The sequence below is a fragment of the Gouania willdenowi genome, chromosome 14 (assembly GCF_900634775.1).
Source record: "Gouania willdenowi chromosome 14, fGouWil2.1, whole genome shotgun sequence".
In the NCBI taxonomy this organism is placed as follows: Eukaryota; Metazoa; Chordata; class Actinopteri; order Blenniiformes; family Gobiesocidae; genus Gouania; species Gouania willdenowi.
Genome location: NC_041057.1, coordinates 21,166,314 through 21,310,492, shown reverse-complemented (window position 1 = coordinate 21,310,492; position 144,179 = coordinate 21,166,314). Strand labels below are relative to the sequence as shown.

At 37.9% G+C, this 144,179-nt stretch overlaps 1 protein-coding gene across 2 annotated transcripts; it reads left to right on the top strand.

Moving 5' to 3' along the window:
* The first annotated feature begins 39,125 nt into the window (after positions 1-39,125).
* gabrb4 (gamma-aminobutyric acid type A receptor subunit beta4) lies at positions 39,126-124,433 on the top strand. 2 transcript variants are annotated; one of them, XM_028466973.1, is made up of 10 exons: positions 39,126-39,265; positions 43,277-43,371; positions 85,076-85,143; positions 87,183-87,403; positions 107,653-107,735; positions 113,414-113,551; positions 116,326-116,478; positions 120,883-121,139; positions 121,824-121,913; positions 122,164-124,433. In XM_028466973.1, exons 1-10 carry the CDS (start codon positions 39,186-39,188, stop codon positions 122,515-122,517), a joined length of 1,539 nt encoding a protein of 512 aa, XP_028322774.1. In that variant the 5' UTR covers positions 39,126-39,185; the 3' UTR covers positions 122,518-124,433. The 2 variants fall into 2 exon arrangements, with proteins under 2 accessions (XP_028322774.1, XP_028322775.1); XM_028466974.1 differs by lacking the exon at positions 121,824-121,913.
* The last annotated feature ends 19,746 nt before the right edge of the window (positions 124,434-144,179 follow it).

The following is a 144,179-nucleotide window of genomic DNA, read 5'->3' as shown; positions in this document are numbered from 1 at the left end:
TTCCAAGCTCTTTGTTTTGCTCTGTTCTTGTCTTTGCCTGATACTGTACACATTATATGAGTTTCTACCCTCGGGTCTGTTAGACATGCAGGATACTGAGCTGTGCACATTTAGGTTGACAGATTAGTTTACATTTGGTTTGACACCACGAGAGAAGGGCTCGGGTTGCCTGAAGTAATGACTGCTCCTTTCTGTGGGTTAGTGTGAAATCATGGCCTGCCAGGAGAAATATGATGGTCCAAACTCTGACCCTGCGGAACCTGCAAAGCTTCCTTTGCCTTTCGAAATCAAGGTTGATTCATCTATATTGGAATTCATATATACATATACTCAGCAAAGCAGAAAGAATTGTTTCTAAATTAGTAGCCATTGAAGGCTGCATTACGGAAGAATGCATAATCAGGCTTCAAGTGCCCTTAATTCAGCGCTGACCATCTCAGAAGGAAAAGGGAGAGAAAATAAGTCAGTCAGTCATATGTTCCTTTGTTATATTGCCTGTGATTACATGCATGCATAATTGGCTTGAAGATAGAATAAATCATTTAGTCACTCATTAAGTCACGTGTATGTATGTGTGATTTGATATTATTCCTGTTTTCATATGGTGAGACGATAACAATTCATCTGTTTGGTACCTGATCTCGTTGGTGTGAGGACACCTCACTGTGTTCTCGGCAGAATCTAACAACACAATGAGTCAGACAATCATATCTGCAGCTGTTTTTGTCGAGGCCAGAACAAAATGGAGGCAAAACTATCGAGTGAAATCCACTTGAGGAAAAAGTCTGGTTGTACTCGTGTGCTTCCTGCTGTGACCATGAAACAAGGAGTCATAGTAACCTGACTGAACACATTCATTCATCCATTTATTCATTCTTTGTCTTGTACTGGGTCCAAGGTCATCTGGTGCATGACACCCCTTCGGGTGTAGGCAGTGCTTAATTTGTAAATAATCAGGTCCCGGAACACAGGCTGGGTGTTGTTCCAGCTGTAAGAAAGAGAAAAAAATATGTCATGGAATTAATTTTTTTAAGGCACCTTTAGCAAACTGAACAGGCCAATAATATCATGTAGACAGAAACAACAAATTACCCTAAATGTTTAATAAAAGTATGAGGAATCAGCCTCAAAGAAGCGTGGACAATCACCCCTTACGGAGCTCATTCGTCTCTCACTCTGAGTGACAGCTGTCAAAATCTGCCATGTTTCAGCACCAAGGACAGCGCAAAATAACCGCTAATTTAGCCACAAAGGACACAAAACTTTCAGAACACAAAAACCCACAAATACAAAATATTTACAAATTGTTGCACCCATAACTCTTCTAATGAATCAGCAGCACAGCAGAAAACTAAAATAAAACGCCTTGTTATTTGTCCAAAACAGCCAAAAAAAAAACAGCCATTAAGCCTTTTGTTCCCTCACAACTTTATTTACATATTTCACAGCCGAGGCCTGCCCTGTCTTTCATAAACCAAGAGTAGCAGCTCTTTTTGTGTTTGAACTCTCTCCAAACTTCCCGGATCTCAATGTTCATAGCAGAACTTTGACCATCGTCTCCTTCTCTTCTCTTTGTCCCTGAGTCCTCCTCGAGTTCCCTGGATAGTAGAGGTGTAAATCACCAGCGTCATCACGATACGATACGATACGATGTCAATATGTTTGGATGACAATATAATGTTTGCCAATATCACAAAGTCTGTCACGATTAGGGCCGGGACACCTCGTCGACGTAATTAATGACGACAACGCAAAATAGGCGCGCCGATGTGTCGTCCGACCAAAACAAAGATGGCGGCGCTGGAGAAAAACTGACGCGAGTGGCTCCTCCGTGTTTCAAAAGTGCAAGGCTGTGAAGGCACGCACTTGTTCGTTGAAGGTAGCTGTTCCCCGCAACAGCGCGTCGACGGGACAAGGAGGAAACATCCACTGTGACATCAGCAGCAGCAACACAATAACTGATGTGAAAGCTGACGTTTGTAAATGTACATAACTCAAGCCTCTTGCTTTGTTAATGTCACTTAATGTAAATTGTATCAATAAAAAAAAAAAAAAAAAGCAACACGCAACACTTTTAGATATGTAAATCAACATGTATAAATTACTTTTAATCAATTAATGGGGAGCTAATCAAATTTTTTAAAGAAATTAAATGTTTATTGAATATTATGAAATTTATTATAAATATTCCAGTAGCCTTTGCTTTTCAAAAAATGCACAACAAAGTTTTTAATTTATATTAGGCCTTCAAATAAAACAAAATGCATTCCAAAAAAAAAGCTATAGTGCATTAAAGGGGAGGTATGATGAAAAAATCACTTTATAATGGTTTTGCTACAGTGATATACATCCCTTTAGCCTCATTCAGAGGGCCGGAGATGAAACAGTTCTGTTTCCTCCCTCCCTTGTTATTCCACATTTTGCTTTAAATACGACAGATGGATTTTGCCCACGTTGGCAGGTGACGTCACCTAACACGCCTCCGAGAATGTGAGCTCCTCCCTCTCCAACTATTTAACAGCTAAAACAACACTGCGGTTTAATATAGAATATATATTATACTTTATAGAATATATATTATACTTTATTGCCATATATGGAATTTATGGCTGCCGATCCACTGCTTGGAGCCACGGACCCATTGTTTACACACATCAGCTGTTAGCACTCCGTGCTCACAGCACAAAGAATGGACTCAGTTGTGGAGTTGAACAGTTTCCAACTTTTATGCGGTGACAGAGAGCGGTAAGTGGAAAGGAGAGAGTCTGGCTGTGTTTGTGTGCGGCAAAGAGAAGCTGCTGCTGCTGGTTCTGCAGCAACGCGCGCACAGTTTTCCGACTCAAAATCACTGCGCGCTGTTCAATTGCGTCACATGCTACTATTCGGCCTTGCTTTTAACTCACTGAACCTAAGGCTGAATGTGGCTTTTTTTGCAATATTCGTCAAATATTCGGTGCATCCCTAAAAAAAAATAATTGCTAGATTCATCGTTTAAAAAATCGTTTATCCCAGCCCTAGTCTCGATATGATTTTGATTCGATTCGATTCACAAGCCTGCGATCGATATGATGTGATATATGCCCATCTCACACTATCATTTACATGTATATCAACTCCCAAAAACAACTGAAATATGATTTGACCATTTTTCTTTCAGGTCAGTTTAAACATCATTCTGTAACATTTAACAAAGTGTTAGTTTTTGAATTGTGAGTGTTAAAAAGTATCTAGTAGTTTTATTAAAATTACTATGGTGCAATGTGTTTTTAATAATACATAAATATGGCTTTGAAAACAGTTAACTGTAAAAAACGTGTCACTGGCATGTTATTGTTATTAATATTATTATTATTATTATAACATTGACATGTTAATGATGCCACATCGTTATATAATTAAGTATAAAAACTTATTTTAAGGGGCATATGATGAATTTGTGTAAAACAAAAAAAAACACATGGTTTATTTGTTTTGATTTAGTTTTAAAATGGAATAACCAAAGAACGAAGGGTACACGGACAATAATGCTACATATATGTTCTTCTTCATTGGTGTTTTATAGCGGTTGGCTCCACATTCAGGAAGTGGCAACGGGGCATTACTGGTCGGCGGCTGCATACTACTGTGTACAAATATGGGTGGCAGCAGCGGTTGCAAAGCTTTGTTGTCGAGTGGCATTTGCTACGTTCTGCCACCATCCCTGCGCAGGCAATGGTGGTACGGACGTACAGGCGTGCTATGTGAATTTCAAAATAATGGCGCATCTTGAAGATGACTATGTTTATCGATGTTTTCATTGTGCATTGATGTAATTGGATTGTTAATGAATTAATCGATGTGGATCAATGTATTGTTACACCGCTATTGGATAGTTTTCCTCCTATGTCCTGTCTGTTGCTCCTGCATTAGCATCAATGCTACAGGTGCTGCTACTCGCTATGCTGATTGCCGATTTCCACAGAAACAACCATAGACTTATTTATTGTACAATAACATTTCCAGTGATTTCAACTCAATAAAAGACACAGCTGTTTTTTTTTATCAAAACAAAGCAAATGAAGAGCTGAATTTTGATTTTGATTTTTTTTAAATGAGGTGCTGGACCAAATCAAATAGGTGCCGGTCAAAATCTGGAGAGTGCAGGATCTTGCACCAGCTCAAATGGTGTAGGGTTGAGTACAGTATTGTAGTGGATGCCGAAGTGGGTATACTTACAATTTGTTGCTCTTTTTAAAAACAAGCCTAGAAAAATGCCATTTATTATGTAATAATTTTTTTTCTCAAAAAAAAAAGTCATAATTTCTGCAGAGTAATAACAGACAGCTTTGTTTCTATTTTCTTTATTTGAAATATTCCTTTGAATTGACTAAGGAATAGGGTATGACAATTATTCTCTGATCTGGCAAGTCAGTAGTTTCTTTTTAAAATGTCTTTAAACAATAGCGTGGACCAAAGTGTGCCATAATGACTTGATCAGGATCAGTTTCTAGGTATTACCAGTCACACAAGAAGCCGACACGAGTGTATATTGCATTTTGTAATATATACTAAGGACAACAAAAACACATAGATAGCGACACGAAAATAACAATAAATGCATGCAATAAATACACAAAACGACTCCAAACACACACACGCACACATACAAAACTACAACAAATACACTAAATAATGTAAAAAAAAATATCCCCAGAGAAACCAACAACAAAAACACATACAATAAGGAAAAAAGTGCACAAAATAACTCCAAACACACAACAACAAAAATGCAAAAAAAATTCAAAAATTGGGAAAAAAAAAAAAATCAAAACATACAACCCTTTGTTCTCTTGTAATAAAGCCCAGATTAGCCATTATTCAAAATCTTGACATTAATGTTGATAATGTGGCCCTTTTGGATCAGGTAATCACTTTTTTGTGACCCCCGCTGAGATAGAGGGCTCACCCTGCGTTGTGGGCTTTCTTTTCAAACTTCTCCAACATCAGCTTTAATTTCAAAATGTCAACTTTCTTTGCAATACATTTCAATAAATTGAACCTTGTTAAAAATTCTGAATAACCATTTTTTAATAAATGTACAGGTCATAGTATCATTGCTGTCAGTATGTGCACATAGGTTTGAAACAGAAAAACTCTTGGTATATTTGCATGGTGTCAAATAAGCCGGCAGTGCTGGCCTCAGTTGTTTTACTGCAATTTCTGCCATCCACTTAGGCCATTATGGATTTAGTGGTGTAGCTGGATACTTGGATTGCGATTTGATGAGCCAGATGATACAATTTAGTGGTTTGGCTCGCACAGTGATGTGAATCATATGGATACTTTCCAGTTCGGCTTGCTTGAGTAATAGAAAAGTAATGACAGGAGGTACAGCCACTGCTTAGAGAGGGACTTCGGGCTTCAAAGCCTGTCTCCTATTTTTTAATTGCGCCTTTTAATATTCTAGCATCAGGTGAAATGCTGACTTTACCTTAAGATTATTATTGGCCTTTTTGGGTCAAACAATGACTTTTGTCGCTACTTTTTTACTGTGCCAATTAGTTTCAATGTTAATGTTTAAGACTTAGACAGACAACCATTAAATAATGACTGGTCATTTAATATTGTAAATGTTGCTCTTTTATGCCAAAATAATTGCGACCTGTCAAGAAATGGACTCCAGTGGCAATATGAAGGTGTATTGTTGTAGCTGCAAACCAAGGCCTTTGCAGCAAATCTTGTAAGTTAAGTTTACATAAAATAAAATTGTTTGTTCAGCACTTCATACAGATAATAAAATTGGTTGTGAGTAAGAAAATGAAGGCTACGTCAGAACCTCAAGCCATTCCTGAACCAGTTCTTGCTTTGTAGTGTTCTAGTACTCTTGACCGGTCTTAGTTGGGAGACCATATTTGGAAGGTTGTGTCTCTGTCTCTGCCTGGCCAGATAGTCGAGACCAGCACTGATCTGCTATTCTTTAACTTCATTATTATGATGATAAGGAGAAGCATTTGGAAATGTTTCTGATCAAATAAAGTTTTATTGATGTTGGAAAAGTTCATTGGTCTACGAGAATTAATTGAAAGTTGAGTTCACAAATTTTTAAATAAACTAGTTCAGTTCATAGTTAATGATTCCGAAATGTTGAACTAGTTTTCAATTCTAAAAAGGAACTAGATCTAGTTCTATTTTTATTTATTTTTAATATGTTGCTGTGAGCTATTACGCTCAGAATCCTGACATTTCCGCACATTGAACTAAAGCACCCGGCTAATCTGGACTCAAACGGAATTTGATGTGAATTTGTTTCCAGGTTTGGAGAAATATTGCACCTTTAGAACTACTGTGACTGTCCTGTTTGAGTTTGAATAATTCCTCATTAAAAATGCCAATCAAGTGCAGGTTTTTCCACATGTTTTTGAGAATATGCTGTAAGAATGAAAGCTGCAGCATCTACTGTGGACTGAATGGCTGCCGTTTTAAGGTTTGCTGTTGACGTTGTCGTTGCATCTTGAAACCTGCCAGCAAAGTTTAAACAGAAATATAAAAATGTTCCCACATGGATCGTCACTGACCTTGTTTAAAGTGATATTACAGGAAGGTTGTATTAATCGTGGAGACAAAATGTGTGTACTGCCCCTGTCAAATAATCTAACAGTGGGACGGCATAGCTAAACTATTGTTCACTTTGTGTTAAAAGCACCAAATTTGGTACAGTCTTTGTTGAATATATATTACATGAAAAATGATATTGGGCCATTGCAGATTTTTATTCTGATGACTGTGGCAGCCATTTTAAAAAAATTCTGCCAGTGGTACTGGCATTAAATGCTTTGCCTGCCCAACAACTGCTGTTTCATATTTTCAGCATAACAAAATTTACTTTATAGACATTTGAAAGTGTGGAAAAGCTTTATTACAATGTAACAGAACAGAATGTAACACCTCTGGAGTAGTACAGTGCACTAAGGTCAGTGCTAGGTTTGATTACTGGAGCAGTGATTGGTGTGGAGCGTATTAATGACCACAGACCATGGGATACGTTTAAATTGCCAGCTTATTATTTTACTTTGAAGACAGAAAAAAACAGTTGACAAGACAAATAACATTTTCCTGTAATAGTTTCAAGTTTTATATTTTAATCTATTTGAGTTAACACAGTATTATTCTGAATAAGTTTAGTTCTTTAGTTTCAACATTTAGTTCCAGTTTCCCTTTATGTTCAACCTGTTTTTGTTTGTTGTTTGAACCAACTAAAACATTTACATTTCGAATAACAACATTATAGCATTACCATGTGTGGTTGACAGAAATAGAATAAAAATCATAAAATGCACAAAACTCAAATTAATTTGGCAAAAGACTGAACAAACTCTTTATCACTATTAAATGTCTGTTACTCCTGAACGATCAGTTCGATGTTCTGAGATGTCCACTGCAGCTTTGCAGAGAGATAAGGGAAAATCCGACCAGTTTTTTGAAGAAACAGTAGTAAGTCCAGCAGAGAGCGCGTTGCTCTTACGTGATGCACAGCCCAAGTCTTCACTGGGTGGCTCGCCATATTGTATCACACACATGGAATCGAACTCTGATATTACCTCTAGATTCTTGATCCCGACCTTAAGTCTTGTTCGGCAATGTGTTCAAATTCAACCTGCATAGACTGTTTACTTAGTTTATTTCTATTTCCTCCTCTTTTAACATCTGCTCAGCTCTCAGCAGCAGCTCTGGGCAGAATGTCCGCGCAATAGACAATCCGATTGGCTGTGGCTAGTCACGAGTCAGCTGCAAAGTGACTCTTCAAAATAAGAGACTAAACAACCTTTCCTTCTTAATCTAATTTTAAATAAAGCCAAAATAACATTAATGTACATGTTTTTTAACCCTTTAACGTGTCTTTTATCATGAAATATTCCTATGCTGATAATTTTTACAATTTTTTAACCCGGTTGATCTATTTATTGTCTATTTATCACTTGCAATGTATTTGTATATTAACAGGCTTTTATCTAATAAGGGTTTTGTAAACCAGGGTTACACCCTTTCCACTTAAATCTATGCAATTCCCTTTCTATAATGCATAGTTCAGGCTATTTGGATCTTATGAATCTCATCTACAATAGAGTTAGTCACAGTTTCACTTAAGCTTTGGAACAAAGACTGGACTATGCTGATGAAAATGTTCCCCAATTGAGGGTAGGTTAATAGTTTGGGCTTTGTTGTCTCTCGAGATGATCGTCTGATGGCTTGTTCTGTCTCAGGGTCATGTTCCTTCTTGTCTTGTTTACAGGTTGGTCTGTGTTCATGTCAATTTGAGATTGACTTTATTCCTCATCATTGGTTTTGTTTGAATGCAGCTCACTGTCCATTTCACTTTGTTGTGTTTTTGATTCTCCTTCTTTTGCAGGTTCAGGTCCATCCTCTGTTTCAAGTGAATTTGCCATTTCCATTATGTCCATGGCCCCTGGAGCATTTTTGGCACTGTCATAAGTTCTGAGACTAGAGCATTGTCTAATTTTGGTTGCTCAACAGCAGAATTTGAATCAATTTTGGAAGGAAGGACTACTTCATAATCCTCGAAGGACCTTGAGATCTCTCTAGGAGGATTTGGAGGGTAATGCAGAGGATAGTGGTCCTCTTCCTCAGAATTGGAATCAAGCTCAGGGTTGTCAGGATCAGTTATGGGGTGTTAACTTGTGTTTGGTCGACAGGGTTTTTCTTGGACCACAGGAGGCTTTTCAGGAACAGTGGGCAGGAACCCGTATGGCAGCAAAATGTCTCTGTGAAGAGTTCTAGTGGGACCATTGAGGAGCTCCAGTTTGACTGTGTACATCGGTAGGTTGTCTTTTTCACTTACACCCACAGGGACAATAGACTCCCTCTTATCGGCCAACTTGTGTTTAACCCTTATCTGAACATTCCTCACAAGCACACAATCGCCAACCTCCAGGACAGACTGAGTTACATGTTTGTCATATCTGACCTCATTTCGTTCAGCAGCTTTAGCTGCATTTCTCATAGCCAGTTGGTAACTCTCTTGGAGGTGAGATTTGAGGCTTTAGATGTACTGAGTGAGATTGTTGCAGACGATGATTCAGATGAATATTGAAGGTAAGGTCTATTGGTAGTCTTGGCTGCCAACCAAACATTAACATGCATGTTCATTAAGGTTCTACTGAACCTCTCTACAGGGTTTTCCCTGGGATGATAGGGTGAAGTTCTGACTTTTGGTGTTCCAGCTAGGTCACACAACTCTTTGATAGTTTTTGATTCAAAGTCTGCCCCTTGGTCACTATGCAATTTCTCCGGAAAACCATAGTGGATGATGAATTTTTTCCACAGGGCTTTAGCTACAGTTCGAGCCTTTTGGTTTGGAGTAGGAGTTGCTACAGCATACTTGCTGAAGAAGTCTGTGATGACAAGGACATCCTTTGTGTTACTACGATCCAGTCCATAGGCTGCTGTAGGGGGAGAAGTTTTACCTGTTTCAAGCTGGTGTATGATTTAATTGATAGCAGGATACATTTTTTGACTTTGTCTAAACTCATTTTCTGACATGCTTGGAATTGCAGGAGAAGCGTTGCACTGATCAAAACTGTCGGGAACAGCATTAGCAGACATAGAAAGAGACGTTACAAGTGGACAGTTAATGGCCTTTAGATCTGTATTGAGAGACTGGAGGACTAAATGTTTTTCACAGATGGCACTGACAGTGTCAGAAGGAACATGAGCAAAAGGATCTGTACCAGGTAAATGGTGTTGTACACTATGGTGGATTTGCTCTTGTTCTTTCAGGGAAACAAGGTCATTAACTAGCTCAGGATGTGGATGGCGGGACAACCTGTCTGCATCTACTTTTTGTTGATCTGCTCTGTACCGAAGCTGAATCTCAAAAAAAGACATGGTGGACAACCAACGATAACTTGTCGCATTCCAACTTAGCGGTGGTCAAAATGTAAGTTAACGGGTTGCTGTTGGTTATTACTGTGAAAGGACTGCCATGCAAGTAATCACTAAACTTTTCAGTTACAGCCCACTCGAGGGCAAGGAACGCAAGTTTGTGAGCAGGGTAACGGCTTTCACTTCTTGATAGTCCTCAGTTTCACATATGCGATTACACGCATCTCTCCATCCTGCTCTTGGTAAAGGGCTGCCCTTAGCCCTGTTGTACTCGCAACTTTTGATTGGTAAAGCCTAAAATGGGGGCAGTAGTCAGTCTGTCTATGATTGTATCAAATGTTTGTTGGCAAATCACTGTGCATCTCTCCCCGAAATGGGCTTTTGGCTGAAAGTACTGGACATTGTTTGGCTTAGCGCTGATATTCTTTCTTAGTAGGGGGTATCCGGAAGTTAGACTGGTAAGGAGTTTGACTATTTTAGAAAAATAATAAACCTCCTATATTACCCCACAAAACCTAAGAAGGAACGGAGCTCTTTCGGATTTTTGGGACCTGGCCATTGATATGTGATTACAGAATCTCTTCTGGTCCTGGTCACACTGCCGTCAGCACTCAGATACCAAAGTACATTGACAACATTTGCCAAGGCCTCTTCTCAGAGACTCTGTCATTGTTATGCTAGCGTGCTATCAGCAGCATACAAAACACTGAGAGCACAGAACAACTACAGATCATTGGGACACACACACACATGGAAACCTCTGAATCCCCGACTGGTATGTCTCAAAAACCAAATAAACCCTGTGTCCGCATCTGACCAGTAAACCCTACAACTTGACTCCGTCTCATTCCATTCAAAACTGCCAAAACAGTTGGGAGCTCGTCTCAAGATCTAAATACATCAGATAATGAGGTAAGTGCTGAAGTTTCCTCCATAACATTTCTGATGAAAAATCTGTGCCTTGCATGTTAAATGATTGACTAGATAAATAACTCATTAAAATCTTAATTTGTGGTGGTGAAATAGTGGGAAAATTTTAAAATGTTTTCTCCCAATACAAAAGAGACATGAAACACTCAAGCATAAAGGGTCTACACTTCTTATATGATTTGTCTTGTTGCTGGAACATATATTTTATTTACTATAAATCTAAATGTAATTTGGGATTTTGCCTTAAAATCCACACAAAATCAGTGATTCCAACATTAGGCAGTGATTACAGAATATGGGAGGGGGGGGCACCTGCCTGGATAAGAAACTGAAACAGGAGAGTCCCGGCAACTGGGTGTCAGTTAGAGTCTGAGGTACTGATTACAGAGTGAGATGTCCAGCTCTTGGTAGGGGTTTTGACTGCCTACCACCTTTGGTCCATATATAACATGCACAGTGACGTGCCGTGACCAGTAGGGTTGGGTAGGCACATTGCAAATCGAGACCACCAATGACAATTCCATTTGTTTCTGCTGGCAAGTGTTTTTATTGTATAAAGCAATTTCCAACAAAGTAATCTCAATGCGCTTATCAAAATATAAAATTCATAATAAGAAAGATAAAACCCAACAAGATCCACATGAACAAGCATTTAGCCATCTAACAAAAGCAACATCATAAACACCATAAAAAAACATAAACAATTATTTAATATAGCCTCCATACTCTCCCAACAAGATATATCTCATGACACGGCAGCGCATCTGTTTTTAGTGTTGGAAACAGAAACATGGAGAAAAAGACAACAACAACAACTTGGAACAGCCTCAGTGAGGAGCATCCACAAAGTCAATCCTTTCATTTGTTCCATTCACATTTTTTGACCTTACCTTTGCTGAAGGTCTGGTAAGTCTCCCATCTTTTAAAAGCTGTTGTTTTTCCTCAAAAAAAAGTTTCTCTATCATCTCTAACACTGCCATCCTGCCTGTAGTGTTATCTCGCCCACTAGCTAGAGAACGTAGCAGCAACGGTCACGTGATATCAATTCACTAATATACTTACGTATAGCATTTAGCATAGCGCGGTTACGTCCAAAGGCAGCCTTTGGGCCTAAATGGTTTTCATCTTATGGGGACCTGACTGCGCATGCGCAAACACGTAAAACCACGCAATGGGAACAGAGGCAGAGCAGCAATGTGCCTTTGGGAGGGGGCGTGGCCTCCCTCTGCCTTACAGTGGAGTGAGACTGTGCAGCTTTTTCAGGAAATAGCGCTGTTTTGTAATTTGGGCTATGAAATGCATAAAATGCGCACACTTAAAAAACTTATAGGTGGTGTAGGCTATTGGAAATGGAAAAATAAATAATCTTTAACTATATTATAATTAAAACAAATAATCAAAATATCAATTCACCCTTGGGTAGGCAATGCCTACCCTGCATACCCTGACGGCACGTCACTGAACACGCAGCCTTTTTTTTTGTTTTTTCAGACTTTAGCTTCCTTTTGCCAATAAATATCCTTTTTTCAATTTTTTGTCAATTTTTGCAAGTTGTTTTTGACACTTTTCTCAAATTTTTGTCGATTCTTTAATAATTCTTTGCCACTTTTCATCCAAATAAGCTAACTTTGGCCCAATAAAGACCCCTTGTTTCCTTTTTTCCATAAATTTTGCCTCTTTTTGTTCCACATTTTTACCCTTTTTCACCATTGTTTGCCACATTTTGCTCATTCAAGTTTCATTTACTCATTACATACTACCTGTTTCCTCGTTTTTTGCCATTTTCTTTTGCCACTTTTCACTGATTTTGGCCCATTGGAAAACTGCAAAATTATTGGAATGCGGCCAATACAGTGGTGCATTCATTAGTCTGGAAATATGATATTGTCTTGAGTACAACACTATTACCTTGATTTCCCCTGCTAACAGAGACTCAAAGCACCTACAGAGATCATTACACATTCACAGCAGTCATACCAGTGGTGACAAGCTACATTATAGCCAACAATGACTTGGATAGAATGGGATTCAAACCCCTAACCCTTCGGTTAATGGACGACCCACTCTACCACTGAGTCACAGTTTTTAATAAGTTATTGTGTTGACCAATAATTTTCTGGTTGGTGATGCATGTGAAAGTGACATACAGTCAGAGGGTGGAAGCCAATGTTTCCCCAGCAGAAAAAGCATCAGACACTCCTCTGTGTTCTTCACCCTTCCTCCAACCACACTCTCCACTGCAGATCAACACCGCACATGAACTACTGTTTTCAAAATGTGCTCATCTGGTTAACTGACTAGCACAGTATGTCTCTGTGCTCTGACTCATGCACCTCTGGTTTCAAGATTTTCTTTTGGCATTTAACACAATCATCAAGGACATAGTGGTGCATTTAAGTTCATGGAGAGCAAAAGAGAAATCATTTGCTTTGAGAAAATCCCTGCGCAACCTAAACCTTTTGCAGCATCCATGACTTACTCAAAACATCTTGAAATCATAATTTGTAAATATTTTTGCATCACTAATTGCTTTGTGAAGTATGTTGAAGTTTTTTGTTGCTATGTGTTGCTTTTTTTTAGTGTATCTAAATTGGGGGCCCAGAAAGCAAGAACCGGGCCTGAGACTTCTTGGATTAGGAACACATGCAGAGGTTGTCAGAGTGTGGAGTACAGCAGCTGAGGACAGTCAGCTCCCTCTTTAATAGCAGTTCATTTAACAGTCACTCTGGACAGGCAGCCCCCAGGTTGTCATGTTTATTTTAGACTTTTCCCTTTATTTGGCAGAACGGTGCTCTGGACTCACTACATTCCTTGAAACATGATTGTTGGGGCTATTGTATTTATGGTCACGCACTCAGTGGTGTACCACACGTCTTTTGGAAGTTAAAATAAAGAGGGATTTTTCAGGTGTTGATTTCATCAGCTGTCCAGAGTAGGGTGTTTGTACATCTTTAATATGTCCCAGGTTCTGTTCAATAGAAAAGTCTAGGAAGCACTGGCTAGGCTGATATTTCTAAGCTGTTCTTTACTGTGTGGGCACAGGTATAGATTTGCACAGCCAAGGGGCCTTGGAGTTACAAAGGACACCCTGGGTTTTCCTGCTCTCATGTGCTTGGCCTTTGGGGAGCCAAATAGAGAGGTTGCAGGATTTGTCTAAAGATCCCTGAGGTTTCTTTTTAACCATCAAACTTTAAGCCAAGCAAGGCTTCACTGCAGCATCTTGACAAGAAAGGTTTTACTGAAAAAAATGTGAAAATAAGGACAAGTTTTTGAAGGCAATGGTCTCAGCTATATTTTAAAGATATTTACCGAATCCTAATTTGCAGACCTGAGCATTGCCATGATATATGTTATGTATATATTATTATTTTTCATTTTTTTTTTAATTTATAAGACTTCTGAGAAACCTTTTCTTTGTCACCACACCACTGATCAAACATCAGCAATGTTGTACAGCATAGAAAGTAGAGCTGGCTGCAGCTAGGAGCTAAGGCAAACCAGTGGTGTGTCAAAAAAAGTGATGTGTTGACAGAATTGTGCATGTTTGAAGGAAATAAAGAAGAAAAAGTTAGATTTTAAATGCAGTCCAATGTTCCCACCCTTACGCTCTCTTATAGGTAATAGATTCATGAGTTACACATTTGTGTAGCTCAACACACTTTCTGCTCATTGTTAAAATAATTAATAATAATGATTGATTATTAAAAAATACTTCTAATTACTAGTTCTTATTTGGTGTGGCCCCCAAATGAAATGCACAAAATGACTTCTAAAAACATGCAAAATTACAGAAAAATGCACTAGACAACAAAAATACATAAAATGACTCCTAAAACACACAAATGAAATAACAAAAAAAATTAAATTTGGAGAGAAATATACAAGGTAACAGATAAATCTCCAAAACGATAAAAAAAAAAAAAAACACAAAAAGACTAGAAATATACACAAAAATACACAAAAAAAAGCCCATAACACACAAAACATAAAGGGCCTGTACTACGAAGCTGGATTTCCTCTTATCCTGCTTTATTCCTGGATTTATTCCCTGTGTTCTGTACTATGATGCTGGTTAACTTCTTATCAGGGTAAATCACTATGGTTACTGTCTCCTGACCAATCAGTTCTCTTGGGAAATGACCTACCTGTTCTTAGAAGATCCTGGTTGGTGCAGATCTGACAGCTGTGCTTAACAAAGAAAGAATATTAATGGATAAATGCAATCCCTTCATTTAGCAATGACATCCTTAGGAAAGGTATAGATTTTTATCTGATGGACTGATCGACAGTCAGCTGATGAAGCCTGTGACGGGTATTTTCCGTGTCCACTGACGGATAAAGTCATTCATTCTTTCATAGGCTGACATCCTCAGCAGGAACATACAGCAGTTGCTCAAAGTGTGGAGCACCCTGTTAAATAATATAGACAATATAAAATACAAACGATGTCCACCTTATGATGTAGACTGAATGGTACTGTATATAGTGAATGCAGCATGTCCGAGTCATCAGAGCGAAACAACGTGCTGTTATCCCAGTGTGCGACAAACTTAGGCAGAATAGAAACATGTCTTTGTTGTAATAAACTTTGTAATCTCACACTTTTAACATTAGCTTCTTGCCTGCATTCTTTCCTTCCTGCTTATGGATTTTAATTCTTCATATTTTTAAAGAATCATTCTCATTTCTCAGTGTTTGTGATTAGTCAGACACTGCAATCTCCACCCCTTCTATGGGAGCGTGCACGTAGCCAGGCAGAAATTATCTGAGTTATGTGAATGTGTTGACATCCTGCTTTGTAGTACAGGTGCTCTGTGACGAAGAATGTTTGGTTAAGTGAAGCCTGCTAATGGAGAGATATCCCGGATATACTCATCCAGCTTTGTATTACAGGTCTAAAAAGAACACCACAAAACAACAGGAAAATACATAAAGCAAAAACACACAAGACAAAAACATAACAAATAGTGAAAAATGACACCAAGAACACATAAAATGACACAAAAAAAAAAGAAAAAGAAAAACACCAATGTTTTTTCCTGTATTGATGTCAGATCAGATGATCACATTTTTTGGCCCCACTGTCATAACAGTTGCCCACCTCACATTTAAAGGATGCTGTGGTACTTTGCTTGCTTTAGTTTTGCAAGCTAAAAATGTATGAATCAAAAAGTACATAACAAATGATTTCATTGGTTTTTTACATCAACCTTATATATATTCCACTTTAAAATGCAGGACAAGATAGTGAGATGTTACTTAAGAGTGGTAAACATCCCAAAAGAAGTAAACATTTTGTTGTATTTTGGGTTGTTTACTGTAAAATCATACATGATGTGAGCTTTAAGTGAATCACTAAAGAGGACTGTTGAAAAATGTTACAGCACTGACATAGAATTTCTTTGCATAAAGGAGGCTCAAGATTGAACAAAGAAGAAATAAGACTTTTCTGGGAGCATTAGATCCCTGCTTTATGTTTGCCAGCAAAGCAATGACCAGGCCGCTTACTCAGCCTTTCCCCCAATTTGAGTAATTTTGTCTAATTAAAGTAAAGAGTTGAGTGTCTGTCGTTATTACATTGTGATTGTTAAGCTTATTTGTGATATCACTTCCTTCTCCAGGGAGCAAAGTTTTAAAACAAGAATCTTCATCAGCACTTGATTCTCAGTACCTTCTGCAATTAAAGTCGGAACCTTGTCCTCAAGAGGCCTCAAAGGGCAAACGTTAGCCAACGAGTCTGAAACTTGCAAACTTAAGCAATTCATGTTTCATTAAACTGCAGAATACTGCTTTTGCAAACTTATAACATCTGAATAGAGCTCAATGACATCAATGTCTTTTATTGTTCAAAGCAAATCACGTATGACACATATGAAGTACATAAATCTTTCAGTGAGAAAGTTACTCATTTCATTTGAAATAACCCAAAAGAAGTAAAGACATTTTTAGCTTTGTGGTTAGTGTTGTCAACTGTCCCTTAGAAAACACAATCGTCACCCATTCAAACACAAAACTACCCGCCCCTTATTGAACTAATAGCGGAAGCATTTTGTTTCCGTTGATCTACAAAAATCAAAATAGTCTCTTTAAAGTCAATACTATTATGAACCGATATTTATTAATCCACAGAAATGTTCAGTTTCCTAACTAATATGTTGCTCAGCACTTTAAATTACCGTAATTGCTTTTAAATTTCCTCACTCGTGTTTTTTTTTTTGTTTTTTTTTTTGACAAGGATCGCAGTCAAAAAGTAAAACAAGCCCACAAACCTTTTTTTCCTCTTATTTTGACTTGTCTCTTTTCCTAACTCCTAAAGTAGAAGTTCAGTTAAAAAGACTAATACGTTTGATCACATTTACTTGCTATATTGTTTTTTTTTTTTCTTTATAAATTGCACTTTTTTAATAAATTCATTTGAAATTTAATAAATTCAGGAAAATGAGGGTTGGCTAAGTGAATGAGTGTTAGAATAATGTGTCTATTTTTCATTTTCTGTTGCCAAGCATTGATATTCTGTATTATTCCTGCTAAAAACTGCTCCATATTTTCATTTATTGGGATTGAAGTAGATTTTTTTCCATTCTTTTTGGCTTTTGAAGGTGATATTTGCTGAGAATCACTGTATCAAAAGCAGGGATGCACATAACTTTTTTGGGTTGTTGCTTAATTAGTGCTAAAGTATGATTTCCATAACCTTACAGGAGGAACAGAACAATGAGGTGTGTAGCAAACATTTAATGTACTTGTAAATCTAAAATAAAAACTATAATAAGCTGCTAACTAAATGACTTTTCTGTTACAGAATATGAAGCTTCTTTATGAAATGGCTGAAAACTAAATGTACAGATAACTGAAAACCAAATGAAACCAGACAAATTGCAAGTGAAAATGTTGCATGCTGAATGTTTTGCAAAAAAAGGCTCATACCCTTTGTAGTAAGCAGCAGTTGTAAAACTAAAAATATGCAGAAGAAGAAAGGTAGTGCAGCTGCTGAGCCCATCACAGGATGGCTGCTGAAGGCAATGTGACATTATCAACCAACCTGTGAAAAAAACTTTTTTTTATAAAGTTCACCCACGACTATAACACAAACTGCAGGTCAATGAGCACGAGCAGGAATTAAGTACATCACACAGGTGAAACCCTACAAAATGTTTTTTGCGAATGTTGAAAAATCCTATTAAAACTGTTTTACAGCATTCTAAGTACTGCTTTTCCATTTTCAACTTTAAGGTACCCTTGTAGCACCGTATGCAATGTCCCACTCCAATAATGTAGCTGTCACGGATGAAAATTAGGACCCAAAAGCAGACAGACAACAGATTAGCAAAAGTTATTTTCTTTCTTATGATTTGAAAAGTTGGGCAGGGCAGGCGCCCGGATGACCAGGAGAGCACGGACCAGGAGATGGATGGAGACAAGCCAGAGGACTGAACACTAGGAGATGGACTGGTAAGTATGGGCAGGCAGGCAAGTTCTGGACAAAAGGGTGAGTTGAGGTAAGTATCAAAATTCAAATGCTGGTAATGACTGAGTAAAAGTCACAAACAAACAGGAGAGCAGGTTGTAAATTGTGACAATAGCAAGTAACACGCCTACTGTATGTCAAGAAGGGATTGAAATTTCATTATATGAATCTAAGATATGATATTCCAGTTCCTTCCCTTTTATATGCATTATTTGACTTAAACTTGTTTTCCCAGATTAGCACTCCAATATAACAAACATTATTGTTACTTTTTGTAGCCTTTTCACTCAAAAAGGTTGAGTGTTTATGAATTTTGTGGATACTGACTGTGTTGGGCTGTAATAACAACATAACGACCTTAAAGCGATTATCCGGAGGATGAAAAAAGAAAAAGAAAATTCAAAAGCGAACGTCTCGATGTCTCTCCCTAAACAGCTCCACATCCTTCCCCTGCCTCTGCCAATCTACCAGAAGCCACACCTCTACTTTTGTGCACGTGCATAGCATAATATAACAACAATGTTTAACACACCAACACATGTGTAGTATTGCTTTCCACTAATAAAATACTTGTGGTAGTTTGTTTAAAACATGTTTATTACCTGTCCATGAGAAATGTCGCCAAATCAGGGTCCGTTCGGAATCCTTTTAAAAATCGCAAGTCCCTCCCCCTTTCAATTCTGTTGCAGTCATGAAGACGTTTAGCCACAAGCTTTGTACCCAGACTTTTCTTTTGTTTTTAGTAGAAGCTTTGGAGTTTTGGAGCGCTCCTCTATGATGCTATGCTGCTCAGAGTGATACCTGTTTGCTGTTGTGACACTGCCTTGTTTCCGTGCACAGTTTACGCACGATCTGGCGGTGGTTCTGGAGGGACTTAAACGTCTTCCATTCAAATCATCAATCACTGGGAGAGTAGGGCCTGAAGTTCACCTCTCTTAAGGCTGTCTTGTCACTGGCTCTGGCGTCAGCCAAAAGGGTTTGTGACATCCTTGCGTTCTCGGTTCACCTGTCGTTCGCTCAGCCCTTCCTGTGTGATGCAAGGATCATTCTGAAGCCCTACCCAGGCTTTTTTGCCAAAAATATTGGGCTCATGTTCCCCAATTGACCTTTTGACCTTCTCTGCCCTACAGGCTGTCTGTGCAATCTGCATTTATATGTAGCCTCAGAAGAAGCAATCAGCTGTTCGTCTCATTGGGTCTTGCCACATCCTGGGCTTTGTTCAGGGGAGTGCTTGATCAGGACATATGTGCGGCGGCTAGTTGGATCTCGCCCCTCACGTTTGTCCACTTTTATATGCTGGACGTTTCCACCCTGTGAGTGGAATGGGCGATTCTACTGTCTTGATGTGATCAGACTTCTGCCCTGTGGGCTGGTTCTGCTCAATAAGCATGTCTGCAATACGGTAATTTCCATATCCCATAGTGAGACATCTCCCGAAATATTATAAAATAGAACTTTTGGTTATTTACATAACCCCGTTCTATGTGTAATATGAGTGAGATGTCTCACCAGACAACACTTCTTGCTCAAACGAAGAGGTGCTTATTTTGAATGGTGCACGTCTGCCATGGTCCTCCTTTTATAGGAAGTGGGAGGGTCCCTAGCGAACTGACACGCTTCACCGTCCAATCACGATTGGCAGATTAAAAAAAAAAATGCTTCTGAGGAATGCAGAGGTTGCATCCCACAGTGAGACATCTCACAGACATCTCTATTATTTACATAATAGAACTGGGATTATGTAAATAACCTAAGGTTCTCTTTATAATGACTACAACTTTCTAGATCTTGCGTATTTCCTTGGTCCTTGCTGCAACACATACGCATCCCAGACAGAGGCGGTGGAGATCGCCGGATTGCAGATTGCGCTGCAGTTACGCAGCGGAGCAGTTACGGAGTAATTACGCATCTGGTGTAAGTTACCATGGTGATTTACCACGGAAAGAAGTTAACCAGCGTCGTAGTACAGGACACACAGTATAAATCCTGGAAGTTAGTGCGCTAAGAGGAAATCCATCTACAGGCCCCATAACAGACGAGTTAACAAAGCAGAATCAAAACATGAAATAGAACCAAATAATACAAATTAAGTCAAAGGGGGCCACAGGGGCTAATAACACTGAAACATAAACAATGATACTGTTTTTCAGATTTCCAAAAGTGTTCCTTCTTCTTTCCTTCACTCAGTAACAAAACCCAGCAACAATGTAACACCTCCACATAGGGCCGGAACTTCTTCTTCTCTGCAACAAGAACATGTTCTTCTATTGCTAAAAGGACCCGATCATCTGAAAATAAAAATTATAATTTGGGTTTGGTGGTTGGCACTTGGAAACAAACATTGGCAATTTTAAGGGATGGATAATTTATTCAACGTGTTGTATATACTGTATAAAATTATAGCGGATGGAGGTGGATTTCCCTCCTTGCTAAAAGTATGATTAAGTAATAGTCTTTGATAGTAAAGCGTCACATAATACAACAACAGGCCAGTACTTTTACAACCACCTCCTGATAGACAAATTCTGCAAAACATGTAGTTACATATTAAAGACATTTGCTTGTTTGAAAAAAAAAAATTAAATTGAAAAGACATTGTTGTTAAAAAAGAAAAGAAAACAAAAAAAGAAAACACTAAATATTCCACATACGGACAGGTAATTTGAAAAGATGTGTAGCACACTCAGGTTCAAGGTCAGCATGTGTGTAATAAATAAGAACTTCACATTACTGTAAATGGGTAATAAGTAAGATTTTACTGCCCCGTAGCACAGAATGATCATAATATATCTTGGTGGGCCTGATAGAATTATTGATCAAGCCTAGAGAATCAACACTACTCAGTGGATGCAGAGTTTTTCTCCCTGGATTTGGACATAAAGCTTTCTGCTCCCTGGAATCGCTACACATTTCCCCCTTTACTGCTAAGTTGGATTCCAGGCATATGTCAAAAGAAAAAAACGTCTTTTTCTAACCAAAAATACTGGTTGCTAATAGTCAATACTGCGGCTGTATCTTCATGTTGTTTAGAAGTAACTTACTGTATGTCAGGTTTAATAACAACGTGGTAAAAGTTTTACAAAACTAAATGTAGCTTTTGGATTATATTACAACCCAGTTTTTCATTCTGCTTGTTTTCTTCACCCTATCTGTCTTTACAGATCAAATGTTGAATATATATTTAAATAAAAGTTGATATATCAAGCTCTCCGATTTAGATATTGTCCTTTATAGGAGATAAAAACAACTGAACTCTGCATTTTAAAAAATTTTATACAAATTAAACATAATTATTTTGTTAAGTTTTAACTTTGGCTATCATGTGGGCTAAGTGAGGCGCTTTCTAATTGAACCAATGTAATACCTATAAAATCAGAAAAAAAGAAAACACATTCAATATAATTGCATTCAATAAAAGAAAGCAGGTATCCTCAGGAAATCCTGCTGCTTACTTCTTTTCAAAGTATTGTTTGCTAATTTGATGTTTGCATGTCAGGAACATTGAAGATTCAAAGAAAGATTCAAAGCGTTTACTGTCACATGTAGTAACAGTAGTAGTTTCCCTGTACAATGAAAAACTTACTTTATTGTCCACACTGAATGCTATGAGAAATTTAAGAAGAAAGTATATAACAGTACGGTGAAACTTTTAAGAACAGGGTAGCCGAAGACGCACCGCAGTAGGGCTGGATAATGGGACAAAGTTCAACATTCTGGAAAACCCTTCGACAAATGTGAGGATGACAGTCTTGCCAGTGACAAAGTTTAGAGATGTGTCTGACCAGGGTCCCTTTATAACCGTGAAGCAATCCTGTGGAGGGTCTCCAGGGCATCTTGGTGCGAGCACAGTCTGCCATATACTCCCTGATCTGATCCACCATCCCGGCCCATCAGAATCTCTGCGGTACCATAAAAAGAGTCTTCTGGCCACCAGGGTGACACAAGGTGGGATGAGTGTGATCCCAAGCAATAACCCGTAGTCTTAAAGGGAAGATAACAGAAGGCCTTATGCACCTTAGTCTCAATATCCCAGGAGATTGAGCCAACAACGCTGTCGGGGAATAGAATGAGTCCTGAGGATATATCATTAATCTCTCTTGTAAAAATACAAGAAAGGGCATCCGGCTTGATGTTCTTTGATCCGTGGCAATAGGACAACAACAGCTCCTCATTACTAATGTCATAGTTCCATTCAGTGGGGCTCAATCTGTGAGAGAAGAAAGCACACAGGTACATTTTACCATCTACTGTGCTCCTCTGCGACAAAACAGCCCCCAGTCTGACACCTCTCCTTGAGGACTGAAAAGGCCCTCTCTGTAGCGGTGGTCCAGCAGAAGGAAACCTGGGGAGATGTCAGAGCATGTAAGGGTGATGCAATGGAACACCAGTAGAAGTTAGTAAAACCTAGGAACGTCTACAGCTGTTTATGATCTTGGGGGATTGGTCATTCTTTCACCGCCAGGACCTTAGATGGGTCCATCTACAATTGATCATTTAATATAATATACCCCAATAATAAGGCAGTCGCTGCATAAAAGGGCACTTCTCAGCCTTAATGTACAGGTAATTCTCCAGTAGCCGGGAGAGTACTAATCTGACATAGTGAATGTGGGTGGCCTCATCTGGAGAGAAGATCAAAATGTCTTTTAGATATGTCTCTCAGAATGTAATTGACAAACGACTAGAATACTGTGGATGCCTTGGTGAGCCCAAATAGCATTATGAGATATTCATAATGTCAAATTCGTTCATTCATAGCCATTTTTTCTGGCAGCGACAGGGAATAGAGGCTACCTTGAGGAGGCATGGTGCCTGGTCATAGCTCTATGGTACAGTCATAAGGTCTCTGTAGAGGTAGTGCTACTGCCTTGTGCTTATTAAATGCCTCCTTCAAATCATGGTATGCCAAAGAAACCATACTGAGATTCGGGTAGGCCTTGTCGTCCCTCCCAGCCTTCTCCGCAGCCGCCACTCGCCTCATGTCCTCTACAGGAAAACAAACAGAGACACAGTTAGTCCCCCACAAAATAATGTTCTCTGACCACCAATCAGTGTGAGCTTGATGCTTTTGTAACCATGGGAGCCCAAGCATGATGGTATTGGTTGGTAATAGGACCACATTAAAAAAAATACTCTCTTGATGAGTGGGTTTGAATCTGATTTTTGATAGGACTGGAGTTTTATAAACGTCCAAGTGGTAACACTTCAAACAGCTGAAAACAAACAGTCTCCAAAATGAACTAAAGGCGCTCGGTAGAGACAAACAAACTAAAGCACTATTCGCATGGAAATAGTTTTACCTAGGGAGACCATGTAATAAATACATGACCCCCCAATGTCTGCTTTTTATGTGGCGCATTCGCACGGGATACCCGAAGCCTGAGATTTTGCTGATATTTACGGACCTCTGAAAACGTGAAACAGTGTGTGAGTTGATGTTAAAACAACTTCGCAAGCTTTTGACCACAGCTCTGTGCTGTGTTACTGCTAGCGCTAGCCAGCTGTATTAAATAGAAGGCTACAACAGAAAAAAAAGATTTTTATCGCACAGTGCAAAGCACGACGTGATCCACCATTTTCTTCTGATATTGCTCCTTCTCTTCAGCCTTCTCTTTTTATTGCCGTACGTTACGGGGCGATAAGGTTTTACTGGCCTGGAATCCAAAAGGTTTTCTAAACACTCCAATGCAGCCTCCATTCTTCGCCAAAAGTAAATAAACATGCGTCCCGGTGTCACGGTCTGAGTTTACCTCGTACTGAAATTGATTATTTTTTTGGTTTATTGATATATTATAATTGCGCACTACCGGAAAATTCATTTCCAAAAAAAATATTCAGTTTTGTTTATTTTTGTTTTCAAAGTGAACGAACAGGTGTTTTATTAGTTAAGGTTAGGGTTGCATGCGCATATATGCTCATAATCGTGACACCGGTAACAAAACAACGCGTAATCACGCATCAGATCCCGCCTATTTCTGTCCAAATCACAGAGAGCCCTATTCGCATTGGATTAGTATTATCACAGGACCTCGGAGTTCAGCAAAATACAGTAGGTAATTTGCAGGGGAATTTTTACTTTACAAATTACTGACATGGTCGATTCACACGGGATTAATATCACAGACATTCTCCGCAATTATTACAAATCGCATGTGGTCCCTAAGTCAAACTAATCCCGTGCGAATAGGGCTTAAGAACGAATGGTCAGACGGACCAAGAAACATCCAGATGTTGGGAATACAGGGAGTCCGCAATTCGGTTCAGAAACCCTTTTTGTCATACTGTGTGAAATGGTCCTTCCATCTTGGGAGCAGTCCATACATTATGAATTCAGAAAAGGGGACAAAAAGAATCAGACCTCTGTTGCTGCTGGAATCCTGTAAAAACTCTAACCAATTTATGCCACTCGATTCGAATGGAAAGAACCAATCAAATGCCTTCATATCTCGTCCTGCCCACTCCCCCAGAGTTCCCTTCCTTCATCTGTGTGCACAAGTTCTGTTGAGTTTACACACTCCAGTACAGTAGGTGGTGATATGCACCTATTTAAGTTTGTTGCAACACTCCAATAACCAACCAAGAAAGGTTGTAGGAGCGTGGCTTTGGACTTTGCTCTAAGGGAGGGGTAGGAGGGGGTGGAGCTTTGGTAAAGGTCTTGCTAACTCAAATCATGCCAGCTTTCCAACATTGTGGACTGCATTTTTAACTCACAGGACAGTCTGTAGTCAAAGAGCTGTAGTCAAAGAACAAATCTTTGCTTGGTGTCGGTACATGAGACAAGATCATGTTTTGGTCTCCATCTATGAATCATGGAGCAAATCAGATCTAAGATCATATAGAGCTTCCAACTAGTAGTGAGAATGCTTTAAATTTGGAGAATACTGTAAAATATCACTATTTATCTTTATTATAATTTTTATACCATATTTCATATCTTTTTGCTAATAATCAGCTCCCCACAGTTCGTTCACGTATCCCAGTGTGCAGACACCTAAGAACAATCCTGCTATGTCATGGTGTTTTCTTAAATTTAATAGAGAGGAAATAATTTTGATTTCAAGGAGAGGAAAAATGGCGGCTCCTGATTGGTTGGCGATGTTACAGGTTGTCTTCAGCAGCCAATCCCGTGATTGGCTCAACAGATCTACCTACCTGCACTTCCGTCTTCTTTTTCTGCATGTTTTTTGTTATTTTTACAACTTCTGCTTGCTACTAAAGGCAGGAGTCCTTTAATTGTGTGACAATATCAGCAATAAGATTTTTCATTTGCGTTTTCTCTGGAAATGCAGCTTTTCTAATTGATTAATGACTTACCTCGTAATATATTTCTAATCTAATCTAATCTAATCTTTCTAATCAAAAGCTACTGGTGTTACTGGGAATAACTGGTAAAAAAAAATGACGATCATATTATTATCAAAGAACAGCTGTGTGATGTGCACATTTTATCTTGCTGTGTGCTGCTGTTGTTTCATTAACCTGGAGCACACAGACTAAGTGTGAGCCTAAAATGCAAATTTGTGCATGATTATTCGGATAAATTTAGCAGAAGTTTCTATTGCTTTTCAGACAGTGCATCCACGTTTGATATCATTTAATGTTCTTTGTCATTGTTTTTATTGTTCATAATATGAAGTATTGCAAGATTTGTTTGACTAATTCCTACAATGATGTAAATGTCAAACAGCACACTTCATTTCTTCTGTAATAGACAGCACTTGATGTAATGCTGCTGACTCCCTGAGAGACCTCTCCACTGCTGTTTCTGATTGGACCAGAACAGAATAAACAGTATTAGTGCAGGAGGATCGAGTGCCCAGAGAGCCAGCAGATTTCTGCAAGTCACAACACAACGCTTGAGTGAATTGTGAAATTTCCTGTTTACCTCTGTTTATTTATCTTCTGTTTATTTGTTTACTGCCACACTTTTTTGTTTTGTTTTGCTTGATTCTGCTCTTGCAGTACTTTGCATCACCATTTGCAGTACTTCTCTGTGGATTTAAAAGCTTTTCAATGCATCTCAAAATATTTATGAATCTAAACACTGTTATTTTTGCTCCAGCGAATGCTGCAGAAACAGACCTATGGTGTCGCATTTGCAGACTCTAGTATTAAAGTCCATTTGGACAGAAACTATTGACTCACGACTGGAGAAGGCAGCACATGTTTTGTGCTGAGATGGATGTGATTACCCCACCAACATGGGATGTGCACAGCATCCTTGTTTTCAGCACATGAATAAATACTCATTGCATGTGCATGTATGAGGTGTGGCGTTGGATCCTCTTGATCGACTTCAAACCTGTGCCTTCTTTGTCTGCCTAACAGCTTGTAGCATTGCATGAGGTCTCTTTCATATTTTGAATAAATATTTCTCCATAGCATTGTGTGTGTGCATGCGCAATGTCAATGCACAAGTGCTTGTTTTGTTATTGCAAAAGGAAATTACAGAGCTGAGCATTATTTCGCATCTACCTCATCCAGACCTGATATTTTTGAATGCATTAACTCCATGGCTACTGCAAATGCATCTCCAATGTCAATCACAATTCTTTGAATATGAAAAGCGAGATGCAAGGTGGCTCCTCCTCGCTCTTCGTGGCTATGTACTTATGTCAGATAAGGAAAGTGAAAGTACTAATCAGGAAAACAAACATTATAAATGCAGCCTTGTGAACTGGAAAACCTCTGCTTGCTGAATATCAAAATACCTTTGGCACCATTGTTTTTTTTTTCCCTCCTGTGTGTATACAAGCTGCAAGCAGTCACGCAGCTGTTTCCATGGCAATATCTATCTGTGTGAGGGATTCGTTAACCCTTTCTCGCAGGAGTTCCGCTCTGAAATCCCACATAAAACACATATAGGGAAAAGGCAGGGATGCTACTGTGCTATTTTTGACAAAAATGTTACTATTTATGAAGCACATCATTTTTTTTTTTTTTTTTTTTTTCCTGTATGGTTATGAATCCGTTTGTTTTGCTGCTGGCCTTCATTGTAGCTGTGTTAGAGAAACACGCTAAGGGCAGTCGAGGCAGGATTTGACATTTGAATTTAAAGAAAAACTAAAGTGAGGACTGTGAATGCAAATCAGGGCGTTACACGACTTGCCCTTTGTGAGCACGGGCATGACAGAATAATCAGGTGATGGCTTTTCCTCGCAGCTTTGAGTTCACCCTTACAGGGAGAAAGAGTACAACTGTGTTTGATAAAAGATAAAACAATGCAATGTGGCTCACTGAAGGACTGAGTAGTACGAAAGATAGATGGCACATGAAGGTGAAGGGAAATGTGTGGCAAAAACACATGCAGACAGCATGTACTGCATTTCCTTACACATGACAAAACAAACAAGCACACTTTCATTTTCCCTTCCTCAAGAGGAACAAGGAGATGAAGCCATGTCAGACAACTTTGCAGACTAATATCTGCTTCACAGATCTCTGTTATAATGAAAAGATTAACCTCATGTCAGACCTTAAAGGTCCCATCTCCATTTGTTCTATGAACTCTAAAAACATAGTATTTGAAGTTTATTTTCCGAAACTTGCCTGTTTTCCAGAGTTTTAGCCTCTGAAAAGTCACTTTCTGAGCAACTCTATATACGTCTATAGACGGGACACTGACTTACTCCTCCCCGCACGGTGACGTAGGGCCAGAGGACGGCCCACCCTCCTCCCACCCACTCCGTAACTGAGCTCATGCTGCTTTACAAACACGAGACAGAGCGTGGGGGCGGGGCGTTTGCCGATACATACATAGACTGTAGAAAATACATACATAGCACTGCGCGAAGGACGCTAAATTGCTCATCTTTGTGGGCGTGTCTGTTTACATGTCGATCACGGCAGAGAGCTTCCTGGAGCCGCGGCTTCTTTAGCTCAGTGCCGCGTCAAATTCGTCATCAAAGTGGGATCGCGTCATCAAATTGGAGCGAGGTGTTTGGGATCACCCTGCAGTAAGAAAGGAGCAAATCACCCTCTAACTAACGATTGAGGGAATCAATGAAAAAAACACTTTGGGCATGTGTATGAAGCCCATATAACACTTTATGATGTTTAAAGCACAGAAAAGTTGATTTAGCATAACATGGGCCCTTTAACAAATACCTAATTACTCATTGTGGTTGGATCAATGAAAGGCCACGAAGGTCCCGCCACATATGCAACACCCACTATGTAGGAACATGAAGAAATTAACGAATGAACATATTTACATTTGTATTTGTCTGACATCAATAACTATTTAGTATCAAGGGTTTTACTGAAGCGTGTTTCAGCTCAATTTGCATATTCCATTTCCAGTACCACATTTTCAACCGGCCATCAGTTCAAAATGGGTGTTGTGAGAATGAGAGTCATTACTCTCAGAAGGGGGAAATCGAGCCCCAGACATGACATGGTAAAAAAATTGCCACGAAATACTAGTTTGTGACCACGAAATGATACTTTGTGGCCACAAACTATTTTGTAATGCCAATTGATATCTCAAAATGCTAATTTATGATTGTAATTTTATTCTCAGTGGTTAGCATGGCCTGTTGCTGCAGCAATGGCCGATGAAGTCAAAGAGGACAACTGTGTTGAGCTGCCCTCATCGATACCGTGTTGCTTTTATTTCTATTGTACAACCATTAAAACTGTTAATATATGAGGGTGTATCCAGCTCTGAGTGTACAGATGCATAACATCGGACTTTTCAGTGCAAAGTGGACTCACCACGGCCGTTGTAAACTGGAAGTTACAGTATATGTTAGCAGTTACGAAGTAGCATTTCGTGGTCAGTTCGTAGCCACAATTAGTTTACTTTTTTTTACCATGTTATGTCTGGGGCTCTGTAGGAAATAAAGTCTAACTCCCAAATTGAATTGGCGTGGCTTCATGATGAAACCCTGACATTGGCAACTTGGTTGTTTTCACTTTATAATTGATCAGCCTGAGATTCTGGCCACTTCGTTAAAGCTTCGACCCACGAGACTTTACCTAAAATGTCAATAAGAGAGCGTTTAGAGTGGAGATCAAAACAAACTTTCTAGCGGCAATTTTAAGCTTTAAACGATGTTTGATCCATTGATCTATGAGGCCTACACTATAATTTAACCTAACAAAAAATATTGTGAATAGCAGCTTTAAGGTAAGTTAAGTAAGGGTTAAGTGAAAGAGTAAGAAAACTCTGAGGTTTTTGGCAGACCTGCGTCAAGGCTGGAAATTAAAAAAATGCCTTGATTATGGGCGGGGCTCCTGGAGCAGCTAAGACACGCACAGTCTACACTATAAAGTCTTCGAATAACAATCTATACTATGCCAACTAGCCACTCAATACTCACTATATCTCTCTGCTCACAATTCTCTCAATCCAACCGGCAGAGTCAACAGGTGCTAGTTTTTATAGGGCTGGGCCAATAGTAGTTGTTTGTGATGTAGTTCCACACAAACGTAACAAACCACCATTCTCAGCCAATAGTTAAATTAAATTGTAATAGCCAGGTTTCAATCAATAGAGGCCAGTCACTCTTACTTGACAACTAAATATGCTAAATTGAGATACTTTTACTAAGATATCAAGAGTTGGACCAGAATCAATTAACAACATGCTTTCATACCGTGCAGATACATTTGTTTTCAGCAGGTGGAAGTGGTTGGGAGCGTCGTTACTCTTTAAGGTTTCTTTGTCACTTGTGAAAAAGTGGAAAAGTGGAAGGACTATAGATGATGAAACAATTTGCCAAACATAGCCAACATGTTTTTGGACAGTAGAAGAAAGACTGAGTACCTGGGGAAAAATACACATGGTAAGAACATGCAATCTCCACAAAGAGAGACAGCACTAGTAGGGTTTCCATACATGCACTCATACTGTATGTCCGCGCTGTAGATAAATCTGTCACATATTTTATTATCATTTAAACCAATCAGTCATAACAGCCATATTTGAGCTTTAGCCTTTTTATCCTTAGATTAACTGAGCATGACTGCTAGCGCTGAAGCAGAAATTCTGTCAGAGTTTATGATTTTCATGAATTTATTGTCCCTAACTAGGCTGTGTAAGATCAGCAGTTGATCTTCTTTGTGCTATACATCATAGTGACTTGTTTACATGATTGTTCCTTTCCCTCCCGCCTGCAGCATCCTAAGTTGGACACACCAAAAGCATTAGCATACATTTGCCTTCGCTCTGGTGTGCTGTCTATGGTTCGAGTATAAATTGGCCTCCTCACAAGCATTTGGAACGTTGCAGTTCAGCGTCAATGAGCGACACACATCACGTTGACGGGGCTTTCTGCCGTAGCATAGCAACAATTGCCTGGTAGCCTGCTTCAAGGCAGCGCTTCAGAGCCGTGTGTTTTCAAAGCCTCCAATCTCATTTCTGCGGTCAATGAGTGGCGTGATGTACTTTCAAGTTCAATCTTTTTTTTTTTATATCTGAGCTCTAAGGCGTACACAGCGAGTGAGCTTTCTCTGTGCTGCCTTGACCATTTGCTGCAGTCACAATAAACCAGACGTGTACAGTACACACACATAATGCTAAATCAAAATCTGCTACTGTGTTTGTACAGACAGCATACTTGACTCAGGCTTTTGGAGGGTTGTCCAAGTCAGACCGTATTAGGTCATGAGTCAGCCCTTTCTTGTCTGAGTGTCTCTGTGGAATAACCTGCAGGTTTTTCTAATGCATTGTTCAGACTGTGTTCAAATTCAACATTTTAACTTTGTTAATTCACATGGAAATAATGTAATATTAACAAAACAATACATTATTATGATTTAGGGATGTTTGATATGAGCTTTTTTGCCAATATTGTCCAACATGAAATTTTTGATTTTTCCGATATTCACCGATACATATACACACAGAATCCAGATTATATATATCTCCATGGAAAACAGTTTAATCTGACTTTTTAATGTATTGGACTGATGGATTCCACAAACAAACATCATTTGTTCAAAATAAGAATATATTCAACTTCAGTAATGGGAAAAGTGTCATACAGTAGTCCCTCACTATAACGCAGTTCACCTTTTGCGGCCTCTGTGTTTCGCAGATTTTTATTGCATGCATTTTTTTTTTACAGCGTATGATCGTGCATTGTGTCTGCGTCCTGATTGGCTATTGTTGCGTTCACCCACCAGCGACACATCCAACTCAGTGAGTTTCACTGCCTACTGAAGCGAGGAGCTGCCCTCCTTTTTTTCCTCTCATAAACATAAACCACCAGTGAAAAAAGCCGGTGTGATTAGCGGCTAATGCTATCCTAGCTCAGTGCCGACTTTCGAAGATGAAAACTACAGAGAGAACTTTTATCGGTGTCCATGTTGAATGCCTGATGTCATCGACAACAAAGACTCTGATTGCGTTTGGCATCAATGTCTGATCGCTAGCAGTGTGACTCTTTATTAACATTGGAATGCTGTGAACATTCCTACTAGGGCTGGGCAATATGGACCAAAACTCATATCTCAATATATTTTCTCAAAATGGTGATATACGATATAAATCTCAATAATTTTATCAAATAAAGTCTGACCAGAAAGACTATTCTGGGTTAAATTTGCTGATGCAAAATGCCACACAGGGACATTTATTAGCAAACAGCTGCACAATATGTGCACTCAGAAATCCATCTAACTGAGCTTTACATGCTGTTCTGAGAAGTAAAAGCAGCGACTCCTAAAACTAATATTTTGTTTCATATGATATATGAAATATTATAGTTTTCTATATAAAAATAGAAAATAGAAAACTCGATACATCTTGAATCTCGATAAATCGCCCAGCCCTAATTCCTAAATTATAAAGCAGCCTAAATAAAAACATAAATGGGTATATGAAGCACATGTGTTTATTTAATATACTTACAGTTTATATACAAGTCAACACATTGCATATTTACTGTTAATTTCACGTTGCTTGTCTTTAAGTTAAACATTAACATTTTATTTTCATTGCATATTTTCTTATAATTTCTCATGCTCACTCATGTGGTTCTCTGGTATTCACTAATGACTTATTAGACACATTTGTTGCAGACTTTACATCCTTTAACACTTTTTGAATGCAGTGTATATTTGTGACGCTTGTGATTGGCTGATTTTTCATGGTGACTTACATCGTTCCTTCCGCTGTGGTAGACGTTAAAATCTCACAGAATGGGTAACTGTGTCCCATCATGCTCCTCTTTAGGGTGATCAACTCTCTGTCACATTTCACAACGTATTTACACCAGTTCTTTGTTTTTTTTGTCGGAACGTCTTCATTCATTCATCTCTCTTCTGAGTTGTTTCCGGGTTTGTTGCCGCTGTCGTCACTAATCTCGCGAGAAATGCCACCAAGCCAGGCCATTTCAGGTGGCAGTTCTCGCGAGGCTAGTGATGGCGATCAGTTTAGTATGGCATCTTTTCATTGTTATTACTTTAAATTATGGGATATTTACGGGAAAATACTAATACGGGAAGATGGCGGGAAAGAGGGGTAGAATACGGGAGTTTCCCGGCCAAAACGGAATACTTGACAGGTATGAATATGTGTTGTATTCTCTAAAATTGTTTGCCTTATTATCTATGGACACAGGTCAGATACTGGAGCCCAGAGTTCACAGCAAACATGCTGATGCTGATTTTAGTTGTTATGCTGCAAAGAAGTGGAACAAACTGCCAGCAGAGCTGAAGTCAGCATCTAATGTGAACATTTTTAAATCAAAGTTTAAGGCACTCTTTTTCTCTACTGCGTATGATTGAGAGGGAGATTTTTGGTCATGTTATTGTTGATGTAATGTGTTTGTTGATGGTTTTAAATGTTCTTGTTGATTTTAAAGCTGTTGAATGTTTTCTGTTGCACTTTTTGATCATGCGAAGCACATTGAGTTGCCTTGTGTATAAAATGCGCTGTACAAATAAATTTGCCTTGCCTTATTTTACAAAGATGCAAAAAAAATGAACAGAATATTGGATGATTATTCTACCCCACTTTGTTTCAAAAGCATATGTTTTCTAAAAGTATCGCTGACCTGTTGTAAAGTTGAGGAAAGTGAGATGCATCCTGGTCCCTGACCGAATGAACGTTTTCATCATAAAGTCAAAGCCAATTTGGACGGTTGACAGTTATGAACAGCACGAGAAAAAGTAAGTGACTGGAAGACATCAATGCATTAACCATGTGATACTATTTATATCAAAGTAGCAAGGGTGACCCAGTAACTCACATGCGTTATGCAACATATGAAAGAATGAAAAAAAAGAGCATGTTACACACACATCTTGGAAATCTAGATACCCTTGTTAATAAAGATGTGAACGAAAGGTGATTGCAAAGATCGGAGCACATTGTGGACACAAGTGGCATTTTCAAAGAGACAAGCATTACTGCTCTTTCCCCTTGGAAACCTCCTCAATTATTAATGCCTGTATTTCATTTATGTGCTTTATATAAAGATTTTGGTCCATATTGATCTGACATGGTCATAGTTGGAGCCAATTTGTAAGCTGCACATTCACAAAGGGAATGTTCTGTTCCACAAAATCTCAATGGTACTTATTGGAGATAGTGCAGGGTGAAGCTGGAGTACAGTACACAAGTGTGAGATATTAGGAGATTTGTGACATGCTAGATAATGCTTTAGAGCAATGCTAAAACTTTCAGGGGTCGCTATGCCAAGTTACATACAGTATCATGGCCAGATGGATGCAATTTGTTCATTTTAAACTCTGACACTTCTATTGAAATGTTGCATGCAGTAAAAATTTAAACTCAAAGATTACCCAATCATTGATTTGCAAAGTTTGTGTGACTCTGTGGAAAATGCCAATAATCTGACATATCCAGTTGAGCATTGTAGTGAATAGTCACACAAACTGAAGGTAAAAGGCCCCGAGAGCAAATTGGAAGAGACGACAGCTGGATTACTAATCTTGGAGAATATCATCAGTGACCAACCTCAGATTGTGGTAATATGAAATAGTTCTAAACCACAAAGGGTTTGAAAAGTACAGTTTGATTAATGATGATGTGAGTTTTTTGCTATTATGTGGAAATCATCTATTAAATGTCCTAAATTCCAATCCGTTCAATGAGAAAATACCTTTGATTAGAGTTCAAAGTCTACATTTAGAATGTTTTGTCCATTTTGGCGTTTTACAGAGCTGAATTGCCCAATTGCATTAGCTAACAAATATTTTAAATAAAGTTTATCTTTTAAAACTTGAAAACAAAATGGTCAATTGACCAGTCCACGGCCTTGTGATTGGAGACCACTGTATTAACAGATCAAAAGTGGAACACATGAAGTAAAATTTTTCTGCATTAAAATGATCAAAAGGTATTAGAAATGTTTATTTGGTAAAATATATCTGTAGTAAGTTTAGCTGTAAACCTATATACACAACAATAACTATTTGAAAACATTGTTACCCTATTATTTCAAAATCATATTGGCATATCAATACTTTCATTTTCATTTGTTTTGAAGATTTAGAGACACAAAAAGTTTACATTTTAAACTGATACAGGTGCTGGTCATATAATTAGAATATCGTGAAAAAGTTGATTTATTTCAGTAATTCCATTCAAAAAGTGAAACTTATATCATATATACATTCATTTCACACAGACTGACATTTTTCAAGTGTTTGTTTATTTTAATGTTGATGATTATAACTGACAACTAATGAAAACCCCAAATTGAGTATCTCAGAAAATTAGAATATTGTGAAGAGGTTCAATATTGAAGACACCTGGTGCCCCACTAACACCTGCAAAGGCCTTTAAATGGTCCCCAGTCTAGTTCTATAAGCTACACAATCATGGGGAAGACTGCTGACCTAGCAGTTGTCCAAAAGACGACCATTGACACCTTGCACAAGGAGGGCAAAACACAAAAGGTCTGTTCACAGAGCTCTGTGTCTAAGCACATCAATAGAAAGGTGAAGGGAAGAAAAAGACATGGTAGAAAAAAGTGTACAAGCAATAGGGATAACCACACCTTGGAGAGGATTGTGAAACAAAACCCATTCAAAAATGTGGGTGAGATTCACAAAGAGTGGACTGTAGTTAGAGTCAGTGCTTCAAGAACCACCACACACAGACGTACGCAAGACATGGGTTTCAGCTGTAGCATTCCATGTGTCAAGCCACTCTTGAACAAGAGACAGCGTCAGAAGCGTCTCACCTGGGCTAAAGACAAAAAGGACTGGACTGCAGCTGAGTGATGCATGTTCTCTGATGAAAGTCAATTTTGCATATCATATGGAAATCAAGGTCCCAGAGTCTGGAGATGAGAGGAGAGGCACAGAAGCCACGTTGCCTGAGGTTGAGTGTAAAGTTTCCACAGTCAGTGATGGTTTGGGGTGCCATGTCACGTGCTGGTGTTCATCCACCGTGTTTCCTTAGATCCAAGGTCAACGCAGCCGTCTACCAGGAAGTTTTAGAGCACTTCATGCTTCCTGCTGCTGAACAACTTTATGAAGATGCAGATTTCATTTTCCAACAGGACTTGGCACCTACACACACTGCCAAAGCTACCAGTACCTGGTTTAAGGACCATGGTATCCCTGTTCTTGATTGGCCAGCAAACTGGCCTGACCTGAGAGTAGAAAATGTATGAGATATTGTGAAGAGGAAGATGTGAGACACCAGACCCAACAATGCAGAAGAGCTGAAGGCCACTATCAGAGCAACCTGGGCTCTCATAACACCTGAGCAGTGCCACAGACTGATCGACTCCATGCCACGCCGCATTGCTGCAGTAAAAAAAATATTTTGAGCATTTGGGGGCAAGATGGTCTTTCTTTTCTTTACAATGTCTCCATATTTTGTCATACATTAACACTACATTTAGTGCAATATTTTCACGACAGCTATAAAAATGTGATTCTCTGATCCGTGGCCCACATTACTGACATTCATGTCAGCATTAAAATACTGACAAATCTGAGCATTAATAGAAGCTTGAAGACACGTGTTGTGTGCTTTTAAATCCATTTTGTAGATTTTCTCATCAATATGGTACATTTTTGTTGTCGTGTGTTTTTCCAAGTCATTATGTGTGTTTTTGTGATGTATTTTTTCTGTTCTTGTTGTCATTTTGTGCATTTTTCTGTCATGTGTTTGAGGTCCTTTTGTATATGTTGTTGTTTTTGTAGTCATTTTGTGTGTTTAACTGGATGTTTAGTGTCTTGGTTGTCATTTTGTGTGTTCTATTAGTATTTTTTTGTATTGTTTTTTCAATCTTTTTGTGTTTTGTTATTACTTTTTGTACTTTTCTTGATATCTTGTGCATTTTGCTGTCTTTTTCTGTGTTTCTGGAGTTTTGTGTATTATATTATTCTGCATATAACTTCCAACTTCATGAATAACAACTTTGCTTTGGGGGCCGCACAAAATTAGACCGAGGGCCACATGTGGCTCCCGGGCTGCCAGTTGCCTATGTCTGGTCTAGTTTTAATCAACTATAGATTTAGTCGACTACATGCTTTATTCTTTCAAAAAAGTAATAGATTTATTATATTGCAACTCTTACCATCTGTCACTATCTCAAGAAGGAAAGGTAAGCTATACTTTATTAGGGAGAAATAACAGTATGAGGGAAATACATGGGTAAAGGGATGAGGGAGGACTAAAAAAAAACAAAACAAAAAAAAAACCATTAAACTCATCAAGAACACACATTAGAACATTCTTGTGCCAGATGGAAAAGAATACAAAAATAGAATTAGAGCTGCTATTAGCGTGCACCATGGGGTGCAGGTCATGACCTGTTGTTGGATACTGCATGATGCACTGTACAGTTTCTTTATATCTTTACTTGAGGTGATTGGGTCGATTGGTCAGCTCAAAGACACACCAGCAATTAGTAGACCCCTCTACAGATATAGCTGGAAACATTTGCGGAATAATCCACTTTTTAAAATGACATTTCATTCAGTGACGAATGCATATAATCACCAGAAAATAGCTTTACTTTGCCAATTTGTGTTCTCTTTCTCCAGTGGTGTGACTGTTCTCGTTGTTCTGCATAAAGGACGATGTGGAGACTAAAGCAGCAACAGATGTCTTTTGGGTATTAAAATGTTTCCAAAATGTGAAGCCATGAGCTGATTGACTCGCTTATTTGTCACAGAGCTCTTGGCCCTGATGATGATGATGATGATGACGAAGAAGAAGAGGACAGTGATGATGAGGCAAAAGTGGAGCGTTCTGGCCCCCAACACGCCACATTTCCCTAATGCATTAGCTACTGTAAATCAAATGGCGTTATTCCCCGCCTCATTGTAACAGAGCCGGCTCTCTGCTACATCCCTGACTGTCTGCATTTGTCCCACTGACACCACGGCGATGACAGCACTGGGTCTACTCCTTTAAAATGAGCCTTTGCGCATAGCCTTCGAATCACCACAACTGCATCGGCGCTGGATGGGTTGCCTAGCAACTGGACAGCACAGAGATCCCTGAAGAAAAACCTCCTCCACTGGTGATGCTTGAATTGGGATGTGCGGCGTGCTGGCAATTTCCAGGGAGGATGTTTGTGTCCCAAACACAAAAGAAGAGGAAATTAAGTCAATAAAAAAAAAAAAAAAAAAAAAAAAAAAAAAAAAAAATGGATACTGTGTGTGTGTGTGTGTGTGTGTGTGGATAGGAATGCAACACTACTTGTGGGTGCTCTCTCTCTCATTCCAAAAAAAAAAAAAAAAAAAAAAAGTGGGAAAAAACCCACGAAAAGGCGCCGGACACACACGTGCAGCATCATATGTCTCCCAGAGAGAATATCCTAAACAGCCCCTTGCTGAGGAATTCACCTCAGGTGCCCCCCCCCAATCCTTCCTTATCTTCTTCTTTTTACATTTCCATCTAAAACCATGCACTGAAGAGAATAGAATAAGAAGGAGAACAGCTCAGGATGCCTCTTTGGGCAGGTTCTCCGTGTGTGGACAACACACTAACGTGTTGAAACGGACTTTTCCCACAGGTTTTGCATCTCCATGACATGTAATCCATGGGAAGTTACGCATGACGCTTTAGTTTCATCCATATTTCTTTAGCATCCATCAGAGGAGTGATATCGCCTACTCTGACGTCTGCATCTAATATTACCCAGTGCTTTTTCAGCGTGCATTTTCCCCTCAGTGACTTTGCGCTGATCTACATCATCATCATCATCATCACCACCATCATCATCATCATCACCACCACCACCAGCAGCAGTAGCGGCAGCAGCAGCAACATCATCAGCAGCAGCAGCAGCAACAACGGGGGTTTACAGAAGAAGGGGGGGGAATGAAGATTTCTTTTTTCTCTTCTTTGAAAACACACAACAGCCTCTTGATCGGCGTCTCAAGTTCAGAGAGAAATCCGTGAACAACCTGACGCTGTGGAACAGTTGGTGTGGAACAGTGTGGAAGGCGCCTCGCACGGCATCAGCTGGAACCATGCCTCTTCTGCAGATTTGGACTGGGAAATTTCACCCTCCTATTTGATCAACAACAAGAAGCTGCCCGCTCGCCCACCCATGCCAGTGTTTGTTTCCTCTAGAGAAGCCACACTTGTCGTCACTTTTCAAAGTATTGTTGAACGCTGGGTGTGTGTGCGTTTCTTTTTGTGAGCAAAGATGTCTGATCTTCTGGTGTTGGCCGAGGGGCTGTGTGACCTGCACGGATTTCCATAGCTGTGGAAAACAGCGGGGGGCCCCCCCAAAAAAAGGAGATTTTTGTTTTTTTGATTAACGATCTCCAATCAAATGAAGACATTGCATGCATAGATGTAGTCTTAGTTTATTCTACATTATTCAAAGGCAATTCTTTTTTTTTTTTCTTTTTCTTTTGATTGTCTTTTTTTTTTTTTTTTTCCTTTTCACTTTCTTCTGGAGGACCACTGGACTGGTTGGATTAAAGACACTACATTTAATAAGGATTTGTGGAGATGTTGGGTCGTCAAGAAGAGAAATTATGTGGAATTTTCTGTGCTCTGGCGGCATTGTCTTTCCTATGCTGTGTTCAAAGGTAAGACAATCGTTGCTCAGAATGAAAGAAGCTCCTTTTTTTCTTTTTGTGCCTCCGACACGCGCGATTAAAGCTCATTAAAAAGCGGGGAAGTGACGGGTTGCGTTCAGGGGCTACTACCCACTACCCACTACTACCCACTACCCACTACTACCCAGGGCTGCTTATTATAGGGGCAAAGCTGACTGATACGTGCACTGCTGGACGGTGATGTGGCGCTCGCGAGTGTAAAAACATGCGCGTGCACGCCATATATATATTTCTAACCCCACTCCCGACATTATGATGGGGAAATACATGCAATGGCCCAAACTAGCTCCAGTCACGATTAGATGAATAAATCAATCATTAATTGATTAATTGAACCCAGCCTTTTAATTTTTATTTTATTTATTTATTTGCAGCGGACACAGTCAAACTGCAGATAATCTGTTGCTCTCCACGCCATTGAGGCTTTGAAATGTGCATTCGTGTATTCTTTCCCTCATCAAACAGGTCTTTATTGTTGTCATGTTAAACCACACTGATAGAATCCCTTGAGGCCTACCTTAGTCTCACGTTTTTACTGACGTGTTGAAGCACTTGGGGTTTGATCATTATGGTGGAGAATGAGGCAAAGATAAGGGGGAACCCTTCGTATCACCTCCTAATTATGCTCAGGTGTGAATCCCACAGGTCTCGCGACTAAGGCACGTTGATGAACAGCTGGACTAAATATCAGCTAATTGAACAGAGGCTGAGCCCAGGGCGGATGCTTCTACCAAGGGAGCATTTTGAACCTCCTTCTCCTCCTCTTCATCCCACACCCTCACGATAACAAGAAGCTGGATGGAGTGCAATGTTAATTTTGGCAGCAAATTTTCATTTTTTATTTTTGTTTTTTATTTTATTTTTTATTTTTTGTTGGTGTGGGGGGGCTGCTAGAATGTAGTCATCATCATTATTCCAGTTTAAAGATGGCCAACTTCGATCACAAAATTGTGATTCTCTGATCCGTGTCCCACATTATTAACATTCATATCAGCATTTAGAAGACTGACCAATCTGAGCATTAATACAAGCTTGAAGACACACATTTTGTGTGGTTTTAAATTTATTTTGTAGATTTTTTTTCTCATCAATATGGCTAATTTTTGTTGTCATGCGTGTTTTTGTTATTTTTTTTTCTTTCTGTTCTTGTCATTTCATGCATTGTTCTGTCATTTTGTGTAATCTTGTGTGTCTTTGAAGCTTTTGTAGTCATTTTTTGTGTTTAACTGGTTGTTTGGTGTCTTTTTTTTTGTCCTTTTGTGTGTTTTTCCCAAGTTATTATGTGTGCCTTTGTTATATTTTTTCTGTTCTTGTTGCTATTATGTGCATTTTTGTGTCACGTGTTTGAGGTCCTTTTGTATATGTTCTTGTTTTTGTGGTCATTTTGTGTGTTTAACTGGTTGTTTAGTGTGTCTTTGTTGTCCTTTTGTGTGTTTTTGTTATATTTTTTGTGTTGTTATTTCTCTTTTGTGCATTTTTCTGTCACGTGTTTGAGGTCCTTTTGTAACTGTTGTTTTTGTAGTCATTTGGTGCGTTCAAGTGGTTTAGTGTGTCTTGGTTGTCATTTTATGTGTTCTATTAGTATTTTTTATATTTTTTTGTATTGTTTTTTCAATCTTTTTGTACTTTTCTTGATATTGTGCATTTTGCTGTCATTTTCTGTGTTTTTGGAGTTTTGTGTATTGTATTTGTATTTGTGTATTGTATATTCCAACTTCATGAATTACAATTTTGCTTTGGGGGCTCCACAAAATTAGATCCGAGGGCCGCATGTGGCTCCCGGGCTGCCAGTTGCCTATGTCTGGTCTAGTTTTAGTCAACTAAAGATGTAGTCGACAAAACCTGCTACAGATATAGTTGACTAAACTACAAAGATTGAGAGTTTATGCATTTAAAAAAAAAAAAAAAAAAGAGTTACCTTTGATCAATCTGATATGTGACGGTATTAATGTTTGTAAATACACACAGACAGGTTTGACGTTAACAATGCGTAAGACCACATGAGCCGGCTTACCTGCTTGTCCCCAGAAACTTAGTTCTGATTGGAAATCGTCCCATGTAAACATTATACTTTTGTTTTCATTGGTTAACAAAAATATCAACACAATATGATAAAAACTTGTTTACTTTAAAAAAAAAAAAAAAAAAATCAAATTAATCATAATGTTGTTATTGCCATTTAAAAGATATAGTTGGCCAAAAACTATGAGGAAATGACTGATTGAGAGCCGGGCTTGGTTAGAGCATGCAGGACATCCCACTATTGTTATATATGTTCCTTAAGACTACAGTAGACTATATGTATTTTCTGAAGAACCTCGAGACAGACACTTATTCATACACAATAATAATTTCCAGGGCTTTGAGAGCAAAAAGAGCCCATATCATTTCAACTTTGTTACTTTTGACGTGAGCAACTGACATTAATAAAAGGCCTGACAGGTAATCATCAGCCCACCTCCACTGATTAGGTACTGTAGGTGGGGTAACAAGGGGGAAATTATTGCACAAAACTCATTTTTAAACCTTCCTCTTGGTCATAATAAAAGCATCAGAGTGCCTCTAATAATATACAAGGTGCTCACGAACAAAAACACGAATCTCATAAACTGAGAGTTTCTTCCATTATGAAGCAAGGCTTTGTTTCAATTATTGACAGTACTAGACAAACTGCATTTCCCAAAATAATGCAAGTGAGGATGCATAAGCCGAACCCCTCGGAGTCAGTATAACTCTTAGTATTACAAGATTACAATTTAATTTTACAAAAGCGACGTACAATACGAGTAGTTAAGATTGAGGGACTTGCTCAACATCCCCCAGTGAGGGACCATGTTGGATTCAAACCGGTGATCATACGATTACAGACACACCGCCCAGAGTCAGTATAACCCCTCAGAGTCAGTATAACCCTAACCTTGTAAGGCTGTAAACTGTCTTAATCATGACTAAGGCCAGTGTACAGAATACATTTAACAGTTGTTGATTTATGATTTATTATCAAAATATGGCAGAACTTAGCAGGAATGTCCGGGTAAAAATCTGACTACAAAACCAAACCGAAAATAAGATAAAAACCAAAATAATTTGGAATTCACTCAAAACATGAACTTTTAATTTTTTTTAAATAGCAGGGTTTCACCCTTTTAAAATAGTACTCGAACTGCGGTGAAATAGGCCGAACAGGATGGAGACGCGTTACGCGCATGCACGCCGGACTAATTTGGAAGCCCGGACACATTTGGTACCTGCGCCGGGCAATGGCAGTGGCTGTGCTCAAAGCGAATAGCGAAACTTGCACATTTCTCAGCGAACACAGCATTATAAATGCTGATATTTTCACCACGTGTTTATCACCTAATGCCACACCTTGGATGTACATGACATGTTTGTGTGTAATACATTTTCCCACTGGGTTTTTTGAGTTTTTCCCTGACCGAAGGAGGGTCTAAGGACAGGGGATGACATATCAATTTCTCATGCGTATGTCCCATAGAATTAAACCAGGGAAATTGCACACGCTATTTTACTTTGCAAATGTAGCCCTTTATAACACTACAGAGTACAGAGTATGTACACCTCTTTGTACATCCAACCTTCAAACACATACTCATTTGCCCATAATTTACAACTCTACTTAAGCTCCCACTATATGAAAACATACTTCCGACGGGCACTGTACTAGTAAGAATAAAGTAAACAGACAACAATAGTGAGGATGCTATTCATTCTCTCTAATTACGTATGTGCCAAAAACTGTAAAGATCAACAAAGTAAGAAAAAGGGAAATTTCTTAATATTTTTGCCAAATTAATGGATATGTTTTTTTTTTTTTTAATAGGATTGATATGGTTATTAAAAGTCTACAAAGGGTTTTTCTTCATCGGTGATATTTGGTTCATTTGTGTTGTAATACTCATCTGCCTGTGCTGTTCATTGGTTTTTAAAGTGACTTCTAAGCTCTGCGGTTTCTCCTCTCAGCTCCACCACTGGAAGCACTGGAATGTCTGTGGCCAAGACCACCGTAGACAAGTTGCTGAAGGGATATGACATCCGTTTAAGACCTGATTTTGGAGGTATGTTTGATGAACAGAACACACACCCGTTATCTTTCTTCTAAGCCTCTGCTAGAGTTTGACTGTAGCAAAACATACGGAAGAAGAGCTTTGAAGCTAAAGCTACCTTGTCATTACTATGTATCTATTCACATATCAAAGATGGCTGCTTTTCCAGAAGTGGGGCACACATATAACCAGTCGGTATATTTTTACATTCTTTCATTAGGAAGGCATGGTTTTTTATTATTTCCCACATTTACGATGTGTTACAGCCTTCTTGTATGGTAATACCACATGCACTTGCCCCATTAACTTTTGTAAGAAATTGAGCAAAAGCTCATTAAAACAAAGTCTCTTCAAATAGACAAATTGAAAGAAATCATTTTGAATGCCATTTCATTTAATTAAAATAGAAAAGCTATACTCTATTAATATTTCATGTTAACATAGGCTAATATAATAAACGACAACTTCTCATGGGGACTATGGCCTGTTCCTTCTATTTCTTGACAAATATGTTAACATTTAAATCCTTTAGAAAAATGAATCGACAAAAACAAATACTGGTGTAAGGACATAGACAGTCCCTGGAATGACATCATAAGCCATTGTTGATTGACAGCCACGTTAAAGACTTTAATTCAATTCAGTCTTGAAGATTGTACCTATTCTTTAAAGCCTTGTTATTGTGTCTGGCACACACAATCAGAAAACTCGACCGTGGTTCCTCATTACCGCGTGAAACACAAAGACCAAAAACTACTCCTGGGGCGCGATGAGAGGGACGCCACGTTCATTCAACAAGAGAAAACGACACAATGGAATATCTGAAATCAATTAATTCTTGTTACACATTATACGTTATTATCCTCCTATGTTCAGTTACTTCTAATTAAAGTTTTCAATTAGTCAAATCGGTCTAATTTTCACATGGTTAAAATCATCAATTGGTTTGAATTAAATGGGTTCCGACATTGGTCGGTTCAACATGTTAGCAATTATAAACTGAACTTTAATGAGCGCTGATACAAAATGGCATTGTTTTGATTACATTGTGCATTGATTGTATGACATAGCATCAAAATCACCAGAAGAAAATTTGTTTTTTTTTGTTTTGTTTTGCGGTGGATGATTTTTGTGTTTTTTTGTCCTTTTCAACACACACAATGTGAAGTGTGCTCATTAGCTAGACGGTACAGTGCTGGACAGTATCCGCTGTAAATACGCTGCAGGCAGCAGCTTGTCAGACCTGTGACCATACTGTGCTTGATGGGGATGAGAACAAGCAGTGAATAACATATAGCAGGTGCGCCTCTTCATGTAACCTTCCTCTGGTTGGACGCTCTGCCACAGATGCTCTGATGAAAAAAGCGTATGTGCCAAGATATGTTAGTCTGATGTGAGCCAATATACGATGTGTTTTTGTTATGCTTGTATGGTTTATTCCAAGATTGTTTATCATTTTCAGTAAAGGAAAAGTATAGATAGAAGCAAAAAGACTCAGTCTTTTCCTTCCGTCAAGAAGGTCATATTTTCACTGGCGTTGATGTATTTGTTTGTTTGTCTGTTAGCAGGATTATATCAAAAATACTTGAATATTATTTTTTCGACAACATTTTAACCAAAGATAGATCTTAACCTCGTACATTTTTGGAGGGGATCCAGATTAATATACTGATTGTGGATCAGTTTGAAAAGTTAAAAAAATCCCTATTTTTCATTAGCAAAATGTAAAAAATCACATCTCGGTTCATAATCAACAGATCTTTACAAAATTTGACTCAGTTATATTGGGTTGGTTGCTCGATAACCGTACCAAGTTTAATCTGGATTGGATGTGGAATTTGGGCATTGTGGGAAAAAACAATGTGGGTGCCGATACATTTGGACCAACTGTATTGTTATTAATGAGGACAGACATTTCTTACAAACCTTGAAAGTGCGAATGATCATAGTACCATGGTAGTTATCAGGATCAATAATCCAGATAACTGCCAATATCTGGCAAAGAGGATATTTGGTGCTTTGAGGAGGTTTGCACTCTTGTTCCAACATTGTTTTGCAGTTTCTGTAAAAAGCAAAGATAGCGAAAAGCAAATACAATAAATGTATTGATATTTTATTCAATATTGCTAAACAGCAATAGTATTTTCGGTTCTTTGAATTGTGAATATAAATCTATCAAACATTTCTGTGTGGAAATGTGATCCAGTTAATCAAAAATATGTTTAGTGCTACTTTAACTCAGTGTCCCTGTAACAACTACATGTTCTCCTCTTTCATCGATGGCGCTCTGTGACTGTGCGGCTATTGCCAAGTCTGTGTTTCAATTAAAGTCCTCATATCCATTGGCAGTAATTTGAACATCTCTAATTTACTCCAAAGCTGTTTTTTTTCTTCTTTCTTTATAGTCCCATCAGCTTTACAAGTCATAGAAGGTAACAAATAAACAGAGCCAACGGGTACAAAGTACTTATAATACGACTTACAACAACGCCGGTTCAAGGACTCTGTAAACGTCATTTCGAAAGTGATACAACAAAGTATACAATAGGTCTTAAGATCAGGTGAAACATTCAGAAATACTGAATGCTTTTGTGTAAAAAAAAAACTCACTGGGATTTTACTGTCTCGATCCATATTCATACAAGAGAAAATTATCCTGTGGAGTTAGATATAAAATACTACATAAAACAATAAAACAGATATTGTTTTTATTCTTTTTAGTTATTGTCTTGGTTCTGTACTGAAGCCTTGGCCAAAGAGATATTGATACATTGTCCTTTTATCCAGTGTGCTGTGAATGTTCTGGAGAGATTAGGGCAAGTTTTGGAGAGTGAGTGTCCCTGAGAGAGAATAGCTTTGCTTTCCCCTTCCAGCCAGTGAGCTGCATTCCATCACATACTGGTATTTCTAACATCAGTCATCTACCTTCCAAGACACAACCGCTGACGACCGTCAGCACCCCAGATTCAATCAGAGGATTTCAGTTTGACACAAGGCTGGATCTTCACAGAAGCATCTGGAATTCTAGCTGTGCAGTTGTATTACAGGTAAAAATGACTTGTCCTGCAGTACACGTGTCTTACCGATAGCCTGTATATACAGATACAAAGCGTTCTTTCTTCAAATACTTTTAAACTATGAGTCCCACATTAAATTGAGTCACAAACCAACACCAGTTCATGAAGTAAAAAAATCCAACAGCTTTACATAAAATGAATAATGAAATCACGATCAAAGAACATTTCCATTCTTCAACACTTTACCTCAGAGTGTCTCAGATTTCCTTTTCTTGACCTCCTGTCCCCCATTAGTATCTGTTCACCTGCATAAGGCCCTAAAGGTGAACATTATATTGTGTGAACAGCATCAGGGCCGGTTTAACTGTTTTGAATATATGCTGAATTCCAGGAAACTCAGAATTTTCCAACCACTTGAGAAAGTGACTTGGAACACCTTGTTGCTGAATTGTGGTATATATATTTTTTTTTGTTTGGTAAAAAAAAAGAGAAAGGCTGTTGTGTATATATAATCACACAAACATTATTGCCTTTATTATAAATACTGTCCCAGTCAATCGTGTTTTTAAGATATTTCAACATTCTGCGCCGAGAACGCTTTGAAATTATACTTTGAGATTATAGTTTTCATCTTGATATTTGCAGAGTTCTGGGTAGTCTGGAACGCAGCTCTGGAAGCATCCAGAGCTTTAGTTTGTCACTGGACACAAATGTTTCTCTCTCCCATGGGTTATCTGGGCTCGAGTCCTGTTAGAGGCAGGAACGACGATATCACACATAAAGCCTTTTGAATTATACAAAACAGAGAAAAAATGCTCCATATGTTGTGATGCATAATGTAGAGCAGGTCTGCCTACTATCCTGCATATTTTAGATGCTATCCTAGTCCAATACACCTGATTGTAAAGAGAAGCTTGTTATCAGGCTTTTTGCTGCTTGATGACACAGTCATTAAGTTCAGGTGTTTTGGAGCAGGAACAAGATGGAGGATTGGAGCTCTCCAGGACTGGTTTTTAGTAACCTTGATGTAGCTAAGAAATGTAAAAAAAAAAAAAAAAGCAAAAAGAAAAGAAAATCTTACTCCTTTAGTAACAATGACAGTTTGTTTTTCACTTCACACTTGGCAACTCTGAAGCGGTCAACTTCATTATGACTCCCCTGCACTTACATTTGGAGTGAGTAATGAGAAGTGAAGGTGTAAAACTAAAATGGAAGTATCATACTGCTAAAATTGCCTCTGTTAAATCTAATACTTGATGTGAATGCTGTAACAGCAAACTAGGGGTGAGTTGTTTGCATTTCAAGCTTCAGTTTCAATAATGACAGCGTAATATCAGCCTTTATGTATAAAACTTCAAGTAAAGTGTTACCACAATGTGTAAGGATACAGTAGGTCAAAATATTTTGGCATTCATGATGATATGCGCAATCCAGAACCGATCCAGATTAAACTTGGTGTGGTAATTGATGAACCAATCTGACCAATTTCATGAAGATCGGTCAATTACAAACCATCATATGAATTTCTGGATTATCACCAATGATGAGCGATGAGAATATTTTGAATTTTGAAACTGATCCAGAATCAGTATATTCATCCGGATCCCTTCCTAAATTTTAATAGAATTTTTATGGTGTAAGGTAGGATTGTAACGATTCACTCAACTCCCGATACGATTCAATTCACGATACTGGGTTCACGATACGATTCTCTCACGGTTTATTTTACAAAATGGGACTGTAGACAAATGATGACTGAAAAATATTCCTTTATTTTTTTTCGGGAAAAAAAAACTAGAAAATACTGTACTATTTTCCTTTTATTTTTGTGCAATTTAACTAAGAAGAAATCTTGAATTAAATAAATAAAGGAATAATACAAATGAAGAATACGCCTATTAATTTAAATTCTGGTTCTATAGCAAATAATGAAAAACTGCATAATAGTTTTTTTTTCTTTTAAAAGTGCAACTGAAAATTTATTTTGTGCCTTACAATTGGACTGGATTGAAAAACAGTCATTGCACTGTATTTACATCAGATATTTGTTTGGATAGCAGAGGGCGCTGGTAACCCAGTGGTCCGTTGGCATGCAGATATTCTTTTTTTTTTTTTTTTTTTTTTTTTGCATGCAGATATTCTTGCAGTGAAGAAGAGATGCTAGCACACAGAGCTAATAGAAAAACCTGACTTTTACAGATATTCATGTAATATTACAGAAATTCTTTTGGTGCTAAAGGGGTAAGGAATCATTTATGAACATGTTTAAGAGTAGTAGGCGGCCAGAAAGAGAGTAGTAAGAGACTCCACCCGCCGCCTAGGCTTCTGGACAAGTGAAGGATAAATAGATAGCGCTGTTTAAAAAAAGTACTGCGATTCAATTTTCAGGGTATCGATTTGAACCGTGATACTTATGAATCGATTTTTAACTGCCTTACGATTAATCGTTACATCCCTAGCGTAAGTCTATCTTTGGCTACAATTTTGTGTGCCAACACTTAGAATAGATAAACTGCATTGTTAAACTCAAGCAACAGATACATTAAAAGTAGTCATCATAGGTGACATGTGAGCAGAAGTTTCTAAGCCAGTTTAAGGTCCACATTTTAGATGAGTTTGCTGTTTGTGTTCCCTGTCGGGAGTGGTCAGTATTAATAAGTGGTTTAGGAGAAGCACTGAACCGAACACAGGAAAGGAGAGGGGACCAGAATACAGATGGAGCTAAATGGGAGTGTACAAATTAGTGAGACAGGCTTTATTGTGTTGTGGCTGATTGAACAGATGACTGTTAACAGCCATCTGTCAAAAAACATTCTTCCAACAGATATTCATCCATTCCCCGTATTCATCAGATAGCCTTACCCAAAGAATTCCTTGTAATGCAATTTGTGTATTATTCACAGTTGCAGAAAGAAAGAACAAAAAAACTAAAAATCAAGTGGTTCTGGATCTTGGAAAGTATTACTGTTTGTTGTTTCTGAGAGCAGATGGTTGTTTTGGTCATATCAAGCCAGTTATTCAGGGGAACGTGTGACAGTGTCTTTGGATGAACTGAATGAGAGAAAACCAGGCAATATGGTGCGGTTAGAAAGTGTGAGGAAATCTGTGGAGAAAACAATTGAATCGTATATCAGTCCAAAAAGAATGTGTTTGTGTTCAAGACACGAGGGATGTAACACTAGTGTTTTAATGTTCTGTGGTATGCTACTCTTCCCTCTTCTGCTTGAACAGCATGGAGGTGGTGGAAAAGAGTGTAATCCATCCACTTTGTATTAAAGTGTCAAATCTACGATCTCTAGCAGGGCTTGGGGAGTTGAAGTGGATTGTTCCTTTTTAGCCCAGGCTTTTCCCCAAAAGGCAACTGGCAAGCCCTGTACAAGGTGCCGATTGAGAAAAGGATGACAGACCTCCAATGGGAGATTGTACGTGGGGTGATAGCAACAAACGAGTTCAGAGCTCACCTTGATCCCGTGTTTTATTTACAAAGTGATACTTTAGAACACCTGTTTGCCGAAGTTGTTTGGTTGGAACCAATGTTTGTTCTACCAAAAGACTGTTTTGAGAACCTTGGAGAATCATCCACTCTTGACTTGTTCATATTCCGGCCAAGATATTATGTGAAGAAAAAATAATGTTATAATTAGCCAAAAAACAGAGTAGTAATAGTGGTCCTGTAAACAACAGGTTATGGTGAATCAGCATGTACTATCTATTGGCGAAAAAAAAAAAAAAATCTGACTTTTGCAAAAATGCCATTTTGAAAAATTGTGACTAGTTTCCATTTCCGCCAATGCCTTTTCTTAGTTTGTCATTCATTTTGGTTGTAGCGTTAATGGCCCTCTTCTTTCTTTCTTTCTTTTTTTTTTTTTTTTTTTTTTTTTTTTTTTGCTAAATATGCAAACCTTGTAATGCTGGACCGACAAATAAAGAGTTTTTTGTTGCAGCATTGAACCCATAATGGAACAAGTTCTGATGTAACTTCAGGAAAACAGCCATCTTAGAGTAGTATCATGGCAGGAACTGAATAAAAAAAAAAAAAGCTATTAAGCAATCATGAAAAACACTTTTTTAAAACTGTGTCAGCAGGCTTCTTTGTTGCTGAGCTACCAGAATCTGTAAGCCGGTATAAAAGCTCATCTTTTTTAAATAATTAGTAGCGCTTTAGTTAAGTTCATGGTCAAGTGTTCACTTTGAATTAAATGCATAGGACAATTTTGAGGTAAAAAGAATTTCCAATAGAAATGAGCATATACTAGCTTGCGGTGACTTAAATCAATTAGCTCATCAGTTAAGTCAACACAGTATGAACCATTAGCTTAACGCTAACCCTTGGGTTAGCTAAACTACAAACAGAACTTCCTTGACTATCCAACTAGATGCCATTTGTAATAATAAAAGTTGTTCCTCTTGAAGTGTAGGCTGTTATTAGAAATGCAGTTCTAGTTCCTGTAAATTCAAAGCTATTTCAACTCTAACTTGCTTCTATTGTGTATGTTTTTAGAACTCAGTTACACAAATGACTCAGCTACACAAAAACTATATAACACGGATACAACACCCAATCATGCATTACTGAGCCATGTCAAAAACATACTAGAATCAATGCTAACCATGCCATCCCAAAAGGCGCCATATCCCGAGCAAAAAATCCTATCAATACTTCTTTACAGAGCAGTTTTTCCATACTATTTTCAATTTAACATAATCATCACCAAAATATTTGCCCGACAAAAAAAGAAGGTTGCTTTTCAGTGAACATTGAAATGTTGCTTTCCTGCACGTGGCATTGTGGGTGTTTACTCAGATGTAGAAGGAGGCTTCCTGACAGCAGGTTTCATAGCCCATATATCCCATTCATAGCATCTGCACTGACAGGAAATGGGATTACATACAACCCTGACCTTTATAACAAGTTCATAGAAAACGGTTTCAATATGTCACATGGGCACCACTCTAATTCACCTGGCCCTAATGGTTTTGTGGAGTAAGCAGTTCAGACAGTGAAGGGAGGGAATCAGTTGACCGGAAAATCTTCACGGACCCATTTGTCTTGTTTTCTGCCCAATGTAATGCTATGTATGACCATGAGCTGCACAATTGCTTACTGGTATTGATGTAGGAAAGGCATGTCCGTGTGCACATGAAATATTTAAAATCCAATGGCATCCTGTTTGTGTGGCTCAGATAAAAGTTGGATGTTTTGCTCAGGCTTTTAGTGGCAGCTCTTATCCTGCTGTGGTACGGCCTGGATTATTTTGAGAGCTGTTTTATTTTACACACAGCTTTTACTGAAAAGGAACAATATAGTTATTTATAAAGTTGCTAATTATTCCTTATTTCAGTTGCAGTTGGAATGTTTTAGGAATTCAAACTAACTCTCCTCTTATATCTGCAGACTGGTTATTTGTTGTTTTACTGTACGTAGACATTCATTAGTTTAAAGTGCGGTGGAACGTGGAGGAGGATGCCCCTCCTCTATTTATACAGTACACACGACCTCTACGTATGCTACATCAGACATGGCCAAATGCGGCCCTTGGCCTAATTTTGCAAGTCCCCCAAAGTGAATGCATAAATGGACTCCAAAAACAACACAAACCAACAACAAAAACACAAAATTATTTAAAAGAAAAGACTTCAAAACCTAAAAAGACAACAATACACAAAGGGCCTATACTATGAATCTGGATTAATTTATCCAGGATATCTCTCCGATAGCAGGCTTCACTTAACCAAACAATCTCCATTTCAGAGCAGCTGTACTATGAAGCTGGTTTGTCAACATGTTAACTTAACCCAGGGTTTTCCAACCTGGATCAGGTTGGCTTACATAACAACAATGTTGCTGCAGAAAAAGAAGGAAGGAATGAATGCAGGCAGAGAATTGATGACTGTCAGTGCATACATTGATGAGATTATACAATATACTCGCCTGTTTTCCAGAGTTTTAGCCTCTGAAAAGTCACTTTCTGAGCAACTGTAGTTGGCTAGGCCTAGTTGTGCATATTCATGAGTGGGCGTGTCTATAGCCGGGACACTGACACCTCATTTTGGGTGCATTCTGTGGCTCTGATGCTGCGTTCATACAGCTCAGCCTGTCGCATCCCAACCACAACTTTAGACTCCATTGATGACTGACGGCTCATGATGAAGGTTCAATAATTTATTACACATATAAACCATCAACATCACAGGCACACCATAAGAGCTGAAAGCAAAATAAAATACAGTTTCAACTCACAAACATTCCATACAACCACGCTTTCACTGACTAACAACATGTAAAACACTAACTAGCATTAGCTACACTGCTAATCTCTGACTGCTAGGTTAGCGCAATATGCTACACACACATGATAATAAAACTTCATTACATATGCCTTCCAGCATATGAACTAAGATAAACAATAACCACTTCAGGTTTCTTCTATCTCTGTAGCATGAACATACTCTTATGTCTTAGTTTTTTTATGTTTGCATCTCATTATCTTTCAGCGCTTGCGCGTAGGTAAAGTTGCAGCTGTGATGCGTAGCGGGCTGCTTTCTTGACCTTCACAATAAAAGCATTTAAACAATGAAACTCTACTATCACAAATGGTATAAAAATAAACACAAAAATAATGTAAATTATTACACTTATCTTAAACATAAATATGGGTCATTTACACAGCCTACATCATAAGGTGGACAATATTTGTATTTTATACAGCCTGTATTATCTTACAGGACTGAGGCTCTCAGCATCGCCTTCACCTTATATGAATGAAGGAATATATTGGTCAGAGAGCGCCTGATGCATGCAGGCTTTATCAGTCCATTAGATGAAAATCTATACCTCTCCTATAGGATGTCATTGGGTAAATGAAAGTTTTGCATCAATCCATAAATATTCTTTCTCCTGTCAGCTGTTAGATCAGATCCACACAGCAACGTGGAAATAGACCATTCTTGGGCAGGTCTATTTCCAAGAGAACTGATTGGCTTTTCAACTGGCTCAGATTATCCCAGCACTTAACCTACTCCCAATCAGGTTAGTCGTTCAGTGGAGGTTATCATTGTGATTTACACTGGTAAGATGTTTACCAGCGTCGTAGTACAGCACACACGAAATAAATCCTAGAAGTTTGTGCCATAAGTGGAAATCCACCTTCATATTAGAGGCCCCCAAAATTCCCTGGATTAATCTTCAGATTATTCTGTAATCAACCATATCTTTGCTAGATGATGATACAGTATGTGAGCATATTAAGCAGATATACTCTCAGTTAGGTGGAAACCTAAGTCCTTTCTGTGTAGAGTTTGCATGTTCTCCATTTGCTTGCATTGGTTTTCTCCTGTTAATCCTCTCTCTCACCATTCAAAAGCATGTATATCAGGTTTATTGAATGAATTAACTTTCAGTTAGAAAGATAACCCCAATTTCCACTGAATGCGGGTCCACTGCATTACGTCTCCGCCACGCCACCGGAGCTGATAGGTTCACACTTTAGTCTACGTAAAAAAAAAACTATTGAAATAAATATATATATATTTTATTTTTTTTTACAGAGGCTATTAATGATTAATGATTAATGACAAATAAAATCAAGATATAACAATTTGTTAACTTAAAATAAATCATGTTGTGCAATGACTCGACCACCTTCCTACTTCACCTCCTGCAACATCCACAGACCATCAACTTTCCTGCACCTGTGGCTAACCTTAAGTTTTAAATCCATGGTAAGATAATTAAACCAACAAAAACACCATTCTGGAAGAAAATAGAGATTTTAATTGCGTGGAGAACAGATTAATTTAACCACCAATGTGCTGGTTAAATATGCATGTTTTATGTGAGGCAAGAAATGAGTAATCAGCATGTGTTGACCACATGATCATGTGTTATCAAATTCAAGTTTTTGTAGCCTTTCAAATACATTAACTAAAAGAAAAATCTTCTTTATATAACATTGAGTTCATGTAAAATAAGAATTTGAAGATGCAAGATACTGTTTTATTTCTTGATGTCAATTTATTTTATTTTATTTTAAACTGTTTTTAAGTTGCCATTTGCATGATCAATAAAAATCAAGTCAAATTAAATCAAACATTGTTCTATAATTTTACCTGTATATAATTTAATACACTGTATTGTCTTCATTGGTATTTTTTTTGGCTCCAAGATGACTTTAATCCAGGTGAGATGAGGCAAAATGGCTCCTTGTAGAATAAAGGTTACAGACCCCTGGTCTATTTGCTAATTTCCACCTGGTCCGGTGCGCTGCGTATCTGCTCCGTCTCAACTCCGACGACGCAACAACTCAGCACAGAGCAAATACAGTGAAACAGGAAGTTAAGCTGCTACAAAACATTAAAACATCCGGGTACTTTTCAAAATAAAACACTTCAGATTATATTTCATCATATTATCTCTTCTCTGTTGGCTGTAGCTAAAAAATGTGGCTAGGACAACAAAAAAAAAAAAAAGGTAAACTTCATATTTTAATACCTTAAAACATGTAACAAACAAAAAAAGCTGTGAAAGTAAATCATGTAATATATACTGTACATATATGTCTGAATAGTGTTGTGTGTTTCCCTGTCACACCTTTATCATTATTTATTTATCTTTAATAATTTATGTTTCCTCTCCATTCTCTCTCTTTTTTTTTCTAATTATATATGTCATTCAATCTATTTCCCTGGCTCTATTAACCACACAATTGCCCATCTGTATCTGTACTTGTTTGGGAATATTGTTGCACTTTATTATTGTATATGTCCTTGTAATTCATTATAAAAAAATAAAATAAAAACTATATATATTATATCCTTTAACTGCGTTCTAGCGCGATTATGTAAATATCGCGAGAACTCCTCGTTCTCGTGACGTCAACCGGACTGCACCATGGCGCACTCAAAATGCAAACCGGATCGGAGCCGTGGCGCAGCGGAGACGTATCCACTGGAAACCCCGGGTCGTTAGATGGACTGACAACCTGTCCACAGTGTAACTCACCTTGTATCCTGAGACACCTTAAATACTTCATTTCCATGCAAATTCTTAAGAGGATAATCAAGGATTCATGCCAAGAGTTGAAAAAACATGTACATTTATGGAATCGCTTACACTAGCCATGATGTTGATACTGTTTCTTTTTTACAATTTGGTTTTCAAATGTGGATTTCTATGTGGATTGTTTCATCATGGTGTCTAAAATTTTTTGGATATTTAAATATATAATGTCTTTTTTGTTCACTTGTTTTGAGGAGCACAAGTATTATTTATGTCAATACATTTCCGACTATACTTGATGTTCAAATTTATTGATGTAATATCATTGTCAGTTACTACAATAACATGATAAATTGGAAATGAAGAAACATGTACTGTACATATTTGGCTTTTGTACGTTTAAAAATGCTGAACTAGTTGGGTAATCAATTTACTGTGACGATTATTGCTTATGTTGCTATGTTTTTTTTTGATGCATATGATTTATTGAGAAGCAGAGTTCTTTGCTGATGCGGCTGTGCACAGAAAGCACAGAGGGTAACATCTGTCAGAATAAAAGCTGATCGAGCAATGGGTTTAGTTGCTGCTGTTGGGAATCAGATTGTGTTTGATAATATACCATCTATATGCAGGAAAAGGTTCATATTGATGCTACATAAAAAAAAGGGAAAACACGAAGGAGGCATCGGGTCAGTTGGAAGAGATAAAAGGAAGCCACTTGGCTCTCACCTTGTTCACAGATTCGGCCTTCTGGAGGACATATTTCAACTCAAGCTGTCACCATCACGGGAATGGGATTTCATGATCTCAGCTTCGACCATTAACAAAGCATGAAGGGTGACATATCACAAATGCTGCGAACATGCTGTTCCTCCTGCTGAGACAAAGTGTGGGGCACTTCTACCAGCAAAGGACCTTATGTGCTAAAGCACGAGTTATCTAAAAAAAAAAACACTGCAGATTTTGCTTGTGTAGCTAAATTTGTCATGCATTTATTAACACTGTTCTTTTTTTTTTTCATTATTTGGAGTCGATTACCCACCTGCTACGAGGCAAAAAGATATGAGCGGTGATCACAGAGGCACTGTGTGAGGCTCGCCCTCTAAATATAGTCGACAAATGTCCAGGGGCTACTCTGAGGCAAGCACTTTTCCAATAGTGACTTTGGGATGAGTTTGCAATCGTGGAGCAAATGTGTTTTTTTAACAGACTTTTTTTTAATGTACTCAATACATCACTCAAGACAAGGGAACGGCATGACTCACTATCATTAACACAAAGGAAAAAAAAAAACAGAATTTGACTGTAGTTACAAACTTTAAACTTCTGTATCTTACTTTATTGAAACCATCAGTACATACCACTAGGTTTATAGTGACTGCATTAAAGTGCCAGCTGCACTACATGCTGCGTCAAACTGGAAATCGCTTAGGAAAAGGTCTGTACCACTTTTATTGACTAGCACAGATTTTTCCCTGCTTTTTACTATGCGTTAAAACACTATTATAAATTACCTAAAGCAGGAGAGCCCACATCACTCAGCTCTGTGCATCTTCTTTTGTTTCTTCCACCATATGTTGCACAAAGGTCCAGTCTTATTGCCTCAGCTGCAAAAACAGGCCAATAGTCCTAAAGGTGGCACTACAACAAGCCTCTAAATTTCAAAAACCTTGAAAATGCACAACAAATCAACCATATGTGCTACAGATTTACAACTTCCAGCAAAATGTCGAACCAAAAACAACAATGCCTATAGAAATCTATTGCAAATGATGAAGTCCATCACTCTGTTTTGCTCAATTGACACCAAACTTGCTACAGTTCATCGTCAGACTGTCCTACACAAACTTTCCACACACATTTTTGATTTATTGAGAAAGCCTACAGTGCATCAAAATGTTTGGTTAGAAATGGTGATGCATTATACTTGCAAATTCTTGCTAAATGCATTTTCGATGTTAAAAAAAAGGACAAAATTGTGGAGTCATTGTAGATAATGTCTGGAAAATATAAGAATTTTATGTCAAAAACTGAAAATTAGGACTATTGATTTATTTTTACACCATTTTGAATTTCACTCTAATGCTGACAAATGGAGTTAATGCAAAAGGGGCATTTTTTAAACACCTTTTTTTCACTTATGGATTTAATTAAAAAGATATCAAGGTGTAAATTGTGATTTATTTTTTATTAATTTTTTTTTTAACTCAACTTTTTTTTTCAGTTTATGTCTTATCATTGTGTTTACAGTTTGGCTTTTTAATTTACCAGTGGGTTTAAAGTCTTTGTGTTGACACTGTTACTGCTTTTTGAATCATATTTTGGGTATTACTTACATTTTTGTTACCGTACAGTCATATCCTGTGTACATCAATGCTTTCATTTCATATATCGTGTGATTTATCGGTTATTGGCCAATATATCAAATATTCACCAATACATCGGATATTGGCTTTTTAAAGACCCCGATATTTTAAACGACCCCAGAAATCCCATATAGGTTAGAATATGTTTGAGTGTATGCCCACCATGATCAAATCCCTTCTTATATATGTGATTTAATGGTCGAGGAAACTGCTGCATATGGAGAACCTTGTAGATTTATCACATGCTGCAGTGTGGGACATGAAACTCATAAATATCACATATGACTATGTTTAAAGACTATGACATGACAATTTCTGACCCGACCTCTGTTACGTCAGGTCACAGATTTAGCATCGTGACAAAGATTACAATTTTGGTGAGATTTGCCATTTCACGTTGTTCAGCTTCCATCCACAATTTCTAGATTATGTCAGACTTTTCATGGTCCTCCTGCCTTTTGTTGACAGCACATAGTAATACTGATAATAGATTGTCTGCAAAAAAATGTTTTCCACAAGCCTTTTCTCTTTGTTCCGTCCTTGTCTGGTGTATTAAACACCCTTACTGGCTGAGTGGTGTGTCTTAAATGGTATTTTGTCATTTGTGCAGCAGAGGGAAAGTAAATTTCACCATGCACAGTGTAGCTGTGCATAAACAGGGCGAGAAAGAATGAGAGCCTGTAAATGTCTTCCAGAAGGTGCTGCACTCGTGTAATTTATGATGCGTTGTTCATTGGCGAGGATGGCTCTGCAGATTTTAGAAAGCAACGTGACTGATGAAAATTGCAGTAATGATCATTTGGATAACCTTACATAAAAGAGTGAAAACATTTCTGTTTTAATGAAAGCGAGCTGGCGTAATTTTTTGGGATAAAGGACACAAAAGGACACGTCCTGTCCCAGGACTTTAGAGTCACACTATCATATAGCTCCACTGGGAATATAACAACAAGAAAGTGCTGACTGGGAAAGCAACTGTGGGAGTTCTTTAGGACAGTTATTTTTTTGTGTCACTGTAGCCATCAGCATTATGAAGCAAAACTACTTGTGACTGTAAAACCTTAGGGGCGGCCTGCTGGAGGAGCGAGTAGCCTCACTGTCTCACTGTCTCACAAAAACATAATATGCGAGGTTTATTTTCCCAAACTCGCCTGTTTTCCAGAGTTTTAGCCTCTGAAAAGTCACTTTCTGAGCAACTCTACACAACCAAGCTGATTTGCGGCCTACTTATACATATTCATGAGTGGGCGTGTCTATAGACGGGACACTGACTTCCTCCTCCCCGCACGGTGACGTAGGGCCAGAGGACGGCCCGCCCTCCTCCCACCCACTCCATAGCCGAGTTCGTACTGCTTTATAAACACGAGACAGAGCGTGGGGGCGGGGCGTTCACTGGTACATACATAGACTGTAGAAAATACATACTTAGCACTCCGCGAAGGATGCCGAAATGCTCACCTTACATGTCAATCACGGCAAAGAACTTCCTGGAGGCGCAGCTTCTCCGGCTCAGTGCCGTCATCAAAGTGGGAATGCATCATCAAATTGGAGCGAGGTGTGTGGGCTGACCCTGCAGTAAGAAAGGAGCAAATCACCTTTTAACTAACGATTGAGGGAATCAATGAAAAAAACACTTTGTGCATGTGTATGAAGCCCTAATAGCACTTTATGATGTTTAAAACACAGAAAAATTGATTTAGCTTAATATGGGCCCATTAAAGTTTCTGTGTGGGTTGAGTAATTTTTAATCTGACTGATTAAAAACTAATTTAGTAATCTTACATGTTTTTAATCAAGCATAATGAGATGTCCCCAAAAATGATGTTTTCTACTAACAATGAAATTTCTCATGTAGTTCCAGAATGATTTAACTAATGACATTGTTTTTTTTTTTTTTTTTTATCTTTTGGTTTAAGCTCTTTAAGAATGAAGTTATTTACTTTGCACTAGGATTTCCAGATACTTGTCCACTTGCCAGGCTTCATCCAGGATGCCTTTTTTGTATGAAAATATTTAGGTCTTCATAATTCTTAAGTGACCTTTTAAATATCCAGTTCCATTGACTGGCATATTGCATAGAAGTATTACAGAACTGTGTTTCATGATGAACAAAGCAGCAATGTGAATGGTTCTTCCCAACCATCAGTACTGCGATGGTATAAATTGAGAACTCAAGCATATCACAGCTCAATCAACATAGATACGTTTTGAAATTGTTTACATTCCATTAGTACTGACGAATTACTCAAGACGATCATTTAGGGGTATATATTATTCAGGTTCTGGAATGTAATGGCTTTTATTATTTTGCTGTTGCCGAGTTTGCTCAGTAACTATGTAGCACATACTGCAGGCCCATGTTGTGGGCAGTGCTGGGCACGGTGTGGAAAGAAGGTGTATTCTCACTAAAAGAGAGATAGGGTACCTTTGAGCTCAGGATTATTCCCACTTCCTTCAACTCTCTCATTATTCTAGGCAGTGTTACAGTAAGATAAACCTGCCTGACAGTAGAAGTGGAAAGGGAGCCGGCAGTGGTCCTCAGTAAGAGCTCATTCAGCCATTTGGCAAGGTGGACAACCGTGTCTCTGAAAAGTACCGGTCCGTGGTACCTGACTTCGCACCAGAGTTACGTTAGGTTAGAAAGATATTCACAGATTCCATTTTCTCACATTAATATCTCATTATCAAAAGTAGCACAAACATACAGTGTTTTTCCTCATTAGAGTCTGTCTGCTGAGCTCAGAAGATTAAGATGTAAAGATACAGTAATGCCAATGAGCTGCTGATCAACAGCGGAGCGGGCAGGGGCTGTCGACAAAGTTCAACACCGAAAGGAAATTTCAACAATAAAATCAATAACTTATGTTGCTGTCATGTGAAAGTTTACCAGGCCATGCTGGTCACATCACAACAGCTATTCTAAGAATACATTTTTTTTTGTGGAAATCTTAATAAACATTTTGCTGTAAATAATCGCCAATGCTGTGTACCAGTCCTCTATCTGGTAAAAATGCAGATGTTTAACAACCTGTTTATGGAGGTGAAAACTGGCATTGTGTTAGGGCTGCTCGATTATAGAAAAAATTATAATCACGATTATTCAAACAATTATTTGGCAACCAAAAGGTTATTTATTTTTCATACAAAAAAACATAAAATGTATATTCTTGTTCACTTTTGCACAAAACAAAACACTTCTTGCACGTGATGTGTCTTTGCTCTAGGTCTTCATCATCAAACCCAAAGTGTTGCCAAGCATTTTTGCCATGTTTCAAGACCACTAGCAACAACTTTCCTCGTGTTGGCCTGCAGGCTAGCTTTGGCTTTGAGAGGGGCAGGGCGGAGGGGAGGGGCTTGCATGTGTTTGGATTAAATAACTCAAAGTTAGTATTAATAGCATGTGTGTGCCAAGCTTTATTATTTGTAGATGTCTGAAATAGTGGGTTGTTTTATTTAGCAAATGAAACATATGTAAAATATATATATATATATATATATATATATATATATATATATATATATAGAATTTTTTTTTTTTTTTTTTTTTTTAAATAATTTTTTTCTCAATTATGTCATTCTTGTAATTGTTGAGTGTAATAATTACAAGTTTCTTATTTTGATACCCTTCTTTTATTCTCAATGCTGCTTTTGAAGCACTTTAACAAACCAGCGTTTATCGAAATAGTTTGTGAAGTACTGAACATACTTAAATGTAAGAAAGTCACTATCCAGGTAAACATTTGAATGTTCTGTCTAATAGGAAGCTTTGGTTTGAGACAACAAGAGAATGTCTTTGTGTAGATGATCGGGGTTGCTGAATTCCTGATCTCGAGCCATTCTGATGCACCCACCATCGCGGGTTCGTCCTGTGGCCCTGTTGCCACATGCAGCTATGCAGAGTTATGATCTCTTATCCCATCGACCTAAATGAGTCTCAGCTGCAGCTTCTAATTGTTTGAAATAGAATAGCTGCTAATGTAGCCATGAAACTGCACATCAGTTTCTGCCACGTTGGTGAGTAGAATAGATTTAATTGACCGAATATAAAAGGGATGCCGGGATATGCAACTGCATCACTTTGTATTCTGTCTGTAAAAAAGTGTCCGTGTAAGTGATCTGAGAGCATCCTTTGTGTCCTTAGAGATAACACTAAATGCTGTTTACGTACTGTTTGTGCATCGCCAGTTACAGAAATCACTTCCTATGTCATTATTTCACCTTCTGTGAACATGACTGTTGATTGATGGGAGCAGGACACCAGCAGCAAGCTGCGTTTTGGCAGCACTGGCTATTAGAGGATGTATGGAAGCCGTGCTATCAAGGCCACTGGACGCTTTTGCAATACTAAGAATCGTGGCTTTGTGTGTATGCTGTTACGTATCAAATGGTGGCCTGTTTTGCATACAGGCTGATAACGGAGGGCCTCGTAATTCAGTCTCAAAGTAAATGCCTATTCAGCGCAACGCAGGAGTGTGTTGTCAGAATCCCGGGATGGATGTCGGGCCATGTACTAGTGATATCTATCCTGATAAAGAGAGAAAGCCCAGTGATTTATTGCTGGAGAAACACAGGAAAAATGCTCAAGCCTGGCGATTTTTCCTTTTCCCTTCGCTTAGATTTTCCATTTGAATTAAATGAGGTGTGTACGTAGGCAGGCATAATGGGGCAAGGGTGGTGAGAGATAGCATACAGGAGAAAGGACATACTTCATCTTCCGATTCAAAGTGTTGTTTTCAGCAACTTTGAAATGAAGGAGAAAAATGCTGATAGAAATGCACCAGAATGTATCGCAAAGTACAAAAGCCCTGGGTCAGGCATCAGGGAAGCATCCTGCAAACATGGCATTTTCCCCTTGTTTTTTGACTCTCCTGTTAAGGTCCTTAGTAAGTCACTTTTTTACCCTGCAGTGATTGATGGGAGGTGTGTCCTTGACAAGGCTAGGACAAGCTGGGCAAGGGCAAGTTGCAGCTATCCAATTGTTTCACATAGATAAACAAGGGTAAAAACCTGTCATTTACGGCATGGGGAGATAAATGCTGTCAGCCTCCTACCAGGAAGCAAGCTTTAAAGCTCATGTTATCATCGAACTCCAACAGCCTTACGTCCAAAGAAGGTTTATGCCTGAAAGAGTGAAAACAACAGGGATGAACATTGATGCTGTATCGTAGAATAAAGGATCTCCCCAAACTGCTGCAGTGTTAGTGCACAGCCTTTTCTACCAACATTAATATAGAATACAAATATGATATATATATATATATATATATATATATATATATATATATATATATATATATAGGATTACTATTGCAACAACAAATCATCAGTAGGATAAAACTAACCTGTCTAACCTTGGCTTACGTTCCATATGCAGATACATCAAATTATGCAACACATACAGACTCGTTTTGGTATTTTCGATCAAATCTATGATTTTAGATTAAATTACAAAAATGGAATAACTCATTGTTTAAGTTGAAAGACTTTGTCTTTATTCTACATTATTTAAAGAAATACTTGCAAAAAAAAAAAAAAAAACGTAAAAGGCTTTTTTCTGAGAATAAGAGAAGATATTGTCATTATTGTAAATATGTACATTAGCACCCCAAACTACACTATAGAGAAACATTCAAATTACACAATAACAGTTTAATTTAGCAGATGCTTTTATGTGGCCATACCAGACTGTTATTGCCTGATCTCGTTAGTTCTCTGAAGCTAAACAGGTTAGTAGTTGGATCGGAGACCACTGAGAATTCCAGGTGCCACAGTGGGGGGACAGTCACCCCAGTGGTATCTGTCATTGTGTCGTTGGGCAAGGCACTTCACCCACATTGCCTAGTGTGAGTGAGTGTTGGTGGTGGTCGGAGGGGCCGATGGCGCACTATGGCAGCCTCGCTTCCGTCAGTCTGCACGAGGGCAGCTGTGGCTACAACAGTAGCTTACCACCACTAAGTGTGGTGTGGAGTGAAAGAATAATGCCTTAATTCTGTAAAGTGACTATGAGTGTCTATGGTAAAGCGCTATATAAAATCCAATGCATTATTATTATTATTATTATTATTATTATTATTATTATTATTATTATTATTATTATTATTATTTATCCAAAATGACAACACAAGCAGTTCGGATTAAGGGACTTGCTCAACATCCCAAAGTGATGACCCGGGTTGGATTCGAACCAGTAACCCTCCGATTAGAAGCCCGCCACCACCGCCTGTGATGGATAAAGCAATTGCAATAAAATGAAGCTAAATCGTCAGGTTAGCTTTTAGAAAAATAGCCAAATATGCATTAATTGGCATTATCGGCTGAGCATTAGGTAGTTTAATATAGGATTATAGGCATTAAAGGACAGTGTTAATCCTACAGAATATATATATAATTTTTTTTTTCTAATTTCATCTGTATTATTTTACCATCTCGAATATAATCTTTTCTTTAAACATTGGTCGTTTTTTTCCAGGCTTATTTATTTAGGATTTTGTACCATTCAAACTACGCGTGTGTGGTTTTCCTCTACTGTTCTATCAAACAGCAAACATAGATTAAAAGGCACTCTTGGTTGGGGCTGGTGAAATAAAAAATACATTAAAATGAAGTAGGAATATTTAACATGATGTAAAATATTTTAGAATATAATAGGATACTCTATTGTCAGTATACAGTTGTACGAGATTTGAGAGATTTTCCCTTTCAGTGAAGGAGACACAAAAACAATAGAAGTGGCTCAACTTTCTTTATTTTCACAATTATATGGTATATATACCACCTCATATACCTACTTACCCAGGTTGTATACATTTTTATCTAACCATGAATGATACATATATATTACTAACATGACAGGGAGTGCATGGACACCCAGAGAGGAGCCTAAACCCATAGAACAGAGAGTGAAAACACCAAAACTGAACACAGACTCAATACTAAACAGAAAAAGAGCAAGTCTGCAGAATATAAAACTTAACAGAAAATCAATGGAACAGGAATTCAAAAATTGATACTTCTTCCCCTCAGGGTGTCTCGTTCTTTAATTTCTCCCAAATCTTGACAAATGACTGTATAGGTGATGTATTGACTATATCAGTATTATATAGAAGCCACCAATATTTATGTGCAGGAAAATGAAATAAAAAAATAACATAAAATTGTTGATGAACTAATAATTTCTTCAAGGGCCAGCATTTTTGGGAGAGATATACTGCATGATAAACCCTCCTGTAATCCCCCACCAGTCTCTGCTGCCTAAGCTATTTTATATATATATATATATATATATATATATATATTAACTAGAGGTGGGCGGATCGATCCAAAATATCAATAACGTCAATACCAACGTTGGATTTGATCTAGTTTGGTTTTCTCTCCTGCTGCAGTTTCAACAAAGATGCGACCTGTCTGTATGAGTCTGCTTTCTCATTTAATATAACATTTGCTGTGGTGTTACTGTATGTTGTTGTACATTTTTTAATTGACAAAAATCCCCAGAATAGAAGTGCATGGAAGGGGAGAAATGTTATTATATTTTCTCATTTCTTACTCAAGTTTCAGGTGTTTAATTGTGTCTTAACAAAAAGGTTTATCGTGATAATAAGTGTTCGTAAACTTTGTAAACATATTCTGAGGAAAAATCGGTATTGACGATACTGACCCTGTACTTGGTATTTTCTTATTTAATTTACTTATTTATTTAGCACAATTGCAGAATAATACACATCACATAAAAGATGAATAAAGAGTGCAGGAAAAGGCAGAAAGCTCAAAGAGCTTATTTGAAGCCTTTGCCTACAACAGAATACTTCTACAAAATACCTTCTTAAAACGTATTTTGTAGCATTTCAAAGTTTTACAGTTTTTTGCAAGATGTGAATAATTGTTCCATAATTTTTCTATATATACTGTATATACACTGTCAAAAGTTTTAGAACAACTTATTTTCTCCAGTTATTTATTGCAGTTTAAGTCGTGCAAGTCCATTGAATAGCTTGAAATGGTACAAAGATAAGTACTGAACAGCCAGAGGTTAAAAAAAAGTTTTGGTTACCCCAAAACTGAAAAATAATGTACATTTCAGAATTATACAAATAGGCTTTTTTCAGGGAACACAAAGTGGTTTAAAATTTTAAAGCTGTTCTGCAGCAGTGAAGGTTGAATCAGCCTTGAAAGCTGGTGCTACTCATTCCTACAGGTGTTCCCACTTTTCTTAGTTACTTCCAACCCCCTCTGTCTGCATAAAAGCAGTGTTGAAACACACTGTATGTACCAGACCCTCATGAGCATCAGGTGAACAATATTGTTCATGAATTCCATCATTTCTTTTTCAACTCAAATTGCTTCTTTGTTCTATGCTTTCATTTCAGAGTGCAATGACAATAAACTGAATCATTTTCAGTAAAAAACTGGAAAAAGTGTAGTGTTCTAAAACCTTTGACTGGTAGTGTGTATATATATATATATATATATATATATATTAGGGCTGGGGAACAAATTGATTTCATCGAATAATCAAATTTGTAGATAAAAACAATTTTTTTATTTTGCATATTCGAGTTTAAAAAATTATTAATTCCTCATTTACTTTTGATTTTGGGATTGTTCTATGCATTTTAACTGTTGAGAACAATCACAGCAATAAAGTTACACTTTTTACAATATATTTGATGTCTGCAGTCATTTTTAAGTGCATTAAAAAAAAAATCAAAAATCTAATCGAAACTCAAATTTTTCTTGAAAAAATCGTATATATATATAAAATAACCTATATATATATATATATATATATATATATATATATATATATATATAGGTTATTTTATAACATTGCATATAAAACAGCAAGGCAGGAGCTGGAGCATGTGAAACACATGCAAATTGTTGTTTTTACAAGTGCACAGAAAATAATTCCATTAATTAAGATTTATATATTTTTTGGTGATGTTGCTTTAGCTGCTACTATTGAGTCATCAATCACAGCTTGCGATGCAGTCATTTACAAAAGACTTGAGCATGTGTTACCCTGTGAGGTTGTTTCTCTGCTAGTAATCATAACATAGCCTCCAGATAGCATCCCAATACAGCATAATTATGTCAAATGTTTATTTATTCATAAATGCTGAAACCCCCACATGGGCAGTTTTTATCCAAAGACGTGTGACGTCTGATGAAGGATTAGTGTTTTTCTTTGAGGATCTCTGCTGCTCAAATATAGATGTACGGGTCAATTATTCTGATGAACTCATGAAAGTTCCAGTTCGCGGCACATTCATCAACACGTCTTTGTCCTTTTAATCCCAGCTTCTTGTTTTGGATTGTTTGAGTTTCCTTTGATCTTCCGTCGCCTGTCATTCTGTTTCTCAGTTCACTCTTGACTGTCACGTTGTTTATTTCCTCTGTGTTATTTAATGTCAGAAGCTTGTTTGAAATTCTATTTTTTATTCTTACCTCAACATTGTGACCCTCTGCAAGATTATTCTGACATGTTATTCCATCTGTAAATACCTGAACTCTAACCTTTGTTTGGTGATATAAGAATGAGTGGAAAAAGGGCCCGATTGGTAAAAAAACAAACATATTTTACCCTCATATGTTTTCATTGTGCCTGTATTTTGCACCAAGGGTGGTGAAATGAGAATAATCTTACCCTTTGGTATTATTTAATAGGTTATTCTTATTTTGATATTTAATGTGAGCTTATCACAAACATCATCTCAAAGATAAAAACCATACTGAGGGATTTATGTTTCGAGGTTTAGAGTCCATCTGACCTCACGACTGTCATTTTCATGCCCATGTGATATATCATGTACTAGAGGGGACTGATTAGATTTTAATGGGTAGAGGTCAAGGAGAAGGTGACCTCACAAACTTCTGCTGTGGCCATGAGTCAAGATAGGATATATTTATGATGTAAGAAAGTATGAAACACAAACTAAAGTAATTATGAAGTGACATCTTGTGTGAACTTTATTATGAAATCTTAATATTGTCCCAAACCACATTTTGATAAAGAAAGCCCTAAAGAAAGGAAGAGCACATAGGCGTAGAGTTTTGGGTAATTAGTAGCAGAAATAAGATATACAGTATGTTGCTAGCTAAGGAGGAAGTCAGTGTCCCATCTATAGACACGCCCACTCATGAATATGCATAAGTAGGCCACAAATCAGGCTGTTTGTGTAGAGTTGCTGAGAAAGTGACTTTTCAGAGGCTAAAACTATGTTTTTGGGGTTCTTAGAGCAAATTGAGATGGTTGAAAAATAGCATGATATGGGACTTTTAAACATCATCCTGTTAATCATGCTATAAAGTGCTGTTCGCCAATTGTTTTTATTTAATAAATGCTTTAGTGAGACAAAGGATGAGGGTTCATACATTAGCGCAGCCCATTTGAAAAACGATTACATTTGTTCCTTACCAGACACGGTACTTTTAGCAGCCTCAATCAGGAAGTTCTTGGAAGTTGTGCTAGCAAGACGTGCTATTCGGGAAGCCGGGCTTACATCGCAGATGACGTTAGAGGTAGTAAATAAATGGGGGAAGACAATACGTCCGTCTCCAGTTTGTCCAATGATTTATATCTCGGTATGGCATACAACTATCAAGAAACACTACCAGAAGAGGCCAATATGAAGCTAAGTTATCAGTGCTAGGCATGTCTGAGTATCCATACAAAGTCCCAGCCAACACTTCAATGAACAATCCAAAACATTGGCCCAATTTCATCTACCAAGATCTTTACAGTTACCTCATAAATGAACCCCGTGAGTAACCCGCACGGTTAAAATCCTGCAGTAAAATCCTCACGCGCCATTAATCACAGTGCACTTTATAACAGAGCTCCAACAGATATAAATACAACATATTGCCATCTAGAATGAAAACTAAAGCCACCAAGATCCCCCTAAAATTCTGAATCCTCATTTCAGATTTTAACTGTTCACTTACCGGTTATGAAATGGAGAGAGCACACGTACGAATGGGATGTTTTTGCATACCAGTTTTTATTGTATTGTATTGTATTGTATTGGTTTATTTGATCTCCTATCTGTCCTATGTCATCTGTCCTATGAAGGAAAGCCAGCGCCAAACAACAGCTCTTCGGCTGGGTGAAACCTTTTCTGTTACAACGAGAGTCAATACGTTGTTAACGTTGTTTTCCACCCAAACAAATATGGCGTCACAATTTACCCAGATGCCCAACTTCCCACATAGTTCATGGTAATCTTGGTTGCACACATTAATGCAACAATAGTCTTTATGGGGTAGCTCCAAGGTATGGGAAAGTGATCATCATGTCAGTATTTTTACTTGTGTAAAAATATATATATAAAAAGCAGAGGGATGATCTTATTAAGTGTGCAAGTGGAAGTGTTGCGTACCGTCCTTTACAGGTGTGATGCCCCGGACTGATTCTAATAATTAAAAAAAAATTAATAAGTAACTTTCTCACAATCTCTTGAAAATAACCTGTTCATTTGAAGCCACAAATCGTTTGTCTTTGTAAAGCATACAAAAACTATGCCAAAAGTTAAGTAACAAAAGCAAATATTCTCCATGTTAAATATTCACAGTTATCTGGATCAATGATCCTCATCATGGTACCATGATTATTCACACTTTAAAAGCTTGTAAGAAATATCCAGTAATAACAGTACAGTAGGTCCAAATGCTTGTCCCCTGTTAGAAGAAAAAAAAAATGTGGATCTACTGTAGATCCGATCTGGATGAAACTCTGTGGAGCAACTGAGGAACCAACCCAACATAACTGAGTCAAATATAATAAATGTTGGTCAATTCTGAATCAAGATGTGAATTTTTGAAAATTCACCAATAGCTGGGTTTCCATTACAGATTTTTGCAAAATGAAAGCGGTGTATCTAAATGTCGACAAACTATAATTGCGCTTTGAGCGTGTTTCCAATGAAGGTTGTTTTGGACAGGAGCCTCGTAACTCCTGTGAAATCTCATACCGCGAGACTTCGCTGCAGAAAAACAGACACTCGGAACCTCCTTAGAACACTCTGTATTCCTTTGTTGTTTCACGTCTAATGTGGCAGTAATCATTTTAAAGTATAATGCTAGGAAATGTCCCGGTCTCCTCTTCTGTTTACACGTACCGCAACATGTTTTCTCGGAGAGCGGTGGTCATTTGACCAGGTACCTCACATCATGTGACCATGTACGTCATATTCAATGTTGTATATTGGTGGAAAAAGTGTTTCCATAGCGTTTTTGCGACACATTTTAATACCGAAACAAATGTAAGAGTAAAAACCTTTGAGCAATATTTGAGTGTTTTTTCGAAATTCAGGTGTTTCCATTACCAGTTTTTATTACGCTATTTAAATTTGGCGCATTTCCAAGGGTCAATGGAAAAACAGCTGATGACAGATTAGGATTTTGTTCAAAACTGATCCATAATCAGTATGTTGATCCGGAACCCCAACAAAATGAAAGGAATGTTTCATGGATTAGATTTTGTCAAAAATTGTGAAGTACTTTTGACGTAATACTGCTAACAGAGCAACAAACAAATAATATTATCTTTTTGGTAAAATATGTTTTTCACAAGCTAACAAAGGCTTCTACAAGAATGGGGATCTCAACAATGTTACATTCTATCGTGTTATCATTGTCTTTTCTGTAATTCCTGCAATTTGCAAAGCCAATTTACGCTATTACAAGCTTGGCCATATCTTAACTTACCTCTGCTTTGGGGACTTTCATTGTTGGCGTTTTTTCTTTAAGCCTTGTCATTTTGATATTGAAAAAACAGCTCAGATAGGAAACCACCTGATCTGCCCGATATGTTACAGTGCTTTCCAGAGTTAGTTTCAGGAGCACAAATTAATATATTAATAAAGATCAAGTGCATGAAGCTTACCCTCCTGAGACTTATGATCAGTGAGGAGGATCTACGCATAATTACTGCAGGTTAATGTAATTACGCAGACAGCTTCAGCAGGACTTACCTATACATAGTACGCCACTGGAACAATTGGGATTTAATGCATGTATAGGGTTATTCAGGAGATTAGCGTCGGGTTACTGAAAGCAATAAAGACAGATGTCCAAGTAGGAAAAAAAATATGTGCAACAGTTTTCATTTCAGCTTTTTTTTTTGCTAAAAAAAACCATTCAGCTCTTCATCCAAAGGGTACGTGGAAAAAGTACCATTGATTAAAAGTGCCAAAGTGTGAGTCGTCGAATAAATTAAGGCCATAAGTAAATAAATAATAGGTTGGACCGCAGAGAACTGTTACATTAATTATACACTTCTTTAGCCAATAGTTTCCTAATAGCTTCAGGAAAGAAATCTTGCATCGGGCACAATTTGTCCTCAAGTGCCCGAACAAGGGCAGACTAGTTTTTCTTCCTGTAGGACGAATCGAACCATCAAAAGTCAGTGTTAATCTACATTTCTTTGAAGTTTGAATAAAAATGTGAAATGAAATTCCAGAAATGATTGATCATCTATATAATAGTGGTCATTTCCTATTTTACCGCAGGTTTAGATGTTTTTAAAGCCATTGTCTCCATCCATCTATATCCATCATCCAAAATGATTAGACCCAGAACCCAGGACAAGACCTAGAACCAACAATCTCAACAAAACCAAACCCTTGAATTCTCTCTTTCCTCCTTTCGAGTACTTTGATAATGTACGTGCGTGATTGTAATTTATCAGTTGGAAATGTTGCTCTCAATACGTGCTGTGTTCCATAAGTCACTGACAAAATCTATGTATGTAAGCAGGAAGCATAGTTCATATTCAGCCTTTTCATTGCAGGGTTTAAGTAGGTTTTATATATCAGGTCCGAGGTTTGTGACAGGAGAGGACGATAAGATGAGGCCACCTTTACTTATCCTCTGTCTTTCTGACTTCCTGTGATGTACTGCCTCTGCTCTTCTGTTTCACCTCATCCTGTTCTTTTGTCTTCTTTCGTCTCCTTTTCCACTCCTCATGCCAGAGCTGCTCTAATGATTTGCCTTTATTCACCAGCTACTGCGCCATTGTTTCATTCTTTACAGTTTTCATTGCAGTGTGCTCTGTTGAAACTTTCAGCAGTATAACTCGGCCTGCATTTTTACTTTTCCGTTATTATAACCTAACAGAACAGACCATACAATTAGGTTTAGATTCTTGAAGCCTTTTTTGAAGATTGTGGTCTAAATAGAGGAGGAGGAAGAAAAAAACACTTGCTATCTGGCTTTATTACAACACAATACAGCCTATTAGATGCATCATCCGGTTTGCACCACTACCTATCATTATGTAGCACTGGTGGTGCCAATCCCAGCTGACTCTTGCAGTTTATTGCTGGGCAAAAGGGAATAGGAAAAGACAGTGACAAATGCATCTACATTCAGTTTGGATCAATCAAGGTAGACATTTTTGGATTTCTGCAGAAAACTAGCGAGAGCATACAAAAGCCACTCACAGTGACCAGAGGCACTATTTCTGCAGCGCCGCACGCACGGCGCACTTACAATTAGGATTATTTTAACTTTTCAAGGTCTGCATCATGTGTCAACATTCAAAAAAGTGTGTTCCATAATGTCGACTTTGACAAAAGCAGTAGTTAAAAAGAATCATACATAATTCTTTTTGAAATGCGAAAAAATACCTACTATTCATTCATATACATTAATGTATATAAGTCCCTCCTTCGTCCTATACAAATGAAAACGATCGCCGAGTGCGTCCAGCCAATAGGCTTAGACTTCCTGTTTTTGAGACTGTCAATCAAAGTGAATGAGGAATTGTGCACGGAAACAAGGCTGCGCGTCACAACAGCAAACAGGTAAATATGATTTTGGCTCTTACCTGACCCATAGACCTATATCAATGCGACCTTGTTATGTTCCACGATGTGCGTGCAGAAAAGTAGAGGTGTGGCTTCTGGTAGATTGCAGAGGCAGGGGGAGGAAGTGGAGCTGTTGAGGGCGGGACATCGAGACGTTTCTCAGAAACTTTATAGCAGCTTTAAAGGGTGAAATTACTGAGCCGCGGTGCTCGGAAAAACACAAATATTTAAAAACCTGTTTATGCAGGTGAACACTGACATTGTCTGGTCTCAAATGTGGTTTTACGATGTGTTTTTTTGTCACTTGTCTGCACATGCTGTCAGAGGTCAACACTACAAGAAGTGCAATCATTATGAGACAGCAATGCATGTTTTTTTATTGCAATGAAATAAATAAATTTATTTTATTGCTTAATTGTGACCATCACCAGCCCTCCCTAACGAAGGGTAAGAAACATTTTATTATAGGGTGGATATAAAAAGGGAGACCAGTGTTACACTTAGGTGGAAGGGGAGGTGGAGGGGGCAGGGGAGAGAGACTCAAGGCAGGAAATAGAAAGGGTGGGGAAGAATATATTATTTTACAGTGAGAGTGAGATGAGCTAAAATAGTGGTGGCTGTGGACAGAGGTAATGTATTTGGGATCAACATGTCTAAAGTTAAGCCCAGTATGAGTTTTATCCCACATCTCAAGGCATGCCAGTGCATCGTAGACCAGTGTATGTGGAAAAACCGCTACTGCAAAACCAGGAGCCGCCCCGGGCCCGCAGATGCAGCCAGGCCAGCAGAAAGAGTGGGGGCCAAGGAGCCCCAGGCCACCCCCTCACGACGGAGCAGCCCCCCAGACGCCCCTGAAATCCCAGGCTGAGAAGCAGCCACCGCCCCCCACACACACATCAGAGAAAGCCCCAAGGAGCCGAGCCCCCAGCGCATCCCACCACCGACTCCAACCCCCAACCCCAAGGCCCCCCGCCCCACCGGCACACAACCGATGCGGAGCAGCAGCCTCCAGCCAAAGGCGCCCCGGACCCACCCACCAGTCCGCAGATAGCAGGACAGACCTACCAAGCGGCCAATATCAACCTCAACTACCGGAACAGCGAGAGCCGCCCCCCAGCAAAGACCATCATCCCGGAGCGCCAAGCAACCCCGCCCCAACCCCATTATTAGCGGCGCTAGCCTAGCATAGCCACATCGCGTAACGAGCCAATTGTCATGATGACATAGGCCTATATAGACACAAAAACACATACATAAGCCTACCCTAAAGAAAATATATGCATCCAAGCTTTTGTAAGTCCTCATCTTCTCCATTGTCTAGACACCAGGGCTGTTAATTAGCTACTCATAAATATCAGGCCATTGGAGGTCTGGCCATGTCGTCGGGTTGTTTTTCCATAAACCTTGAGGTGCTTAATATGGACATGATTCCAAACCAACAAGATTTAACTTCCTTTCATATCGGTGCTTGTGCTTCTAATCTGCTGAAATATTCCTACAACATTGAGTAAAACCTTTGTGTTATCCGCGGTAAATGGTGTAAATAGCGGTTGTCAGGCAAATGTAAACCCCTCTTAAAATGGTGGAGGGCGTTGCTAAGGCAAATATCCCGGATTATGATGTCACAGCGAAAAGGTGTATTACAGAGACCTTACATGTGTGTGTGTTTTTATTTGTTTAGCATGAATAAATGTTACCTTTTGTCTTACTTTTGTGATTACATCATTGGAATCAGTTTATTTAAAATGATCTTACACAAACTGTATTGTTTTGATATCATGATTTGCCTGAACACATGCACATGCCTGAACATATGCATTGTATACATCTTTTTAATCGAGAATTGGTTGAATCGAGAATCGGTTTTGAATCGAATCATGACCGTAATAATCGGAATCAAATTGAATCCTGAGACACCCAAAGATTGACATTCCTACAAAAGTCTGCTATCTTACATGCCAATAATAAACATGGAGCATCTTTTTTAGATGTCTTAAAGACTGTTTTTGAAGGCAGGCACTGAAACAGTCATTTAGGTCACACTATAGCTGCAGGATATGACATTAAGAAGCATCATGTGTTAGTATGGCTGCTTTTCTATATATGTGTGTGTGTATGGCAAAACGACGTCATGCTAGGAACAGCTGACCTGCAGTAATGTTTGGCTCTTGTGGGTGTTTAACACATCATATACACCCATTTTCTTTACTGGCTGTATTAACCATCCTTGTATAGTTGGAATATCGCTAAGCTCTCAACTTTGTCATGGAGCCAGTTTAAAGAAAAGCTTATTATTTGATAGTTTTGGACAGAATGTGAGTCATATATTGCAGAGTCACTGCTACAGTAGAACCAACAACAGTCCAGTGGCACAGACAGGAACATGTTCTTACCTGTAACAGATTTGGTTGTAAAAAGGGTTTAGAAAAAAATCCGATTTCACTGTGTTAATAAAAGTAATAATTATATAATTATAATTAAAAAATATATATCTTTACCATATGACAATCAGTACGTTCAAGTTTTATTATAGAGTACATATTTGAGTTGCACTGTTCATTTGTAGATTTTTTGTCATAGTTGTCTTCAGTCAAAAACATTGTGCCTTTACTGCAGTGTCTGCTATTGTTGGTTAATCTCAGCTGTCAGGAGAATAATTGAGCAACATGTTTTTAAACACAGGCAACGCTATAGTGCAGTGCACCATGAGAGCTGAAGCCATTAGAAATAAAAGAAGCAAGCACAGATTCAGAGATGTATGCGTCGTCATCCCGCTTCGCCTGCAACACGATGGAGAAAATGCGTGCTAGTTTTATACATGATTCACATACAATCATGTGCATGTAGACAGAATTCTATTGTAATTACAGTGTATCTTGTTTTCAGATTAACTACCATATTAGCGACAGAGGCAGGGTTGTCTGTGGCACAATGTGCCCTCGGCTCCACTTCTTTTCTAATCATATGCACACACACTTTCTGTCCCTGTGGTCTGTTTAACATTAGCAGAGTGATAAAGCATTAGTGCAAACCTTTGTTCTCCGTGTTTCTTCACACAAGCACCCCACTCCCCAGGCGCCCGATAAAACGTGTGATTATTCAAACCAAAGGCTTTCACTGTTGTTTCTGTTGTTGTTTTTAACTTGGAAACGTTTGCTGCACCTTGTTGCCAGATTGGGAAATCCCCTGCCGTGCAACCAACACTTCGTGTAATACCGGGCGAAAATTCAATCGTACTTTTCCAAATGGCTGTATCGCATTCCCATTAGTCATCAAACACTAGAAGGATTCAATTAGCATTTTTTTAATTTATTTTTTTATTGCTTAGCTTTGTTTCTTAATATGCTTGTTGTAGAAAAATGCCTTTGATTGCAGAAGAAATTACCAAAGCCATTGTTTGCTTTTCCTAATGTTTTTGTTTTTTGCAGATCCTAATTAAAAATGTTTGTAATAGCAGTTAATGTAAAATATAATTAAATAGTGAGGATTTGTAACATATCACATTTAGTCCATCTGTACCAACCAGGGCGCCATAGTGTTTAGAATACTTCATACAGTTACACTTTGTTCTGGTGTTTCTACAGTTATTGATTCATTACCAGTTTTTAAACCTATTAGAACAGTGACATCATACTGTGGGTTATACTAACTCAGATGGGTAATTCTGTCTTTAAGGTGCTATACTGACTCCGAGGTGTAATACGAGCAGACTACCCCTGTGATCAAAGGAACGCATCATCGTTTGGATCTTCTTTGGGAAATGCATCTCATCTGGTTTTATTTACTCGTTCTGAAATTAATCCATCCATTTTCTGACCCGCTTGCTTCCTTTTTTGGGGTCACAGGGGTCTACTGGTGCCTATCTCTAACTGTTATTGGTAGGGATGTCCTGATACAACTTTTTCATTTCCGATATGATACCTTGCGTATCGGTCGATACCGATTTTGATCTGATAACAGCATGAATCATATATACTTTTATTTTTTATTTTTTTTAATTACTATTATTGTTTTTTTTTTTTCTCTCTCTATCTTTTCTTTAATAAAAAATAATATTAATTACTAATTTTGTAGTGTGAAATGTTAGAAAAGGCTTGATCAGGTGATGTTACTATGAGGAAAAACTGACCCATTTATTATTAACCAATTAGTTACATGAATTTTTAACCTTCAACATAACATTTACAGTATTCTACAGTTGAATAAAATTAATAGAAAATGAATTGAAAAAATAAAAAAACTGGAAAATCCGCAAATTTTAATCCGATATTCGTTTTCAGGCTAATATCGGACCAATATCTGATATCAATATTGGATCAGGACACCCTGGACAGGGCAACACTCAATCCCCATTGACTCATACGGGAACTCTAGAGACCCCAAACAACATGTTGGGAGGAAGCCGTGGAAAAAAAAACCACACAAGCATGGGGAGAACATGCAAACTCCACACAGAAAGAACTAGGGGCCCGATATTGATATCAGATATCGGTCCGATATTAGCCAGAAAACGAATATCGGATTTTATCGGACTGATAGAAGTGCTCCAATAAGTTTTTGTTGTTTTTGTTGTTTTTGTCCCTGCACAAAGTGTAACCACTATTCCACTGTGGACCAGTAGTACTGAAATATTCTTATCAAATTCTCCTATCACATGTCCACACTAGCATTGGGTGATTTTGTGAAAACTCTGAATTGTGCACACTGCACTATAGCCGTTGGAAAATAATAAATAGGGCAGGCAGGCTGCCCACTGCGTCAGTATTGCTTGGCTGCCCTGAGGTGAGAGAAGACTGTCAGACTGGAAGCTGAATGTGCTAACATGTTCGAGATAAGAGGCCAGCATACATAGATAATAGGCAATAGATTAACAGCTTCAAAAGCACTTCTCAACAAGGAATTAATGGTTAGCAAAGCAGGAAGCACGATGAGGCATTTTCAGGAACTTCCTCTCACTTCAAAAGTTACAAACAACACTCTGTCATAACAACTGGCAATTGAAAAACTAAATGCCAAATCTTCAACCTTTTTTTTTTGTTTTTGTTTTTTTTTTACAAGAACTGCATTTAGGAGAAAAACATGTAGAAAATCCATTGTTAAGTGCTCTGTTCACTGAGCAACGTGGATGACCATATTATGTTTCTCAGTGGTAATTCTCTCAGTGTTATTTATAATAAGTACGTCTGTTTCCACAGTGGAAACTTACATTCTGTCCTGATGCCAACATTGAGACACCTCTGAGATCGAACCAAACATGTTACGATAACCTCAACATTACACATTTACCGTGTTTACAAAGGTCCGTGTGTCCATCCACTCTTTTCATTATATCCATGTCTTTTAAGGCTCTTATTAAATAGTCTCGGCTGGAGTTCGGGCCGCCGCCATCTTGGATTGTGTCGTCACCGGCGCGTCAAGTCGCGCTAGCGTAGAACGACTCGAATTAACTTTTTATCGACACGTGCACTCCATACAACTATTGCAATATAAATTTAAACAATTGACATATTTACCCGTTTATATACAACATATAAATTATTTCATCATAGTCATATACAATTTTCATATGTACACAAAGAAAAAAATACTTGGGGTACTTTTACTTAAATCAACAGATTTAAGGAAGTTTCCACTGCTCTTTTGTCTTATACTCCTTGTAAAGACGTGTTATATTAGTCTATTTTGTTTTTAAATTGGTGCAATTTTTGTGGCTTTAGACTCCAATTACATTTTTGTATAAAATATTTTGTCTACAATATAAAAAGGTTCAAAATATAATGATATAATATAATAACTATTTTTTATAGTTTCTGTTTTCACTGTATCCATAATAATAATAATAATCTTTCCCAACTGGAACTGTTGATTGATTTGTCACATGACTGCTCCAGGGTTTGAGCTTGTTTTATTTTGTTTCACGTCTGCCTGGACTGCAGCTCTTTGTTTTTTACACTGCTGCCAACTTGTTTGTAGTTTTATTTCAGCAAGTTTCACTTTCACAGTTACAGTTGGAGACCTTTGTAATTCAATACCCTAGTTACAGTACAGCAACCACATGAAACTGTATCAACTCAGTGAATTAATAAAAATGGCCTGCGTAAAGGCTTTTTCAAATTAAAAAAATTATCCTGTGAAATCTGTGACCTGTTGATCTGCACAACTCAAAGAATCGGAATCGAGAATCGTTCAGAACAGGAATCGAAATTGAGAATCGGAATCGGAATCGTTAAAATCCAAACGATGCCCAACCCTACTAACTGAGCATTAAAACGATTTAATAAAACAATGAATTAGTAGTTCCTCTCTTCTCTTTCTGTCTCTTTTTTGACATAAAAAACATGACTATCACCTATTTGCCTAACTAATTTAAAGTTTATTACCTCCGCCAAAGATGTAATATTCTCATCAGCGTTTATTTATTTCTTTGTTCATCTGTGGACAGGTTTATGGCAAAACAGCAATAAGTTATTACCAAAACATGTTCTGTGTGATTTGAGCAAGTAAAGAAACAGTTATATACAGACAGAGTTTACATTTTTTATTGTAGCTATTGTTATTTTATTGGGTACAAATGTTGGTTTGGTGAGGCCTATGTTTTACTGAAGCAGTAAAAACCTCTGCCAATAACAGAGAGACTCATTTTGGAGTTTGACTTTTCATCCTGTGAACAAATGAAATTTTGACACCTCCGGGTGAAACTTAGTGGTTCTTTTCTGATTTGGGTTGTGTAAAATGGAACCAACCGACATCTAAATGAAGAACTTCCTCTAATAGGAACATGGGTAATACACAAAACACTGGGGTCGTGAGATAACATCTGAAATTGAAGCTTAAAGCAGAACTTTTCCCCTCTTGTAGACATATCTTTCATTTTTTCTCAATATTCTAAATGTTAAACAAAGGCAGGTCAATAGGGTTTTTTTTAATCACAGATTAGAGGATATTCCAACATGTCAGCTATTGCTTAAAATTACAGCTGTCTTTATTTCATGACATTTTTCTTTCTTATTCTAGAAAAGTGATAAAAGCAAGAACATATTAAATTTGATTATTAAATGCATACAGCATTGTGCTGGAGAACCAATAGGGTCCGACACTCAAACAAGCCAAGAGTCCTTTTATTCATTCATGCTGGGTCTGATTCCTGTAGTGTGCCCTGCGGGAGCCAGGCTGAGCCTGACCGTGCATGCAGACTACTGCGTGTGAAACCATTTGTTCAACACTGGTTAGGCCTCCTGAGCACTTCAGGTCAGTGAGCCTTTGGTTGTGGATTACATGGATTCTTTCAAATCTGCTTTTGGTTTGCCAGGACAGCCCTGGAATGGATAAATGTAAATTGAAATGGACACTTTTGTTCCACAGCTATTTTGAAAAAAGTACAAGTTTTTAATACAATTTTTTTTATTAAAAATTTTGAAATTTTTTTTTGAAAAAAATCGATTCGGCGATATATCGCAATATTACGTTACGCGATTCTCGGATTGATTCTAAATGCATCCATATTGATTTAATTATTATTATTATTATTATTATTATTATTATTTGTATTTATTTATTTATTTTTTATTTACTTTTTTAACTTTTATTTAACCAGGAAAGTCTTTTCCACTGCAGGAGACATTGTAACTACACAAATAAATGCACTGAAACCTGGGCATGTTGACCAGTTTGTGTTTTTTCAATAAAATCTAAAAAGAAAGTACAAACTTTCTGCATTTATTTGTTGTTCTAGGCATCTACCTCAGTTAAGTTTGCTCTAAAATCATGTTGCGCCAAAGTCAAAGTTGTTTTAAAAGCCACAGGCAGATTGTATATTATATTTTTATTTTAAGTTGTTGGCACATGGCATGTTAAAGCCAATGTTTTGAGTGTAAAATATGCTAATAATATATGTTTCATACATAATGTTCTCATGAAGGTGTAAACATTTACAGATTAGTTGTTTCTTAAGTTATATATAAAAAAATATTGCAATAATCACCTTATACTTTAATATCGGGATATATCGTATCGTATCGTGACCCATGTATCGGGATACAAATTGTATCGCTAGATGCCAGGTAATACACACCCCTAATATGTTATAAACAGTGATGAAAACATACTTTTTTGTCCACCAGCCACTGTGCCTAATACATTTTAAAATCTACGATCCACTCAACATTTTATCTGCTTAGATCCCAATGCCACGAAACTAGAGATGTTTGATATTAGCTTTTTGCCCATATCTGATATTCCAATACTGTCCATCACTTAATTTCTAATTTCCAATATCAACGGAGACCGATACATACATACATAGACTCCCTCTATCAACCTAATTTTTTGTTGACATATACTGTATCTATCTTCTTAACATGTCGACTAAAACAACAGCGCGGTTTTTCAATATCGGGAAACTGTTACCAATGTAAACCGATGAGATATATCGGCAAATTCCATTAGTGGGCCAATAATATCTCTAGAAACACATTTTTCTTGCATAAGACGAGCACAAAGTATTTATCAGTACTTGTTAGCAGAGCAGATTATTCAGTATTTACGTGACACTAATAAATGGTTACAGATTGAACCTTTCTGAGGGTCATCTTCCAGGTTGTGAAATAACAGGAGATGAAGTCTGAATAAACAAAGTGGTTCAAATTGAAGGTTGGAAATCTATATCAACATCTCACAGCAAATACTGGAATTTACAGTGAGACAACTTCAACTTTTTTTTTACATGTTCAACTGCACTGGACCCACACAAAGGAGATACAACTTGTGAATGTGATATAAAAGTCTGTGGTAACACTTTACTTGAACTTTTATACATAAGGCTGACATTAGGCTATCATTATTATGACATGACACCTGTCATTACCACGAATAAGGTGTCATGAAGGCTGTCATTAAGTGTCATTTGTTACCCTAAACCTTCGTTACCCTAACCCCAAACCCTACCTAACCCCACTAGAGCCCTCCACCTAGCCCAATTGCCAACATAGCTCCAAAGGTGTCATAATTTAGCAAACAACACTTAATGACAGCCTTCAGGACATCTTATTCATGCTAATGACAGCCTTATGTATGAAACTTCAGATAAAGTGTGACCAAGTTTGCTAAAAGCGAGGAAAGAAGTTAGCATCCATTTTCACTCAAACACAATAAAAGCACAAAATTGTCACTCACATACTGATCTTTATTTTAAAAGTTGTGCCTTCAAACATTATTATATAAATCATTCTACTGTAATTACACAATACATCCCTGTGTGGACCTCCTGACCAGCAAGCTGAATATTGGTATGTACATTTACACTACTGTCCTGTTGTTCAACCTGCCATGTCTCATTGTGAATTTCACAAAAGGTATGTAACACACAGCATGCTGAGACAATGTGGCTGACAAGTGGAAGACATCTCCATCTTCCTTTCAAACGGCCAAAAGCACTTCTCAACAGTCATCGTGGCCTCACTGAGTCGGTTGCATCTCTTCCCTCTGGAAATGGCTTAAGTAGCCAAGGCGGTAGTGGGTGAGCACTGCAGCACGGCCTAAAATTAGCAATGCCACATTCACAACTTTAAATGTCCTAGTCCAGTTTGGAAGCAATGTGCAACTCTGCACTCGGTGGTACAAAGACAAGTTAGCAAAGACTCTAGCGTCATGTATTGTACCTTGCCTGGCCAGCCAACATTTATCAGTCAAGATTTTTAAACTGTGGTCCACAACTGCTAATAGCAGGACTGCCGAGACCCTTTCTTGTTGTAATATTATGCTGAATGCTACACAGGGGCCAGGATGCCAATGTGTCTCATCCATTGCACCTTAAACCTGTGAAAATCCCCATTTGAACCTAAAACCCTGGACAATATTACTAAGATCAGCCTCAGATTTAGTTTTCTCACCAAGCAGGTGAGATATGGATCCAAACTCTAAATGGAACAGAGATAGGGTCACATAAAACTTGGCCACAGAATGTCCCACACGTCCATTGTTTTGCCACTCCATGTCATACCAGGTCTCACCAACATGTGGGGTGTGGTTGGGCCCAAATGATTCTGAAAAGTCAGAGTGTTTTCTAGCTGCTCCAGTTGCTACTAAATACAGAAGCATGAATAAATTGGGTGAAATGACACATAGTGCTTACGTATATTAAGCTCAAAGGACAACCCTTTCTTTCCTTGGGTTATGTGATATATCCCACTGACGCTGTTGTAAAGGTTTTAGCTATAACTGGCTTTGCGTTACCGTAAAAACAATGTGAGGTTGTTCTCTCTCTCCATCTCTGTCTCTGCATTCGTTTTTTTTTTTTTTTTTTTGTACAGAATTTGCTGGATATCTCGTCATTTTGCCTGTTTTTCATCTTGGAAAGCTTCTTGTGATCATATCGTTTGGTGTGAGCACCAAAGGAACACCCAAAACCACCAAAAGCATGCCGATCTGTTGCTGTTCCATTGTTGAAAGAGAAGGCGGACGTTCCGCGTGCTTTTACCCACTTGCTTTGACCACTAGAACTCTCCTCATCTTATTTCTGGGTGTCTGCCCGTAGTCTAAACTCCATTAATGGTGCCGAGTCGCTGGAGTGAATCTAAGAGGGATCAGCTTTTCAGGATAGTTTGTCTTTCATTGAAATTTGTCTTTTAAGAAGAGTTACACCAAATAAATATGCACATGGTCAAAAAAGAAGAACTTTGTCTAATGTGTGGATGTTCTATAATCTGACCCAAGAAGTACATCACCCTATCATATGTGAGTCACCTATGGTTAGTGGCTCTAGTCGGAAAAGTTAAAGCAGTTTTACATTATTATCACCAAATTACAAACCCTTGCTGATGACACTTGCTTTTGGTGTTGAAATGTATTAGCGAGTTATTTTGAAGCCTCAATTACAGTATGTCACTAAATGACAGAAGGATACAACCCACATAAAGTTATGACAATGCCTGATCTTTGTTAGTTTAACATTCTTTCTCAGTTTGTGAGATTGGTGTAAAAAACATAGTAAACAAACTCAACTAACCTAGACAAAAAAATACAATGTGCACTAGTAGAAATGTCTACACCTAAGTCAAACTAGGATACTTTTGTTTACTTTTTTCATGTTTAACAAAACTACTTCACAGCAATTAGATGTAAAAGATATTTTAGGGGTACATATGTCAACAAACTTTTTTTAAAACAGCGTTTTTCCACCTGTTACACTTGGTATTTCTTATTACAGGCCAGCTAGGTTTGGTTCTATTTCCCATAATATAGCGCAGTGCAAAATACACTGTCATACAGTTGGTCTCGAGTTGTTTATGACTCCAGTGGAAATTTCATTTCCCTCATAAAACCCTTAAACATTATCAGAATATACTGATGCAGCTCGGTCCTGTGAACCAATCATTGCACCATTCCTGTTTTCTGAATCAGCAGTTCATATTTTAGCACCAGATCTATCAAAGTAAAAGTGAAACGTTTTGGGGAAACTTTTTTTCTTTTTTCACAGAGAAAAAAATGATTTTTTTGTTAAACATTGAGGATCTATGGCAATAAATCTTTTATCTTCCAAAGGCCACTGCAAAAGTAAGAGTAATGCAAAAAGTGGGATCAAGCAAAGATAAAGAAAATAAATGTATACACTGTCTTTGCTGATATGCATCTGTCATTGTCACATCCAGGCAGGATGATGCTTATATTTGTAATAAAATGTTAAAACCTAATCCAAATAAAGGCAACACAATCAAAAGCTCTATGAGGCAAAGGATCAAGGAATACCCTCACACGTGTTTATTAATTATGACAGTTATTCAAAGTATATTGCAAGCATGCAGATGTTAAGTATGCATTTTGCCGTTGAATAATTCATGCGTTTCCTGAATTTGAGACAATGTGGTACAGTGGGCGTACGTGTGTCTCCCTGTTAATGACCGCAGACAAGGCATTCACAGCTGCTGAAGTCGGTTGGATAAAGTCATTGTGCTGTAATGTACTTGCATGGGAACAATGAATGGATATTCCATGTTAACCTAAAGATGTCTGCATATTAAAGTGGGTTAAGTGTTTATTGTACATGTAAGAAAGTCAATGTGTATCACTGTTTACATGTCTACAACATGTCCTGTGATCATGTAAATGAGGCTTGGTTTGCTCTTCTTGTTCCTGAACATGATTCGCAAGGCTGGAAAATTAGCATGGATGAGTGCAGCTTGTCTGTTGTGTTCCACAAGGTTTACATTGAACTTTGCATACACTCTCAATGCTGGTTGGCATACTATATATGTACCGTATGTAGGCATTGATTTTTATTGAAAAACCACAGAGGAGATAAATGTGCAATGGTGCAAATGTTGCTGATGGTAGCCTTTTAACTCAACCAGTGTTTGGCTGACCAATGAATGAGATTCCTCTAAAATGTAGAGGAAGTTTAGTTTGTCAGATTCAAGATCAGATTGTTGTGGAATTAAAAGAAATCCAGGGAAAATGCTCACCATAATTCCATAAAGGGTCTTGTTTTCTACTTTGTTGGTAATATAATCTTCCCTCTTTCTCCCACAGGCCCTCCAGTCATCGTAGGTATGAGCATCAACATAGCAAGTATCGACTCCATCTCGGAAGTAAACATGGTGAGTCCAAGTCTCAATAGGTCGTCAATAATAGTCGTAATCAATAACTGTTAGCTTGATGAATCATCTTGGAAGGTCTGAACATTAAGGGCCCATAATCTGTGTTAAAAGGTACCTGTTGTGAATTTTAATTGCAACTTCTATCCAAGATCATAATACGAGATGTTTAGTCTGGTAACGTTCTTTAAAAGTCATTGAAAAGCAGCCAGGAGTAGACGAAAGCCGGTAATAAATAAAACAATATCAAAGGAATTCAAGTAGAAAAATCAAAGAAATCAGGTATGAGCCCATGTCTAAACTGCATAGGAATCAAAGACTTAAAGTCACATGAATATGGCTGGTTTCTCCCTTTGGGTTGTATTTTCAGGTTTAAAATTGTGCATAAAAAGTATTTATATATTGTTGTTGTTTTTTTAAATAAATATCCACAAATTTAGTTTATTGGTAATACATGAAACACTTTTTATCTTATATACTGTATCTTTCCATACATGTACCCTTTAAGATGCATTCACACTACACTAGATTACAGCAATAATTTCAATTCTCTAAAGATATGTTGGAAAACTGAACCCAAAAGTAATTGCATTTTTACAAAAACCATATTTTAATTTTTTGATGAGTCCGACCATATTGTATCTACTCACAAAGCACATGTGGACTGGTTGGGCAAACTCCCATGCACCCTCAAGGACCCTGCTGAGGGTACATTTAATAGAACATTTAAAATACTTAAATATTACAATATTTAAGATACATTTAAATTACATTGTTTAAAATGCATTTAAATTACAATGTTTAAAATAGATTTCAATTACAATATTTAAAATACATTTAAATGACAATGTTTAAAATACATTGAAATTACAATATTTAAAATACAATTAAATTACAATATTTAAAATACATTTAAATTACAATGTTTAAAATACAATTAAATTCCAATCTTTGAAGCACATTTAAATTACAATATTTAAAATACATTAAAATTACAATATTTAAAATGCATTTAAATTACAATATTTAAAATGCATTTAAATTACAATGTTTAAAATACATTTAAATTCCAATCTTTAAAACACATTTAAATTACAATATTTAAGATACATTAAAATTACAATATTTAAAATACATTTAAATTAAAATATTTAGAATGCATTTAAATTACAATATTTAAAATACATTTATATTACAATGTTTAAAATACATTTAAATTACAATATTCAAAATACATTTAAATTACAATAATTAAAATACATTTAAATTGCAATATTTAAAATACATTTAAATTACAATGTTTAAAATACATTTAAATTACAATATTTAAAATACATTGAAATTACAATGTTTAGAATACATTTAAATTACAATATTTAAAATACATTTAAATTACAATATTTAAAATATTCCACGTGACCCTGAAACAAGGAGCAAGCGGATCAGAAAATGGATAGATGAATAAATGAAACATTTCATATTTTCATATTCTTTATGTCTTTAACATTTTTTGGCCACCTCGGTGTGTTGATGTGTGTTCTTCGCTCCAACTACCAAGTTAAATTCCTTGTGCTATTTTTTGAAACTGTACCTGGCGAATAAATTCCTTTCTGATTCTGATTCTGATTCTAATTAAGGCTTAGTTGTAGTTTTCTATCAGTCTTATCAAAGTGTTTTTCTTTCTTTCCTTTTATGCGCTCCTGAAAAGATTTAATCCATATCCTCTTTTGTGCACAGCTTTGCTTTTATGTTATTTTCAGTGCTGACGTGCGGGACATTACTGAACCTATTTTTCTCTAATAAGTAACCTATCTCTGATGGTACTTTGTTTTATGTGTGCTACCAGTTGGATCATTTCTGCAATCTCGCTAAGGATGTCAGACAGAACCGTATAGCTATTTTTATCATAAGGCCAGCACATGAAAAACACAGAAAATAAAAGAGAAAAAGTACTTATCTGACAATGGACAGAGGCAAAAAAAAAACAGACATGATTTTCAAACAAAGTTCAAATGTATATGTGTTTCTTTCCTCTTTCCCAGGACTATACCATCACAATGTATTTCCAGCAGAGTTGGCGAGATAAACGTTTGGCCTACGGTGAGCTGAACCTCAACCTGACGCTGGATAACCGTGTGGCAGACCAGCTTTGGCTCCCTGACACGTATTTCCTTAACGACAAGAAGTCCTTTCTTCACGGGGTCACAGTAAAAAACCGAATGATTCGACTGCACCCGGATGGCACCGTGTTATATGGGTTGAGGTAAGAAGCTTGCAGTAGCCATATTGTGTCTTTTTTCCCAAAAAGACGAATAATCCTAAAAAAAAATTATAAATCAAGAAAGGCATCTATACCTTGTTTTATTTGAAGTCATTACACCTTTCATTCAAGAGGCCTCTTTAGTTCTGGAATACACAAACAGAAGTACTGGTACCTTGATGACTTAGAACCTTTCCAGGTTTTTATTGTCATTTCCGCACAAGAACATGTAAAAACTAAATTTGCGCCTCAAGGCCACCAGCATACTCTAATAAATAAATAATAATAATAATAAATAATAAAAAGTGAAAGATGACACAGGTAGCCTTCTATTAAAGCAAGGATCGTCTGTGTGTGTGTGCGTGTGCGTGTGTGTGTTTGTGTGTGTGTGTGGAGAAAAAAACGTGGGTTACACCGGACGGATGGTTAGACCGGAGAGGGGGGAGGGACGTCTGAGCAGCCGCACACTCTCACTGATATACTAGCAAAGCTCTCAAGTCTTACGCATTGGACGTGAGGGAGACACACGCATTTCAACCTGATGTGAGGAGTAGGTGCACACGGCGGCTGATGCCGCTCCCACATGAATACATACTTCCGACGGGCACTGTACTAGTAATACAAAATCAGAAGACACACACAGGACGATGAAGATGATGTGAATGTGTAGCAGTATAAGAGCTTTGCTTTGTTCACACCGGATGCGTCACGAAATGTCCGTATGTCCAGATTGCATACAAAGTCAGTGGATGGATGCGTCTCAGATGCGAAATATTTCCTGTGCGGCGGTGAGGTCCGATTCGCACTTCAAGAGCGTTGGCCATGTGAGCGCGCTCCCAATTTTATGCATATCTGCACATTCGCAAAAGTTATTTATTTTTTATTTATTCAGTTTATTTCCGACATGGTTAAATTCACTTTTTTTTTTTTTTTTTTACATTTTTTTTTTTTTTGTACATGCCGAAAAAGGAGACGAGAGAAGCAGTTTGCTACTAGAGAACACAGTTGAAAATATTGAACTGTTTCGCATGAAAAAAGCCAATCAGATTCTTTGTTGACGATGACATCAGGCCGTACACGGACTCCGGTCTGTTCACGGATTCAACCATGGAGTAGAAGCTGTGTGTGACCACCTGAAGCTGTATGACACAACCTTTATAACCAGGACTGGACTAGGAAGGATTAGGCGTGGAGGAGAATCAGCGAGGAGGTGGTAGTAGCAGGTAAAAGTTCTCTCTGTAGTTTTCATCTTTGAAAGTGGGCACTGAGCTAGGATAGCATTAGCCGCTAATCACACCGTCTTTTTTCACTGGTGGTTTATGTTTATGAGAAGAGAAAAAGGAGCGCAGCTCCTCGCTTCAGCAGGCAGTGAAACTCATGTGTGTTGCTGGTGGGCGGTGCTTTGCTTCAAACGCGCATATGAAGCGAATGGGGACATTTTTGATCCTGCAAAACCTGCGGAACGTTTCGTGCGGTGCCGCAGAAGACGCATTCAGTGTGAACGCAGCATTATTTTTCATCAGTCCTAGATGGAGCCTTGTTGTTTTGGTTCTGATGCTGTGGAGTCTTTTTTCCTCCACGCAAAACCAATGTTAACAATGTGATATCATGTATTAATTACCGTTACGTCTCTAAATACAGTAACTAAATTACTGTAATGATTACTTAAACCCTCTACCCAGGATAGTTTGTTATTAGATAAAATCATAGTTTGTGTATCAATGAATCCAACATAATTTACTCGAAAAAGAAAGGAAACAGGTGAAAATTTCTGCTTTTGTAGCCATCCTAAACCTCAGTTTGTTCACATTTTTGCAAATTGCATTGTAGGATGTGGAGTCACGTATATGGAAGAATAGAAGTGTTTTTACTTCATTCTGATATCAAGGGGAATACAGGGAACAAACTAAAACGAAAAGCAAATTCTTGTTCTTGTATGGCAAATAGATTAAAAAATTACAGTGAGAAGAAGGTAATTGACTATTGCCCCTCTCGTCTTCATTTTTTAACTGTCACTAATACAACCTGTTGATCAACTTGACAGTTTCCTTTCATTTGTATTCACTACACATCATATCGTTATCATTAGTAGGTTCCACAATTTATGTTTCATTTGCCACGTACTGCCTGGACATTGTATGATGCGAGGTAGACTCCACTGTAGAAATAAGCTGCTTGTTTTATCCCTCTTACTGTGCATTTGTCAAGCTGTCTCTAGTTAACAGTCCCACAATTGAAATCCAGCAGCTGTTGTGTGGATTGAGTGGCTTAAATAACTTTGGATGTGTCCGTCGGGTCTCCTTTAGCTTCTAGTTGTGGATAGGACCTTTGAGTCAAACTGCAATGTTCTTTTCTTTGTCCTTGACCGAAGAGAAATAGTGAGAATATCTTCATGTGATGGAACTCACGTCAGGGCCACTCGTACCAGACAATCCAGTGACCTGTCCGGTCTGTTTGGCTTTACCATAACTGCGTATTTCGCAGCAGGAGGAGAGATAAGACTATATTAATAAACAGGCAAGATAAATAGTTAGGGCTCGGCTTATTAAAAAAAAAAAAAAATACAATTTGTGTACCCTTCATTTTATTGGTTATTCCATTTTAAAACCGAATTAAAATAACAAACAAAAGGTGTGGTTATTTTGTTTTACTGACTTAAAACCAAAACAGAAATGCAGAAACCTTTTTTCTGTTTTAAAATTAAAATATTAATGGCGAAATCTTGTCCTGTTTTTGAAATTTTTGGATATTTATGGGAAAATTAGAGTGAGACCTTAAGCACGTCACGTTGTGTCAGAGCAAACAGGACGGTCCAAATAGTATCCAAATAAATAGCTGACTCACTATCTGAGGCTGGTGTCATGAATAGATGTTAGAACTTCTACAATTTGACACTTTTGCCAAAACAATTACACAGCTTTTTTGAGAGCAGTAAAAATATATTTTTTGCATGTTATAATACTGCTAGCCACTAATGGCCTGCTCTCAACACACACAGAAGTTGATCACAAGAAACAAAGATCACCAGTTGGTTCATTACACCATCATTTACATGCTTTTCGTAACATCCATTGTTTTTTTTAATTTTTATTTATGTATTAATAACAATTAAATTCACCAGTTCATCAGTAATGTGACTTGTTATGCGTTGCTCCTTTTTTTGTTCGAGAGTAAAAGTCGCCCCCGCCTGTGGGTCCCCTCTGTGTGGTGAGCTTAAAACATGAAACTTTCATCCTAGTTTCTTGAAAATATTCAACGGAAAAACGCTGCTTGTCTGGTTTTAGATTTTTCTGTAATAATTTTTTGGTTTTTAAGTCAGTAAAACAAAATAACCACACCATTTATTTGTTATTTTGATTTGGTTTTAAAACAGAATAACCAAAGAACGAATGGTACACGGATTCAACACTGTATTGCACTTGTGTTTCAGTGGAAGGTTCATTAACCCAGAAAAGCCTCGAAAATGTCTTGAACCTATGACCAAGATTACTGTGACAAATCAGTCTTCAGCCAATATGCACAGTCATCCATCAAAGGAAAATTCCCACAGGCTCTGTGAGAGTTTAAGAAGTATCAAATCGTTCTTAAACCCAAATTGGATGGCTGCCTTTCAGAAAACATGTTGCTGAAGTAGTTTGATAGAGGCATAAAAGCTGTTTTGTTCCATAAATAGGAGAAAGATAGATGCGTAAGGTTGAGATCATTAAAAAAAAAAATGAATTATTAATGCAATATTGAGTATTCCAAAAGTCTGAGTGACCAAATCGGTGCTGACATGAGTGGAGACGTGATGGCTGAAGTTTTTGTAATCCTTTCTTCTTTTTATGTCTTTATACAAATCTATCATTAGCCAACAAGATACTTTGTTTCACTCAGGCAAAAGTGCCAAAAAATATATAATGAAATCAGATTATTGTATCATCTGAGCCTATTTGGCACAGGCGCTGCAAGCTAATTTTAGTTTCTGACCAGACAGGTACAATCTGTTCTTGCATGTCCCGTTCACCAAGGCAGTAGCCGTCATAATTATCGTTACGTTATAAAAAGGCACCGTCAGATCAGATCATTCTTATTTGTGCAACCTTTACTTTGATTTCATCTTTGTACAGCTTCTTCAATAGCTGTACACAATATTTTAAATAGCTCATTGGATTGTAGTTTTCAAATGTGTGTATAAGATGGGGACATTTGTGCTGCTGCCTAAAAAAACCGGTGGAGACACGAGAGAGTTTAATGCGTCGATGCTACCGAAGTTCCTCTGCACCATCTGATGTGAATAAACATTTCCAGCTGCTCCTGTCAGCATTACTCGCCACATGAAGGTTCCTCCGGAGCCAAAGAAGTACCAACACTGTTTTTATAAATGGGATTCTGGGAGAGAGAAAAAGGCTATTACACCTACATTTGCAACTCTGCTGGTTTCATGCATGAAAGAGAAAGCCGAGGCTGTTGCTATAGGGACACCAGCATCCGGCCATTTCTTTAACGTCTTCAAATACAGAAGAGGTTGCTTTTAGCATTTTAGTGTGTGTGTGTGTGTCTGTCTGTGTGTGTGTGTGTGTGCCTGCGTGTGTAAGTAAGGCTACCTTCACTTGTATTATTCATTCCACACCGAAAAGTCCACAATAAAAACGCCATGTGTTTGTTAATTGCACGTTAGATAAGCACCGCATCTGTACCATGCTGTGATTCGTGTCTGTTCTGTGTCGTACTCGGTGGAGTAACAAATGAGGAGCTTGTGTTCGTATCTGTGTGAAACACAGCAATAAAAAAAAAAATGAATAAAGAACGGCTCACAACTGCGACTCCGTTCCCATCGTTCATATTATTCCGTTTGTTCGTGAACGTCAAAATCCTCCATAACCGTGTGAATTAGTGATGCACCGAAGACTTTCGGCCGAAAATGGCATTTTCTGTTTTTGCCGATTAATAACAATTAAATTCACCAGTTCATCAGTAATGTGACTTGTTATGCGTTGCTCCTTTTTTTGTTTGAGAGTAAAAGTCGCCCCCATCTGTGGGTCCCCTCTGTGTGGTCAGCTTAAAACATGAAACTTTCATCCTAGTTTCCTGAAAATATACAACGGAAAAACGCTGCTTGTCTGGTTTTTGATTTTTCTGTAAGTCTGTTTTGGTTTTAAGTCAGTAAAACAAAATAACCACACCATTTATTTGTTATTTTGATTTGGTTTTAAAACAGAATAACCAAAGAAATGATTAAACACCGGTCCGAATCAGAGCAGTATAGAGAGAGAGAGTTGCGACAACGGAAGTTCGAAATGCTTGACCATCACGTGATTCGTGTAGACTCAATTTGTTCTTGGAAGTTATTAGATACGCTGATAATAATAATAATAATAATAATAATAATAATAATAATATCAATAATAATAATAATAATATCAATAATAATAATATGATTATTTGAACATCTTACCATTCAAAAGTGCATCACAAACTGTCTAATCCGCACTAGCTTCATTGCGCTGCAACAGTCATCTGCTCACTTCTGGGAAATAATTGTGAGGCTCTATGGCCCGCCATTGCTGTAAAAAAAAAAAAAAAACCTTTGGAGTGAACAGATTTGTCGCAACTCTCTCTCTATACGGTTCTGGTTGTAATGACGCAGCAAAAGCCTTGACCAGCTTTTCTGGATATGCAACGTCATATTATACTGTCAGCACAACCAAAATAGCTTAACTTCAATCCTTCTTTCTAATGTCCCACCCTGACTCCCTCTCGCCTGTTTCTTTCCCCCTCACTAGGGTGTAACACTGCCCTCTGTTTTTATATATTTCCATCTAATAAAGCTTATGCTTACACCACCTTAGGGATGGCTGGTGATGGTCACATCAAAGCAATAAAAGAGATGTATATTTACATCACTTTTTTCTCTTAGCAAGAATAAAACATGCATAACTATCTGAATATTGCACTACATATATTGTTAGCCTTTGATAGCATATGCAGACAAGGGTTAAAAAATATATATACCGGTACTTTGACGTAATAATGTACACATCAACCTGTAATGTAAAGCAAAAGGACACAAAGACTGTGAATCAATCCACCTTGTGAGCTAATTCAAGGCTGCATTGTGTTTACATTGGCGCTAACAGAAATTTGTTTTTTTTTAATACAGTCAGAAGACATTTATTATTATTATTATTATTATTATTATTATTATTATTATTATTATTATTATTATTATTATTATTATTATTATTATTACTATTGCTAAATACATTCTGGGACCAATAACTATCAGTGCACCAATAAAACCGACATACTTCACATAGGGTAAACAATGTTGCCAACTTCTCCCTCACTAATGAGATGAGGGTGAGACTGATGAACAACATTGAGGCATTGCGGAGTGTCTCGGTTTTCAATGTAGATGAAACTCTAAAATACAGTAAGAGTCTGAGAGAAATGGAAAAAGTAGCCAAGCTCCTTGGTTTCTCTCCTTCAGAGAAGGACAAGATTGTCCAGCAATGGCGAGAGAAACCAAAACCACTGTGTTGTTCTGCCACACTCCAATGCTGAAGTCCAGAGATTGTTCAGCTAGATGAGTATGTTAAAAAGCTATCTTAGAAATCCAATGTCCTTCCTGACTCTTAACTCCATCTTGTGTGTCCGATGTGTTCTGTTACTCACTGGTGAGGCTTTAACCTGGCAAGAGCCAGATTGATGTGTAGCCCTCCCTCTAACTCAAGTTCTCCACATCAATCTGGGTCTGTGTCAGGCGAATCCTTCCAGAACCAGGGAGGGACATGAACAGAATGCTTGAAGCTGTTTGGGCGAAGCGCCTGTCCACCATGATTTGTTTTAACCAATCACACGGCAGAGACGCTGCTATGGCTACAACAACGACAACAAGGCTCCGCTGGTGAAAACATACGTCTTTACCGTCCAAAATTGCACAAAGCGCCTATCGCTGTTGCTCTTTCAAAAAGTAAATGCTGGATTCTTTTAAAACTGAGTTTATAGCAGCTTCCACACGTTCATCCTCCTGCATCGACATCTTTCTATTTTGCTTCTGCCTTCGTCACACCCGAATATTCCACCCTAAACCACAACACTGCCTCGCGATTGGTTCGAACCGGTTTGGTTCGCTTACGGAAGGTAAGGGCTGGAGCAGCACAAGATGGATTCAGGTGTTTGTGAACACCAGGAGAATCCATCTTGCAAGCAAGGTTAGTGAGGCTTTGCTATGAGCAGAAACTGCCTAATAATGTTCTGCAGGTTTTTGGCTCATCAGCTGCTTACTCATATAAATCATGGAAAGCCTTGACCATGTTGAAGATGACCTACTGTGAGCCAGTATACCAACTGCGGAAGGGGGTCTGCAAAAAAAAAACAAAAGCAAAACAATGTAAGCTAGTTACCATAATGTTCTCACAAATAATGTCCACGTTATACTATGACTTATTATAATCGTAAGGTTAGAAACTAAAACAAAAATGAAAAAAAAACCAGAAAACATCTAAACTATACCACAGTGTCTCTTTTGGGTCCCCAATGCCGGTCCCAAGTCCAGAGAAAAGAGGAGGGTTGGATCTGTTACAGATGGGATTTATGGTTCTTTGGAGGGAGACAGATCATGGGATCATTTTTTCATATTTGTTTATTTTTGAGAAGCCAGTCTGGATAACCTTTTTTAATCCAGGAATTACTGGTAGGAATTATAGTGTAACATTTGGATCAGTATTTTTCGAACTCAGAATTATGGGTTGGATATCTGGGTTTAAATTATTCTGGAACATTAATTGTAACCTAATTTGACGTGTGTGGACTAGACTTTAATGACTGATCTAGATTCACATTGTAAACATTCCACATTCCTCTGCTTTGACAGTGGGATCACTAGTTTGTATTTACCCCTTGTATAAAATGAGTGTGCGTGCGTGCGTGTGTTTGTACGTGACAGATGGCGTCGAGCCCTTGAATTTGTCCTCTAGACATTTTTTTAGCAGTGTACAATAATTAGAAGAAGTGCATAATCTACATGCTGAAGTGATTCCAGGACCTTCACAAGCTTCCTGTAAGCATGTGATTAAATGGCTTTGTTGAATTTTTTTGGGCTACGCCAAAAGTGCTGTAGAGATAAAATATGTTTGTATTCTTCTTTGTTGAGTTCCTCTGACTGTCGTGCTTCTCAAGACTTGTCTAGATATGGTTTTTTTTGTTGTCTTAAATGTTTTTTGTTTTTTTTCTCGTAAAGGCCGCCTATGAATCTGTCTCCTGTGCTGCTGCCGCGGCGCGTTACAAACTGCAGACAATCCCATTACTCACACTGCTGCACATAGTGCTGCGCTCTCTGCACTCACTGTGAATCACTTCTGTTCCTCATTTTCTTGTCATGGTGGTTTTAATCTGATTTTTTTTTTTGTACATAAAATGCTTTTTTTCATATTTTTTTTTTTTGGTTATCATTTAGATACATGTTGATTGTGTAACAACTATATTTTTAATTTACTGATCAGGTGTTTTGCAGCTTCCACTCTTTATTTGATCACATTTGCAAGACAGATTGCACCATTCCCCCTAGATTGTTATAGTTTTCAGCAGTAAGCACAGTTTGTATATCTAAAAGGTAAAATGCAAAGCTCAGTCTTAAAGTCCCATAAACCTGTGAATAGGTAGATATATAGAAGGCAGTGGTATTTATAAATGCACAGAGAGAGCTTGAGGTTGTGGGTGTAGACCAGCACTTCTTGGGTTGGAGATCATTGTGTTTTAGTGATTTATTTGCAACTTGATTCAAATCCCTTTGCTTTGCATCATTGTAGGGAGGAAAGGCTGGAGGCAGGGGAGGAGTGCGAGAGGTGCAGTGCTGTCTTTCAGCATCGGAAACAAAGTCATTTTGAACATCAATAAAACAAGTTAGTCAGGAGAAAAAGCAGGTTGGGTTTTTTTTTTTTTTTTTTTTTTTTTTTTCCCGTTGCCAGCAAGCATGGAGGCTGAATCATCGTTAGCAAGCTGATGAGCCAGTTTGATAGTGAGCCTGGTCCTGGGAGCATTGAGGCTTTGTTGTGTTAATCTTTTGACAGATTGTGTTTTTTTTTCCCCCGCTTCCTTTTCCTGTAAAACTGCTCTCTTATGTTCTTCTGTTTATTAATCCAAGTCCTCTGATAGATCTTCTTTGGTTAGCAAGCTACCACACAGAGATGAAGACGTTGTACTGCTCGTGTACGCTATCTTAAAGTCTCAGGAATCCACCTACAGACTTTTTTTTTTTTTTTGGACGTGTGCAAATTTAATATCACACTAGCACGTCAGGGATGGTGAGAGCGATCTGTAAAGTCACTATAGGCCAGGTTTCTGACACGTCAACCGCTCGTAAATCAACCAAAAGTGCGTAGTCAGTAAATGAAGGTGTTCTGAAGCAAAAGGAGGCGGACTGGGCCATGATGTCATTACTTTTGGGGCTGTCTAGAAATCACGGAACATGGAGTTTTCCTAACGCTTGTAAATTGAATTGAAATCCGTGAAAATGATCAAGCGCACTCTTTAATTTGAAGCGCCTTCGTTGATAAACAATGTAACAGGTGGATTTGATCAGATTACTGCAGTGTGAGGATTGGACAATATTTTCTGTCTGAGCCACAGTAAAAATATCTCTTTTTTTCCCCTCATATTAACGCCAGATTAACGTTTGTTTGTGTGGAAAGCTTGATTTTATTAGCTTCTTACATTTCTGCATTCAGAAATGATCAGCGCGCATTAGTCGTCATCATCATCATCATCATCATCATCAATGTTTCACTTGTTATTTACTCTTGTAGTGTGATCAAACTGTGCCTATACGTTATAGACAGTGTTAAAATAGTTTAATCAGTCTGACGTCTGTCAGAGTTTCATTTACCGAGCTGCAGCAGCTGACGTGCGCACCGTGGCACACACAGCTGATCAGCTCCGCGACGCCCCCCCTTTCCAGGACAAGGAGTGGACGGCACGGATAAAGTATAATTAAATGTAACACATTTTGTCCCATCTAGAACTGGTAAATGTGAACATATTAGAAATGCTGATGGTCAATCCTTTGGTGTACTTGTATGACTCCCCCCACCCCCGTGACAGCGTGACAGTGTCACTTTGGATAGATTCTTTCTGGGATTCTCTTCTGCAATATTATGAGTCCATGTGGTTTAAATTGTAACTCAGTCAAAACTTCTAGTGCAATATAATGCTTCACCTTCTTGGGGCGCTGCACTTATTCCAGGTTCAGAAGAGCGTAAGCGGAAAATAAGCAGATGATAGAATAGACCTTTTGATTGTTTGTAAACATTGTGACGTAATTTGTTGAGCGGGGCTTAGCCTGGAGGCAAACCACCATAGATACAGTATATATAAACACTAGATGACTTACCCGCGCTCTTAGACAATGGGGGAGCAACGTAGCAATGTGGCGGCCATCTTACCTCATACAGCTGGCCCCGCTCATTACATCAATGTGAATAGTGCATGTGCTACTTAAATAACCCTAACTTGCTAAATTTTCGACCAATTTTCAAATAGCAAGTGACAATTTCAACATGTACAAGCATCCTATGTCATACATACGTATAATAAGGTTTGTAATAAGGCAAAACTTTGTAAATCCGTCAATATTTCATTGAGTTAAGGGCATTTTTCTTTAAGCTGATCACTCACCTTCCAACAGCTAACGTAGAGTGCATCAGAATGTCAGTTTTCTGAGGTAAGATGGCCGCCGTTGAGCTACGATGGCGAATTCCACTTGCGTCATCTAGTGTTTATATATATCTATGCTTTAGCCAGCGGCGTTTCCTGCTTTTGCCTCCAGCCACGTCACTTGTGACGGGTATATACGCGCAAGGCCAGATTTGAATGGGAACGCCCACATTTCAGGGCTGCTCCACCCAGAGTGCATAACTGGGATGGAGGCACGTAGTGACTGACTTAAGTACAGGGGAGAATAGATCGCAGCCTAAAACAGCACCACTGCGCAGCTTTTTTGACTTACGTGCATGGGAGAATAGAGCCCTATAAGCACTGGAATTCAGAAGTTTAGCCCTTATTTTTTATCAAGCTTCCATCTATTCATCTTCTACACCATCTTATCCTGTTTAGGTTCACAGGATAATGATAAGCAGGCCAAAAGGGCCGTGTCTCCCAATGAGGCTAATGGAGGCTTCCTGTACTCACACTCTGACTGAGGAATTCCTCATCACATGATGTGTGATGATGCAAAAGTACAATTATAAATCAAACAGAAGTAGCATGTTCCCAAAAATGTTTATTGGACACTGATTAATACCATCAAAATCTATAACATTCATAACTCACAAACATACATTAGAACGATTTACATCTTAAGGAATCCTCTACTGTTTTTAAAAATGTGGCCTAAAATCTTTGAAATGTCCTCATTAGAAGATCTTTGGCTAACTAAATGCATGATTTCGTTTTATTGCCTTTTGAAAATGTGACTACTTTACTGTTTTAAAGACTGTATTCTGCCATCTTGAAATTACGTTATTGATTTTTGTTTAGCTGTGTTTTTGGTTGCTCTAAATAATCGGGAAATGTTAAAGATGTCGATGTAGACCTTTTTTTTTTTTTTACCGAAAGAGAACAAAAACAGTTGTGACCCGAAAAGTAATCCATGACCGCAGGGGGCGACAGTTCCAACTCTGCGGTTTGGTAGTAGACAATGAAGCGGAGAAGAAGAGCTCAATGCGCGGCTGACGCTCTGGTGGCTGAAGTTAGCGAGTATACACGGACATTTGAAGACGCACAAACCCTAAGGATAGAAGTTCTTTCTGTGGGAGTCCTTCAACAGTCAATGATTAATGGAATACAGGTTTTAACACGGTAAAGTTGTACCATTTTTAAAAGTTAATTAAACCAATATGGTGCAAAATAATGCGTTTTATTAGGCATAAGGACATTTCAAAGATTTTAGGCCACGTTTGTAAAAAACAGTAGACATGAAAAATATGTCTGAGTATCAGGTGCAATGTGACACATTGTGACTCAATTCAACCATCTGTTAATTTTGACAGTGAATTTTACTTAGATTTAGTCGTAATCTTTTGACTAAAATGCAACCAATGTTTAGTCAAAATTCAGTCAGAAGAATTTCATTTATCAAATAACTGACTACATTTCATTAAGACTTTAGTCTACCAGATCTGTTACAGATATAGTTGACTAAAATATAAAGCATACAAGTTCAAGCATTTTAGTTAACATTTATTAACCCGATATGTGTTGGTATTAATGTTCCGAAATACACACAGACATGAAAGATTTGATCCTTGTGATCCGATAATTCATGTTTTTCAGGTTTTTCTTTCATATAGCAGTACATAAATAATAAGATAAGTTATTGCCCGGACAGTAAAACCAACTTTGCAGTGGGCTCACAGTCTTCCTGGAAAATGTTTTGCATTCATACCAAAATATAACTAAAGGCAAACTATCAAAGCAGTAGTGCCATCAGTAATAAAAAAAAAAAAAAAGTGAATGATAATTGATTTTGAAGCACGATTTTTAAACTGTTTTACAAATGGTTTTTTTTAATTTTTTTTTTTGTTTTTTTTTTTTTAAATAAGCTGCACAGACATCATGCCTACTTTCCTTGAATATTTAGCGCTATTCTGAAATATCTAAGTACGTATAATCAAATAATGTACTTGTGAAAATTCACTGTTCGGTATTTCAACTGAAATCCCCATTATGGGAAAAGAAAATGGCCTACAACACCATTAGGGTGTAGAAATACCTTCAAACTCTGTCAGCTTTTAACAAAGATTTGATTACAGTATTTTTAAATTACCTCTGCTTTCTCTCAACAATGACTACACTTTACTTTGAAAAAAGGCCCATCAGTATCTTACAGTGAGATGTTGCTACGACATTTATTTGGTTTTATTCATTATAGGGAAAGTGCTTTGTCATCACCGTGGTTTGCCACTCCACAGGCACTGCCTTAAAGGTGCAGTCTGCAACTCTCATAAAAGTGACTTTTTGTCACTATGTAAGGACAGCTTTACATCAAACTAGTAGTTTGTGTAAAAAAAAAAAAAAACCAGGCTCATTGAGTCCCCCCTGCTGCTCCTGCAGCCTTTGGCAGATTGCCAGAATGCACCGCGACCGAGCAAAAAGAACCAATCAGAGCCAGGATTGTGTTTGATGGGCTGTCTGACAGCTGTTGGTCACAGGCCCCGCCCCTTTCCCGGGGCTGTAGCGCCGTCTTTTTTTTACAGTGTATGGTCTGGAGGAGTAGAAGATGGAATTAGCAACTTTTCTGCTTGAAAGGTAATTACTGCTGCTTGATTTACATTATGTTTGATTTGTAATTGTTACACTAGAACTCTGTGGTGTATGTGTTGTTTGTGTGTGTGCGGCAGCCGCCGTGTGGGCTGCTGTAAGTGACACTGTGTTGTTGCTGTTGCTGAGGTGTGTGCACATTGAGAGAGAGAAGTGCTGCAGTAATATGCTTTTAACAGAGCATGCTATATTACTGTGATGTTGCTGCCTGGTTAACGTTCGCTTGTTAGCTCCTCTGAGGGAGGGACTTTGGAAAGTTTGGAGGCAGGGCAAGAGAGCAGCGGGGAGGGAGGGGGAGAGAGGGATCTGAAAGTTGTGGACTGCACCTTTAAGCCATGACAGCCCTACAACATCCAGAGGTTTAAGATACACAGGTGTGGATCTCATTCAAAAATTGAAAATTAAAAAACATTCCTCCCACATTCCAAAAACATATAATATGATATAAATAAATAATATTTATTTTGTATGCAGAATGAAGACCTTGTTTTTTTTGTTTTGTTTTTTTTAAACAACAAAAATACAAAATTGTACATGCAAACAATAATAAATATATGCTCAACTTTTAGGCAGCATTGTATTTGGATGAGGGACTTTGTGTAAGTTCTTGATAAAAGTGGATTGAGACGGATGGGATTATAAAGTACCAACTTATTTTAAGACTTGAAAGATTTACTTTTCAGTTTACTTTGCCGGCGTAGCAATCCGAAGCTACGTAGTAGGTCCAGAGTTGCCGCATCTAACAGACTATAACTGTTTGATTTACCTAAATCTAAGATTGCCTGGCGGTGGTATACTATTTTAGAGTAATTACGCTGCAAGTTCACTGAGAAATTATTTAATTAGAACTGACTGAGTTTTCTGCTGTTTAATATTCGTTGCTAACACTAGCCTCTGCAGCCGACAGGCGCGCCGCCAAATACTCCTGCATATACCAATATATAAGCAGTGTTGTGCTAGTTACTGAAAAAAGTAACTAGTTACCGTTACTAGTTACTTCATTCACAAAGTAACTCAGTTACTATTTTGATTACTTAAACCAAAAAGTAATGCGTTACTGGAAAAAGTAACTTTTGAGTTACTTAGAATTAAAGAATGTATAATTTATTTTGGGTCATTTGTGTCCATACAGCTTCACATTAGTGCTGTAATTATATAATAATCTACTGTTGATCAACTGCTATAAAACAACCATAAATGATGTGCATATAAAGCACAAAACAGCTGCTCCAAAATTAAAACAATAATTTTTAAGCCTTAGCACAGTAATGTAAAGTAAGCTGTGTGTATTCCAGGTGCACATTCTGCTGTTGAAAATGCTTATAAAAATAAATGTTGGAAAACTAATTCACAGCATTTTTCTCAGCTACACAATGCTAAACATATCAGGCTAATGAGCTGCTGTTAGCAGTGACTCAGCAGCAGCGACAGGCTGCAGATTTACAGCAACATACCGTGCAATAGTTTGGCTGACCTGTCCCTGGATAACAGTCACAGTCCGTTAAAATCCAGCCGCAGCGTTAGCTTAGCTTCATTGATGCATCTTTTGGAGACAAAAATAATGCGCGTATTTCCAATCTGAGAAGCTCGTCCTGCTCTCGCATTGACGCGCCATGATTGGCGCACGTGATGTAAACAGAAACACGCTGACAATGCTTCTTCTTCTACTGTTTTACCGTGTTTGGCACGGCATCCCGCAAAAATATGTAGTGCCACTGTAAATAGGAAGTACACTGCAGCTAGCAAAGTAACGGGCAAACACACCATACTGTAACGGCAACGGCGTTATTTTTTTAGAAAAATATTGCGTTACAGTAGTAGTTACTGTCAAAAGTGACTTTGGGGCGGTAACACGTTACATAGGGCTGTCAAACTTACTGAGTTCATTTTCATTTATCGTCCGGTTAATTGATTTATTGATTATCGGCCCGAGCCTACTTTATATCCTATCTGGTGGACATGCCAACCCTTCAAATTTGGAGAAAAGTTTGTTGGAGTTTCATACTCGAACATGTTTGGGCCTTCAGTAAACAACTTTGTATACGTCTCAGCTCCCTGTAATTTGATCAGCTTTGAGCTATGTACATAGACTGTTCAAATTACTAATGATTAGTTACATATATGCATTGGTTATTGGGTGACAGTCTCTTGAAATCTGAAAAAAAATATTTTTTTTCACTATTTTCATTGGCCCATAACTGCATGGGGGAATGTAAGAAAAAAAAATGTGTTCATTTGTAATATTTCAATTACTCTTTCTTGGGATATAAAACAATTTCTCACTTGTGTAGATCAACTCTGTCCTGCTGAAATTCATAAAAAACATCATGAGTTGGAGAAGCCACATGCTCGCCAATTCTACATAAAAATATGCTGATAGTTTTTATTTTTCCTTTTCAGTACTCCTGACCTGAGTAGTGATTGTAGAGTAACCTTTCCTTGTTAATGTGTTCAGGCCAGATGTTGCCTCTTCACAGCGTGTACCAGTTATAAACCCGCTCCTCTTCTCAGTAGAGGCAGTAAGGATCTATAGACGACAGAATGCAGTTTATGTGAATTAGTGCTTGTGCAGCAAAATGCAGCTCCGTGTCATTATGAATAATAAACATGTACCTGTCACACACTTTGTTTAGATTTAATTTTCTTTACCCTTCACGGCAACTCCTTCCATCATGGCCGCAGAAACCTCCACATGCTCGGGTGTCGTTCCGTCCAAATCAGCTTTTTTGATTACCTTCAGAAAGAACTGCTCACACCACCATGACCAGTTTGATAAATCCATCTATCCAGTCCTTTGTAAAGCACAACATAGGACAATTCCATGTTGAATAAACATGACATCCGCCCAAGCACATGCTCGGACCACATGCTTAGGCCTTCAACAAAGAAACCATTTTATTGAAGCAAAGCTGTGGACAAATGTTCAAATCGGGTATTTTCAACCAATACCTGGAGGACAGTAAGGCAATTGGTTCTGGCCCGCAATAAAACATAATGATAACGCTGAAGATAGAACTGCGTTATCATGCATAATTTTAATCCTAATGCCAACTATGATTACAGTGACGTGTGAATCACTAGTTTCTTTGGACAACGGTTGAAAATTTGCTGATATCACAAAAGTCTACCTCCATTCAATTCAGGGGCCTTAAAAGTCGATTCAAAGGTGTCACGGTTCACATCGATACTCTGTTGATACGATAACTGAATCGCAGTACTTTGAAAAAAATAAATAAATACATAAAATATTTATTTATTTATTCTTACAGCAAAGAGCAGTATGTATTTTGAATTTGAAATTCAGGACGCACCACCGTGTTTTAAATCAGAAGTGTGGAAGCATTTTGGCTTCCCCACTTGACAAAAGGAAAGAAGTGAGAAAGAAAGAACACGTGAGATCCAAAGTAAGAGAGGAAAGGGAGAAACAAGAGAGAGAGAATGAAAGCCATAGTTTATTTATTTATATTATTTATTTGATATGGGATTTGTTTTAAAGTCCATTTGTTAAGGCACAAAATATATTTTCAGTTGCACTTTTAAAAAGAAAAGGAACTATTATGCAGTCAGATTTTAAACGAATAGGCTTCTTCCTCATTTGTACTGTTTGTTTATTTATTTCATTCAGGATTTATTTTTAATTAAATTGCATTGTTTTGCATAGTTTATTAAGGAATGTTTTTGACAATGAAAGATAAAAGAAAATAGTGCAGAAATTTTTTTTTTGAAAAAAAAAATGAATATTTTTCAGTCATTTGTCTACAGTCTCATTTTGTAAAATATAATATAATTGTGAGAGAATCGTATCGGGAACTCAGTATCATGAATTGAATCGTATCGGGAGTTGAGTGAATCGTTACATCCCTATTGGTTACATTTCTTCAGCAAGCATTTTTTTTTTTTCAACCAATTATGATCTTTTGATAATTTTATTGCTGAAACATTTCAGATATTCATATGAAAATCCTTATTTTTAACAAAAATGTGTACCCTGATGATGATAATCGATGGTTTAATTTCCATCAATTCGATTGGATCGTTGTTCAACCAATGATGTATCGATCCGGATCGATGGATAGCAACACCCCTATGAAAAGTAATGTGTCATTCCAAAAATAAAGATGATTGCTCCTTTTTTTTGTGGATAATAGTTGGTAGTTATTTATTGTATTACATTTTAGCATGTTCAAACAGTTAAAACACAATTAAGAGTTTTGTTGTTTAGGGCATTGATGGGGTTTATCATTAAAAATGCCATATACTTAAATGATTATCAACATCGAAATCCATTAGTTTGTTTCTTTGTTATTGGCGTATTGCAACCGACTTGAATAAGTGCATATCGCCACCTACTGTACTGGTGCGTATAAATCATGGTGCCATGTGCTTCAGGTTGGATAGATGATAACAGCACAATATGGTGCTTAATATGGTGTATATTAAAAAGCAGTAGTAGGAGTAGGACATGAAAAGCCTTTGATATTTTGTATGGGATGTATGGGAGTTTAGGGATTATTTTTTCATTATTTTATATTTTAGTTATTATGATATTAAGTTGTTTTTTGTCTGAAATAAATAAATAAAAGGTTACAAAAAAAAAAAAAAGTAGTAGTACTTAACATACTACTGGGTTACAGCTGACCTAAGAAAATGTATAATAAAAATCAGTTTGCCTATGTATTGTATATCCACATTTTATTTTATTATTATTATTATTATTATTATTATTATTATTATTGAGTTTAAAATTTTAACTTATACATAAGCATTTGGCACCTTGTTATTCAGTTGACCTTACAGCATCCTTGTTCTCTGCGTGTGTGTGTGTGTGTGTGTGTGTGTGTGTGTGTGTGTGTGTGTGTGTGTGTGTGTGTGTGTGTGTGTGTGTGTGTGTGTGTGTGTGTGTGTGTGTGTGTGTGTGTGTGTATGATTATTATTATTGGTGCTGTTTTTATTTCATTTTTTAATATGCCGCTCTTTGCCTTTCTGATTACACCTCGGGGATAAATACAGTTTTATTCTGATTCTGATTCTACCATTAGCATGCTAGTACCTTGGAGCAGTGCATCATTATTGCACCATTTTATGAATAAGTTCTGCTGATATTTTAAATCCATTTACTGTGTATCTGTCATTATATGCACCATGACCACGCCAATTTGAAAAAAGTCAGAGTAATGTGGATACAACTGGTAATTTCTTGGGTTGCACCGAAATGAAAATTTGTGGCTGAAGCCGAAGCCAAATAAAACATAAACGCTTGGCCAAATACCGAATATCGAATGTGGATTTTAAGTTTTTTTTACTAGATTTTTTAATAGTGCATAAATAGCCTAGAATAAATTTTTAGACATGTTTTTAAAGAAAGTAAATGTTTATTGATTATTCTGACATTTTTAAATATTCCAGTAGCCTTTGCTTTTCAAAAAAAAGCACAACAAAGTTTTTCATTAATATTAGCCCTTCAAATAAAACAAAACATTCATTTGAAAAAAAAAAAAGCTGAAGTGCATTAAAAGGGGAGGTGTGATGAAAAAATCACTTTCTAATGGTTTAGCTGCAGTGATATACATCCCTTTAGCCTCATTCAGAGGGACAAAGTTGAAAAAGTTCTGTTTCCTCCCTCCCTTGAGCTCCTCCCTCTCCAACTACAGTATAACAAACACTGTGGTTTAATATAGAATATATATTTTTCTTTATTGCCATATATGTGAATACAAACTGCACTACTTTTTCTTCTACCGATCGTGTTGGGAGTCACTGCTTAGAGCCACGCACATCAGCTGTTAGCACTCCATGCTAATGCTACACCAGTCTATGCAGCGAGAGCCGGTGTAGTGTAAGGAGGAAACGATGGGGATGATACAGATTTGTGGCTCACAGCGCTAACAGCGGACTCGGTTGTGGAAATGGACGGCTTCCAACTTTTACGCGGTGACGGACGACGGAGAGCGGTAAGCGGAAAGGAGAGAGTCTGGCTGTGTTTGTGTGCGGAAAGGAGGAGCTGCTGCTGCTGCTGCTCTGGTTGTGCAGCAGCGCGCACACACTTTTCACTGCTAGTTGTTTGCTTGCGTCATTGCGTCACACGCTACTATTCGGCCTTGCTTTTAACTCACTAAACCTAAGGCCGAATGTGGCTTTTTTTTTTTGCAATATTCGGACGAATATATTCCGTGGCCGAATAATTGGTGCATCCCTAGTCATTGCTATACCAGTCCACCAGAAGCATATGTTACGTAAAGATGCGGAGCACAGATGAACCATATTTCATTCATACTGAAGGTCAGCAAGTGAAATAAAATTAATAAAACGGACACATAGCAGCTGGTATAAACGGAGGAATTGAAATTGCTAAAATGTGCTGCAAATATCAGTTAAATGCCATAGAGCCTTACATGTATAATTTGTACAGGGCTGTTGGATTTCTGGGCCATCAATATTAAACTGCTCTGCATACATCCATTACAAAGCTACCAGGCAGAAATACATTACTGGGAAGTGGCAATAAATAACGTCAAAGCAGTTAGTGATCACATAAATAGGTAGAACCTCCGTTGTCTGCTCCGAGTTTACGATCTGGAGACATTTTTTTTTTTCTTTAATACAACAGGGCAATAGTTTCTCTGCCCTTTTGCCACGTGGACTCACCATCTGATGACCTTTAGAAGTTTTAATAAGTTAAAGGAAATGGCCAACTTAATATAAAGTGCAGTATTGATAAAAACGAGCTGATAATAATAAACTCCTAAAAGCCGCCATGAATCATTGAACTGCTGCATTTCTCTCCTCCTGTCAACAAACAAACAAACTCGTCTTGGTTGGAGAGTAGCAACACTGATGGTTCATCATATCATGCAACTAAACCCTAACCTCTCTGTTAACCTTTTCCCCCATTGTTTTAAATTAAATGACATACATTTAACGTGTCATTGACGTGATTGTGTCTCGTGTCATAGGATAACTACCACTGCGGCCTGCATGATGGACTTGAGGAGGTACCCTCTGGATGAACAGAACTGCACCCTGGAAATTGAAAGCTGTAAGTAATACTCTGTGAAGTGACTCTATGGCTTACCACCAGAGTTGTCTGACACCACGTTGCATGATCACTAGATCACGCTGCTTTTATTTATGGGAAGGTGCTTCCTGACCAATATTACAGATTTAGATTAGCATTGGTGAAAAATGACTAACGTTGCGCTATTTATCATCAGATGTTCTACCTCTGGGATCTATTGCTCCCTTGTGAAATATGAAAAATATGCCAGTGTGTAGTAATGGGTGATGTACATCGATTACTATCTTAGTGTGACCGATGAAAGGGCCCACCCATAGATCCAAAGGCAGGGTAATAAAATGAATATCGAGCATGTCAGATATAAACTTAGCCCTACCCATCATGTCTGGGTTAACATCTTGATTGCTAATGTGTACCTTTGGCAGGTTTGTATCAAGACTATGATCATTACTGTGATAGCAGCTAATTCATTTACATCAGACCTATCTATTTAATTAGTTTATATAGTCATAAACCTATTTGGTAAATAATATGGTTTCAGTTTCTAATGACTGAGTTAGAATGAAGAAAAAGACTCATCAAAATGTGAATTTTTAAAGCTATTGGGGATGATAACTAACTTTTATAACACAGATAAAGACATAGTGTTGTCCTCATAGATCAGGAGCCTTTACTCTCAAAAGAGCCATTTTGCCTCATCTCACCTGGATTAAAGGAAAAAAAAACCTTCTCAATGAAGACAATACAGTGTATTCAATTCTATTCTATATAGAATAATGTTTGATTTAATTTGACTTTTATTGATCATGTAAATGGCAACTTAAAAACAGTTTAAAATAAAATAAAATAAATTGACATCAAGAAACAAAACAGTATCTTGCATCTTCAAATTCTTATGTATTTCAGTTTACATGAACACAATGTTATATAAAGAAGATTTTTGTTTTGTTTAATGTACTTGAAAGGCCACAAAAAGTACCTTGAATTTGATAACACATGATCTTGTGATCAACACATGCTAATCGATCATTTCTTGCCACACATAAAACATGCATATTTAAGCAGCACATTGGTGGTTAAATGAATCTGTTCCCACACAATTAAAATCTCTATTTTCTTCCAGAATAGTGTCTTTTTTGGTTTATCTTACCAGGGATTTAAAACTTAAGGTTAGTCACAGGTGTAGGACAGTTGATGGTCTGTAGATGTTGCAGGATTTGAAGTAGGAAGTTGCCGAGTCATTGCACAATGTGGTTTATTTTAGATTAATAAATTGTTATATCTTGATTTTATTTGTCATTAATCATTAATAACCTCTGTAAAAAGAAATAACTATTTATTTCAATAGTTTTTTTTTTCTTTTTAAACTATAGGGAGCCATTGCAAAAGAGTCAAAGAGCCACATTAGGCTCCAGAGCCGCAGGTTGCAGACCCCTGTCATAGATCAATAAATCAAAGGTATTTATTTTGAAAAACAAGAGTATTTTCTCAACAAAGGTTGAAATTGCCACTCGCAAGTTTGGTCTTGACTCCATTTTAAACAATGGCTTTATTAACAAAAAGTCATGTGACTTGACCTTGGGAAACATTTCCCACATTGCATTGTGGGATTTGTAGTCCTATAGAACAATGCTAATATGGCAAAATGGAAATGTTTATTTAAGAAGTGTTTGTACTTTATTCTTTCTGTGATTTCTAGTGTGTCATTGCCAGACAAAGAAAGACAATGATTCGCTGGATACCATTTAGGTTCTGTTTTTTTTTTTTTGGTGTTCCCAATGATGTAGCGTCACTCTTCAGCTCGTTTTGGGTGTTTAAATATCAGCATACGCCATTGTTGACACCTGCAGCGTTTTGGGGGCACATTGATAACAGTCGTGGATGAGAAACAACTTTTGGATGAAATACAGGATTAGGGAAATACAGTGAAAAAAATGTAATTTATCGTCCTCAACAGTGTGAAAATATAAATGCGTGAATAAACCAGTAAGTCATTTGTTTTGGATTTTTGAGCCAATAAAGTGTTTTCAGATTTTCTTAAACCCATAATTTAAACCAAGTTCACCAGCACTCTATGCTGTGCCCAATAAATGGAAAATGACCCGAGTGATGCAATACAGTAAGTGACTAAAACAGAATGACAACCTGCACACGGAAAGACAACATAAATATAACTGACAGTTCCAACTTTAGAAACATTGCCAAGCACTCTCATCTCGATCTTGAATGATAATCCACAACCTCGTGAACTTTATATATCATCCTACATTTGTAAACAACATTTCCACTCTTTTTTCTTGTCCTTAATCAGAAAATAAAACTTTTACTGTGGTCAAATGTGTTCAATATAAACTTGTTGTTGTGTAATGTTCCTTGTGCCTCTCCCATTTGGCTCAGAATACTGTAGTCTGTGCCCGGACTTTGGCCACCAAAGAGTGTATGCATGCCAGTGCGCGAATCCCCGGTGACCCCACAAACACATCTGCCCTCCACATTGCTTTTACTATTGCTGAAAATTCACATTTAAGCGGGGTACACACACATAAAGGACATTAAATGCCAGATTATCTTATGTTTTATAAGATTATTATCAGGATCATATCCCATCGTCCTATGTGCGTTAAGAATAAATGTATTCTGTCAATCGGCTCTGAAACTGGGCGGGACCGACAATTGAGAATATTAAACTTGTTCAATATATATATGAGAAAAACTCCTCGTTGTCTGGGGAAAACCAACGACTATCGACTCATGACTTATATTTATTTATTTATTTATTTATTTATTTATTTATTTATTAAAGGGACAATGCATATTAATATACAGTTCTGTAAACATGCCAGAATTAGCCTAAGGGCCAGCTGACTGAGAAACATGGAATGCTGCGTTCCAGGCCACTCAGAACTTTTTTTTTTTTTTAACCATGTTTACTGCTTTCTATTTACTTTTCAGGTCCACTTATTCTGCTCAGTTACTCTGGTTCAGGCTCGTCTCACCCGTCAGTTTCATGAAAACAAAAAATCATCGCCTCTCACGTTTTTCAGAGGGATTCATTGTTGAAAACAGATTGGTCCAGTTAGATTGATTGAATGGTGATCAAGCCAATCACAGCCAGCCATTTGATGAAGCCGCCGTTCCTCGAACGTAAGCAAAGAGTTACCAGCAAGTTTGAGTAAAGTGACAAAAATTAAGTAACAGGTGGCAAAAAAGGGTGCAAAACTGGCAGAAATGTGGCAAGAAAAGAGTGAAAAGTGACTAAAATGGGCCTAAAGCAGTCAAGAGTGGCAAAATAAATGTACAAAAAAGGAAACAGGTGGTATGTAATGGCAAAAGGTAGCCTGAACAGTGCACAAATGTGGAACAAAAGAGGCAAAATGTAAAAAAAAAAGAAGGAAACAAAATGAAAAGTGACAAAAATAAATAATAATAATAATAATAATAATAATAATAATAATAATAATAATAATAATAATAATAATAATAATAATAATAATAATAATAGTTAAATAATCCACAAAAATTAAATAAAAGTGTCAAAAAAACCTGCAAAAATTGACAAAATTAAGAAAAAGGGATATTTATTGGCAAAAGGAAGCTACAATCTGAAAAAACAAGAAAGTGTAATTTTTTGGGAAAAGGGGCAAAAATGGGACAAAGGAAGTAACAAAATGGCCAAAGAAAAAGGTACAAAGGGGTTTAAGGTTTTCTGGGGGTAATAATAATTCAAATGAAGACATATAGAGCCACATGTTGAGTATCACTGACTTAATAACAGCTTTATTGTGGTAAATTCATTTAATAAACTCAATTGGGAGTCAACGTTTGCCTTACCCTTAGAACACCCTCACTTTTAAAATCGCTGATTCACCCCTGCTCTGGTTACTACACTATTGTCACCACGTCATATTAAAAACTATATTATACTTTAAACTATCCATGGTTAACTGTAGTTGTTACATTAAGGGCTCACAATAAAGACGTAGGACATGTTTAGATAGTTTATTTACGTAATGTACATGCTTTTATAAGTCAATTGAGGGGGAAAATACACACAAGTTATATCTGCTGATTGTTATTCACTGTTTTGTGTTTTTACCATTGCTTTCATTTTTGCCAATCATTATCCTCAAGAAAGAAAAAAAAAAGTCAGCGTGTCGTAATTAAAAATTGTATTTGCTTGATCATTTTTCATTGACGGCTTCATCAATCAAACACACTTGCTCAATTCTGCAGATACTGTGTTGTTCTTGTTGTTCAAGCTAAAAGCGCATAGTGTTTATCCTCGGGGACTCTGGTAAGCAATGAAATATGGATAGGTCGTGAATTAAAAAGTCACAGGGATATCTGCTGTTAGTGCTGAGGAAAATACTTTATGCTAGTGGATAGAGGACATTAGCCTTCCGTTTGATCGATTAGGCAGGCAGTTGTTTCAATTTCATGGACAATGTGACATTTCCTTACCTTATAACCTAAGAGAGAGAATTAATGGTAATGAATCCTGGTTTCTTAGTGAGTTTAATGCCATCCAGGTCCGGGTGTGGGGTGGTAAGACGTGAAATGTAGTACTACTTTCCGGACTGACAAATAGCTTTGCGGTGAAAGCGTACCAACCCTCCGACATAAATCTGTGGAAGTGGTCACTTTGAAATGAGCTGCTCGCCGAGGATGTGTGGGAGCGTCTCAGCAAGCAGCACGTGTTGATGAATATTCATGTAATTAAGTAATGCATGGACCAGTGATATACTGTAGCTCCACAGAAGTGCCAACATGTGTGTGCAGTTGTATTGCCAACAGACGTGGCTTTCACAGTCACTGATAGAGCTTAAAAATCGGTTTTCTTAACCCATTCTTCCTCCTGTGTGTGACTGTGAGAAAAATAAAAAAATACACATTTAAGTAGCTTCAAAACAACAACAGTTGAGGAATATAATGTCGGCATTACTTAACATAAGGAATAAACAGATTATGAATATGTAAACCCTCACGGATGTTTTTTATTTGACTATTGAATATATCTGTGTTATATTTGTACATTTGTATATTTGTATTAGTATTATTTAGGGGTTAAGAAAACCACAATGACAAAACATATGACTGGACCAACTGACTTTTTTTTTTTTTTTTATCCGAGTTGCACATGCATTTCGAAACGTTTTATTATACATGCGTGATGTAAGCATGAGCTTCTTATAAACTTCTTCTTCCACAAATTGAAACTAAAACTGAAATGTACTCCTCTTCTTCTTTTCCTTCTCCTGCTTTAGGTTCTGGCAGGCTAGACGTAGCAAACGCGCATTACTGCCCCCGCAGGTCACAAATAGAAGTTTGGATAGCTCACAAAAAAAAGAAAGAAAAAAAAAAAATCTTTAACGCGACGAGAAATTTCGTCGAGTTTAATCTCGCGAGATCTTGTGGCACGAGATATTAAACAAATATCTGAACACGATTACAACTCAACATATTTTTTTCAGTTACCACTTATGTGATTAAAATTATAATAATTATGACCCTAACCCTGATACTAACATGAGATATACGTTGATTTTTTTTGATTGTGAGATATTTGAGTTGTACTTATAAGTTAGACGTGTAGAACACACTTTAAGAAGTGCTGCGGTAAACATAATATCTGCTCATTAGATGTACACGACATGCTGTTTTGCCCCTCTCTCATATCTTTTGATGTGACCCTGACACAGATGGATACACCACAGATGACATCGTATTCTTCTGGCAAGGAGGAGACACTGCAGTGACCGGCGTCGACAAGTTAGAGTTACCTCAGTTCTCTATCGTGGACATCCGCTTGGTGTCCAGGGAGGTCAGGTTCACCACAGGTGAGATCACTTTGGACCTAATTAGATGGAACATCTGTATGGATAAAAATGACTCCATCAGCTGTAAAATCCCCTCAGCAGCCGGGTCACCGCTGTGAGATCTGCGAGAGCTGGCATGGGCGAATATGTCACTGTCACCGTGGGGAATGTAATTATATTTGGTCATGCAGAGAGTTGTTTTTTTTTTCCAGCTCATGCTAACTAACTAAAAAACTTAAAGTAGACGCAAACTATTTTTTAAGGAAAGAACATGTATTATCAAGGGAGAAAACCCAACCAGTTTTATAATCATCGCATTATATCGCTTCTCCGACTCTACACCAAGGGAACTCATTTAATTGATTATTCTGTCTAACATTCATACCGTGCAGAAGACTACATATATAACAACACTGAAACGCCTACTTTTTGGTCGACCTTTTGACTGAATAAACACAAAAAGTATAATAGAAAGTGCAGATTTTCTTACTCTTTTAAAACAAAAAACAACTTTATCTGCATTTCTTTTACAGTTTGACACTATAAAGCAGGGGTGTTAAACTCATTTCAGTCCCGGCGCTAAATACTGACCAGTTCAAACTCAAGTGGGCTGCAGATTATATGGTAAAAACGAGCAATTATATCATTTGTGTGCCCTAGTTTGCACTTTTAAGTATAATGGTATTTAAAGTATGTAAGGCACCGACAATAAGGGACAGATATCGGTCCCTGCAGGATCTTAAATTTAATTGATTTTGTGGTCAATTTTGATTTAATTTAGGGAATAATTTGAGGAAAATTGTAGGTTTTTGAAAGCATGAGAGTACTTACAACAATGTGGGATTTAAAATGACTGCCATCATGTGCAGTTTCATTGAATTTGTGTATTTGGAGCTACTAAGAACTGAATTCGTTGGTCATTTTCATAATACTGTAAGTCAAGTTTTCAGTGTCATTTTCACTCTCTCACTTTCTCTGGCGGGCAGAATTTGGATCTTTAAAGGGCCGGATTTGGCCCCCAGGCCTTGAGTTTGACACATGCTATAAAGCAGCAATTCGTAACTGGTGGGTCGGGACCCAAAAGTAGGTCGTGGACCGGTACTGGGTGGGTCAAGAACAGCTGGTCAAAAATAGATAAATATTTAATGTCTTTCAAGTTGGACTATTCTTTTATTTTGAAAGAAACTTTTCTTTTGACAGGCATTCTGTGAAATACATGTTGCACAGGAAAATATATAGATTTATGTTTTAAAAAAGATTATATATGTTTGTTTTCAACAGGTATTTTTTTAAAAACTAAATTTGGTTAGTTGAATTCTAAAAAAAAAGAAAAAAAAAAAAAAAAGGGGGGGTCACGATTTAATGCAAATTGTGGGTATTAGGGTGAGACGAGTAAAGGGTGTCACAAGAACTCTAATTTATTTATTCTAACGGGCCAAAGGTTTTGGGATTTGGGTCCATCGCAAGCCCTCAAAAGCTACAATAAACTTTATTTATATAGCTTTTCATGACAAGGTGAAGAAGGGTGAAACAAGAATAGAAAAGAGACAGAGAGAAGTAGCAGTATTGCTGCTATACGCATGCACACCTTAAACTAAAGAGTCATTGTTGTCGTTTAAAAAAAAAAGCCACAGGTTATTGATCAGCCATTAGCTAACTGCTTCTGCTGATACGATACAATAATGTCTTAATTATTCTGTTTGAGGTATAATATAATTGTTAGAATCCTCGAGCACGTTTTTACGCTAATTCAAGCTTCCCTCCCGTCAATAGTTGGCAGCTCTGTTAAGCAGACCGTTTGCTTGATTGTTTTTTTTTTTTTATAGTGTAACGAATTAAATCAAATTTTTGTTTATTATCTTTAAACATCTGTCACATTAGCAACCAAACGGTTATTGGTTGATTAGATGTTAGCACTGTTATCAGCCTGCCTGCGCTTTAAAGAAAAGAAAATACGCTTTTAAAAATCAGTAGAGGAAGAAAAAAAAAGCTTAGCTGCAAACTTTCTTCATTAACCTTTTCAAAATACATACCAATGCAAGTTTTAAGCCAAGTTAACACTTTTTTTTAGCTATGTACTGTATTACTAAATTTAGCATTTGGATGTAGCCTTGGGTTATCTCAACCTTTCCTTAAAATAATTAATTTAATTTAGACTAAGTGAGACTTTTAGCTACATGTGTTAACGTGGGTTTTTTGCTATCGGATACTGAGGCCAATAATGATATCATATCATAAACAGCCAGCAGATGTTTTTTTTTTTTTTTAATTTTCGAATATGCACCTTGTTGTCATACAATAATTTATATAGTACTTCTCTCCTGCTCTGTGTGGATGAGCTTGCATTGCAAATATTCTCCTTTAAAACGCCCAATCGCTAATGTTTAAAGGACAGATCGAGTGCGGGTGGGGCGGAGGGGGTGGGTGTGGGGGGGGGGGGGATGGGGGGTGGGCGAGTAGCTCTCGAGGACAATTCTCAGAGGGTTGCTCTAGCTGCCTGCTGAGATAGGGCCTTGCAGAAAAATCTGCCGTGTTTGCGACTTTCTGCAATTGTTTAATTGGAATCGAACTTGTCCCTGGAAAGGAATCCATTGCTTTGGGGAAATTAAGTGCTCGATCTGAACAAATGGAGAAATGACTACCCCTTGCGTTGTGCCGACTTTAGAACTCTTAAGTTGTGCCAGTGTTACGCACTTCCTTTCCTTTTTTTTTTTTTTTTTTTTTTTTAAACTGATGTGTTTTCACTTTTGCTCTGCAATTCTCCAAACCATCACTCTATCTATTCTCCTTCACAGGCTCATATCCCAGACTTTCGCTGAGTTTTAGGATTAAGAGGAACATTGGATATTTCATCTTGCAGACCTATATGCCCTCTATCTTGATCACCATCCTCTCTTGGGTCTCCTTCTGGATCAATTATGATGCCTCTGCAGCTCGGGTGGCTCTGGGTAAGACGCAGCCCCGTTGGTGCATTATTAAACCTGTGACTATCCTCCAGTAGAATCCATTTATTATCACAACACAAACAACATGCACCTGTCACACATGTTAAATGTTCTTATGTAAATTCACTGCATGCACTCACAAGATTCCAACGTAAACTTTTCACAGATGCAGATGTGGGTCCTGTTCCTATCCACGCCCAGAATGTCACAATATCTATCTAATATCTAAAAAAAATCAATAATTGGTATCTAAAACATTAATTTTGAGAAACGTATTGACAACTTGTGCTAGAAAGACACTCAAGGTTGGTATTCAAACATCTTCAAACACCGTTGAATCTAAGTTCCCCCTTTGTCCGACTACAACATTATGCTTAGAATACTATGAAAAAACATCTATAGAGCATAATGATAGAATTAACGAGTGATAACCAGTGTTTAAAATAACAGCGTTAGGTAACAGTAGGTTTTTTATTCAGTAAAGGGGTAATCTAACTAATTGCTTTTTACGCCGTTAAAACGCCGTTATCGTTACTGAACGTTAAATGCGGTGCGTTACACGCATTGATTGAATAAACTGTGATCCGAAAGCACCCCTGGCTTCATACTCAGCTGTAGTGAGGAGGTGGGTTAGAAACGAGGTGAGCGATTATGATTGGCTAAGGCGGCGTCATGTTTCATGGGAGCCCACGCGCCACACACACACACACACCCACACACACACAACCGCTACAGATTTGATGAAGCAGCAGAGATGGAGAGCATGGAGCAGTCCGATGGAAAGTTGGCATCTTTAAGGTGGCGATACAAACACTACTTTAAATGAATTGTACTCTAATTTGTAAATACAACAGGTGAATAAAACAGCATTTAGTGCCTCCTGAATAGATTTATTTCTATATTTTTATATAATTTACAGTCATCTCCTTCCTGATGTAGGACCAAGTTCATGTTCTAATCAAGGTCATTTATGTCATTTTTTTGTGTTTTTATTGTCATTTAGTGTATTTTGTTGTTGTTTGTCTGATGTTTTTATTATTCACTATATTTTTATCTTATTTTGTGTACTTTTGTTGTTGTTTTGTGTGCTTCTCTGTTATTTGTGTGTATATTGTTGTGATCTTGTGTGTTTCTCCGCTCATTTAGCGTGTCTGTTGTTGTTTTGTGTGTTGCTGGTAATAGTAAATATTGTTCTCTCTTCATGCGTGTTTTTGATGTCATTTTGTGTCATTTTGTGTGTTTTCTGAGTTTTGTGAGTTGCTGGTAACATTTAGCATGATTATCATTTTTAAATAAAAATAAACATAATAAAACCCCATATTCTTAATACTTTCATTTGTAATTTCCCCCCCTCTCTCTTTCAAGTACCCCCAGTAGTGCCATTGCGTAGCCCACGGGGTACACGTGCCCCCATTTGAGAAACACTGCACTAATGAACTAATGTGATCAACAAAAATCACATTTTGTAATCAAAATCCTGTCCAATAAAGTCATTTCATCAAGAAATGAAAATGAACTGTTATGATGTACAACACTTTTAAACCTTGTAAAAAAATGTCTACAAAAATATTGTTCTCGTTATGACTATTATTTAACTCAACAGCACATGCATAACATAAATTTCAATTATTTTCTAGAAGTGCACAAAAGGGTGCGTTAAATGTTGCTGTTGATAGACCTTTTGATTGTTTGTAAACATTGTGACGTGTTTTGTTGGGCGGAGCTCATTCTGGTGGCAAACCACCATAGATATATATATATAAACACTAGATGACTTACCCGCGCTGTTAGACAATGGGGAGCGACATAGCAACGTGGTGGCCATCTTACCTCAGACACCCTCACTTGCTCAATTTTCAACTAATTTTCTAACGGCAAGCAGCAATTTCAACGTGTACAAGCATCCTATGTCATACCTACATATAATAAGGTTTGTAATAAGGCAAACCATTTGTAAATCTGTCAATATTTCATCGAGTTAGGGGAATTTTTGTTTAAATACCCTTAACTACTAGCTACCGTCGAGCGTGTCAGAACGTCAGTTGTCTGAGGTAAGATGGCCGTTGAGCTATGCTGGCGAATACCGCTTGCATCATCTAGTGTTTATATATATCTATGCTTTAGCCAGCGGCGTTTCCTGTTTTTGCCTCCAGCTTGTGATGTGGGCCATTAAGGGGTATATAGTAAATAATGATCCAGGCTGTATAGTGCCAATCAAACCTTAATCATGTTGACTGATGGTTAGATCCCTGCTTTTTTTGGCAATGGAGTAGGGATGTAACGATTAATCGTAATGCAGTTAAAAATTGATTCATAGGTATCACGGTTCACATCGATACTGTGAAAATTGAATCGCAGTACTTTTTTTAAACAGCATAGGGCACTATCCAGAAATGTTGGCGGCGGGCGGAATCTGCTACTACTCTCTTTCTGGCCGCCTTCTACTCTTAAACATATTCATAAATGATTCATTACCCCTTTAGCACCGAAAGAATATCTGTAATATTACGTGAATATCTGTGAAAGTCACGTTTTTCTATTAGCTCTGTCTGCTAGCGCGTAGCATCTCTTCTTCACTGCAAGATATCTGCATGCCAACCGACCACTGGGTTACCAGCGCCCTCTGCTGGTCCAAACAAATATCTGACGCAAATACAGTGCAATGACTGTTTTTTTCTTTTTTTAAAAAGTCCAATTGTTGAGGCACAAAATACTTTTTCAGTTGCACTTTTAAAAAGAAAAATAACTATTATGCAGTTTTGCATTCTTTACTACACAACAAGAATTTAAATTAATAGGCTTCTTCTTCATTTGTATTATTCCTTTATTTATTTCATTCAAGATTTATTTTTAGTTTTTTTCCCAAAAAAAATATAGGAATATTTTTCAGTTATCATTTGTCTACAGTCCCATTTTGTAAAATAAATCGTGAGAGAATCGTAGCGTGAACCCAGTATCGTGAATCGAATCGCATCGGGAGTTGAGTGAATCGTTACATGCCTACAATGGAGATAACATCAACAACTTAATTTGCAGGTATGCAGCCTCAAATTTACATGGAGCCCCGCACCGTGCTTTGCTTCCACCAAACAAACTGCCTAAAATGAGGTCATGCTGACATATTTCAACACACAAGTTATTCTTTCTTTGTTGAACGCATTGGTTTTTTTTTGGTTATACTGTATATACTCTACTAGACATTGGACAAGGCTTCCTGGTTTCTACTAGGTTCTGCCAGTTTTTAGACGATCACACTGCAGGGTGTCTTCTGATTTCAAATTTAAAAGCACAATTTTAAACATTTTACTTCTGCAGCACTAAGTTTCTGTGGCTGAGACTTTAACTTCTGTCATTGGTGTCTGGAAAGTTGGAAACTGTCTCTCTTCCCTGACTAAACCCTGGCTACAGTGATTGGCTGATCCTCACATACTCCCACACGGCTGGTTTTGTTCCCAACAACAAGTGGAACTGATGATTACTTCTATTCGTATTAAAATAGTTGGTTAAACATCTACCTGTTTATTTGCTTTTTGATGCCAATAGCAGGTAGTAGCAGGGTTTGGATCAATTATAATTGCAATCGCGTAGTTCATAATTCATTACAATTATGGTGTAATTATAATTGTAATTGTAATTTAAAAAATCTGTTGCTGCCAGTTTAGATAATTGACTTTGTAATTGTAATTGCTGTTAAAATTCTGTAAAAATTGTCAATTATATTAATTGAATGTTAAACTGGGGAACCATGTTACAGTTCTATGTACAGTTCTACACATACAGTATGTAGTTAAGAATGATTAAAATATGTTTTATATCAAGCTTTCCCACATTTTACAATTTATATATATATATATATAAATCTAGGGGTATACTAAAATAAAAATGGCTAAGACACACACAACAAAAATATTAAAATCATATTTTCATTGATTAGGAAGCCTATTAAGGCAACCAAGAGATGAGAAACCAGTTAGATGATAGATATTTATTTTTATTTTTGATTTAGGACCCCTTATCATAAGGGATGCTAACAGAAAGCTAACACAAGAGGAAAGTTAGCTTTTATTAGGTTATTTATTTCAGACTCAGTAATTGTGATTCATTGTAATTAAACTTTAGTCATTTAGAACTTAAGTGTAATTGACTTTTTGAGGATAAAAACTATTGTAATTTAATTGTAATAAAAAAAAATATGCTGGTCACTGTAATCGTAATTGAATTGTAACTGAACATGGGTAGTTAAAAATGTAATTTTAACTGAAAAATGTAATTGACCCCAACCCTGGGTTGCAACACCCAACATTCTTTCAAACAATGTATGTAGTTTATGATTTTTATTGGGTTGTTGCAGGTCAATGTAAATCATGTCTCTAACTAAAGCATTCTGTGTGTTTTTGTGTGTGTCAGGTGTGACAACGGTGCTGACCATGACCACTATTAACACCCACCTAAGGGAGACTCTCCCAAAGATTCCGTATGTGAAAGCCATCGACGTCTACCTCATGGGCTGTTTTGTGTTTGTGTTCCTGGCCCTGCTTGAATATGCCTTTGTAAATTACGTGTTCTTTGGCCGGGGCCCTGCGCAGCAGAAGAAAATCAATGAGAGGCTGGGCAAAGTCAACAACGAGCGCACAAGATATGAAGAAAAGCGCCTGAGGGAACAGGTTTGCATCTTCGTCTGCTGCCTCTTCTTTTTTTTTTTTTCGATCCCTCTTCGTTTTCGTCAGTCAGAGTTCAAGTGCAAAATAACTATGCTCTGCTCATGGAAAATGTCTAGCTATAGTTGTTTTACCCAAACAAAAAAACACACACACTTCACTTCCTGATGTATTTTTTTCTAAAGCAGTCTAATACTGCCATAGCCTAACATGCATTCACCCACCATCATCCATTGCTTCTCCCTCAAGCAGTGACTGCTCTTTATCGAGCCTAGTCTCTTTCATTGAGATACCTATTCATTTAGCTCAATGGTGGTGTTAACGTTCTCATTTCTTATTTAGGTTGTTGTCTATGTTTATGCCGTAGGCTTTATTCACTCTTGCGTTCCTTTTATTCTCACATGTTTTCCTGCCAAATCTAGTATATATGAAAAAAAATCTAGATAAAGCAAACACTGGTGATTAAACCAAATTGGTGGAATGGCAAGTAACGGCTACATCGATCAGATTGAATAAAGCCCACCAGGCGCTGTTTTCTGTGTCAACTACTAAAATGCTACGCTTACTCAGAAGTTACTACTCCTGACCTTTTGTGTACAAATGCATTGTGTTTTTTGAGATGATGTGCTGATCTGCCTGTGTTTTATAGCCTTTTTTAATGTTCTCTTCATTTTTCTTTCACATTGCAAGGACTCCATTTCCGTGCCGTATCAAACCAACACCTTCAGGTCATTTACACAGCGAAGAAATCTGTATCACGAGGAACAAAGAAAAGTTGGGGTACATTTATTTAGCAATCATATCAGCTGTAGGCCAGCCCTCACATTAACGTCAAATGATTAAAGCAGTTGAGCTAATTCACTTAATCCTGTTAAATATTTGTGCTGCATGAAAAGTATGACATTCCATATCATCGCTGCATTTTGCCTAAGATTAAGGATTAGTTAAGAGTAGAGTTTAGGGGACTTGGGGCCACTGTGTAGGGTTTCGACCCTTACTAAGTGCTGCTGTTTTTCCCTTCTTCTCATAGGTGGATGCTTACGGAAACATCCTCCTCACCACACTGGAGATGAACAACGAAGTGATGCCTTCTGACGTGGGAAGTAGCGTCAGTGACTCTTGGAATTCGGTCATGTCATTTGACAGCTCCGGGGTCCAATTCAGGAAGCCCATGGCACCCCGAGACGGCTTCAGCCACCACTCTCTGGACCGGAGCGCCATGCGGAGCCGAGCCAACTGCAGGCTACGACGACGCTCCTCCAAGCTCAAGTTGAAAATCCCTAACCTCTCAGATGTTAGCACCATTGACAAATGGTCCCGGGTCATTTTCCCAATCACCTTTGGATTTTTCAACCTAATCTACTGGTTGTACTATGTGAATTGATGTGCAACCCATTAGGAATCATGGGCCATATTTTGAGAGCACATTAAATTGGCTTTGATACAGTTCCAAAATATGTATACACATATACAAGCTGAACATATGTATATGCATATTTCTATATATTATATTTATATATACACACACATGTGAAACCTGAAGGACCTTTCTGCTGTACAAGTATTAATAGGATGACTTGAATGTTTAAGAAATATTGTGAAAGAAGAATTTCAACGCTTTGAGTTTCTTTTTCCTCCTGGAACGGACAAAACGAACAAACAAATACAAGATCCCAACAGGGGGGTTTTGGGGACTGGAGACTGCATGATATTTTTGCTACAAAACAAAACAAAAAAAAGATGGAAAAAAACTATTAAAAAAAATAGAAGAGGAATTGAAAGCTCTGGAGAGTGAAAAGATGTCTCAGAGTCTCATTGACTTTTTATTGATACTTATTGTATTCAAAAGTCCTCTCCTGCAGCTCATTAAATCAGTGATGGCATCCACTGAGTGCAAGTTGGAAGCCAGCCCCTCACCGCCTCTGACCACCCCACCCCACCCCCACCCACCCCCTGTCACTCCAGCCATTTACCCGTGGATAACGTGCACGGAGATCACCGGTTCCCTGATGTACAGCAACTTTGTTTGGATTATTTGTCGTTCCTTTCGTTTTTTCTCCTTCTCAGACATCAGCTCTGACATGACGCTCTCCATGACAGGGGCTCAAGGATGGGATAGTCGACCGCTGCCTTCCCTTTCTGAATCAGTGCAAATTTGCTTCTCTTTTTCTTCTTATTATATTTCTAGGACTTGGGGGAGGGGCACGCTTTCATTACGGTTAAAACTCAAATACTGATTATTGTAGATATGATTTTTGTCTTGAAATATACTGTGATTTCAGAGAGTGTCGGAACATGTCCTAGAGCTAGGGCATGATGAAGAGAAAAAAAAAAAAAACTAAAAAAAGTCAAAGGTATGCATTACTCATTTAGATTGTTTGAAAAAAGAATATTCTGTACATTTTATCATTCAGTATTTTCATGAAAGTATCCTCGTGGCATTTGTTTTTCTTCTTTTTAACGAGTGAGTGCAATGCTCTTTAAATGCTGAGTCATGACGTCATTAACCTGCTTTGCCGTTTTGTTCAAAGGAAAAATGGGGGTTCACTACTTTTTGGTGAATCGTTTGATGTTATTTAATCGTGAAGGTGTTCGATTAAGTGTGTTCAAAAGATTTGACAAATATGTCCAGTTAAACAAGTTTCCATGTATGCATTATTTAATTGTTTTGCTGTTCAGTTTAGGCTCTGTTTACACGACCAGGTTTCAGCTGATGATGTGGTTTGACTTTTCATTTACAAAGCAAAAGCTTTTGGAGTCCTCGACAAAGGAATTCTTTTTTCAAAGGTTCCCTGCTGTCTGTGTGTGCACGGAAACTCAAGCTTTCTGAAACAGGTTCGTCCTGGCACTTGCCTTCAGTCACTTATTGTTTGTTCGCATGCGCAAGTCGAACGACTATAATACCAATGCCTTATTCCAGAGTACTGTTCGTGCTTCTCATTCTATTGATTTCAACAGTGTCTCTTAAACAAAGTGTACATTTACTACACCATCACCCACTTGAATCATACAAGTGCTGTTACAGTGGCCTACGATGAAGAATACTGTGTTTTTTTTTAATGTTTTTTGCAGTTTTGTTTGTTTTCACCGATTGTTCTCAAACCATTACAGACTTCCAGCTGACTGCTCTCGTGTAAACAGTGTCTATATGTTGACGATTCTGAAGACTTGAATTTTTAGTTAAAGGTGCAGTCTGCGACTCTCAGATCCCTCTCTCCCCCTCCCTCCCCGCTGCTCTCTTGCCCTGCCTCCAAACATTCCAAAGTCCCTCCCTCAGAGGAGCCAACAAGCTAATGTTAGCCAGACAGCAACATCACAGTAATATAACATGCTTAAAAGCATATTACTGCAGCGCTTCTCTCTCTCAATGTGCACACACTTCAGCAGCAGCAGCAACACAGTGTCACTTACAGCAGCTCACACGGAGGCTGCTGCACGCTCGTGAACAACACATGCACCACAGAGTTCTAGTGTAACAATTACAAACCAAACATAATGTAAATCAAGCAGCAGTAATTACCTTTCGAGCAGAAAAGTTGCTAAATCCATCTTCTAGTCCTATACACAATACACTGTATAAAAGACGGCGCTACAGCCCCGGGAAAGGGGCGGAGCCTGTGAGCAACAGCTGTCAAGACAGTCCATCAAACACATCCTGGCTCTGATTGGTTCTTTTTGCAGTGCATTCTGGCAGCAGGAGCAGCAGGGGGGACTCAGAGTCTGTTTTTTTTTTTTGTTTTGTTTTTTTTCACACAAACTACTAGTTTAATGTAAAGCTGTCATTACATAGTGACAGCTTTAGCAAATATGACAAAAAGTAACTTTTATAAGAGTTGCAGACTGCACCTTTAAAAGGTTAAAAAGCAGCTCTGGGAGATGGTGGGATAAGATAAGATATAAAATTCCACACAACTTGATCTATAAAAAGATTCAGTATGTGGATAATATATGAAATAATGAACTATGGATTGACAGGGCATGAAAACTAAAAAGACAAAAATATAATTACAAACATGCACCTGATATGTTTCACTATATAAGCACTTGTTAAATTTTAACTTAAACTATAAATAATGAGTGATTAAGCCAGACATGAGCAACTAGTGGCCCGGGGACCACATGGGGCCCTCTGTGTAAATTTTGTGTGGCCCCTCAAATTACAGTCACAACATTTAGAATAAAAATGCACAATACATACATACAGAATTTTTGAAAAAAAGACACAGAAGGGTAACAAAACACACAAAATGACATTTAAAAATATGCAAAATTAAAATACAAATACACAAAACTGCAAAAATACACATACATAAGACAACAACAAAAATAGCAGAAAAATATACAAAATGAGCCCTTCAGGTCAGACAATCAAATTTTTTGTGGCCCCCACTGCCCATGTCTGGATTAACCCATACAGACGGATGACTTATATGATCTCCATCTACATATCAGACTTTAATGTTGCCATTGTTGCATGTCCTTAACATGAAGGGGTTCTCACAAATGTTCATAACTGTTGTAGCTGCTGACAAGTAGTTGATACTTATATTTTAAACCCCATATTTTTAAATGCTTAGATTTATATTGCACCTTTGTCGTCATCCAGAGCACTTTATAGATAACACTACTTATTGACACCACATCCTTGCTGGTGAGTGTGAGCTATATCTGTAGCCACACCGACAGCAGTGTGGCTGCCAAATAATATCTAAGCAGCAAATGTCATTAATCAGACACCTCTGGTAAATTCTTAGTTGTTTCGTTGATTGTAAAACCTTGAGGCAAAACGTCTGCACTGTCCGCAGCAACAGTCACAAACATTTGTGAGCTCATGATGTGTCTCTACATCTCTTTATGTCGAGGAAAACCAACGTTCATTTTGACCAAACTGACTTTCAGCATCGTGCTAAGTGCCGTCTACATTTCAGACACAAACAAACAAACCAAAAAATATATATATAATTAGAATTTAAAACAAAACCTACCATTTCTTGCTGCAAAATGTCTCAGGAACAAACACAGAAATGGAAAACAGGAATATTGAAAAATGAGGGGGGGAATGGGGCGAGATGTAGAATAACTAGAAGAGTAAGAGAATCAATTCATCAAATGGAATATCAATTCCCTCTGTAGTGCAGGGTGCTGTTTGTATGAGGGAAAGCTGATCATAAACCAATTTGTTTCCTTGAGTTATTGTGAAGTTTGTACAGTGATGTGGCCTGAGATGTAAATCCAGTGTATTTTTTAAGTTTAGGCTTAACCATGATGCTCTCTTGAATCAAAAGAAGAAAAATCACGATCAAATACTTAGTGTCTTTAACTCAGGTTGTGTTAAAGACAGCAGGAAGAAAAAAGGAAGACTGGTAGTTTTCTATTTGTGTGTCTGCTGCTGGGAAATCTCTTGTCTCAGTCACCACAGTCTTAAAACTATTGCCAAAATGTAGTGTTTGCTCCTTAATGTGAAGAAAATATGTATGACAGTGGCAATATTGAAGAAGAAGAAGAAAAAAAAAAAAAAAAAGCACTGTACTGTAGCAAGGAGAAGATGAAAAGTGATGAGCAGAGTTCTTCAAAAATTGCCAAATGCACTTCACTAATCAAGCATTACACTCTGATCACACAGATTTATTATGGTTTTTCACCACATATATACTTATCACAGACAGTGTAGCACTCCCCAGCGCCTGTGGCTGGACTGATGTGTTAAAATGTCAGTGTTGTCATTTCACTCGTCACCTCAGAGAAAAAGTATGCTGCAAATCTCACTCTGAGAAGAGTTTTTGTGTCAGAGTCTAAGCTGATGTGGTTAAGAAACGTATTATTATTAGGTTTTTTTTCCCCCCAATCAGATACAACATTTAGATGAAATACAGCTTTTGATTGTGTACCCAGAGTATGGTTCTATACAAAATACCCATTGCTATAATAGATATGATGTTAGGTGTGGATTGTGATTACTGGGGAGTTTACATTTAAGTTTAGATAAAAGATAACACTTAGAAGTGTTTGTACGCTCAAACAAAACTCCCACTTTTCAGCTATTTTCACCATTTTATCACAACTTTCTCACTTACAGCTTGAACTATTCAAATAGGACGTATATGAGATAAAACCAGATTTCCATATACCACTCCTCGCGGTAAAGCAATGGAACCTGTGGGTTTTTAGTCCCATCCATTCACTCTGTGATCTCAATGAGATGCACTTGTACTAGTATGTTTTTTAAAGCTGAAACGACACAGGTATCAAGTTGTCATTCAGGTTGGTTTATTCCCAGAAACAAAAACTTGCCTATTCAGGTATCTTTTTTTAAGCAATGGATGCATATCTTATGTGAACTCCAATAAAAAGAGAAACGTCAGCAGCCCTTGCATGCTCGCAGTTAATAAACCTCTCCGCCACTCATCACAGTCAGAGTATTACCTGCTTAATGAACATGACTTCTGCACACTCATCCCTTAAGATCTTGTTTCATACGTTTAGTATTTCCTTTTAAAAGAGGGAATATATGTTCCTTTTTGACACGTGTTAAAGAAGCAGAGGATACGGGGGGTGGGGGGAAGTGTTGAACTGATTTCAATGTGAATTTTTGCCTCTTGTGTATATGTGTAATTACATGTGAATTGTACTGTAAATATGATATCTTTCACTTAATAGTTCTTATTGCATGAACAAAAACATGGCAGTTCGTAATACCAGCTAGCCTCACTGCTAATGGCATGGACAGCTTCTCTAGCATTGGCATACTTCTGCAAACGAAACCTAAAAAAGAAAAAAAAAAATTTAAGAAAAAAGAGAAATACATGGTGTGAACAAAATAATGGAGAAATCAACGCAAAGTCCTCTCACAGTGAAGGAGTTTCTGGTGGCTCTGAGCTTGCTTCGTTTCACCTCTTTCCTCCAGGGCAAGGCTAACGCTAACGCTAACGCTGTTGATGATGCCTGGAAACTACAGTATGCCTTGGTGCACTCTCAGTGAATGGGAATGTGAAAACCTGTAGCTTAGCCTTCCCATGTACCACACCTTATCCGGCCTTAGCATTTGTTTGGGATTTCAGCACAGCACGCCTGCTGCATTTACCTCAGCTGTCAGCTAATCACTCACAGGTCTACTCAGAAAGAAAAGGGCATGACTGGCTAGCTGGCTTATAGAGGCTAGAGGAGCAGGGTTGCCTTAAGAAGGCGAGAGGGAAGTTCTTTCCTGTTCCTCAATAAGACAGTCAGAGGTGCCCTTGAGCAAGGCACTTAGCCAAATGCCTAAGTGGAGCAGCACAGTTGCAGTTATCTCTGCAGGATTGTAGCAAATATTTTTCGCTAAAGTAGAAGAGGTGACGGAAATTAGTTCCTTGGATAGGTTTAAAAAAGAAAAAAAGACTTCCAAAAAATGTCTTTTATTTTTGTACGAGTAAATCAGACCTGATGATGTCATGTTAAGCTACCATTTGAGTTATGTTAGGGTTATTTTCTCCTTGGTGTGTGTTCGTCGATCATTTCATGTATCATAATGAATACCAGCTGGGCTCTATTGAGAGCAAACTTTTTCATGAGGTCGTTTGCAGTGACTCGAGGTACAGGCCTGTGCTCTACCTAAAGAGTGAACCACAAGCATGTGAGCTAACCTCATCCACCGAACCACCAAAATAACACTGACGGACTCCTTACTGTTGGAAGAACTTCTGTTGGTCCATTCATTATTTTGTACGTACCTTGTAGGTTTTGATTTGCATGACCTGGGTTTTAAAAGGTTTATTTTCCTATATTTTTACTCCGCACCCATCTGGTTCATTTTTACAGCTTTGAAAAATAAACAATCCCATGTTTACATGCTCAAATTGCACTTATTTTACAGCCAGCTTTCCAAACCTTGCAAAACTACAGTTTCTAAAAGCGCAGGACACATATAGTCATACATGAAGTGATTCATACGAGTCATTAGGGTGTACTTCTGTTTAATGTCTTTACTATATATCACAACATTTGGAATAGATGCACCAAGTGCATGCTGTAGTTTTATCAGGTTCAGCATTAGCGTTATCATCGAGAGCCCTTCAACTACAAAAGGATGTAAAAGATGCCCGCCAGTGGTATCTAAACGTAAGCCATGTGTTTGCACACTGAGTGGGTGTTGCTTGTATTTTCTTCTTAATATTTTTCTTCTGGTTACAGTCCCGAATACTGAATGTGGATATTTTGGAGAAACTGTGCTGATTCCTGAATCCACATTAGTATTTTGTTTCTCTCTCTGTAGAAGAACCTACCAGGGCGGTGACTGATGTTTAACCAGTTGGTAGATGGAGAAAATCCAGCACTTGGTAAAATATTGGCAAAACGTAGAATTAACCCACAAATAATCCACTTAATTTCCACTAACAATTACTAAACCAGTTTCTTCATGTCTGTGTTCATTTCTGATTTATTGTATTTGTTGCATTTGTTATGGATTGTTATTCTTACTGTTGTTGTTGTTTTATCATACGAAGGAAATGTAAACCATCAAATATACAGGCACTGGAAGAAAAATGCATTTGATTTTTGTATTGTAATTGTTTCGTTCACATTGGGCGCTTATTTGATTCAGTTGTTAAAAAAAAAAAAAAAGGTGTTTGATTTTATTCAGAAGATTGCTACCCATGGAATTAACATTTGTGTGGTATGAAGTTGTGTTTTTGTTTTTATTTATTTATTTTTTTTGTTTTTTTTTTTTTTTTGTCAGTGCAAATTAATGTTATGGTGTCAATCCGCTTTTTTAGGTGTTTGAACAAAATGTGTTTTTTACAAATACAAGGTGTTCAAGTATGTGGTATAAAAAGGGTTATCATTCAAACAACCAACTTTTTACAAATAAAGGCTTATACAGTAAAGAAATATGATGTGTTTTTATATTCCTATCATGGGCTATTATATCATCGCGTTCCATTTAATTTCTCGATGTTTCATTTACTAGATCAGATTTTAAGGACTAGAAAATGTGCATCTGTTCAAACATATATATATGTATTTGGTAAGGATGGTTAGAAATGAAAATAGTGCAAAATACACCCGCAAAGATTTATTATAAATTAATTGCAAAGAATTGCACATTTTTAAGAATTTATCTTTTAATATCCCATATTAGCCAAATAAAGACACCTTGTAACTCCCGTTGACAAGAGTACCTTGTAGCCCTTTTTTGTGTACGATAAACCAGTATTCTTATTCCTTGTTAAAGCAGAACTAAGTAACTTGTGCTTAGCGCTCCCCCTAAAGGTCCCTTTTGGTTATGTCACTGTCGTAAACACCCCCCGCCGCCTGCCCCACCCCACAGCTACATGTGCACCTTTGCTCTCCCAATACTGTAGCAACCGATCACTGAAAAATCCTAATACAACAGTGACACTAAGGGTGCTTTCACACATATAGTCCCATGTGACCATGTGAACAGTATGAGGAAGTGGGAGTAATACGGAAGGGGGTGTGGAAATGTTTGTGATGTGTTTGTTTGTGTGCTGACAAAGCAGCTCTGAAAATGGATAGATAGATAGATAGATAGATAGATAGATAGATAGATAGATAGATAGATAGATAGATAGATAGATAGATAGATAGATAGATAGATAGATAGATAGATATTTGTGTGTGTGCTGCCTGACGGAGCGCTGGGTTGCGAGCGTGTGTGCATTCCTGTTGCCGCGACGACAGTGTGTTTGTATTGGGCTGCCATAAAGCAGTACGTCTTGCCACCGGGTCGGAGGCAGGAAAGTTGCAAGTGCGGTTTTCTGGCCAGAGACAGCAGGCAGAGATGAAAGACCCCCCAATCACCCCAAAAACACTTGTATTACCCTCACAGGGACTATGAGAAGGATTTATTAAGTTGAAAAAGTAACTTTGTTCTGCTTTAATTGGTAAAAACCATATCTTGTAGTTTTAAAAATGCTTATCAAAGGCAGTTTCTAAGTGTGTTATTTTGTCAGGGAGCTGAAACTTTTTTCAGAGACATTTTGTCCTCTGTTTAAAGGACATGATGCTATATATGGACGTACGCTTGGGTCTGGGGTTTTTTTTCACCCTAAATTCTCCCTGGGTTTTAACAACACCTGATTTGTTGATTATGAAGGACAGTGGAACAACCTTTGAAGGTGACTGCATCTGCAAAACAGTAAACTATAATGATTCAGAGAGACTTTTGGAATTCACCGAATGGCCACTTTATTAGGTACAACAACCAACCTCTTTTTTAAATTTTTTTTTATTAGGGCCATCGGACATCAGACCGGGAAAGAAAGACGGATGTTCTTTTGAGGTGGTTGTTGGTAACTGATTACCTGTTCCAATTATGTTACAGCAATTCTGATGGGATTTTCACCCACAACTATTTGAAGGGTTTACAAAAAAATGGAGCCCAACTAGAAAGCATCCAATGGTTGCCAAAATGCTGCATGTGGTTTGAGATGGTTGACAGATAGCGCTTGAGATAAGGATAACTGTACTTTACAACCAAGTTATACAAAGGAAATTCTCTGAGAAATCTATAGAAGAAGCATTAAAAGACCAGACCTAATTTAGCTAGTAAGAACACTAAACTGACTGCAGTTGCACAATCGCAGCATGTGTGGCGCAGCATCTTGTTAAATCTAAGCCAGAGATGTTGAGTTTGGGTCCTAAGGAGCCCATTATAGAGTGGGCTCTTCATTCCATGGGCTCGCCCAGGTGCTTTGAGATGGCTAGACATCTCTTCATGGGACATAACTTTGAAATGTTTGCCACAGCAAATAGCTCTGTTACACTTGGAAGCACACATCTCATCCCCCTGTTCACTCTTATCTTTACAGTATTTGAGCAATGGAATGTTTCTTCTGAACAATTTTTTTTCTTGCTGGTTGGAACGAAAATATGCTTCAGATGGATAAACCCCATGCTGGGAATCAAACCCCTGCTGACCCTTGAAAGAAAGACGGAGTCCTTACTGGAGGCACTTACTAGAGTTATAGAAAATGATATGGTACAGCTAAAAAGAAGGGGTTGGTTAGGGTTTGGGCTGGGGGAAATGATTTGGATTTGGTCCAGATAAGGGCTACGGTTAGGCAAATAACTTCCAACTAAAATATATCACATTGAGATTTAGTCCAAGCAGCACAAAAAAAATGAGTCAATTTTATTGGCACCCACAAAACAATAGATTGATTAATTTATGGGACGTTTCACAATCTCCTGTGAGATTTGGTTGATACCTTTTTTGTTCTCTGAGGTTGGTGTTCAGTGTTTTATTTTTTTATATATAAATAAACTGGTAATAAAGGATGCTTGAAGGCACAGTAGGCTACATCATTGCTTCCAATTTTCGGGTCCCATAACAACTTTTGGGGTCTAGAACAGAATTGTTACATCATACCACTTGATACTGTTGTAAAAGACCATGGCAACAGTGGCCATAGAGTCAATCCGTACTAATGCTTGGCCATCTATGTGTGGCATTTCTATCTTCTTCCCCTGGTGTGAATTCTCCTGTTTACTCCTACAGACCAAAGACATGCAGTTTCGCTCCACAGGAGACTCTAAATTGCTCCGTAGGTGTGAAAGCATCACTCGACATGCATGTTAGCTAAGTGATAGACTGTAAACATGTTCAGGGTTAGCCTCAGCTTGATGCCACATTGGGATGGATTCAAATGCCCTGTGTTACTAATCTTTTAAAAGATGATGAAATAGCGTATTTTACGTTTTATCTTTTGAAAAAAAAATATGTAACTATCTATCCTACTCTAATTTGCATGATCAGAAAACTATTGATCTTGTGTGGAAGTCTTTAACAAGGATCAACACATGCCACAGTGTTTTGCAATAATTGTGCAGCGATTGCTTTAAACAGTCATTAGTTCTTGGCTTCGTTAATGATTTTTGAGCAGTGACATCCCCAGACACTAATATTTCAGCACTGTCAGGAGCAGGACCCAGGGCCTTGTGCGTAACCAGTGCTCATGCATACAAATCACACACAGCTTCATCGCCTACGTTTGGGGTTTACAGCCAAATGAGGAAAAATTAATCTGCTTTTTTTCTCTTTTCATCACTTGGCCATTAAGCATAAATGTCACAACTGTCAAAAACATGGTATTTAGTAATCATAGTACCAACTAGGCAAGGTGGCTGCACCCAAATTAACAGGAACTAGCAAAAATTGTGTATTTTTCGGCAACTGTACCAACAATATTTACTAGAGATACATAATAATAAGTCTGATTAACTTATCAGCATTTCAAAAAAATGGCATTCAACAGTTTAGAACTAATATATTGATCAGATAATGCCACTTTACAATTTGATCCTGCTCAGCCAACACTGCTAGCAAAAAGCGGACATACACTGTGTGATTTTTTCAATCGTTATAGTCAGCTCCAGCTCAAACTGTGCTATTCAATTAGAGAGTCCGATTGCGCAGCTCACGATTCATGTTCTCACACTGTACGGACCAACACTCTGACACAATCTGACTGCCTACACTGTATGTTCATACACGACACGTCTGGGTCTTGTTTCCGGAAATGCAATGTACAGATTAGAAGAAGAAGAACTCTGAAGCGTCGTCATTGCAACAGAAGAAAAAGAAGAACCCGGAAGTGGAGAGATACTCGCAAATCTCAGAAAATAGAGCTTCAAAAAAGAAAAGTCGGCGATGTGATGGACCAGAAATTAGCTGGGCAGACGTGGGCAGTACAGTTCATCAATTTTACAGCGGTATTACGGTGCTCGCGCATGCGCAGCGTGAGAGTTTGAGGTAAGCCGGTCCGTGGCACTGCTTCAACTGTCCCTCACATGTTTGACCAGGATTTCAAACATGTTTGATTTTCTTACGACCACACGATTGCTGATCGGGAGCTGGTCGTGAGGTGTTAATCGCTTCTCGTGACCCCATGTATATGACATGATGCACGACACACGATTTAGCAGAGACTCCCACGAATCCAAAAATGGATGGCCGCCTTAACCAAACCATGACAAACCTTTAACTTGTTCGGAGTTACTTCACAGTCTCAGAGTAAAACAGCCAATTTACCTTCTACAGGTTTACATGGAGTACTTTTCTTATGGGACACCCTATATCAATATAACCAGTAGTTTTAAAAACAATAAAAACCAGGGAGAATTGTTTGAGACAGATATTTGGTGCTGATCACACATGGTACACATGGTGAAAACCCAACTATGGGTTATTTAAACTCTAGCATAACATCACTGGCTGTGTTGTTATTGCTATGTCTAGAGATTACATAGCAATGTTTGTGAATGCATCCTCACCCACAGTACTTTACACAATGTTTGCAAAGCCTCCTGAATGTTGAAATGGTGGTAAAATTTCCAATTGAAATATTTCGACATTTGTTGGAAAAAAAGGGCTCAAGAGATGGAAAGGGGTGATGCCATCCCCCTCCTATCGAGCACCGGCTGTAACACCATCATCAAGCTGGACCTTTCTACTCTGACTAAAAATAAAACATAAGCTGACCAAAACATACTCTCGGGGCGGATTCACTAAGATCTGAAATAAAGGGTGGCAATTCAGTTGCTTCCCTAAATCCTTTAGTGACGTAGTTTCCTCACCTGCTCCTCAGAATTCACTAAGATTGCAGCAATGATTAGTGCACAAGCAGAACTGGTGCAGACCGCCCCTATTTAAATGAGCGTTTTGCTTATTTAATGTGGAGACGTCAGTGCGCACAAGCACACTGACATTTGAGGAAGTTAAATTTGAGGCAGATGGACTTCTCTGTCTGCTGCACTAATATTTAAAGCTGATATCCGGAGTTTCTGAGAAGACGTCTCGATGTCCCGCCCTCAACAGCTCCCGTTCCTCCCCCTGCCTCTGCAATCTACCAGATGCCATACCTCTACTTTTCTGCACGCGCATCGTGGAACATAACAAGGTCGCATCGGGTCAGGTAAGAGCCAAAATCATATTTACCTGTTTGCTGTTGTGACGCACGGCCTTGTTTCCGTGCACAGTTCCGCATCCACATTGATTGACAGTCTCAAAAACACTAAGTCAAAGACTATTGGCTGGGCACACTCGGCGATCATTTCCATTTGTACAGGGGTCTATAGGATGAAGGAGGGACTTATATACATTAGTGTATATGAATAACCACTGGCACTAGACCATAGTAAAAAACTAGTTACGTTTTTTTTCACATTTCAAAAGAATCATACAGAAATATAGATTTCTCAGAAACTTCGGATATCAGCTTTAATAATGTAGATAAATAAAAGGTTTTTTTTTTTTTTTTTCAAACAACTTTAAAACATAATGATATTTTTTCCCCCTAATTTAAAGTGGGTGCTCCATAAGGACCTGTAACTTTGATCAGTTCATGAAAAATATGCAGATTAGGACAGAAACCGTCCTATTGATCTACCATTGATCTGAGTTAATGCAGCAAGTCTGTCAATCAGTCTCTATTATTTGAAGATGATCGACTGACCATGTCTTCGAGAAAAACAGCACATTTGTCCACACAAACATTCCCAGAGCACAGAAAACATGAAGTGTCCTTATCTGTCACCTGAAAAGATGCAGTGAAAATGTCAGCATTTATCAAACAGCCACTGCACAAACTGTCAAAAGAAGGGCTTTAAATTAACACCTATTCACCCAATGAAAAGTGCCAGTGCAGCAGGTTGGATTTGTCGTCTCCTAGGCATCCTCTTATAAGGAGACACTTGTTTTTGACAAATGGCGTTGCACATTTTAACCCATTTTTGCCCATTTTTATTGTGCTGAGAGCTAATGGCTAAACACACTGTACCCATTACACAGTTTGTATTGAAAGCACCTCCTCCTGACCTTTCCGGAGCAGTGTGTGCAATCGCAAGAAAACATCTTTAGCCAAGAGTTTCTGTTACATCTACTGCTAACGGATGACTCTGAAGTATAATATGGGAATATGGAAGTTTTGCTGGAAGGAAAAGATGAGTTCATGTTGTTGGTTGAGCTTCACGTATGTGTTCAAGGCTACTGTCAGACTGCAGGCAAATGCCACCTAAATCTGATATTTTTTGCCGATATGCAACCTGTACCCAATCTATTATAGACATAGAGATTTGACCCACTTTCATAAGCGGTCCTTAATCTGATATTTTGCAACACAACTGCTGTCTGAAGGGCCAGGTCACATTTATCTGACCTTTACATCATTGAAATGAGATAAACATCACAATTCTGCATCCCACAAAGAGCGATGGGGGAAAAAAAACACCTTCAATCTTCTTCTTAAAATGAGTTGATTGTTGTGGTGCTGACTTTGGTTGTAAAGAAACTTTATCAGTGCCACTCATACAGCGAGAAAAGATGCCTTCATATTTACTTGCGTAACCACAATGTGTGTCATGTTCTACCTCAGGACCTCACATTCAGTACACACACTAAACTGATAGAGGTTACATTTCATGTTTAATATGAACAAGCAATATATATATATAATGCTGAAGGAGTCTCCGTTGACACCGATAAGATATAAATTTTACATTTATTGATATATAAAATCACTGTCAGTATACAGACGACCATGGCTTCGTCTGGAGAGATACAAGGCCAAAATGTACTCTGAAGCTTCAGTCAGAGAGACAGTGCATATATGGATCTGGAGGAATGTGAAAACAGTAATTGGTTTCTAAATTAAGAGAAACCCATAAACCAGAGGAAGAAGGATCTTGCTGATCTCAGCATGGACTGAACAGGACATCCTATCAATCAGTCAGATCTGGAGCCTTTTGTATTTTAGCTTTTATTATTGCTAAAGTGTCTGGGACCCTGACACCCTGCTTCCTCAGTTCTCAGATGGTAAAAAAACGTGTTTATTTGGAGACAGACAGTCAACTTGTTATTCAAATGAGTATATAAATGTTACACACTTGTATTGTGTGTATTGTTAGACACAATATGCAGTTCTTAAAGGGGACATATTATGCAATTTTACACCCATCTCCATTTGTTCTAAAAACCCCAAAAACATAGTATTTGAGTTTTATTTTCCCAATCTCACCTGTTTTCCAGAGTTTTAGTCTCTGAAAAGTCACTTTCTGAGCAGTTCTGGGGCCTACTTATGCATATTCATGAGTGGGCGTGGCTCTAGGGAGGGTATTTTCTTTACCGATTTCACTTGTGATGTCAAAAATGTAGAAAATTTGAAACAAAGCAATTTTCTCTGTGTTATAAAACGTACACAGACCACAAACAAACAACTAGATGGATTTATTTCATATTTTGTGTGCCGTGTGGACACTCAAGTTACCTCACATGTGATAAAAATTTTTTTTAAAAAAACTGCAAAAGTGGATTTTTTGTAATATGTCCCCTTTAATATACCACACCCACTTACTGTGAAGCCCTCTGTGGGAAGGATAGCTTACCCTCCCGACTGTTTTCAGAAAACTGGAGCTTTATATAAAACCTAGTTAATGCTCAATAATGATTAATTATTCCATAGTTTTTATGCCATTTTGATTCTGATGGATAAAGAGAATAATTACCTTAAAAATAAATATAAATTTATGTATCTTTTTCATTTTTTACAATCCCCCGACAATTTCTAAAAATATTAAATGCATGTGGTATGCATCTTTGGAAAACCACAAGCCACAGTGGCCAGTTTGTAAAAAAGTTCATGTCAATCCCTACACACAGGAGAATAAGGGCTTGTGAAGCACTTAGAGTTGCCCTGTGCTGAAATGTGATACAACTAAGCTGCCTTGTTAGTTTATTCAAAGGATCGTGCTACTGGTTTCAAGCTTTCAAATCAACAGGACACAAATAATTTATTTATTTCTGTGAATATGAAAATGACTCAAAGCTCATGATTATTTGCAGGTACACAAGGAGATAACTCAAACATTTTCATTGTTTTATTTGTCCAAAACAGGTCTCTCTTGAAAATGAGATCTTGTTGTCTCAATGGTAGCCTACAAGGTCTCCTACCTGTAGGAAAATGATTTAAAAAATGAATAAAACAACATTAACATTATGGTTAACTATATTAAACTGTAAAACAAGCTGTAAAACAAATAAGGAAATTATTTTTAACAAACCTTAAAGCTGATATCCGGAGTTTCCGAGAAATCTATGTTTATGTATGATTCTTTTGAAATGAGAAAAATACCTAACTTGTCTTTTACGATGATCTACTGCTGGTGGTCATTCATATACATTAATGTATATAAGTCCCGCCTTCGTCCTATAGACCCCTATACAAATGGAAACGATTGCAGAGTGCACTCAGCCAATAGGCTTCGACTTCCTGTTTTTTAGACTGTCAATCAAAGCGAATGTAGAACTGTGCACGGAAACAAGGCCGAGCGTCACAACAGCAAACAGGTAAATATGATTTTGGCTCTTACCTGACCCATAGACCTATATCAATGCGACCCGATGCGACCTTGTTATGTTTTGCGATGCACGAGCAGAAAAGTAGAGGCGTGGCTTCTGGTAGATTGTCATGATAATGATGATCACATGTTTGCTGTGTGCTTCTAGTTTCAGACTGGCATCAATTATCAGTCTAGCAGTGAATGCTTTGCACTTTAAAAAGTTAATTTATTGTTTATTAAATGTTTTCATATTCAGTTTGAAAAGCTCAGAGTTCAAAGTCAACTAAAATGTCATTTTTTTAAATATAATAATAAAGAAAACAATTGCAGTTCCCAAAATGTTGTATTGTATCAATCCAAGGAATTTCATCATCTTGTAATTAGGTTGTGGATTTTAAACCCGTGCAAAAACAAAGAGCACAGCACAGGTGTCATTATAATTAGTATACACCACAAACGTGATGAGTGAATACTGGTCTTCAGTTAAATAAATAAATAATACAAATAGGTTTTTTTTTTTTTCACTCACGCTGAATTTGCACAAAACATGGTTCGCATACTGGTTCTATTGGCTGTTGGGTTTGGTCATGCTCTGTCTTTGTCGATGTTTGTTGCAGGTTTGATGATTCTCTGCTGACGTTTCCCTGCACAGATATGCACTTTCACTGCACAGGTTTGTCTTCCTTAATTGATTTCTTTTAATTTACTCTCAGCTGAGCCCACCAGGCACTTCTACAGCTGATTACGCTGCTAAGTGAGTTCACCTTGAGAGGAGCTGAGGTGGATAAATAATATACCCAACATGCAATGATGTGGAGATATTAATTTCATTAAGTCGCCATCAGCATATATAGGTTGTTATTGTAGGATTTAGCACAATTGGTTCAGTATATCACGAAGGTTTTAGAAGCTGCCTTTGCATGTGAGATTTTTCCTGCATTCGTCACCATTTTCATTTTTATTTTAAGACATGCAACACTTTGGAGTGCACGGCTCCAGCCAAGAAGATGGATACGGAGCAGGTGAAGTAGCTCAGCAAAATGTGCCTTCCATTTCCGTGCTCCATTGTCAGCACTCCATATAAAAACATTAAATATTGAAAGGGTGCATTAACATGGGTCAGGAATTGATGGCTGCTAGTGTGCGTGGTTGGTGGGGGGGGAGACACTTTGGCTTTGCATTTTTTTTAGTCAGGTTCAGGCCTTAATAATATTTCTTTACATAATTTCTACCAGTGCATTAGTTCTAACATACTATACCTTTATGATCAAATTTACCAAAAACTACAAATTTCTAAAGAAAAAGGTCAAACATGCTGACTCTTTAGTGCTACTTTCATTGCTGTGCATTGATTAAATTATCCTTCTTTATAATAAATGATCATTTAACTGCTTCAGGGCAAATGTTGGAGATTTATTCATTTCTTAGGGAGGAGTATGTCCTTGATTGTGTTTCTCTCAGGACAGAAATCAGTGTTGTAGAAAGCATCATCCCTGACATGATAAAATGTCAAAGCCTGCCTCTCCCGTGGTGCGCATGCCTGCCTATTTTCTTTTTTTACAAGACGTTCATCAGTGTTGCCATGGAGTTCCTGTTTGGATCTTGAAAATGGAATGAAGAAAAGAAGAAGAGTGGATACATAATGTCACTAATAAAATATTAAGACCTATCTCTTTTATGCAGTCTGACCGTGGCTTGGCGGGAAACAGTGTTCTGAGCATATGGCAAAAAAAAAGCATTGAAAGGGAGCGGCCATTGGAGGTGAGTCTATGGTTACATATATGTGCTGCGGGAAATGCAAACACTGAACATTGTGTGGTGAATATACACAGAACAGTTAGCAAACTCACGCTGTTAGTATTAAGGGATATACCATTAGCCATGTTTGAGCTTGTCAATATTTGCATTATTCCATGAATAACAATCAGCTCGTATGGTTGGAAGGAAATCAAACATGTTTGAAATCCTGGTCGCTCCTCGTGAGCTCCTTGTGAGGGTATCTCACTGTTGAAGCAGTGCCACGGACCGGCCGCTTACCTCAAACTCTCACACTGCGCATGCACAAACACCGTAGGACCACTGTAAAACTGACAGACCGTACTGCCCACATCTGTACAGCCACCTTTTCATCTTTAAAGCTACATGTTTTTTCACCCCTTACCCCTCTGCTCCCTCGCTGCCTCTCTACATCTCTATCCAAAAACTGAAATTATGGAATTGATCAGCTGGTCTCTCAATGCAATGGATCAAACTTTTTCCACAAAAGAACGGGCAGAGGTGAGCCCGCCTGTCCGGACAGAATGTCTGTGGCAAAATATACGAGGACGTGGAAGACGTCTACATAATTGGAACTATAGTAGCAGGTATGCTGCTGATTGGAGCTGGCAGTTTCCTGACTATCGCAAAGTCTGGATTACATTGGTGGCTGTCTTAGGAAGGCTGCCAGTCACTCTCTGGTGGATTGGGCAGGGCTCTTAACACTCAGATTCATGCGATAAACAAGTAAGCAGATGCTACTTGAAACGTCTGCGCGGAATGGAATCCAACTCGGAGGAGTTAAACTGCTCAACTTTTGATCAGGCCACCATATTGGATTACTGCTGAGAGATAAACTGTAGGCTGCACGGAAAATAATCTTATCTAGATTCGGTCTCCCCTCAGTCAGCCGTTGAAGGCCAATTCATCAACTCATCAGGATGTTGTGTCGACTGACGCTCCGTCCCCTCCTAATCCTCCTCTCCCTTCCATCACCACCTGGAACTTTGTTTCTGAACTCAGATCTACCCAAGGTTGTTTCACGTCATCTGCGCCTGGGCTGAACTATACAGAAAGAAGCAAACGGATCGTGTTTCAATGCTTTCTTTGGCCCCCATCCCCTCTCCCTCCCACGCAGTGGCTGCAGGAGGGGCACTGCACGCGAGCGCCCCCGAGCAGTTGGCTGCAATCCCCTCCTCCCCCAATCATACGTGTTATGTCAAGTTTTTGCTGTAATTGTTTTCATGGGCTTATGCGCTGAGGTGTTTTTTTCCTAGTCCCTTAGGGAACATAGTGTAGGATCTGCCTTTTTTCCTCTCTCCTTTCCTCCTGTTTTTCCATTTTTCATCTAAGGATACGGGGTGCCGTCCTTGACGCGACCCACAGTTCTCATGTTACATGTGCTGTTTTTTGTCAGATTGTCTTTTCATGTTTCTTGGAAGGGATGTAACTAAAATGTACATTTCCTCTTTGTGGGACTAATAAATAATATATCTAATTATTGTTGCTTAGATTTGCAATGGCAACGCTTCAGAGTTCTTCTTCTTCTAAGTTGTATGTTGCATTTCCGGAAACAAGACCCCGACGTGTCGTGTATGAACGTACAGTGTAAGCAGTCAGATCGTGTTAGTCCGTACAGTGTGAGAACATGAATTGTGAGCTGCGCACACTCAGACTCTGCAATTGAGTTGCACAATTTGAGCTGGAGCTGAGCACAACGATTGAAAAAAATCCCAGTGCGTCTTCCCGCCTTTAGGAACAGTTTTTGAAATTTTCAGGTATGCAATTAGGCAAAATTAATATCGGCATAATGTTTCTGTCTGCCAGCAAAGGTCATCTGGGTGATTGCTCCCTTTTTTCTTTTTATTGCCGGCACTTTATGAGTTATAGCCTAAAAGCAGTAGAGACTGGGGGTCAATTTGACCCGTGGCTGAGGTAAACACACTCCCTTACTCTCTGTTCCATGATAGGCTGCCTTCTCAGAACACTGTTTTCACTGCTTTTGATATTAAAATGAGAAGAAATTCAGACAACGTGATGCTGTCTGAAGAGAAGTCTTAGTGAGTAAGAGCGAGGCCTGTTACGATCAGAATGCGGTACATGCAAACCTTTACAAACATACAGGTTCACACACACACACACACAGACATCATACACACATTCAAACATGGAAATACCAGGCCATCCTGTCATCTGCTGGTTGTGGTCTGAACTGCATCCAACCACTTCCTTTCAGCAGCAGCAGCAGTTCGATATCTCCTCCTAACTGTAGTGCAACCAATCAAAGCTAATAAATCACAATATTACACTGACCAAAGATTGTTTAAAAGCAGAGGATGCTGTCAGGCATCTCTGTGGAAAAAAAAAAAAAAAGAAAAGAAAAATAACACCAAACCAAGAATGTGTGCTGAGCTCACTTTTGACTGCCAAAGGTCTGGTTTCTGCCCACACAGCGTCTGCAGACAGGGAAACACCGCTCATCGTGGGTGGATGAATAAGAGTGTGAGAGTATTGCACTGGACCTATTAAAGGTCTGAGTGGGCTGCAGCTCTGGGCTCTTGCAGCGTCCATTTCACTATGTCAGACAGCTCTCCAATGTCGTATGTGCTGAGGGTACATTAGTCTTTGGCCAGCTTGCACTTCCATTAAAAGAGTTAAAAGATTTATTACTGTGATTGGAATACCATTCTGACAACTAAATAATATACTAAAAGGTAAACATAAATCTGTCATACAGTATGTGGACCATACATCGACCAGTGGCGGGGGAAGGATGTTGTGAGTGGGGGTATTATACAAAGAAATTTGGTGTTTTTGCATTTTTACCTATACCTACGTTACAATTATGAAATATTTTTTTATTAATAACAATTTAACTTATCAGACACTTTATCCAAAGCAACATACAACATGAGCAGTTACTGTAGGTTTAAGGTACTTGATCAACATTCCTTGGATTCGAACCTCCGACTACTAGGTTTGTAACCCTCCGATTACAAACCTGCTTCCTTAACCGTTATTCCACCACCGCCATATACAGTATATATGATGAAAGTAATGATAGTTTAACTACCTAAAGACGATGTAGGATAACTAAGTAGCAATGCTAATCTTATTTCATCCGACGAGCAATGTAGGTGTGAGGGAAAACCTCACAATCTAAATGTTTTTACATTGTCTTAAGTTATCACACGTTACTTTCCAACCAGGAATTAAAAAAAAGAATGTGTTAATGTACAAGAAAGCAGTAATTCTAATGAACTTTTGATGCGAGTCTTTATTTTAAACGTTCTCTGTCAAAGTAGGCTACATTAATACTTTCAAAGGAAGATTTTAAGTCATATATAAACCATTTTTGCTATTGTAAATGCAAAGTATAAAAACATCTAACTAATATTTGTTAGATGTAAATATTTGTTATTTACATCTAACAAATACGGTACATTATCCTTCACTACATACAGAATTGTTATTCTGCATAGAGCCTCATGGCAGTTTCTCCATGAGCCATGTTGAATTCTTAACTGCTCTGATCTCTGATCGTTCACTCATGAGTCATTGGTTTATTTAAAGACTGGCCTTTCATTGTGCAGTTGTGCCTGAACATGCCGCTGTTTTATTCGGACAGAATCGTAGGACTCCGACATCCTCCAGCTTCCTATCAGATTGCAGATTGGGATAATGAGCTCTACACCCCCCGCCTACTTTTCACATTAATCCACTGCTGCCACAAACCCCTCGAGTCTCCCCTAATCAACATTTTTTTCACGTTGTTAATCACTTGTGTCAGCTTCTGGTAATTATAGACAATTATTCATATGTGATTCACTGGCTCCCTCAACGGGTGTTGGGCTCTCCGCTGTGTGAGCAAAAATGACAAAGGTGAAACTGCATTTATCAAGTACATAGCAGCACCAGGGAGTAACCTCCCCAATGATAAGCGCCGTGTTGTGATGT

Excerpts from the sequence above, each read along its gene's own strand:
- gabrb4 (XM_028466973.1), top strand. The coding sequence starts at position 39,186 with ATGTTGGGTCGTCAAGAAGAGAAATTATGTGGAATTTTCTGTGCTCTG. Across the intron at positions 85,144-87,182 it reads CCATCTCGGAAGTAAACATG|GACTATACCATCACAATGTA; the intron begins GTGAGTCCAAGT and ends CCTCTTTCCCAG. Across the intron at positions 116,479-120,882 it reads TGCAGCTCGGGTGGCTCTGG|GTGTGACAACGGTGCTGACC; the intron begins GTAAGACGCAGC and ends TGTGTGTGTCAG.